The sequence below is a fragment of the Clarias gariepinus genome, chromosome 4 (assembly GCF_024256425.1).
Source record: "Clarias gariepinus isolate MV-2021 ecotype Netherlands chromosome 4, CGAR_prim_01v2, whole genome shotgun sequence".
Taxonomy (NCBI): Eukaryota; Metazoa; Chordata; class Actinopteri; order Siluriformes; family Clariidae; genus Clarias; species Clarias gariepinus.
Genome location: NC_071103.1, coordinates 6,974,861 through 7,119,039, shown reverse-complemented (window position 1 = coordinate 7,119,039; position 144,179 = coordinate 6,974,861). Strand labels below are relative to the sequence as shown.

Below are 144,179 nucleotides of genomic sequence, written 5' to 3'. Positions count from 1 at the left end.
GATCATGTTTGTTAATATTTATTTTTCATTTACCTACTACTATTCCCATATTATGGTTAGTTTAATAGATTATTTGTTATGCTAGTTTTGAACCTACACTACTAAAATCAAAATTACATTACATGATTACATGCGTGCATATAGTAGATTATTATCGTGTATATTAGTTCAATTTGGTAAATTAACGGTTAAATTTAGTTGTAGTATATTGCAGTATGCTTTCTTTTGTTATATTTCTTTTAATATGTGCAAAGTACACATATTAGTGCATTTGTCCAGATTTTTCTATTGGGCCTATGTTTACTAAAATTCTCTTTCTTGTTCTAGTTCACAGGCAGCGCCCTTTTTGTTTCAACTTCTCGTCTGAGATTCCTGCTGGAAGCAGGTGGCTACTCCTTCCCTTACCCAAACCGTCACAATTAGCATCTGATTAAAGCTCTGATGGGCCTAGTTCGCCACCTGGAAATTGTGATTGCTGAGATTGAGGCTCTCTCTCCATCAAGGCGTCCTCCAGTGCGACCTTATCACAGGTCCACGGGTGTTCCACCACCTGGTGATAACACTTCTGCTTCTCCCCCATCTTCACCCAGCGTCAGCCTCAATCCCACCTCTCCAGTCCATTATCCTCATTCTTCTGAGGATGATGGTACTGCGGATCAGTGACTGGTTTTGTTCTGAATATGATTTATGTTGTTCATCTGTTTTTCAAAAGCAAAAGTATGGCTCTTTGCGCTTTGTGTCCCAATTAAAGCAGAACCGAAAGCTTATTTTTATATTTTGGATCACTGCCTGCATTTTCTGTATTTTCCCCTCCAATAAAGTTCCTTAATTTCTTGCACTCTGTGTGTACGGGTTGTTCTTGGGTCACACTTTGCATATTTTTTCCTAATTATCATATCCCCCATCCACCATCATTAACCAACATAAGAGTACATATGATAATAAAATCGTGGTAATTATTATTAGTATTATTATTACAGATTACAGATTATTATTTTTTTCTGATGTTAGTTTTCTTATCTATTGCTCTGTTACCTAACCTTTGCCTCCTGCCTGCATGTTTTCCTCAATTTGTCGTGCGGCCGCCTCTTTGAACAAGTACCGCGAGAATCAAAGCCTCTTAAACGAAGGCCTTCGGCCTTCTGGGTATTTGGTACCTTCCACTTGACTACAATTACAGATCAATAAAATTTTTCCACACATGTGATTGGTTGATTAGATAATTGCATTAATGAGAAATTAAACAGGTGTTCCTAATAATCCTTTAGGTGAGTGTATATATATATATATATATATATATATATATATATATATATATATATATAAAAGGTATTGAAGAAATAGTAATTTTTTAAAATAATAAATAAAACAAAAATTAACTAAGACATATTTTGGGATACCAAGAGGTGTACCTTTTCAGGGTGTCCAATTAGATTATTTTGGTACTAGATTGGAGTCACTGGGTCACATGTCCTAGAAGCTATTGAAGAAATAGTGATTTATTTTAAATTAAAATAAAAATTAACAAAAACATATCTTGAACTACAAATAAAAAAATAACATTTAAATAAAAATCAATAAAGCCATATCCTAAGACGTATATTGGGATAAAATAAAGTGTATCTTGTGGGCAGCTCAAATTAGATTACTTTGGTACTAGTTTGGGCTTACAAATGACCTAGATGCTACCGAAGAAATAGTGAGTTCATGAAATTAAAATAAAAATAAAAATCAACAAAGACATATCTTGGACTACAAAGAGGTGTACCTTGCAGGGGTGCCCAAGTAACTTATATTGGTACTAGTTTGGGGTCACCGGGTCACATGACCTACAAGCTATTAAAAAGAAATAGTAGTTTTATTAAAAATAAAATTGAAATAAAAATCAATTAAGCTATATCTTTGGATAAAACAAGGTGTGCCTTGTGTGGGTCTCCAAGGATATTATTTGCGGTCACAGGGTCATATGACCTAAACGCAATTTTAAAAAATTGTGATTTAAGAAAAGAAAAAATTACATTTAAATAAAAATCAACCAAGACATTTCTTGGGATAATGGGGTGTACCTTGTGGGGGCGTCCAGTGGGATTACTTTGGTACTATTTTTGAGTGACACAACCTAGAAACTACACTCTAAAAAATGCTGGGTTGTTTTTGTAAACACATTGTTGGGTTGTTTATGTTCGGTCAAATCTCTGGGTTATTTCTGATGTTGACCTAATGACAACATTTTTTTCATCAACAGGAAGCTGTTCCAAAATATGTTAAATGGTATTAATGACAACATAGCAGTTTTCTTAAAGAATAATTTTGTTTTATTTAATCTTCAATTTTGTAAAGAATTGATTGTGGATTCCATATTTGACATTTGTATTTTTTGCACTGAATTCAGCCGCATGCTCCAAATTCAGGCCCAGGTTTTCAAAAGAGCTCAGAATGGCATTGACAATTCCTTCAGCAGACTCATTTGGATTTTCAACAAAATCAATCAACTTCTATATGACTCCACTTAGGGAACCTACTGTAGGGTACCATCTTGCAATTGTCCTTGTTTGAGGCATCTGTTTGTGCAGAGAATGGGAGTGGATTCTCAGCCGTTTTAAATTTGTTAAACACCTACTCTACTGCCTTTGGAGCAAAGACTTTTGTGACCACTGGGGGGCTTTTGTTTTCCCAAAGGACATCTTTGTCAAAGCTTGTCAAAGCTGGAGTTGCCCAGTGTTCGGTCAGTGTAAATGCACAGTCAGAACTGATGTAGCTCAAGTTGTGCTTCACACTATAGTAGATATGTGCTATTTCAGCAGCAGTCATCTGTGAATCAGAAAATATGTAATTTAACTGTGTGTATGTATAATATATGTATATAGTATATGAAATACACAACATGTACATGAGCTGTTTGGACTTTGCAAAAGTTATATTAAATTAATAAATTATGTGCATATTTGGTACTCATGTGGTTAACATTAGGTTTTGAAGTAATAATAACAGAGTGATTATAAAAATTAAATAATTCATATAAATCAATATAATAATCAGTTATTACAGACTGATTTGCCTGATTGCACAGCTTGCTCTGTGTTTGTTATTCGCTGGGCCGCTCCCTGTGGGATCAAAATTGTTATCTAATCTAATTTACCAGATTTGGGTTTTGAAATTGATATGATTATTACACATACCATATCAGCCTCTTGTTGTCTAATGTCACAAATTTCTCCATGACTTATAGAAAAAAACAGATGGCAGACACCATATGTGCAGTTGGCCTTGTAGAAGTTGTCACTCACGCATCCCAACCACTAATACTCACTTTCCCATTCTTTGTATTTCTGTCATTTTTTTTTTTTGCCTGCAGACTACAATCGCTGATTGCCAACATTTAAATCTTCTGCAACTGTCAGGCGTGTCATAGCAATGCTGACAGTGCTTCTCATGGGTCAGGACACTCTGTTCTCTGTTGAAAGAGAAAGTGACAGACAGGCTGAGGAAGAGGAGGGGTTTCTTTCTAGCCACTGACTGGTCATTTCACTTAATATATTCTCAAATATTCTCCGTCATTGGTTGTTGTAATCAGCATGCTGCATGCTTACTAGCGCATTGGCATGCTGGGAAAATTAGTTATTCTTAGTTATTGAAATTTGGTACCAAATGACAAGACATTTTTAATACGCAGCGATATCGAAGCATTTCAGTAGGTGCCATGAAAAGGATAAAGTTCAGTACCATGTGCTTGGAGTAAATCTGTCAGGAACAGGGTTGAAAACTATACACAGACAGTTCATTTTATCCATTTATCTTATGACATGGCTGGTGCAATATGAGTTACATGTGAGCATGCTGTTGAAGAACACACAGCTTGGCCTGTTTGTATCTAAATAGGATGTGAAGTAGTAACAACTGCTAGTTTGGAATGTGTAGGCAGTTGTTTAATGGGTGGACAGCAATATGCTTGTGAAGCACATACTGAGAGGGTCTGGCTGCCCACATTATTAAGGTACTACTGCTCCTGAAAGATAGGGAGAGACAGGTTGGATGCCTGTGATCACTTGTGTAATCTTACATTTAAAAAAAGAAATCTTCTTCTTTCTTTTTAGATGTTCTTTTTCTTTTCAATTTTTTTTATCTCTTATGTCTATTTAAAAATATCTTTTGTCTTATTCTGTTTTAGATAATACTTTACTTTCTTTTAAAAGATTTTTCTGATTTTTCTTCTTTTCTGTTTTTCTATACCAGTGAGGCATAAAGCCTCTGCCAGACCTGGCACAAAACCAATGTCCAGAGTGAAGCCATGGAGAGGCTTATAAAGAGAGAGCTAGTTCGTGAATATGAATCAGGCCATGGATAAATACGGACTTTCAGGACTTTTGTAATTTATAATTACATTTATAATGGTCAGCAAGGGGCTACCATGGGATGCTTCCGCAGGTCAGACTGTGAGGTCAAATGTCTGGAAACACCGAAACAATACATAAGAACCTAGAGATAAGTAATTATCACTGTCTATCCCAGTGCCTTTTCACAAACCAAAAAACAAAGGTCGGAGCACAGGGCCAACCTTATAAGTGAAAAAGGAGAAACTCAAAATAGAAAACAATGAACCCGGGGGAAAAGGTATTTGGAAAACTAGTTTCTTGGTCTTTAGTAGCAATTGCATCTCTCTCTCTCTCTCTCTCTCTCTCTCTCTCTCTCTCTTTCTCTCTCTCTCTCTCTCCCTGACGCACACACATTTGCGATTTAGCACCAATATTTAGATTCCAGTATTTACATGGTGAGACTTAATTCTTGATTATAATGTCTTAAACCACAGCTGGAAGTGACATAATTGAAAATGAATATAGATATATAAAAATGATTTTATATGTGAAGTGTTCTGCTTGAGATGTGAAACTACCATACATTTTATACCTCAGTGCAAAAAAACAAACAAACATGTTTTGACTAAGTGGCATTTTAGGTAAAAGAAAAATGTGTAAATTGAATTTTGCATTGTCCTCCTTTTATTAAAGATGCAAAGGGGCTAAATGAATCTGTTATTTGTTGCCTCAGTTGCTTGGATACAGTTGTTCTCTCTCTCTCTCTCTCTATCTATCTTTCTCTCTCGCTCACTCTCCCTCTTTCTCTCACTCTCTTTTCAACTCATTACGTCTATTATCACTTCAATAACTCCCTTCACTCAATCACCACTGACCCCTCCCACCACCTCATCCATGTCCTGTTCAGTTAGGTCATAAACCTAAGACCAACACTAAGTGAATATGCTGATTCCTATTTATTACCTACATTACCACTCGCTCTCTCTCTCTCTCTGTCTCTCTCTCTTTCTCGCTTTCTGTCTTACTAGCCCCTTGGCCTTCCTAGTGACGAACATTTAGGAATTTTATTTTCTCCTTGCTGCTTTGTGGATCCAGTGTAACTTCCAGTCAAAACAACATTGTGTATGTGTGGAAACACAGAAAAGACAGCATGGAACTGGTGATCTGGCGTGATGTGACTGTTTTGCTCTCACTGTGGCAGTGCATAGAAGACTTGGTAGCCGGTAAGCTAAAAATTCCAATAAGTTGTAAAATATGGGCATTGTCGGTCTGGTTGTACTTGTAAAACATGGTAATTGTAAAACATAACAACCAGTTTTATGGGAGCTTAGTAAGAGGATCACACTAAGAATTTAGTAAGCCTTTCCGTTATAAAAACAATTTGAAAATGCCATTTTCTCATGTTTTTTTTAACAGGCAATGCTGATCAATACACATAACCATAGGTAGAAATATTAGAGCAAAGTAAACTCCAATCTAAGTGCTAACATTATTCTAACACTATTACTGGGTGACCTGTACATGTGCAAATATGCTACAATGGATTATTTCCAAGCATTTTTTTCAGCATCTCAAATTACTTGCTCAATGAACAAATGTATAAACAGTCCAATCTAATAAGCTAAGATAGTAAAATAATGAACGTTAGGAAATTTTGTCTTCTCAGTAAATAAAGGTACAACTAATAATTGACCTATAAAGCAATGAAAATACATATGAATATTTTACATAGCTATTTACATACTGTATCACTGCAACAGTTAACACTTAAAAGCCAATGTTTTTAAGCCAATGTTTCCCTAATATAAGAACTTGCTTTTTCCAAAAATGTTTATGCACACATGCAGTACAAGTGTCTATTAGTTTATTAGGAGGGAAAAGAAGAAATACCAGCATAGCGACCACATGGGATTTTTACTGTGGATAGAATATCATCTAGCTATATAGATCTTTCACATAAACTTTAACCTGCACATGTAACCACTAGTAACACTAATAGTATTATATTAATAAGGTGATTAATTCAGTTTTTCCTCTTATGTGAAATAGTATTATGTCATCATATATTCTAATATGGACTACTACACATATAAAGTAAAGAAAAAAAAGTTCTTACAACCTTACAACAATATTAATAAATAAATAAATACAATTTGTAAAGAATTTTTATGAAAGGTGCCCCACCACCTGTATTTATAATTATTCCATACCACCACAAATAATTATTTAAATTTTTCACAGTAAGATAATGATGGTGTATCTGCTGACATTTTTTCCCTTCTTTTTATCTTCAGCCAAAGAATGGACATATGCAGGTAAGAATTTTTTTTACTGCCTTTCTTTTATTCATTAATCTTTAACAAAGGACATTCAAGCTATGATCCATTCACAAAAGGTTTATTAACAACACTGAGACAAATATTTTTAAAACATCACATAGTAGTCAAGCCCAGGGCACTGACAAATAAAATTAAAAACAGAGATTCTAAATCAAAGTCAAATCACAGGCAGAGGTAGGCAGATAGGTATATAATTAGGTATGAAACAAGGCAAGGGTAATTGAAAATGAAGAAACAAGACAAGGGTTATGCACTGTAATGCTTTCCCCATGCTTGACAATTGACCTTGAACGTTTTGTGATTGTCTTGCAGCTAGCACTGCTCAGGACAATTTAAATAGCACCTTCTGTACAAAAACAGCATATAATTGATTTGATATTCTTGATGGGAAACATGATAAAAACATATAAGAAAAATCATAATTGAAAAATCAGTTAAAAATACATTAGAGAAGCCTTGCCAGATACAATGGACTGGACGATAGAGGCCTTGACAGAGCTAAAGAGGCCACTGAGTAGTCATGCATGTCTGAAGCGCTTCGGTGACGTTCATAGGTTGTTATGTGTTTAGTAATGACCTTCTTTACTGTAAAGTAAAAAGCACATTTTGTTTATTAATTTGCTTTTCTTCTTATTAAGAAATAATTCCGTAAAGGAAATGTCTGTTGAGATAAATAGTATTTATAATATTAATATAAATATTAATTATAAAATTCTATAATCCAGACTACATATTTGACATTTTAACACCTACAGAAATGTTGATGTTGAGCTTGTGTTGTTTTCTTCTCGACCAGGTGTGTGTGTGTGTGTGTGTACAGCATATGTTCGTTGTGTCTTTGTTCCTGCTGTTTTTGACACTGCCTTTGTCTGTGTTTGCGATGGCCTGACTACCACAGTATAAAGAAATGTTGCTTCTTATTGTCATGCCAATCATCAGGTTCTTGCTGAGCCATTTTACAAAAAAAAAAAAAAAACAATCATTCTTTGTGTGTGTGAGAGAGACATTGAGTATGCATGCATAAGCATGGTTGAGTGTTATTGTACAGTACGTTCAGGCATTGATTTTCATACTGTGTGAATGTGTGCATGTATGCAACACTCTCTGCTAATCTATGAAAAAGCTTGCCTGAATATAAAAACACACAACCATTTCTCTAATATCTTCCACTTCATTTTCATATCTTCTCTCATATCTTTCTACTTCAGTCACTCTGCTGCATAATAAGGCCCTTTTGTTAAAACAAACAATCTGTGTGTGTGTGTGTGTGCGTGTGATCTCATTAACTGTGCATGACTAAACCCTGAGCTAATACTTTGGTTTGGCCTTTTTTGCCTTACACGAGAACACATTGGCTTTAGTATCTTTATGAGGTATTTTACATTATTGTGGATAGATTTAAGTTTGTGTGGATAAATATGATAAATATTTATATGGTAAACCAGCTAAACTTAACACATTTCTTCACACTTTATTCTCTTTCCTCAGGAACTGCAGGTCAATCAGAATGGCCAGTTTTGTTCTCAGACTGTGGCGGGTCCTCTCAGTCCCCCATCAATGTGGATACTTCCAAAACTGTTTATGACCCATCTCTTCCTAGGATACGGTTGCTAGGATATGAGCAATATGGCCATGTACCCTTCACACTGTCTAACAATGGTCATACAGGTACTGTAAAAGAGCTCTCATACTGTACACATGCACACTTTTCTTCTTGGTAACTACTGTATAATCCACGTAAACACAGTGACCACTGGGGTGTTGCATACATTTACTGTCAAGGGCGTAACCTTTCGCACATTTCTCTAATCTGTTTCATTAGTGTGTTAGTATCCCATTCTTAAAACTTCCAGCACTATCCATGTGACAAACCTAATCCTATAGGCAGAGAATTTAGAGATACCGTACAGTGTGTGGGGGTCCTAATAGGCAGCCAGCCAGTCTGTTTTTGTTCCTAGTTTCAGTGTGTTAAACATGGTCAATATATATTGCATTGATGTTTTTGTTTATCGTTTTGTTTGTGTGACTCTCGAATTTCCCCCAAAGTCCCCACAAACTGCTCTTAATTTACTAATCCAACTCTCAATTTTTTTATTACTTAGTATTACTTAGTATTACTTAATATAATTTTATTACTTAGTAATGGTTATGACATAGGGTGAAGCTGGAGCGAGCCCACAGCCCCAGCCAGCCTTATGTTTTCTAGTAAAGGGTAACATATTTATAATTTATTACTTAGTATTACTTAGTATTACTTAATATAATTCATTATTTAGAACACACAATGCTCCTAATACAGAGATTTAATTGTACCTAAATATATAACATTTTGGTGGAGGGGGAGATATGCTCTGGAAAGCAGAGGAATGAAAGTTAGACGCAGCAAGATAGAATACATGTGAGGGACCCAAGTGAAACAGTGAGGCTAGAGGGAACATAAGTAAAGAAGGTGCAGGACTTTAAGTATTTAGTTATTCAACGGTCCAGAGCAATGAAGTGTGTGGAAAGGAAGTAAAATGGCTTGTACAGACTGGTTGGAATGGGTGCGGAAATGTGCCAGGTGTGTTGTGTGATAGAGTATTAGCGAGAATGAAAGGAAAGGTGTTTAAGACAGTTGTGAGACCAGCGATGCTCTATGGCTTATAAACAGTGGCACTAAAGAAAAAACAGGAGGCAGAGCTGGGGGTAGCTGAGATGAAGATGTACTGTTATTTTCATTTAATGTAACTTAATGCTAAGTCTTTATTGCATGCCTTAATGTCTTTCAAAAGGACACCTAACTTTTTCAAGCAAAGATTGATGGAATTGAAAAGAAAGTGCAATTTTCAGGAGGAGATCTAAAGAAACAGATTATTGTAAGAGAACATTCTCTCTCTTTTTCTCTTTCAGTGGTGATGCTGTTGCCAAGTTGGATGGGCTTGTCTGGTTTGCCATGGCAGTTTAGTGCTGTTCAGCTCCACCTGCACTGGGGCAATGGAGTGGGTGTGGCTACAGGAAGTGAGCATAGCATTGACGAGCAGAGTGCTTCTGCAGAGGTGTGTGCATGTGTTTTTTACTAGGGACAGTATGTAAATAATGTCTGGTATCAACTTTAAATTAAATTAAATTTAAAGACACAATCTAGTGTCTTCTTGTGCCAGTCCCAAGTTTGGATAAATGTAGAGGGTTGTGGCAGGAAGGGCATCCGACGTAAAACATTTGAAATCAATTAAATCAATACTAAAAACTAAATCAATTATATGAATCATTAAAAGGACTTCCATACCGGGTCGTTTGTGGCCCGGATTAACAATCACTGCCACCGGTGCTGTTGACCTACAGGGTGCTGGTGGAAATTGGGCTGCTGGTCATCAAACAAAGAGATGAGGAAATTAAGAAATGAAGAAAAAGAACTGTGTGTGTATACAGTATACTTGTATATGCTAATATACAACAATAAGTAAAAAAAAATTATGCACACTTTGGTTGTAGAATTTGTTTTAATTGACTTTCGAATACATAATTAAACCACATAAAAGTCTGATAGAGCAAAATCAGGGCGGACGCTTTAACATCTTAGACAGTGTGGGAAGAATGCAAGTGCATCGTCATGCAAGATCACAACGCACAACTTCGGATAGCAGTCTGCTGTGATAAATAAGTTCAGACTTCATCTCTTCAATAAGCACCTCACTGAAACAAGTACTGTAAACCTATTTCCTGATAGTGTTCCAATACTGGTCCTTAAGAATCCAAGAAAATTAAGCATAAATTTTTCAGCTGAGGGTTGACTTTTCCAAATATTTTTTTTTACAACAAAAACAACAAAAGAATAAAGGGGAAAAACATATGTAACAAAGTCCTTAGTTACCATAGCAGAACAATGAAGGCCACAGCAAACACAACAAAACAGTAGTTACATATACAATTGAAAGTGCATAGATTTTGAAAGTAGCCCCTTTATTTTTATTAAACATTTTTTATAAGAAAGTTTTTAACTAAGATAATTTTTCAATAGCACCATAGCCCTTCACTGAGTACTTTTAATAACATGAGAACAGATGCTCCCCTTTTGGTAAGACAATCAGCAAGTTGAGTTTTTGTGTCCAACCAGAGAACCTTCTTTATTTTTTTTACCCTGTATGAGCTCCTTTATACTGCTTATTTCCAAGTCGTTTCTCAGTGACCTGTTTTGTTGACTTAAGAGCATCAAACAGAGAGTGATTGACCGAAGGGGGAGCATTCAAATCAGCATTTCCAGTCGTAAGCTCAGAAAAAAGGGTCGCCAGAAAGATAGCTATATCTATTCTATCTGACAGGGCTAGAGTTTCCCCTGCCAGAGTGCTCCTCACCACATGTCTAATTCTCTTAGACTGCCAGAAGAGGGAAGAAAAGTTCCCTCCTTTTCCCATAAGACCAATTAGGATCATCAGGAAGATTTCCTAGGGAGGCATCACTGAAAACTGTCAGATTCAGAGCATCGTTGTTTCCCAAATGCTGAAACCTGAGAGTGACTTTTTCAGATTTAAGCTTTCTAATGACCTTATTTATCTCTTGAATTGACTGAACTGTGGCATCTTTTATATTTGTTCCCCCATTCTGCTTACATTAAACATGATGTCTGGTCTGGTATGTTTTGCAACCCACTATATCTGTCAAATTTTTTACCTAAGCTGCTCTTTTTTAGTCTCATTAACAGAGGCATCTCTCTGCAGGGCACGCACTGCTTGTAGGTGAATTGGCTGTAAGTTTACAATGTAACTATGCTGATGTACATGAATTTCACCATCAAAAGTAACAAAGGTCATTCCTACATATCAGAAATTTTTATGTTTCTCACGTCCCACCTGAAATGCAGACTTAAGTGTAGGAATCACATCTTTTGAGAAGTTTTGTAAGCCTGCCCAAAGAAAATCATCAACATGGCATGCAAGTACTCCAGTAACCTTACACTGCTCATCCAAACAGTAGAATACTGCTGTATCTACTTTAGACATTTTACCACCTGTACTCAGCATAATTTCTTTCACCTTATTGTACCAATACAGTGATGCATCAGCAAGGCCGTAAACACACTTGTTGAGTTTCCATAGAGTATTTTTCTTTTCTGCTTCAGCAGGAGGCCGGATATGGATTTCTGTGGACAACTGCAGGCCCTGTAAGAAAGCAGATTTGATGTTCATGGAATGGACGTGCCATTTGTTTTGACAGATTACTGCTAACAATAGTCTAAGAGACTCAGAAGCACAAGTTGGAGAATCTTTCAGCAGCTCTTGAACATTAAGCTCTTCAAAACCTCTAGCTACGAGTCGTGCCTTGGGCACAATGCCGTTGGGAGTTTCTTTGAGGGTACAGACCCATCTGGTAGAGACACACTTTTAACCTACATCGTCAACTTCTTCAAAAACATTGTTTTTGTACCAATTCATGATTTCATCCCGCTTAGCCACAACAAATGAAATGTCTTTTGTTATAAGCACATCACTCTCCCTAACAGGTGATTCAATGTTAAGATTATCAACACATGATAAATCCACTGGATCCTTTTTCCCATCACTGCCATCAGGTTCAATGTGCTGCAAATTAAACCAGCTTTTGTATTTTCCAGAAGCTTTGCCTGCTCTACCTAAAACCCTTGCTTTCTGTAGACCACTACCATACTGCTTCATAAAGGTCACAGTTTGTCCCTTCTTAATCTTTATACCAGTGGAAGAGACAGCGTTATCACAAACAATGTGATTCTTTTTTCATTTGTGTCACACTAGGATGAACCACTTCTCCTGTATTTACCTCCCTGTCAGCGATTGTTTCCTGTTCGCTGTCTGTATTTTCTTCACTATCTGAGCTTACTGCTACATTGCTTAAGCTGTTTTTTTTTTCTTTTTCTGCTTGTTCTTTTTCACAGTTTGCTTATCCTAAGATTCCTGATCCTGTGTGTTTAACTTACAGACCCTGGATTGGTGCACTCTTAGAAGAATCCCCCCATGTCTTATAAACACAACAGCTCCATCCTGACCAATAACTACCCCTGGTCCCTTCCACTCTGGACAGTCCACTCTTTTGTAATATACCTTGTCTCCAGTCACATACATTTTATCAGTGGGCCTGAGCTGCTTACGTATTGCCCTTCTTATTCGCTAAGAAAAGCATTCACAGCTTCTGCCACTCTAGCACTCATAATAGTGCCTTCTAAAGCAGGTAATCGACTATTACAGAAGGAAGATTAGGATTTTGTCCAAACACCAACTGATACGGACTGTAGCCATGAACGTTTAACATACTGTTCTTAGCCATGAGGGCCAAATCAAGGGCAGTGTGCCAGTCACATCCATTCTCTTGTTTGACCTTTAAGATGATTTCAGTCAGTGTCTGATTATGTCTTTCGAGTAGTCCGTTGCTCCAAGGACTGTATCCTGCTGTTGTTCTTGTCTCGATGTTAAAATTCTCAGCCATGTCTCTGATCTCTTCACTGTTAAATTCACCTCCATTGTTGCTGTAAAGCCTCTGAGGGGCGCCATGAACACTAATCCAAGTGTGAATGAAAGAGTTTACAATTTCAAATGACTTCTTTGTTGTCACAATGTTTCCAGCGCTGAACCGTGTAAAGTGATTGATTAGGTGAAAATACCACACACCTGGCTCTAACTCGTGCAGGTCCACCGCCACAGTCTCGTTATATTCTGAAGCTAAAGGTAACACCACAGAAGGCTTTGGCTTTGTCCTCTTGTACTTCTTGCATATTTCACAGTCATTTACTATCTGTTGTAGAACAGTACAGCATTCTTTGTCCTTATTTATATATTGAACTGTGAATAAGTCTCTGTAGTCTGTCTGCCGACGCATAACCAAACTGCTTATGGAGCTTTAGGAGGAATCTGCGTTTCTCATCTGTAGACATATTTTCTGTCACTATAAGGACCTTCTCTTCACTTAGAGTTTTTTTTAGCTTCTTTGTCTCTGATGTCGACACAGTAATTTCCAGAACTAGTAAACTCAAGAGGAATAGATTGTTTGAACACCACTGCGCTGTCCTTTTTCATGTCCAGAATGGTTCCTGCCTTCTTCAGTGACGTTTTACTCAGCAGGAGTGGAATGTCAACCTTGACAACTTCAGTGTTAATATTGCATTTTGTCAGTCCTCTTTTAGCTGGTAGTTTCATATTTCTTGTGGAGTAAACCAGATTCCCATTGCCAAACCCGAAATGGTTGCAACTTGGGGTTTCTGTTTGCATCAGTTGGTTCACTTGTTCTTGAGTAAGGCCGTCAAAAATAATCGCTGATCCCAGTGATTCAGTCATGAATATCTCAGCATCTGACATGGAGGCCTTTATTAACAGTGTGATATTACACTCTTCTACATTCGCATACTCAGTTATTCGCACTTGTTTAGTTTTCTTATGATGACAAGTTTAAGTTCAAGTTCAAGTAGGCTTTATTGTCACTTCAACCATATACAGTTAGTACACAGTGAAACGAAACAACGTTCCTCCAGGACCAAGGTGCTACATGCAACATAAACTTACAACATAAATTAACAGAGAAGCTAAACTAGCTAGCTAGGAGGCCTAGTTAGCTGGCTAGTCCAATGAAATGTACACTGGCAAATAGCACATCTGGATCTCTTACCAAACTTATCCAGTGGATTAACTCCTTTAATTTGTGATCTTTGTTCTGTGAAAAACGCAGATTCTTGGTTCACTTGTATACCATTCAATGATCCTGTAGTTTTCTCTCCAAAAATCGTTTTGAGTGCCGACTTCATGGAGAAGAACTTTAACTCAGTACAGGCTGTCAAAGCTAGCTGTTTGCTTTTTTCGTCGAGGCAAGGCATATCTAAAAGCTTAAAAGCTAACACAGCATTAGAAGGCGTCATATTATACTTTTTCATCCGGATGTAACGCTGTTCAAAGTCCGCCATGGAAACTGAACTGTTCTTTGTTATGCCATCAAAATAAGAATACGCTTCATATGTGCGATCCTTTACCTCTTTTAGAAACACGGCATTAACATCGTCATACCGATATCACTGTCCAAATCTTCCGCACGTATTTCCATTGCGGTTTCACAGGATCTCCCTTCAAGCCCCAAAGCAACAGCAAGTGCTTGTTTCCTCCTGTCAAGGTCGGTAACTCACGTCCAGACATTGATTTCATTTTTCCAGCACTCGTACGGTCTGGCTTCATTAAACTTGAACTTGTGTTCATTCTAAAAAAATTTTTTATATGCATCAGTTCTACCCATTCAATTGACCCCATAGTTGACTCCCCACAACTAGCAATTTGATCTCAAAGGATCCTCACCAAATTCTCCTGAAAAAAAAAACAGCCAAGGGTTTTAAGACCTCACAGTGATTACACCTTCTTATTCAATGTGTATTTGTTTAGTGATTTATATTCCACATTCTAGAATAATACAGGAGATCTCAAAACTATAAAGTTACATATGACATTAGGTAATTAAGTAACAACAGTCAATTGTTTTGATAAGACAGTTTGATAAGACAAAGTTTAGCTGTTTTGGCAAGACCAGTATTTTTAAGGATTTGCAAATGCACATTAAGCGCCATAAGAAACTAACTGCCCTAACATACTAAAATGGGATTATGATGATCCACCTGTAACTGAAGTTATGTTTGATACTAACAGTTTAATCATCATTTCCTTAGTTTAAGTGTCCTGGCCACTCAATATTACCTGTAGATGCAGATGTCACACTCACAACACTACCCACCCAGCCAATGCTGTGTTTGTTTCATACAGTCCCTCATTTCTGCATTTTTCGGACTCATCCAAAACCATTTATGTTTGGATAAATTCATGTTTTCACAGTCATAACATTCTTATTTATGATTTGAGTGTTAGGCTTCTAAAAGTTCAATATAACAAATAATGTTCTTAAGTAGTCAAGCCAGTTCGTTATTGGAGGGTCAGGTACAAAACTGAAGGAAATTCCAGTCCTGAACCAGCAGGACTTACTATGACAGTGTAGCGTTTTAACGTTATAATGACAATGAATAGCTGCCGGCATTCTCCACCATAATATATAGGTAGAGTTTTAACAGAATAATGACCATGAATAGCTTCCGGCATTCTTCATCATTAATACGTAGGGTTTACATAATAAAGACAACGAATGACGGTTGCATTGTCCACCAATAAATATAGACATTTTAATGTGGACACAATGCCAACGCATCCGTCATCATTAATAAGTTAATTTTTAGCTCTGGGTCAGAGTTGTATCGAATCTTTAAGGATTCGGTTAAATTTGATTAATTGAATCAAAATTTATAACGTACACTTTATCGACTACCCGTCCAGCGTTTAGCACAATTTAGTGTATCTTACCAGTTCTAGTTATCACATGGCCAACGGCTATAACACAAAATCTAGTATTTAGCAATTATGAGCAAGGTAACACGATCTGGGCAAATGTTTAGACTTTAAAATACATGACCAAGACAACAGTTCTTTATAAAGAAACGAGAATTTATTTGACTAATCTACGATACATGAAACTACACTACTTGAACGCACGCACACACACATACACACAAACACACAAACAGTTTGGCAAGTGAAAATGAATGAAGTTATTCTAGTACTGGTTACTAGATCAACGAAAGTCACAAGAGCAGAGTCTTGGGTTTAATCTTACGGTTTAGTTATGAAACGAGCACCAACTTCAGCAAGGTATGCAGCTTTGTTTGTTTACTTGCGTTATGTTTCGTTCTCATCCGTGGGTTCGCCTCCAGCGAAGGGAATCACGTCGTTGCTGATTGGTTGGTGCGCTGTTGTAGAGATGACGTCAGTTGGGAAAGCCCTTCGGTGAGGCGTTGGTTGCCTGGTTACCGATGGCTGCGCTCTGGAACTTCTCCTGAGGGTTTCTTCATTGCTGGGCTTTGGAGTTCTGGCACGAAGTCTCATTGAGAGTTCTTGAAGAGCGGATGACGCCAGCAGTGGCGGCGCAGCGCCCGCAAGGGCGAAGCACGAGCTGCTTGGAGGATGTTGTAGGTTGCAGTTGTGATGATATCTTCTCTTCTTCTTTTCGTGGACTTCCTGAGGGTTTTTGTCCCTTGGGGGTCAGTCCGTCCCACAGGTGATTCATCCAATCGGATGTGATTGCAGGGCTTAGCCACACCTCACGTGGTTCCTCCTTCCAGGCATAAATTAGCCAGGTGTTTCGGCTGTCACGTGTGACCCATCCGGTTGGAGTTTTTAATACTTTATAAAAAGTAATTTTGCATGAGCTCTGTTCATGCTACCAATTACCCATGTTCACCAACATTCTTGAAATAAAGCCAGCTTGAGATTGACACCAAACATTACATATCTTACCCACTCATTCCTTCCTTTATCTAATAAAAAGGTTTGTAAATGCTGATTACACCTTGAACGTTATGCAGATTAATCAAACATATACACAGGAATAAAAGGAATTGAGTAAATATATGTAAAGACGTTTTGCCCTACTGGCACACTTTAAAGATGTTTAAAATAGTGTCCATGCCGTATGCCTTTGTTCATGGAAAGGCATGTCTTCCAGAGGTCAAGAGACTGTCCAGGTGTGATGAGGCCTCTTCCTCCCCAGCTTGGGGTGGAGCTGTAAAACTGTCTTCTTTGTTTACCGGATCGCCGATTTACACCCTCAGTTTCGGGGTCTACTTCAAAGCATCTGGCCTTGTGGAGTTTCTTAGTTTTACAGACATCCCCCTTAGTATAGCAAACCAGATAAGGTTATCAGGATGGTGCCATGCATGCTGGAAGAGGGTGTTCAGGAATGTGATCCATTGACTGTTCTCTCTATGGGAGCCCTGTTATTCGCTACAACAGCATAACTGAAAGGGAGATCCACAAGGAAACACTAGACACGAGCGCTTCCTGCACTGTAAAAAAGCTGCTTTAACATAAAAAAGTTTATGTTTAGACAGCTTTTTTCAGTTTACTTAACTTTTAGAATAATTTGCTGGCCAAACATTTTTGTTTTAGTTGACAACAAAATCTTAAGTTAAACTGGGAACAATATTTAAGTCATCTCAAGTAGTATTGGTTGTGGGCTCAATTAATTATGTTTGTCTAGAGTTGACTTAGCCCAACTTTTCATCTACTCAAAAAGGTAAGTTGTCCCCCATTGTAGCCCATTGAAATGGTTCAAGTGATTGTTTTTCTTTAAAAAAAAAAAAAAGCTCTAACAATACCACTACATTTTAAACACACAAACATTACTTTAAAAGATCTGATCTGCATAAAACATGAGAATACAGGTTCTATTTTACTTAAAGGTCCCACACATCCCATTTTCCATTAAATGTTAATATGATTCTTTAGGGTCCTAATGAAAAGTTTGTAATATACCTTAATTAAAAATTCTCAATGGTTGTGTAAAAAAAACACTACTTTTACCTGGTAAAAACTAGCTTTGTTCTCAGCAACCTGTTTCAGTACATGCTCCTTTAAATGCTTATGATCTCTGCTGAGCCCGTCCCCCAGTTCTGTGAGGCTTGTCTTCACAACACACGTGGGGTATAGCCACGGGAGTGTAGTCCAGTGCGGGCAATGCTTTGGACTGCATTACCCACAAAGCATTGCCCACAACGCAGTGTGGAAGCACGCTCTTGTTCCGCCCTCGAAGTCAGGCGGTGGCTGGCGGTTCGCTGTCACGAAGCTGAAGAGCATGGTGAGGGTTTTCCCTGGTGGTGTCCTAGCTGGGTTCTGGCGAACTGGAGCTCCCACTGAGGCCTGCTGGCGAGCTGGAGCCCCCACTGAGGCCCGCTGAAGAGCTGGATCCCCCACTGAGGCCCGCTGGTGAGCTGGAGCCCCCACTGAGGCCCGCTGGCGAACTGGAGCCCCCACTGAGGCCCGCTGGCGAACTAGAGTCCCCACTGGGGCCCGCTGGCGAACTGGAGCCCCCACTGAGGCCCGCTGGCGAACTGGAGCCCCCACTGAGGCCCGCTGGCGAACTGGAGCCCCCACTGAGGCCCGCTGGCGAACTGGAGCCCCCACTGAGGCCCGCTGGCGAACTGGAGCCCCCACTGAGGCCCGCTGGCGAACTGGAGCCCCCACTGAGGCCCGCTGGCGAACTAGAGTCCCCACTGAGGCCCGCTGGCGAACTGGAGCCCCCACTGGGGCCCGCTGGCGAACTGGAGCCCCCACTGAGGCCCGCTGGCGAACTGGAGCCCCCACTGAGGCCCGCTGGCGAACTGGAGCCCCCACTGAGGCCCGCTGGCGAACTGGAGCCCCCACTGAGGCCCGCTGGCGAACTGGAGCCCCCACTGAGGCCCGCTGGCGAACTGGAGCCCCCACTGAGGCCCGCTGGCGAACTGGAGCCCCCACTGGGGCCCGCTGGCGAACTGGAGCCCCCACTGAGGCCCGCTGGCGAACTGGAGCCCCCACTGAGGCCCGCTGGCGAACTGGAGCCCCCACTGAGGCCCGCTGGCAAACTGGAGCCTCCACTAAGGCCTGCTGGCAAACTGGAGCCTTCACTGAGGCCCGCTGGCGAACTGGAGCCTCCACACACAAGACAGACTTGGCTAGACCTACTAGCTGTTATGCACATTAGCTGCTAAGCTAGCTAGTAGCTAAACAGACTAATTGCTAAACAGGCTAGTAGCCAGAGACCCAAGGGATGAACACAAAAGCCTAATTCTCCTAGAGGCTAATCCTGCTAGGAGACACAGAGACAAAGAGACATACTGACTTAAGACAAATATAAACTTAACTTAAAGCTCCAAAAACCAAAAGGCCAACTATAATTAAACAAAATAAAACAGAACATAATCAGAGAAAACAAATACCCACTTAACAGAACTGAAATTAATGCTCGACCCAGTTTCCTAGAACAACCAGTTATTTATTACGTGACTAATGAGCTACCTCGTTCAGGTGAGCACCCGCATCACCTGACCGAGGTGCCTTCTAGGAAACTGAGTCTACCAACAAAAACTACAAAATAAACACAGTGCCCTCTAGTGGGCAACCCTCACACTTCCTAAACAGGATGGACATCATCCTGTCCTAACAACCCAGCTTTGCCCTCAAAAGTATTCCAATTGTCTATAAAGCCCACACTGTTTTCGAGTGCCACCTGGACATCCAGTGGTTCAGCAACCATAACCTGCTTTGAGCTATGTTACCATGTTGCAAGAAGCCAGAGTATAATACTTGTACAACTTGTCAGTAACACAGCAGACAAAATAAGCATGTAGTATTTTCTTTCTTGACAAGGTGCTCCTGCGCTTTTTTTTTTTTTTTACATCTTCAAAAAATCCTGGTGAGGATGTGCAGGAAGACAATGGAAGAACTTAATAAAAATATAGCAAAAATTTCTAAAGATTTTTTTTCCCATCTGTGCCATTAACATAAATGAGAGCATGAGAGTGGATAGTGTTTTGAATAAGTTATCATTGGCATGTCACTGTGATGGTGCTATGTCAATGAGTTCTCACAATGACCTCTTCATGCTTGTGCTATCACCATGGAAGTGTGGGTCTATGCCATTTTGAAGAGGACAGTATTGTGCTTATATTTTCTAGTGCTTACCATGTTCGTGGCAGGTAACCAGCACATCTATGTCATGTTCAGAGAATCTAGTCTTACCATCATTTTGTGCTGCATTCTTTAAAAGGATGCAGTGGGAACCTCATTGTCTTCATTACAATGTGACAGGCCATTGTTTGTTAGCTACTGTAGATTAAGAGTAATAATAATAATAATAATAATAATAATAAATTATATATATATATATATATATATATATATATATATATATATATATATATATATATATATAGTGAATGCAGTAAATGCAACTCAGACCAAGCAGGTACTAGATCCTTAAATTTTTATATTAAACAATTACTTTTTCCTGCAATATCTCCTTTCATCATTAGCTCTTACTCTCTTCCTTTACAGCTCCATGTAGTCCACTATAATTCTGAGTTGTATTCTAACTATACTGAAGCTAAAACCCAAGGAAATGGCCTGGCTGTTTTTTCAGTGCTTATTGAGGTGTGTGGCATTATCTATATATATATATATATATATATATATATATATATATATATATATTAAATTTTTTTTAAGGACATTTATTTCAGTAATTCAATGTAAATATATACAAATTCATTACACACAAACTGATACAGGAAATTTCAAGTGTTTGTTTCTTTCAATTTAGATGGTTATGGCTTACAGTTAATGAAAACTCAAAATTCACTATCTCAGAAAATAAGAACATTTGGGGTTTTTATGGGCTATAAGTTATAATCATCAAAATGAAAAGAAATATACACTTGAAATAGATAGAATGTGTGTGATGAATCTATATATGTTTTACTTTTTGAATTTAATGATATACAGTATATGCAGTTTGTATTATACCTAATTATTATTATTATTGTTATTTTATTACTAGTAGAATATTTATTTATGTATAAGAATCATGATTATTTTGTAATGCAGTATTAGTTTTATTAACAGAAATTAGCAGAATTAATTACTATTACATCTAGTACTGATTTAATATTCTCTATGGAATTAACAATCTTGCACTTACTATTTTGTCTTAAAAATATTATATTTTAAGTCAATGACATTTGTTTGTAATTGAGTTACCGTATCTTTTCCTGTTTCTCTGATAGGAAGGAGAGAAAAACAATAAGGCATATGCCAACATCTTCAATTACCTAAACCGCATCAGGTATTTAGGTGGGTACAAAGGTGTACGCTTGTACAATTGCATGACGACTATATTTCTGACTTGCAGAACTAATTGCCACTCAAGACAACCAAAGATTTTTAATAAATTTTGACTTAAAAAACAAGCGTTGTAGTGGTTTCCGAGCACCGAGTATCATGTATAACGCATGCGCTTCTTGTTTTGACACGGAGCATCGCGACATCACAACTGAGCCAATGTTTTTTCTCTCTCTTGCGCTGCGGGTATCTCCCCTGCTGGGTCTTAGTGCTCGTCCCTTACTGGTATAATCAACATCCATGTGTGTGTGTGACACACGCGCGCTCTCTCTCTCTCTCGCCTTTACTGTGTGTCAGTGTTTGAGTGTGTGTGTTATATGTGTGTTTTTCTTTCTCTTCCGCTGCAGAGTGTGTGTGTTATGTGTGTGCAAGCATAATTAGACACCGCACCGGTTCACACACAAACACACACACATACCACACACTCAGCAGCGCAGGAGAGAGAAAAACATACACACACAGCGCCTGTGCGCATAAATGGAAACACTTATCCGTCGGGATTTATTTTTTACTTTACTTTATGGTAACATGCAGATTAATTAGTTTTATTTTTACTTTATATTTTGTGTTAATTATTTTTATGTATTTTTTTGGGGCTGTGGAACGAATAATTTTAGTTATGGGAAAATGTGCTTTGATTTATGAATATTTAGGAATACGAGCCCGCTTCCAGAACGAATTATGCTCGTAACCCGAGGTTCCACTGTATATGATAATTGAGTGAGTAAAGTCTCCAGTACTGTTACCTAGCATATTATTTCCAATTATGCATCAATCCAAATAATCCTCCATATCTGTAAAACTCTTTGCAAATATTATAATAACAAATATATTATCTAACATTAGAATGAACAATTATATGGCAAGTACAGTAATGTTATCGAACGTTAGCTATGTTGCGGGTTAGCTAAGTAAGCAGCCGTGTATTTGGATCTACTATTTTTTACATCTTAAACATTAAAAAGACTGGAACAGGTACAGGTCTTGGTATAAATGCAAAATATTGGGAAATAAACACAGGAGATGGGACTCATTAACTGTAGTCAACATGGATAACCTATTGATGAGATTTTGGTTTTGGTATGATCCTCAGGACAGAAGGTGCTCATCCCAGCATTTGATGTGGGGACCCTGCTCCCCAGAGACCTGAACCAATATTTTCGCTACAGTGGCTCACTTACCACACCTCCATGCCACCAAAGTGTGCTTTGGACTGTCTTTGTTGAGACGGTCAAGATCTCTCACTCCCAGGTACTCATAACATCTCTTGTTATTTCCACATCTGATTTTCCCTGCAGATAAAAATAATCAAGAGCTGGTAATGCTTTGCTTACATTTACAACACTTGGCAGACACTATTATTCAGAACAACTTACATTTTATCTCACTATACATCTAACCAGTTTGTGCCCATCAGTGTCAACCTGGTGATGGTGGGGTATTTATCTGGGATCTTTTGATTAGACACCTTAACCACTGTGCTAACCCTGTCCTTACTACATCAGGGGCATTACCAACACTGTCCCAGTTTAATATGTGTTATGAAGGTGAAAATATATAATTAATTTTTTTTATTGTACAGTACAATAGAGTAGGTGAGCCCCAAAGGTTTTAGAATTATAACAAAGAATCAATCAATCAGTGTGAAAAGGAGGTGAAGAGGCGGGTACAGGCAGGTTGGAATGGGTGGAGAAAAGTTTCAGGTGTGTTGTGCGATAAAAGATTATCAGCGGGAATTAAAGAACAGGTGTACAGGACAGTGGTGTACTCAATTCAATTCAATTCAATTCAATTTTATTTGTATAGCGCTTTTAACGATTTACATCATCACAAAGCAGCTTTACACAATCAAAAGAATTAAGTTTGTATGAAATGTGAATGTGTATGAATCAAAATTATATGATTGTCCCTGATGAGCAAGCCTAGGACGACGGCAAAAGTGGCAAGGAAAAACTCCCTGAGATGGTAATAGGAAGAAACCTTGAAAGGAACCAGACTCAACAGGGAACCCATCCTCATCTGGGTGAAAACAGATAGCAGGGATTGATGTGCATAATAATATGCGAGACTGGAAGTTCAATATAAGAGGAGATGTGTAAGATTAAAGTCCAGTTTGTTCCCGGAGGCTCAGGTAGACTGTAAAAAATTCCAGTCCTGAACTATTGAGCGACTGAAGTCACAGTCCTCAGAGAACAGCTGTCTGCATCAGTCGAGGACAGGACCACCTTCATGGAAAAGTGGAACCAACCCCAGTCACCACACGCATTCCAGGCAGACCACACGGGGGCATCCATGTGATGAGATCTCCAACCAGAAGCAGGACTCCAGGATGAGTTAGAGAGGTCCAGCAGGCAGAGGGGGTCTGGATCACTGGCAGCTCAAAAGCGACATGTATAGCTCAACAGAGAGATAGGTAGAGGAAAAAGGAGAGAGTGCAAGCAGAGACTCCGAGAGGAATAACTATGACAGCATAACTAAAAAGGGAGAGCCAGAAGAAAACACAAACATGAGGGCTTCCAGAGATATAAGGCAACCAATCACCTCACCGTCAACAAACCTGAGTGATCAATGAGAGTGGGGAAGACAGCATCCAAACATACCAGTTCACCTAATACTCTACGTCCATGAGTCCCCCAGATCTGCTTCTTTACCTAAGGCTAATCTATTTATAAAAATGCTTGGCTAAATAAATAGGTTTTTAGCCTGGACTTAAACACTGAGACTGTGTCTGAGTCCCGAACACTATTTGGAAGACTATTCCATAACTTTGGGGCTTTGTAAGAAAAAGCTCTGCCCCCTGCTGTAGTTTTAATAATACGCGGTACTGACAAGCAGCCTGCATCCTTTGATAGAAGTAGGCGTGGCGGATTGTAAGACACTAGCAGTTCACTTAGATACTGCAGCGCGAGACCATTTAATGCTTTATACGTCAAGAGTAGTATTTTAAAATCGATGCGAAATTTCACAGGAAGCCAATGCAATGTAGATAAGATAGGGGTGATGTGCTCATATCTTCTGGTTCGAGTGAGGACTCTCGCTGCTGCATTCTGGACTAATTGAAGCTTGTTTAAGCACCTAGTTGAACAACCAGACAGTAAGGCGTTACAATAATCCAACCTAGACGTGATAAAAGCATGAACTAGTTTTTCTGCATCGTTTAGTGACAATATATTTCTTATCTTGGCAATATTTCTGAGGTGAAAGAATGCTATCCTGGTAATATTATCTACATGTGCTTCAAATGAAAGGCTTGAATCTATAATCACACCAAGGTCTTTTACTTTTGCACTTGATGGAACAGAAAGACTATTTAAAATCACAGGGTGATCAGAAAGCTTACTTCTAGCTGCTTGTGGTCCTATGACTAGAACTTCTGTCTTATCAGGATTAAGCAGAAGGAAATTAATTAACATCCAATCTCTTATGTCCTGCACACATTGCTCAACTTTAGTAAGCTGGTTTTTCTCATCTGGTTTTGCTGAAACGTATAATTGTGTGTCATCAGCAAAACAATGAAAACTAATACCATGTTTACTAATTATGTTGCCTAGTGGAAGCATGTAAAGGGAAAAAAGCAGTGGGCCTAAAACAGAACCCTGTGGAACACCAAACTCAACTTGAGAACATGAGGAATGGTCACCATCTAAATCTACAAACTGATAACGATCAGTTAAATAGGATCTGAGCCATAAGAGGGCCGTTCCCTTAATTCCTACTACATTTTCTAATCTGTGAAGGAGAATACCATGATCAATAGTTTCAAAAGCTGCACTGAGGTCGAGTAACACAAGTATAGTGACACAACCCTGATCAGAGGCCATGAGGAGGTCATTTACCATACACACTGCATGTCTGCACTCAACACACTGAACAAGCTGAATATTATCCATGATATCGTACCTGAGTAGTTATTTGGTGATGGATTCTGCTTGTTGTTCTCAGATGATACGTGCGTTCTCCAAAAAAGAGCAAAAAAGCAAACAAACAGAAAAAGGCAAAAATCCAGTAGTATTAAAGCCTGAAAATTAGTTAATGTTGTTATTTAGAATAAACAAGAAAAGGTAATGTAATCTAAACCCTGATACAAACAAACGAGGAACTTTCGCGGGAACAATACGAAAAACAGGAAGCTACGTCACAGGAAGTCCCACATTTCAATCCCACATCTACTCCCAGGTATTCTGTACTACGGCTTAGAGACAGTGGCACTGAAGAAAAGACAGGAGGCAAAGTTGAAGATGTTGAGGTTTTGCTTGAGAGTGACAAGGATAGATAGGATCAAGAATGAGTTCATTAGAGGGACAACCCATATTAGATGTTTTGAAGGTAAAGTCAAATAGGCCAGATTGAGGTGGTTTGGACATGTTCAGAGGAGAGATGTAGAATATATCGGTAGAAGGATGCTGAGGTTTGAACTGCCAGGCAGGAAGTCTGGAGGAAGACCAAAGAGGAGATTTATGGATGCAGTGAGAAAGGACATGAAGTAAGTTGGTGTGAGAGAAGAGGATGCAGAGGATAGGGTTAGATAGAGGCAGATGATTCACTGTATCGACCCCTGAAAGGGAACAGCCAAAAGACAAAGAAAAAGAAGAATTTATGTATAAAGCACATTTAAAACAACTTTCGTTGACCAAAGTGCTGTAGAAGTACAGTATAAAAAATAAGTCAGCAGATACTATATAGCGTATCTACTTAATATTCATCGCTCACTATTACAAACCACAAGACAGAAATCAATAGGATAAAATAAAATTGAAAAATTTATAAAAATCATAGTAATAAATAAAATAAAACTTGCTTAATAAATCAAAAGGAATAAAATGCACATGAAAACAGATGTGTTTTAAGCATGGTTTTAAATTGATTACGATTCTGGGCGGCTCTCAACTGCAAAAGGAGGCTGTTCCACAGGCTGGGGGCTACTACCAAAAAGGCTCTGCCACCTCTGGTTTTGAACTTTGTTCTGGGGATGTGCAGTAAATAATGATCAGAGGATCGCAAGTCTCTGAAAGGGGAGTACGGAACAAGAAGCTCCGACAGATAAGCAGGTGCCAAATGATTTAGGCTTTTAAAAACAAGAAGTAATATTTTAAACTGGATTCTGAAATGTACAGGAAGCCTGTGAGGGGAAGCCAGTATGGGTGTAATATGATCACGTTTTCTCTTCCCAGTCAGAAGGCGAGATGTTTGAACATCTCTGAGACAGTTCAACAAGGTCTGAATAGATGGATGACTATTTGTTGGAATAGACAGATAGATTTGAAGATCATCAGCAAAGCAGTGGCGATTTTATGCTTCCTAAAAATGGCCCACAATGGAAGCATTTACAGTGAGAAGAGAATTGGACCCAAGATGGAGCCTTGGGGTACCCCACAGTCAAGAGAAGACACTGTGGATGAATACTTCCCTAGATGGACTAAGAAACTCCTGTCTGACAGATATGATTGGAACTATTTAAGAACAGAACCTTTAATTCCAATGCATGTCTCGAGGCATGATAAAAGAATGTTATGGTCTACTGTGTCAAAAACTGCAGTCAGGTCCAATAAAACCAGAATGGCAGAATCATCAGAGTCAGCAGTTAAAAGCAAATTGTTAAACATTCTTATAAGAGCAGTTTCAGTTCTATGTCGTGCAGACAAGACTGAAATTTTTTTGAGATCCCATTAAAATTAAGGTGTGCCTGTACTGTAACTGATTATAAACAACCTTTTCTAAAACTTTTGATAAAAAGGGGAGCTTAGAAATAGGCCTAAAGTTGGAAAAAACAGAGTGATTCAGATTGCTTTTTTTGATCAGCGGTTGTACTACAGCATGTTTAAAGGCAGCTGGAACACAACCGGACATCGAAGATGAATTAATTAAGTCCACAACATATGTTCCGATGGAATTCAATACATCCTTGCGAAGGCGTAGTGGAATGGTGTCAAAGGGACAAAAAGATGGCCAAGATGCTTAATTATTTAATTTAGGGTAGAGAGAGAAACTGGTTCAAACTGATGAAAAACAGCTTGGCAAGTAGAAGAGGTGGAGGGGTCTAAAACATAGGTAAATGGTAAACATCTTGTATTTGCAATCTTACTCTTTGAAAAAATGAAGAAACTGTTTACAGAGTTCAGGTAAAGGTTCAATAACAGCAGAAAATGATTAATTAAACTATTCAGAGTATGCAGCTTTTGACTTTTGACCACCTCTGAGAAGTAATGTGATTTTGCTGTTTTAACTGCTCTCTGATATTTCTAAAGGCTGTTTTTGAAGATGTCCAGTGAGATCTGAAGATTGTCCTTTTTCCACTTTCTTTCAGCCCGCCTACACAAGCATCTGAGAGCGCGTGTGGTCTCATTCAGCCACGGTTCAGTCACTGGTTTAGTTTAATCCTCATAGGAGCTATATGAGTTCAAAATATTAGAACATGTGGTGTTGAACAGTTCAAGCAGTTTATCCGTGTTGAGATTACCACAAGAGTAATCAGAGTCGTTAAAAGCAAGAGAGAAACAAGCGGCAGTTGAAGAGTTAGTGATGCGCACACGTAGAGCCGGAGCGCGAGGTTTAAGGCAAGTGGATGGTCAGATAGACCTGTGTTGTAAATCTCAATGTCGGACAGATTTAAACCATATGACAGAACAAGATCTAATGTGTGCCCCTTTACATGTGTTGGGGCATTCATCAATTGAGTTGGGTTAAAAGAATCAACAAGACTGAGAAACTTATTGACTAAAGGTTTAGATTTACAGCAGACATGGATGTTAAAATCACCAAGAATAAGAAATCTGTCATTATTCAATGCTATATCCGGTAAAAAGTCAGTAAAATCTTTAATAAAATCCTTGTTAAATTTTGGTGGGTGATAAATCAGAGTATGTGATCTAGCATTTAAAAGAGCCAAACGAAGTGCCTGTTCCTCATAAGCCAGTGGAGAGGCCTGCCGTTGCGCTTCCTGGAGCGTGTCTCCATCTAAAGGTGCATGGTAAGCGGCACAAATAAGCCGGTACAGACACCAGGGGTGGTGGAAGTGTAGGGTTTTAAGATAATAATGACAATAAATGGCTGCCGGCATTCTTTATCATAAATATTTAGGGTTTACATAATAAAAGCAAACGAATGACGGTTGCATTGTTCACCAATAAAGGTAGACATTTTAATGTGGACACAATGCCAACGCATCCTTCACCGTTAATAGGAATTGTTTAGCTCTGGGTCAGAGTTGTATCGAATCATTAACAATTCGGGTTAATTTGATTAACTGAATTAAAATTTATAATGTACACTTTATCGATTACCCGTATAGCATTTAGCAGAATTTAGTGTTATAGCCAACGGCTATAACACAAAATCTAGTATTTAGCAATTATGAGCAAGGTAACACGATCTGGGCAAATGTTTAGACTTTAAAATACATGACCAAGACAACAGTTCTTTATAAAAAAAACGAGGATTTATTTTACTAATCTACGATACATGAAACTACGCTACTTAAACGCACGCACACACACACACATACACATACATACAAACAGTTTGGAAAGTAAAAATGAATGAAGTTATTCTAGTACTGTTTACTAGATCAACAAAAGTCACAAGAGCAGAGTCTTGGGTTTAATCTTACAGTTTAGTTATGAAACGAGCACCAACTTCAGCAAGGTATACAGCTTTGTTTGTTTACTTGCGTTACGTTTCGTTCTCTTCCGTTGGTTCGCCTCCATCGAAGGGAATCACGACATTGCTGATTGGTTGGTGCGCTGTTGTAGAGATGACGTCTTTTAGGAAAGCCGTTCAGTGAGGCGTTGGTTGCCTGGTTACCGATGGCTGCGCTCTGGAACTACTCCTGAGGTTTCCTTGGTTGCGGGAGTCTGGAGTTCTGGCACGAAGTCTCATTGAGAGTCCTTGAAGAGCGGATGACGCCAGCAGTGGTGGCGCGGCGCCCGCAAGGGCGGAAGCCCGAGCTGCTTGGAAGATGTTGTAGGTTGCATTTGTGATGTTAACTTTTCGACTCCACTGTCTTCTGTAGACTTTCCTTAGGGTTTTTGTCCCTTCGTGTGGATTATTCGCGGCGGAGCGCGCTTTTACTGTAGGTATGCCGGTATTTACAGTAAATTTTATCATCACTTTAGCAGTAAGCATATTTCGTGTATTGTTATAGTTGTCGAGTTATCTGGGAATTTGCACATCAGCCTCTGCTTCAAACTCGAAAAAGCCATAGCCAACTACAGGGGACACGGGAATCAACTCTGGAATCACTTTTAATTCTTGTGTCTGACAACTTTGCAGGTTACAGAACAATTGTTCAAAATAGATTTGACTAAGTGAGGGAGAGAGAGCAAGGTTAATAACCTTAAATGAAAACCAGAAAAAAGGGTACTGAAGGGTACTATTCCTGATGAATAACAGTTAAATCACTACTTCTAAAACACAACAGTTAAATAAAATTTAAACAAATACACCAACAAAATTATTTAACTAAGCTTCTAACTTAACTAACACATACTTTTTTATTAATCCTTTAAAGGACATGTAATACACGACATATTAAATTTTTTGTGAATACGTTTAAAAACTTAAACAACTTAATCAAGATTCAAGTGATAAGTCCTTTGTATAAGTAAAGAGCGGTATTATCATACCATCAGTGTCCCTGAGTTGACCAGCAGCCGATGCGCTTCCCTGTCTCACATGTTACTGACTGCAGTCTCTTACACACAAGACCCTATACTGTTACATCATAGTTACATCATAGTAGATACTGTGAGGTGGCGATTCTCTGTCACAGATAGTGCTTGTATGTTGAGTCTTTCACTTATTTAACTTTACAATAGTGTCAGCAGCGCTAGCAGGATGAGAATGCCGGTGTGTTATGCGCAAAAATGCCCCCCCTGCCATGGATTGCCCCACATACATAATCGCTATCAAATATTATAGTAGAACATTATTTTTAAGGGCTTTTTAATGAATATACAAATAAGCATTTATATACAATAAAAATAAATATTGTTCATGATGAAAAATTAGAGTAAACTATTTTTATTATAAAATAAACAATCCAAAAGTATACATGTTGTACAGTATATAAAAAAAAATCTATTTTTTCATATACAACTTTTATTTTCATATTGCTTATTTTATTTTATTGTCTCATGTAATTTGTAATTTGTAAACCATTAACCTATGAATTTATATTCTAATACAATATTTGATAGCGATTATGTAGGGGGGGGCAATCCATGGCAGGTGGGCATTTTAGCGCATAACACTTGCTTGCTACTCGGCTGCTTTGTACGCCGTTGGGCTGGTAGCTACGGTGTGCATGCTGGTTAAGTTTCTTTTTGTTTTCCTATTTTTATTTTTTCTGGCTTTTATTCTTGTTTTGTGTGGATGGAATTGTCCTTCTTAGCTGATTGTTTTGCATGTCTGCTCTGTGTATTATGTGGTAACGGCGCGAATGTTTGTGTTGTTGTTGTTGTCCTTTTTTTTGTTATGTTAATTTGGTGCGTTTAGGCACCGATCTCAGTCGTATATAGGACTGGGAGACGACTTGGTGCGATTTTCTGAGCTGTCTTTCTGTCCTGTCAGTCTCTGTTCCATTTCTCCTTTTCCCCCTCCCTGAGGAGTGTTTTATTAATTAATTTGTTTTATTAATTAATTTTCTGAGCTGTCTTTCTGTCCTGTCAGTCTCTGTTCCATTTCTCCTTTTCCCCCTCCCTGAGGAGTGTTTTATTAATTAATTTGTTTATTGCTTCTGTGTCCCTTGGGAGCCGATATTTGTTTTTTTTTTTTTATAAATAAAGCATCCCTTTTGTATAGCTACCCATGTCTCAGTTAATCTTTATTCTTGCCTGTGATAGGTGGAGCTTATCTGTCTGTCTTAATTGGAAGTATACCCCTGGCGCCCCACCAGGGTGGCGTAATTTTTACGAATTAATTTAGCAAATTCCCGCCTTTCGGGATATTACGGTTGCAACACAGGGAAAGAGGCTTGGTAAGAAGAAGTGGGACACTGAGAGGACTTAAGAAAGTAGACAGGAGTACAGGGAGATGCAGCATAAGGTGAAGGTAGAGGTGGGAAAGGCCAAACAAAGAGCATATGAGGACTTGTATGCTAGGTTGGACAGTAAGGAGGGAGCGGTGGATCTGTACAGGTTGGCGAGGCAAAGAGATAGAGATGGGAAGGATGTGCAGCAGGTTAAAGTGATTAAAGGTAGGGATGGAATTGTACTGACAGGTGCCATGAGGGTAATGGGAAGATGGAAGAAGTACTTTGAAGAGTTGATGAATGAGGAAAATGAAAGAGATCAAAGAGTAGAAGACGTGACTGTTGTGGAGCAGGAGGTAGCAAAAATCAGTAAAAGTGAGGTTAGGAGAGCGTTAAAGAGGACGAAGAGTGGAAAGGCAGTTGGTCCTGATGACATACGTATGGAGGTATGGAAGTGCTTAGGGGAAGTTGCAGTAGAGTTTCTGACTAGTCTGTTTAACAAGATTTTGGGGAGTGAGAGAAATCCCAGAGGAATGGAGAAGAAGTGTATTATTGCTGATCTTCAAGAACAAGGGGAATGTGCAGAGCTGTGGTAACTACGGAGAAAATGAGGCTTGAGAAAGTGTAGTGGAAGCTAGGTTAAAGGCAGAGGTGAGCATTTGTGAACATCAATATGGTTTCATGCTTAGAAAGAGTACAACATTGTAAAGCAGTATTTGCTTTGAGGATGCTAATAAGAAGTACAGAGAAGGTAACAGGGAGTTGCACTGTGTCTGGAGCTACAGTATGGTATTGTATGAGGAAATCTGGAGTGGCAAAGAAGTATGTTAGAGTGGTGCAGGACATTTATGAGAGCTGTAAGATAGTGGTGGGATGTGCTGTAGGTGTGACAGAAGAGTTTGAGGTTGAGGTGCGTTTGCATCAAGGCTTGGCTCTGAGCCCCTTCTTGTTTGCTATGGTGATGGACGGGATGACTGATGAGGTTAGACAGGTGTCTTCCTGGACAATGATGTTTGCAGATGACATTGTGCTTTGTAGCGAGAGCAGGGAACAGGTGAAGGAAAATCTAGAGGGATGGAGGTATGCTCTGGAAAGCAGAGGAATGAAGGTTAGCTGTAGCAAGACAGAATACATGTGTGTGAATGAGAGGAACCTAAGTGGAACGGTAAAGGCTACAGGGAGCAAAGGTAAAGAGGGTGCAGGATTTAAGTACTTAAGGTCAATGGTCCAGAGCAACAGAGAGTGTGAAACGGGGGTGAAGAGGCGGATACAGGCAGGTTGGAATGGATGAAGAAAAGTGTCAGGGGTGTTATGTGACAAAAGAGTATCAGCGAGAGTGAAAAGAAAGGTGTTCAACACAGTGGTGAGACCAGCGATGCTCTACGGCTAGAGACAGTGGCATTGAAGAAAAGACAGGAGGGAGAGTTGGAGATAGCAAACATGAAGATATTGAGGATCTCTTTGGGAGTGACAAGGATAGATAGGATCAAGAATGAGTTAATCAGAGGGATAACCCATGTTAGATGTTTTGTAGATATAGTGTCACAACCCGTCAAGCTACAGCTCTGCCATGATCATATAAGCACTCCTGCTCCACGTCCCAACCACCCCTTGCTTCTTGCCACCTTACCTTCCGCTCTCAACACACCTGTGCGTTATCTCCAATCATCCTCCTTACCTATTTAAACCACGCTCTGCCACAGTCACGTTGCCAGATTATTGTGTGCCTTTCGTAGCCCAATTTTCCAGCGTTAGTTTCATGTCTCGACTACCTGTTACCGACCACGCTTCGTTTCTTCTCGACCACGCCACTGTCTCACGTTTGGATTTCACGCTCACGGAGTTTTGTTATCGACCCTTGGATTTGCCTCAACGACCACAAATTCGGATCACGGACCTTCTCTTGTCTCTCTGGCTCTGAACCTTGCTCACCTTCGACCACGAAAAAGCGTAGCAAAACCAGCCACCAACCTGTGCGGCGTCTCCATTCGCCCGCCGGCTCTTTGCACCAAGTTTCCTCACCAGCTCTTTGCACTTCCGCATTCCTGCACAGGACACACAAGACGCTCTCGCCGACTCGCGGCGCTTTAGCATTCCTCACAGGTCCACGCTGCACACAGAGCGCTCACGCGCGCTTCCGCATTCCAGCGAGACTCTGCTCACACCACAGCACAGAGCTTAACCGGCACTTTCTCTTTGATCCACTCGGCCGGCTCAGTCTGCTACACAAGCACTACCACTAATCACAGGTCTAACTCTGCGCTTGGATCCATCACGCCCTCTAGTGCCCCGTGACAGAATAATCTGGCCAAAAGGAATGGATCCAGCAGAGGCTGCTCGCCTGAGGGGGGCATTAGAGAGCCAAGGAACCCTCTTGGGTACACATCAGCAGAAAATCACACAAATCACTAATACACTTCAAACCATCACCGAAACCTTGCAGTCTCTTTCCACTCAGATTCAAAATCAGCCACCTCCTGCACCCGCTCTGCTACATCCCCCCCAACCCCCCCCGGGGCTCTCTTCAGTCCATGAGCCACGCCTCCCTGCTCCGCCTACCTATGACGGGAATCCAGCCACATGTCGCTCTTTTCTCTCCCAATGCTCTCTCGTTCTGGAACTGCAGGCCACGTCATTTCCCACAGAGCGCTCTAAGGTCGCCTACATCATCACTCTCCTCTCTGGAAAGGCGAGAGAGTGGGAAACGGCACTGTGGGATGCTCAAGTTTCATGTTGCTTCACTTATAGAACTTTTAATGAGGAAATGAGGAGGGTTTTTGATCGTTCCTTCACAGGAAATCAGGCAGCTAACCAAATACTTCAGTTACGCCAGGAAGCACGTTCTGTCTCTGACTATGCCATTGATTTCCGGACTCTAGCTCCCTCTTGTGACTGGGACGAGAAAGCTCTTTTTGACTGTTTTCTCCATGGGCTTTCAGACTCAGTGAAAGACGAGCTTGCAGCTCGTGAACTCCCCTCGGACCTGCAGGGACTCATTGACCTGGCAACACGTATTGATGCTCGCAAGCGGATTCGACGGTCTGAACGGCAGCCTTGTTTCACACCATGCACCTCTGCACCAACCTTAGTCACTTCCGAGGCACCCCCTGAACCCATGCAGATAGGCCGCACACGCATCGCACCCAAGGGACGCCAGCGCCGCAGAGATAACAGCGCCTGCTTCTATTGCGGGCAGACCGGTCACGCTGTGCGCTCCTGCCCACTAAAAGGGCAGGCCCCCCCGTAGTTCTGGGGATGCAGGGGGGCCCCGCATCTGTTTCTTCCCCGGACCAACGATCATGTTTTTCCGTGACTTTGACCCATGACGACCAATCCCACGTCACTCACGCATTAGTCGACTCCGGGGCCGATCAGAACTTAATCTCCTCTTGCACTGCCTCCAAGTTCACGCCCTTGCATCAGCCCTTCGTGGTTCAGGCTCTTGATGGCAGCAAATTAAACCCGATTTCCCACCGTACTGCCCCCATCACCCTACAGTTTTCAGGAAACCACACAGAGCTCATTTCGCTCCTAATTGTTCATAATGCTCATGCACCCATTGTTCTAGGCCTCCCTTGGTTAAGGCTGCATAACCCACACATTGTCTGGGTCAAAATAAGGGTCCTGGATTGGAGTCCCACCTGCCTCTCTTCATGTCTACGCTCCGCCCCTATGGGCCAAACCTTGTCTACGCCACGAGAGGTGATCCCCGACCTAACCAGGGTTCCCACAGATTATCATGACCTAAGTCAGGTGTTCAGTAAGTCACGGGCTGTCTCTTTACCTCCACACCGCCCTTATGATTGTGCGATTGACCTTCTTCCTGGCACCTCTCCCCCCAAGGGACGGCTTTACTCCCTCTCTCGCCCTGAGAGAGAGGCCATGGAACAGTACATAAAGGAGTCACTTGCCGCAGGGATCATCCGCCCATCCTCTTCGCCAGCAGGGGCAGGGTTCTTCTTTGTGAAAAAGAAGGACAAATCCCTCAGACCCTGCATTGATTACAGAGGGCTAAATGAGATCACGGTCAACAACCGCTACCCCCTTCCTCTGATGTCTTCAGCCTTCAAACTTCTCCAGGACGCCCGTGTCTTCATTAAGTTGGATCTGAGAAATGCCTACCACCTTGTCAGGATACGGGAGGGTGATGAGTGGAAGACTGCCTTCAACACACCCACCGGCCATTATGAGTATCTAGTGGTTCCTTATGGATTAACCAATGCGCCGGCAGTGTTTCAGACTCTCATAAACGATGTCCTCAGGGATTTTCTCAATGTCTTTGTCTTTGCCTACCTGGACGATATCTTGATTTTCTCACGCTCAGTCAAGGAACACAGATCCCACGTTCGCCAGGTCCTGCAACGGCTACTTGAGAATAAACTTTACGTCAAGGCAGAGAAATGCGAGTTTCATTGCTCGTCCACATCCTTTTTGGGATATTGCATCTCCCCTGAGGGTCTCCAGATGGACCCCACCAAGGTGAAGGCAGTCACTGACTGGCCAGTACCGTCATCAAGACGCGAACTCCAACGCTTCTTAGGGTTCGCCAATTTTTATCGCCGTTTCATCCGGAGCTACAGCATGGTCGCGGCCCCACTTACGACCCTCACGTCGTCCAAGATCTCATTTAAATGGAACCACCAGGCAGACATAGCCTTCAGGGATCTTAAACAGCGCTTCACCACTGCGCCTATCCTCATCTTTCCCGACCCCTCTCTCCAGTTTGTCGTGGAAGTAGACGCGTCCGAAACTGGGGTGGGGGCCATCCTGTCCCAGAGGTCCACAGAAGACAACAAACTTCACCCATGCTCCTTCTTCTCCCGCAGACTCACACCCCCTGAACGCAACTACAACATTGGGGACCGTGAACTATTGGCGGTCAAATTGGCCCTAGAAGAATGGAGGCATTGGCTGGAAGGGGCCGACCACCCCTTTCTTGTGTGGACTGACCATAAAAACCTAGAATATCTAAGAACGGCAAAAAGACTCAACTCACGCCAGGCACGGTGGTCGTTATTCTTTTCTCGTTTCCGCTTCACGCTGTCGTATCGCCCTGGTTCCAAGAACGCTAAACCTGATGCCCTCTTTTGCCAATTCTCCACCTCTCAGGACGTATCCACAACTGAGACTATCCTTCCTCCCCAATGTCTTGTGGCAATAACCCGGCTTACTGTGGAGCAGCTTGTCCAGCAGACCCTTGAACAGGAACCAGGCCCAAACACCGTCCCACCTGACAAGCTCTTTGTTCCAGTCTCTGTACGACCACAGGTGTTAGACTGGGCTCACAGTTCCAGACTGGCATGCCATCCTGGGGCAGCATGCACTCTCTTCCTCCTTCAACAGCGCTTCTGGTGGTCCACGATGAAGGAGGATGTCAAGAACTTTGTGGCGTCCTGTGACACCTGTGTCAGGAACAAGGTCACCAACCGCCCTCCAGAGGGCTTCCTTAGACCGCTCCCCATTCCCCACCGCCCTTGGTCCCACATCTCCATCGACTTCGTCACCGGCCTACCACCATCCCAAAACAATACCTGCATCCTGACCGTTGTGGATCGCTTCTCTAAGTCTGCACATTTCATACCACTACCGAAACTCCCGTCTGCGAAGGAAACAGCTGAACTGCTAATCAACCACGTCTTCCGACTTCATGGACTCCCAGTCGACATCGTCTCGGACAGAGGCCCCCAGTTTTCTGCCCAATTCTGTAAAACCTTTTGCAACCTCGTCGATGCTAACCCCAGCCTTTCTTCCGGTTTCCATCCCCAAACTAACGGCCAAACAGAACGAGTCAACCAGGAGCTGGAGAAATCTTTAAGATGCATGGCCACCCGGGATCCATCCTCCTGGAGCCGCTTTTTACCCTGGGTCGAGTACGCCCACAACTCGCTTCCTACCTCCTCCACAGGCATGTCTCCCTTCCACTGTTGCCTGGGCTATCAACCACCCCTCTTTCCGACCCAGGAAGAGGAGGTAGCCGTCACCTCAGCCCAAACCTTTATCCGGCGCTGCAAGAGAACATGGCAGCGTGCCCGCAACCAGCTACGGCGCACCGTAAGTGCTTTCCAAAGGCAGGCTAATCGTCATCGGTCACCAGCCCCTAGATATCTTGTCGGCCAAAGGGTCATGCTGTCTGCACGTGACCTCCCCCTCAAGAACACATCCAAGAAGATTTCACCAAGATTCATCGGACCTTTCACCATCATCCGGATCATAAATCCATGCTCCGTCCGACTAGCTCTACCACTCTCTATGCGCAGAATCAATCCTACATTTCACGTTTCCCACATCCGCCGACTGGTCCCCTGTCCACTATCTCCACCCATCCAACCCCCTCCCCCCCCTCGACTCATAGAAGGAGGTGAAGCCTTCACAGTCCGTAGACTCCTCAGGTCTCGCCGCCACGGTCGTGGTCTCCAGTACCTGGTGGACTGGGAGGGCTATGGCCCTAAGGAGCGGAGTTGGGTACCAGCCAAATTCATCCTGGACCGCTCCCTAATCGCTGACTTTCATAGACTCCACCCTGAGGCGCCTACTAGAACGCCAGGTGGCGTTCTTGGGGGGGCGGGTACTGTCACAACCCGTCAAGCTACAGCTCTGCCATGATCATATAAGCACTCCTGCTCCACGTTCCCAACCACCCCTTGCTTCTTGCCACCTCACCTTCCGCTCTCAACACACCTGTGCGTTATCTCCAATCATCCTCCTTACCTATTTAAACCACGCTCTGCCACAGTCACGTTGCCAGATTATTGTGTGCCTTTCGTAGCCCAATTTTCCAGCGTTAGTTTCATGTCTCAACTACCTGTTACCGACCACGCTTCGTTTCTTCTCGACCACGCCACTGTCTCACGTTTGGATTTCACGCTCACGGAGTTTTGTTATCGACCCTTGGATTTGCCTCAACGACCACGAATTCGGATCACGGACCTTCTCTTGTCTCTCTGGCTCTGAACCTTGCTCACCTTCGACCACGAAAAAGCTTAGCAAAACCAGCCACCAACCTGTGCGGCGTCTCCATTCGCCCGCCGGCTCTCCACGTCTCTGCAACACTGCGCGAATCGCGCTGCACATCAAGTTTCCTCATTCCTGCACAGGACACACAAGACGCTCTCGCCGACTCGCGGCGCTTTAGCATTCCTCACAGGTCCACGCTGCACACAGAGCGCTCACGCGCGCTTCCGCATTCCAGCGAGACTCTGCTCACGCCACAGCACAGAGCTTAACCGGCACTTTCTCTTTAATCCACTCGGCCGGCTCAGTCTGCTACACAAGCACTACCACTAATCACAGGTCTAACTCTGCGCTTGGATCCATCACGCCCTCTAGTGCCCCGTGACATATAGAGAGGACAGATTGAGGTGGTTTGGACTTGTTGTGAGCATATTGGTACAGTAGTAGGTTGCTTGAAACTGCCAGGCAGGAGGTCTAAATGAAGACCAAAGAGGAGATTCATGGATGCAGTAAGAGAGGACATTAAGTTAGTTGGGGCAAGACAAGGGGAAGAAGAGGATAGCGGCTTATTCTGAAATAGGGTGTAAGGGCCATATTTAATTCTTGTGATTTGTTGTTATGTTTATCTTATTTCAGTTTATTAGTTAAGCATTAAGCATTAAGTATCATACATATAATTTGTATTGTGACATCATTTCATGGGTTGTTCTGTTACATCATCCCACAGTTATGCAGTTCCATGTCTATCACGCACGTTAGTTGTAGTTGTCGTTAAGACACGGAAGGATACAGAAAGGTGTGGAGCACACAAGCTTTTGACCGTGAGACAGTAAGCTAAAAGGAATACAGTAAAATAAGTTGTTGTAACTGTAATCTATCGAAGCTACAGAACACAGCAAGCGACTTGTCGTGACTACAGTGGATTTATGCAAGAAACTGTAACAACCGTTGTTTTTGATGTTGAAAATAAACAAGAGGCAAAGAAATCAACGAAACGTCTGATGTCGTCAGTGACACTGTGTAACTAAAGACACGCGTCAGAACTTGTAAATAACATGCACCTACATTAAAGTCAAAAGCTTGGCTCCGCCGCAGAAATGAAGATAAGTGATTTAAGATTGTGAAGAGCGCGCGTGCGACTTCAAAAACGCGCATCAACCGAAACCGAAAAGAGGACTTGCCTGCCTTAAACTTCACCATGTCACACGGCGAGGACAACGCCGCTATCACCGAATCTGAGCAGGTGATGGTGCTCGACGAACTGAAGAGCGCCAGAGAAGGCAAGTGGAGTCAGTTGACTGTATTATACAATGAACTAGAGGCGCTTATGGACAATGCTTGCAATTTGCATGACGTTAAAGCCAAGCGCCGCCAATACAAAGCGCTGCTAAATGACTTTATTGAAAGTAATGTAACAGTGCGATTGTGCGCAAAGGATGAAGAGCGTGAAACCGATCAGCACCACTGGTATCACCCTAGATTAACGCGCTGCACAGAATTCATGGTAAGAGTGGAGTCGTGGATCGCGGACACTAGTAATCGCTTTAAGTTGTCTCAAACAGTTGACGATGGAGTTTCGCCAAACGACAGTGTGTCAATGGCGGAGCGTAAGACGCCCGCCCCCCAAAGGCACGGAAGCGTAACGTCAGCGGCATCCAAGAGGTCCTTAACGTCAGCAGCATCCGAAGCTCGACTAAAAAAGGCAGAAGCCAACAGAGCAGCTTTGCTGGCTAAAGCAGCAACTTTGAGAGATCGGCAGGCGCTGAAGCTGGAGGAAGCACAACTAAAGGCTAAACAAGCACAATTAAAGGCACAAAAGGAAAGGCCGGAAATGGAAACGGCGCTTGCAATGGCCGATGCTGAACTAAATTCTTACCAGAACCGCAAAAAACAACATCCTGATAGACGGAGCGTGGTCATCGAAACGAGTGGTGCACGCCCCCCGGAACCAGAGCAAAACGACCACTGACACCACAGTTCGGCAACGGAATACCTCGAGCTGCCATCACGCCTCCGAGCAACCCACTTAAGCATGCCAGTGAGTGCCAAACCCATAATGTCAAGCACCCTAATGGAACGGCCCACCCAAAGTAACGAACACTCACTTTACAACACTGACATAGTGGAGCCTCAGGGTAGGATGCCACTTCAGGCAGATCTTACAGAAATGTTTGCAAAGAGTCAGAGGCAACATTCCTTACCTCCGCGCAACGTTCCTCCATTCTATGGTGACCCTCTTGAGTTCACGTCCTTCGTAAGAGCTTTTAAACATGCCATCGAAACCAACACTGATAGCAATCATGAAAGGCTGTTCTTTCTTGAGCAGTATACTGAAGGACAGCCTAAGGACCTAGTGAGAAGCTGCCAGCTCATGCCAGAACATCATGGCTACGCAGAGGCTATGAAACTGTTACATGACAATTTCGGAAATAGACAAATAATCGCTACAACGCTGATGCAAAAGGCACTCAACTGGGCGGAAATAAAGTCAGAGGACGGAAAGTCGCTAAAAACTTTCTCCCTGTTCCTAGTAAAATGTTACAATACCATGTCAAGCATCGATTACATGGATGAGCTAGACAATGCTACCAACTTGAGAGGTGTTGCCTCAAAACTGCCCTACAAACTGCGTGAAAAATGGAGAAGCCACGTCTACGAGTACGAAGAGCGCAATGAAGAAAGAGCTAAGTTCGTGCAGCTGATGAAATTTGTAGAACGAGAAGCAAAGGTAATGTCTAACCCACTTTTTGGAGACCTGAACGTTTCGACTAGTGGTACAACGACTAGTGGTAAAAAGCACAGCAACAAATCCCCTTCAGGATTCAAGCAAAAAATAGAAGAAAAGAGAGGTAGCAGCTTTGCGACCGGCGTAAAACAGGTTGGTAAAAATCATAAAGACTCAATCACAGTAAAGAGTAGTGGTGCATTAGTTATTAGTGCCTTCACTAAACCTTGTGCATCCTGTGAGCAAGATCATACCCTAGACGAATGCCACAAATTTAACAATGAGACATATAAGGTCAAGTTGGACTTTTTAAAAAAGAATGGATTCTGCTTTGGCTGTTTAGTAAAAGGACATTTAAGCAAAGACTGCACGAAGAAAATTACATGTCAGCTGTGCTCAAAGAAACATCCTCGCATGCTACACATTGCAGCAAAGGACACAGCTCAAGCGATCGTGAAGGCTGACGAAACCGAACCAGTTCAAACATTGCCTGTTACAGCGAGTCACGAAACGAGTGCGTGTATCGGGGCTGGAGATGACTGTATTCTCTCCATAGTACCTGTTAAAATAAAGTCCAAGAAAGGCAACAAGACAGTAAAAGTATACGCCTTTATGGACCCAGGTAGCTCTGCTACCTTTTGTACAGAGTCATTAGCAAGGCGATTAAACGTACAAGGTAAAAAAATTGACATCATGTTAAGCACCATGAACGCGAGGAAACAAGTAGAAAGTTACGTGCTTACTGACCTAGAGGTTAGCAGTCTGGAAGAAAACACCTTTGTTGAACTCCCCAAAGTGTTCACACAAAAGAGTATCCCAGTCTCAGTGGAAAATATTCCACAACAGCACGACATTGATAAGTGGCCATACCTCAGCGAAGTAAAACTGCCTTACATTAATGCTGGAGTTAAAATTCTCATAAGTAACAAAGAGCACAGGCTCCTAGAACCATGGCGAGTAATTAACAGCAGGCACAATGGGCCATATGCATAAAGACTGCTCTCGGATGGACCATAAATGGACCTCTTCGAGAGTCGGTCGAGGAAGGCACATGTGTCAATGAGCAAGTGAGCGTTGCAGTCAACAGAGTCTCCATCGAAAGTGTAGAACAAATGCTGATACAACAGTACAACCATGATTTTCCTGAACGGAACTGTGATGACAAAGCTGAGTTGTCACAAGAGGACTATCAGTTTTTAGACTCTGTAACTAACTCCCTGCAATTTACCGATAATCACTTCTACATCGGTCTCCCATTTAAGAAAGCAGCTATTCAAATGCCCAATAACCGAAGCGCAGCCATGCAGCGCACACTGAACCTCAAACGGAAGTTTAAGCATAACTGCTCCTTTCACAAAGAGTATCTAAACTTCATGAACGACATGTTTGAAAAGGGTCACGCAGTCAAGGTCCCCACACCCCACCTAAGTCGACAAGACGGGCAAGTGTGGTACATACCTCACCATGGTGTGTACCATCCTAAAAAGAAAAAGCTAAGGGTAGTCTTTGACTGTGCTGCCAGCTATCAGGGAATATCATTAAATAGCGAGCTTCTGCAGGGACCCGACCTGACAAACTTACTCATTGGAGTGCTCGCACGCTTTAGACAAGAAGAAGTTGCCATGATGGCAGATGTGGAAGCCATGTACTATCAGGTCAGAGTTCCGGAAAAGGACACAGACTTGTTGCGTTTTCTGTGGTGGCCGAATGGAGACGTGAGTCAGGACTTGGTTGAGTATAAAATGGTTGTTCATTTGTTTGGTGCAAAATCATCTCCAAGTGTAGCTAACTTCGCCCTTAGGAAAACAGCAGAAGAGAACCGCAGCAATGCATCTGCCGAGGCAGTCAACACAGTACTTAAAAACTTTTATGTAGACGACTGCTTGAAGTCTGTCTCTAGTCATAGCCAAGCAGTTGCGCTATATAGTAATCTCACCAAACTGTGCGCAAGTGGAGGGTTTCACCTCACCAAGTGGGCAAGTAATAGTCGTACATTGCTAGCTTCCATCCCTGAGGGTGAGAGAATTAAAGACATGAGGGACTTAGATTTGAGTAAAGACGTACTCCCTGTTGAGAGAGCTCTAGGGGTGCTGTGGTGTATTAATTCAGACACGCTCAAGTTCAAGATTAGTTTAAAAGAGCGGCCTGTGACTACAGTAGAAGAGGAATCTTGTCAGTCACTAGTTCAATTTATGACCCCTTAGGCTTCCTTGCACCAGTCATACTGCCAGCTAAGATCTTATTGCAGCAGTTATGTAAAGAGGGACTCGCTTGGGACGATGACATTCCCGAACAATTTATAAAAAGATGGAGGGCCTGGCTACACGAGTTGCATCAATTGTCTGAGTTTAGTGTAGCAAGATGCGTAAAACCAGTTGACTTTGGAGTTACAACTACAGCACAACTTCACCACTTCTCAGATGCAAGTGAAATGGGATATGGAGTTGTCTCATATATTAGGTTAGTAAATGCTGATGGACTTACACACTGTGCATTCTTGATGGGGAATTCTCGCGTAGCGCCCTTGAAACAAACTACTATCCCCCGAATGGAATTGACAGCGGCAGTGGTCGCCGTAAACAACGACAAAATGTTGAAAGGTCAACTGGAAATAGAACTGCTGGACTCTGTGTTTTGTTAAAGTCGCGCAGTCATTAGATACAAACTCCTGCTTAAATGCTATTCGACGCTTCATGTGCAGAAGAGGCCAGGTGTCAGTTATGAGAAGTGATAATGGAACAAACTTCATAGGCGCTGAGACTGAATTGCGTAAAGCTATCCAACAGTGGAATCAGTCAAAAATTGAAGGCGTCTTTATGCAAAAGGGGATACAATGGATATTTAATCCTCCTGCTGGGTCTCACTTCGGTGGAATATGGGAAAGGCAGATAAGGTCAGTTAAAAAAAATCTTGAGGTCTGTATTAAAAGAACAAACACTAAACGATGAGAGCTTGCACACATTCCTGTGTGAGGTGGAAGCTATAATAAATGACCGTCCCCTTACCACCGCTACAGACGATCCCACAGACCTGGAGCCCCTGACACCTAACCACCTGCTGCTGATGAAAAAACAGCCAAACTTGCCTCCTGGTCTTTTCAAAAAAGAGGACATTTACGCACGTCGCAAGTGGAAGCAAATTCAGTACCTTGCCGACCTATTCTGGAAGCGATGGGTGCGTGAATACTTGCCCTTGCTTCAGGAGCGCCAAAAATGGTCTCAGGTGAGAAAAAAACTCTCGATTGGAGACGTAGTTCTAATAATTGATGAGTCTTCTCCAAGAAATTCATGGGTCGTCGGACGGATCACGAAAGTGTTCCCTGATAAAAAAGGACTTGTGAGACGTGTACTGGTCAAAACTAAAACCAGTACCCTGGAAAGACCCATCGATAAGCTGTGCCTGATATGTGAAATGGACTGTTAATTACCTTATAAAGTAGTCATGTTCCTTTCATTTGGTACGCAGCGATATGAATACCTTAAGTTAAACCGTTAACAAATGTCTAAAGTGTTAAGAAAGTTAATTCTAAAGTGTTAAAAAAGTTAATTCTAAAGTGTTAAGAAAGTTAATTCAAATCTTAATCCAATAGTAAATGTTGTGGCCGAATTGTAAAAAAAAGGAAAAAACAACAAAACAAAAAAATGTGTGTAATTGTCAGTCTTCCTGCCTGTCAATTAGGGGCTGGAAATGTAAGGGCCATATTTCATTCTTGTGATTTGTTGTTATGTTTATCTTATTTCAGTTTATTAGTTAAGCATTAAGCATTAAGTATCATACATATAATTTGTATTGTGACATCATTTCATGGGTTGTTCTGTTACATCATCCCACAGTTATGCAGTTCCATGTCTATCACGCACGTTAGTTGTAGTTGTCGTTAAGACACGGAAGGATACAGAAAGGTGTGGAGCACACAAGCTTTTGACCGTGAGACAGTAAGCTAAAAGGAATACAGTAAAATAAGTTGTTGTAACTGTAATCTATCGAAGCTACAGAACACAGCAAGCGACTTGTCGTGACTACAGTGGATTTATGCAAGAAACTGTAACAACCGTTGTTTTTGATGTTGAAAATAAACAAGAGACAAAGAAATCAACGAAACGTCTGATGTCGTCAGTGACACTGTGTAACTAAAGACACGCGTCAGAACTTGTGAATAACATGCACCTACATAGGGTGCTATGACTTTTCTAAGGGTTGGGCAACCGGGTTAACCGGGCAAAAAAAATCCCATAGACTTAACATTGAGACCAACCTTGACTGATTGTGGCGCAGAGAGGGAATTTTTTAGAAAGGTCAAATTTACCACATTTGAAGAAGTTTGCAACCCGTGTCAGAACATACCTCGCACAAGGGTATAAGTTTTACCCCTGGGGCACAAGACATCCCCAAATTTGCCCCATTGATATATAATAATGTACAGGTAGAACTATAAAATTTAACATTTGGATCCCTTTTGTTATAGAGATATCGGGGGACCCCGAGTTTGGCCACGGCAAGCACCACCTACATTTTCTTCATAAAATGTAACTTTCTAGTTATTATTATTACTACTACTACTACTACTACTACTAATAATAATAATAATATTAATAATACATATTAGTGTACTTTACATTAAATAAAAAATAATCAATGAATAAAACAATAAACAACAGATATAAGCACAATTAAACTCAAAATGATTTAAAATATATAGAGTTTTAAAATGTAGGGAACACTTAAGCACATCCACGAATCTGGGGAGACAAGTGGTACAGGTTGAGTGACACAATCAGTTTTGTGTAGATGTGCTAATTTGCAGAGATATCCTTAGTGTTAACTTGTTTAGCAATAAAAAGTTAAAAAGTGACTGATACAAGGTGGTATCAAAAGGTTTCAAGACTAATTTTGTAACATGTCAACAGATAGCAGCTCAAGACTGCACGTGAAGTCAAATGGTGCAGTGTCTGTACTTCAAAGTCTGTGTGCCAAAAGAAATCGTCCTGTGTACACTGACAGTTGTGCAACTGGTATTATTCTGACCATGTCTGTTACCTTGTCTGCAACTCCATCATGGACAGCAAGTTTGAACAAAGAGCAAACATAAAATTTTATGTGAAACTGGGCAAATCTGCCACAGTGATTTTTCATATGATTCGGCAAGTTCGTGGTGATGCTGCAATGAGTCATTCGACGTGTTCAAGAGCACAGGAACATTACTGGAAGATGACGAGATAACAGAGTTATTATCTAATTATCTGGTACATTCTGTCTATTGCTCAAAATTACTAGCCCAAAGGTTTAACATCCTCAGGCCTGCAACACAAGCTACCATTTGAACTTTTGACCAATTTCAAATTCATGTGGGTATGTTAAACAAGCTAACTTGATAAAAGAACAGAAAATCAGAAGAGAAAATTAGAGTCCACTCTTAAACCTCAGTTTTCAAGCACATCCTGTGTCAAACTGTCTTTTATTGCAAAATGTTTTTAGAGTTTGATATGCAATTTTAGCATACACACAGAACTTTTGGGATAGCTGGTGGAGCACTATCACTGTATAAAAAGACATCCACTGCATTTTTACTGCCTCACAGGATAGGAATAAAAAGATATTTGTTTGCTCTCTTTCATTTAGCCAGTAGCAGAGCATTTTATGTGACCTGCCTTTAGCGCAATCTTATTGTTCATGATCTATGAGTCAATAAGTCAGAGGGATCTTTATGCAAATTTGATAGGAGATGTTTTTTCCATGTTTTTCAAGTGATCATAGAAACTGACAATAACCCTGCCCAAGCTAAACAAACAGGATAGGTTGATAAATTACCAAAGATGTACCAGACCTAAATCATTGAAAGCTGTTTCAGTCATTTAAAAAACTGGCAATCAATTTAAAACATATCGGACAGCCAGTGTGAATTGAATAATATTCAAGTAATATGTTCAGACTTTTTTATGATAATAATGAAAGCTGCAAAATTGTGACTAAATTAAAGCTTAGTGTTAAAGAGAAAGTTGGGACATGTTATAAAAGCTTCTTGACATAGCTCATTTTCTCTTTTATGCTTTATAGCTGACTAACTTTACCCTTTATACTTGGTAATTTTGTACTTTTTCTTTTATGTTTGCATTATTCTCTCTCTCTCTCTCTCTCTCTGCAGTTGATGAAGTTGGAAACAGTGCTGTACTCCAGCAGACCCGGCTCTAACCCCAAGCCATTACAAGATAACTATCGCACCACACAACCTCTCAACAACAGGACAGTGCTCTCCTCCTTTATCCCCGGTGAGAAAGGGAGCACTGCAAAAGATGAAGATTTGCTCTGTGTGTTTATATACAGAAAGGGAGAAAATGCAGAATTAATATACAATAAAAAGAAAATTATTTTAGAAAACAAAAAATAATTCATAATAAATGAGTATATATAAATATATATATATAAATAACGAATAAAATAAATATAAGAAGGAACAAATACAAGTTCACCTTACATTAACCTCTAACCGATGTGCTAACTTCAAGTCATCATTCACAATAATACACAGTACACATTTGTTGCACCATATTTCACATTCTCATCTTTTTAGTGGTTCTCATCCACTCCTTTTAGTGGTGGATGTGGTACTTTAAACATTCTCACATCTCACATTCTTACTTCATCCATATACAGACCATTTTAATCCTGGACAAAAACTTATAGCTCAAGTAAAAAGCTGCTCTCTCTCCTCCTAGTTTACCCTGGGTTAGCACAGCTCCAATGCTTAGTGCTAGTTGCATTAACCAGACCCAAGAACCATTCATGCAAACCCAATATTGTATTTTTCCGACGTCCTCATTTAAGCTGATTATTTTACCATAACCTTAGTACAATTATATCAGATTTTTATCCATAATTCTGATGTTATTTTACTCCCCTCTAGTTTCTGCATATATCTACACATCTGGTAAGAAAGAATCCTTTTCATTAAATTTATATATATATATATATGATCATACAAGTTTTATTGTTATTTCAATTTATATTTTAATTTAATTATATTTTAAACTATTGTGAGTGTGTATGTGTGTGTGTGTGTGTGTGTGTGTGTCAGGTGAAATCTCAGCCATTGTGTTGGGCTGTCTGTGTGGTTGTGTAGGCTTGGCTGCCATAGTTTTCTTCATCATAAGGAAAATTCAGTAAGTAACTCTATGACTTTTAAATGCCCCTTTTCTCACCCTTTCTTTCACACTCAAAAATTCAAAACTCTTGCTCCTAAGAGAATATTTTTTATCTTGTGCTACACAAATACAGTTGAATTAAATTAAATAAAATTGAATTTGGGACATGAGGAATGGGTCTTGGTAATCCTTGACCAGGATTTTGGTAATTGAGTCAGATTGACATTGACACTTTTTTGCCACTGTGCACAAGTGGTTTAGTTTAAAGCAATCAATACGTGCTTGACATGTTTTTTAACAAAAATATTGCATCAACAGAATTACAACCATTTTATAAAATGACCCTTGAATGCACCATTTTTACAAATTCAAAAGTAAGTGGACAAACTAGGTATTAAACGCGAAGTGGCTTGTCGTCGTAACTGATGTGCCAACAAGCGACTTGCCTTGTCGCCATATTCATAATATGAGCCATGACTGCGTAGTAACAAGCGCACTGCCTCTTTAGTTGACATTAGATTTAATTCTGCTTGCAAATCAAGATGCTGCTTCAGTAATTCTGGAGAAGGGTTGAGTGCATAACTTTGATCAAGGTTACTAATCGCAGATGTAAGTTCTTTAAGCCTGGCATTATTCTTTTTATTAGCAAGAACAGAATAAGAAATAATTTGACCTCTCAGGTAGCATTTAAGTGTCTCCCATAGCAGAGAATATGAGACTGAATCGTTTTGATTGAAGGACAAGAACTCCTCAATAGAACTTAAAATGAATTCACAAAATTCTTTATCTGCCAGAAGAAGAGAGTTAAATCTCCAAAGTGGTGGGCTACGTTTATAGGTAGAAAGTTGAATATCCATTAGCAGAGGTAAATGATCAGATATTACAATACCAGAATAGTCAGAAGAATTAAAACATGAATTAAGAGTTCTGTCAATAAAAAAGTAATCAATCCCGGAATAAGAATGGTGCACCTGAGAGAAAAAAGAAAATTTTTTGATTGAAGGGTTACGAAATCTCCATGGATCAATAAGATCGTTCTGTTTCATAAAATCTGAAAATATTTTAGACATAGATGATGGAGTCAGATTACGAGGATTAGATTGATCCAAGATGGGATCAAAAACACAATTCAGATTTCCACCGAGGAATCAGCAAATGGGTATCCAAGAAGGGGATGTAACTCAGCAATCTATTAGCGAATTCAGCATCATCAAAATTTGGGGCATATACATTTACCAAAAAACTTTTTTTTGCATTAGGGTACCAGCAACAATGATGTATCTACCATTCCTATCAGCGATAACATTGGACGATGAGAATTGAACTTTCTTATTAATGAGAATAGCAACTCCTTTAGCTTTCAAATTAAAGTTTGAGTGAAAGACCTGACCTACCCAAGGGCTATATAACCTATAATGATCTTTAATGCGAAGGTGAGTTTCCTGTAAAAATGCTATATCAGGATTTAGATGTTTCAAGTGTGTGAAAACCTTAGATTTCTTAACAGGGTTACCCATACCTCTGACATTCCAACTAATGAATCTAAGAGGCATGCCTGACTCAGCAATGCTGGAATCTATATTGCCACTAACCATTCAAAAAAATAAAAATAAAAAAATAAATGAAAAACACAACAGCCAAAATGCCAGTGGTCGTAAAGTGCCGAAATGAGACACCCTCCCCCCTCACTCCCAAATGCCCCTAAACACAAATTCACCCAAAGTCTCCACATAACAGAACAAAGGAGACAGCAGTGTTCCCCAAAAAAGCAAAAATGATCCACTAAAGTGAATGGACTAACCGGAGCCCAAACAAAAACAAACAAAAATGAGAGAGAAAAAAAAACTCCCACCGACTTCCACACTGTATAACAGTGTGCGTGTAACTATAAACACGTTATATTAAAAAAACTAACAGTACAAAATACTGTTTCCTTAGAAGGTGAACATTCCAATAAAAACAAAAATACGTAAAAATACAAATAAACAAGTCCTGTGCAAATAGATGCAGTAAGCATAGAAAAGATTGTGCTGGACTAATCCGGAGTACAAGAGTATAATATACGATTTAGTCTTCCTACACTCAACAAAAATATAAACGCAACACCTTTGTTTCTGCTCCGATTTTTCATGAGATGGTTTTAAAGATCTAAAATTCATTCCAGATACACAATATTACCATTTCTCTCAAACATTGTTCACAAATCAGTCTAAATGTGTAATAGTAAGCACTTCTGCTTTGCTGAGATAATCCATCCCACCTCACAGGTGTGCCACATCAAGATGCTGATCTGACATCATGAGTAGTGCACAGGTGTACCTTATACTGCCCACAATAAAAGGCCACCCTGGAATGTGCAGTTTTTTGCTTTATTGGGGGTCTGGGGACTCAGAACCGGTCAGTATCTGGTGTGACCACCATTTGCCTAATGCAGTGCAGCACATCTTCTTTGCATGGAGTTTATCAGATTGTCAATTGTGGCCTGTGGAATGTTGATCCACTCCTCTTCAATGGCTGTGCGAAGTTGTTGGATATTAGTGGGAACTGGTACACGCTGTCCTATACGCCGGTCAAGCACATCCCAAACATGCTCAACGGGTGACATGTCCGGTGAGTATGCTGGCCATGCAAGAACTGGGACATTTTTAGCTTCCAAGAACTGTGTACATATCCTTGCAACATGGGGCCGTGCATTATCTTGCTGAAACATGAGGTGATGTTCATGGATGTATGACACAACAATGGGCCTCAGGATCTCATCACGGTATCTCTGTGCATTCAAAATGCCATCAATAAAATGTACCTGTGTTCTTCGTCCATAACACATGCCTGCCCATACCATAACCCCACCACCACCACCATGGGCCACTCGATCCACAACACTGACATTAGCAAAGCGCTCACCCACACGACGCCACACACGCTGTCTGCCATCAGCCCTGAACAATGTAAACCGAGATTCATCCGTGAAGAGAACACCTCTCCAACGTGCCAGACGCCATCGAATGTGAGCATTTGCCCACTCAAGTCTGTTACGGCGACGAGCTGGAGTCAGGTCAAGACCCTGATGAGGACGACGAGCATGCAGTTGAGCTTCCCTGAGACAGTTTCTGACAGTTTGTGCAGAAATTGTTTGGTTATGCAAACCAATAGTTTCAGCAGCTGTCTGAGTGGCTGGTCTCAGACGATCTTGGAGGTGAACCTGCTGGATGTGGAGGTCCTGGGCTGGGGTGGTTACACGTGGTCTGCGGTTGTGAGGCCGGTTGGATGTACTGCCATATTCTCTGAAACGCCTTTGGAGACGGCTTATGGTGGAGAAATGAACATTCTATGCACGAGCAACAGATCTGGTGACATTCCTGCTGTCAGCATGCCAATTGCACGCTCTCTCAATGCTTGTGGCATCTGTGGCATTTTGCTGTGCAACAAAACTGCACATTCCAGGGTGGCCTTTTGTGGGCAGTATAAGGTACACCTGTGCACTACTCATGATGTCAGATCAGCATCTTGATGTGGCACACCTGTGAGGTGGGATGGATTATCTCAGCAAAGCAGAAGTGCTCACTATCACACATTTAGACTGATTTGTGAACAATGTTTGAGAGAAATGGTAATATTGTGTATCTGGAATGAATTTTAGATCTTTAAGTCCATCTCATAAAAAATCGGAGCAGAAACAAAGGTGTTGCATTCATATTTTTGTTGAGTGTATATAAAAGTGTGAATAAAAAAGCAAACAAACAGTACGGTAATTAGAGCAACACAGTTTAAAAACAGCATTATACACCAAACTGAAGGGCTGTTAAGGCTCACCCAGAAATCACAGTTTTGACGTAATCACTGGCTTCCTCCGCTGACACAAAGTTCTTCTCAACACCCTTATATGTGATGCGAAGTCGTGCTGGATGAAACAGGCCGTGCCTAACACCCTCAATGCCACGGAGCTGCTGCCTGACCGTATTGAATGCAGCCCGAGCGCGTGTTATCTTAGCAGTTTAGTCAGGAAAGATTGAGATGGTCTGGTCCCCAACTTTAATCTGTCGGCATTCTCTAGCGCGACGTAAAATGTCAACACAGTCAGTGTGGTAATAAAACCTGCATACAATGGCTCGTGGACGGTCGCCGGATTTAGGTGTGGGTTGGAGGGTCCTGTGGGAACGATCCAAAAGCGGCTCCTTCTCCAGATTAAAGGCTTCCTTTAGCGAGGAGGCCACGGCCGCAGTGGTGCACATGTCAGGGCCCTCCGGTACTCCCACTATCCTAACATTGTTACGGCGCGACCTAGACTCCAAGTCTTCACATTTATTTTTCAGCTTGGTTACGTTAGCTGTGAGACAGTTGATAGTATTTTTCATCTCGGCTATGTCGTCCGAGCACACAGTAAGCGCGTGCTCTATCTCTCTGAACGTACCTTTTAGCTCGGACACATCATTAGCAGCTTTATCAATCGCCAGCTGCGTTTTCACCGCTTGCAAGTCGAACTTAATAGTAGACAAAACATCACCGAGAGTATCCTGAAGTTATTTTTTAAAAATATCGGCGATATCTTTCCTCAGCGAGGCTAACAACTCGACTTTAAGAGCATCAATATCCGGATTAGCTTGGCTCGTGGGGGGCTTTACAGGTGACGACTCACTCGAGGATGTGGTCGCGGCTTGCAAACTAGGTCTCAGTTGTGTTTGAATAGTACTGCGAGTTTTAATATTTTTTGCTGCCATTTTACGCAGTCCCGAGTAAAACCTCTCAACTCAACGAACTACAGAATAAAACAGGACTAAAATTATGGCCAAAAAGCGCAAATGAATTACAATTTAATCAAAATTGGTGGGAGCTCTTAAACTCACGTCCTACTCCATCAACGCTCAACCGGAAGTCGTAAGTGGACAAACTAATATCATAAATTTATTTAATGTTTTAATGCGTTGATGAAAACCCTTTACTGTGAACATGAACATCACCAAATTCTCAGTCTTCTTCCTTAATATGCATTGCCAGGCCTTTTCTTCACCCATCTTCAGTTGTTGATTGTTTGTGTGACTCTGCGTACAGTTTTGTCTTTATGAAAACCATGCTCAATTGGAATGGGTTAAGGTGATTCAATCCTTCGAGAACGTTCCATTTCTTTGCTTTGGGTTATTATCACTGCATGTTTTAAAACATAATCCATCTAGGGAACATGCTCAAATAAATTCATCAAATATTTTGACAAATCAGTTTAAGATAAATTTGACAGATTATATGTTATGCTTTGTCTTGGATGCACTGTTTGAATTTTAAGGTAAACTGACAGTCTTTACATTCATGAAGGCCAAAATATTGAATAATAGGCCTATACCTCCTGCAGGGTTTTCTTGACCTGGCTAGATGTCAGAGTTTTTCTCTACCAAGAAAATAATTCTGCGAAATATCTTCCCCATCATCCATCTTCTGTCATCTTCTAGGTCAAGGGTCTTCAACTAAAATTCCTTGAGGTCCAGTAAACGAACACTCCTCACCAGTTCGGACTAAGTTCTGGACAACCCAAAAACATGCACTGAGGCTTTAAGCATAGATAACATTCTTTATTGTACAAAATATAATATTTTCTTATATGGATGAACATGTCTTTACGTGCAGTATGTACTGTGTAAACGGACATAAGTTCACATCCTTAACAAAACTGATCTCATTTAATGCTGTTCTGTCCTTTATGTTGCTTTGGTACAAAATAATTAAATTTAACCAGTAAATATGTCTAACAAAAATATGATGAAGAAAAATGCCTTCATCTTTAAATTTGCATAGAACAAATTTATTTTAACATTAACAACCTAAAAAGTTCCCGCAGAACTGAGATTAACAATTAGGCCTTGTTCACACGGGCGTTAAAATCGAGCGTTTTTCTTGCGTTCGTAGCATCCGGTGAGCACGGATCAGGCACAGAGTGTTTTCTACACGTAGGAGTCAATGAGAGTGTTCACACGGGCTTTGGTGACATGCGTTTGTCTGGCTGCGCGTTTATACGTCATTAAAAAAAGTTGCATGCAGCTTTTTCTTGGCGTTCAAAACCCAACGAAACCGCTTCTAGTTAATTTTTTTCGCGTTTTTTTTACGCTTTGGAGGACCGGATATATCCCATGATCCTACATGCTATACATAGGGAAATGCGGAAAAGGGAAAGATAAAAAAAATTAATTGTTGAAAAACGTACGCGGAAATATTCGCATTTCTTCATAAACCACAAAAAAACTTCCTTTAATCCGACGTTGTGCAGTCAGAGAGTGAACCCAGTAGCGGCCAGAGACAAACAAAGCCGGTGTAAAAGTCAATCAATCGTCACCACAAAACACAACATAAACGTCTAGGACGTCCAGAGCAAGTTCGTTTATCCAAAACCTAACGCCCGTGTGAACAAGGCCTTACTGTATCACAATCAATGAATGCAAACCTCTCCGGTTAAAAAAAATCATAAATCTCATATTGCATTATATCTTCATTTACATGTAGTGTCTTTACTTAACTAAATGTATCTAATGTATCTGACCTTGATGTGCCAAATGATTTTATTAGAAAATATCTTTTGGCACATTTATTTATTTATTTGTTTGTTTTATTAGATCAAAAGGCTTTGTGGTCCAGATGGATGCATCTCAAGCCCTTCTTTATTTGTACTGACATTTTTCAGACTGCATATTGGGAGTTGAACAACTGCCAAATGCAGATTCAACACTTGTTATCAATGCCAGACCTTTAAGCTGCTAAATTTGTGATGAAATAACAAAAAAATAAATAAAAAAACTGGCCATCAAAAAAAAACGTTTTGCAATTAAAGCCAAGATTAATCATATTGCAATCTCTTACCTTAGTTGAAGTAACATAGCTATAACAATAAGTAATAACAAATCCAAGTGATAAACTTTTAGTAAGCACCAAATAGAAGGTTACAAACAAAGAAGTGCTAAAAATTCCACACCTCTCAACTAATCCTTTTTTAAAGCACCTCTTGCTTGTTATAGAGCACTCCTATTGTCATGCACACTCGGAACGCGACCGGCACTAGGACCCGGAAGTTAAGCGGTCGCAAACCAGGAAGTATAAAAGAGGTAAACAAACCATAGCACCTCGCTCAGTCATTGAGTTTCGCCGATGGGACGTCGGAATCCTACATCTAACTGTCAGTACTCACCTTTTTGGTTTCAATTCCTGATCGAGTGTGTATCTATAGAACGCGGGTTAGATTGTGTCTTTCCCTTGCTCCCCATTTGTGAGAGTCCTTAGACTAAAAGCGTGATTATCCTGCCTACTCGTGTTCTTCCGCGTTTGGGTTTACCATTCACGCTACAGAGGGCTAACCGCTAAAGCTACGTCTTCTGGTCATCTCAGGTTAGTTCTTGACAGAACGACTGAGCCGTCCGCGGTGAACCCAGCGGATTACGCGCACCTCTGCGATGTGGTTGATCAGCACGCCAAGCTTATCAACAAGCTAACCGGGGAGATCGCTAATCTGTGCCGGGACCTCCAAGACGTCGCGGCCCTGCACCGCGAGGTCGCGGAGCTCCGGCGGGAGAACGCGGATCTCCGGGCGGCTGTGGATAGCGCGGCTAGCCAGTCTCCCGTCGCGGCGGCCGCGGCGCCGCACCAACCCCCCACGAGCCGGGGAACCCATGCAATTAGGACGCGCCTCCCTGACCGTGGCGGAACGCGAACGACGGTACCGAGAGGGGCTGTGTGCCTACTGTGGGTCGGCGGCGCACCACCAAGCTATCTGTCCGATTCCCCCGGGAAACGCGCAGCCCCGGTGAGTGAAAGGAGAGACTCACCGGGCCCCCTCCACCTCTCCTACACAATCGACGCCACCATCTCACGCTTCACGGTTCAGGTAAACCTCCAAATTGGCCACAAACGAGTTCGAAGCACCGCGTTCATCGACTCCGGTGCTGCGGGTAACTTCATTGACTCTAATTATGCCAAAGATTTGGGGGTGAGGACTGAGGCGTTATCCCAGCCGGTAAAAATCACTTCGGTCGACGGTCGGCCCTTATCATCCAGCCCTATCACCCACCAGACCCAACCCATCACGCTCGCCATAGACCAGCACTAGGAGCAGATCCAATTCCACCTAACGTCCATCTCATCACCGCCCATCATCCTCGGCTATCCCTGGCTGCTACAGCACGACCCGATCATTTTGTGGACCCAGAACCGGATTCTCCAGTGGGGGCCGACCTGTGCCGAACTCTGCCTACAGGCACGGACTGGGACGTGTTCCAGGGAGTCCGAGGCCCCCGACGTCGACACCAACGCCATTCCTGTCGCCTATCGGGACTTGGCTGAAGTTTTCTGCAAGAGACGAGCTACCCACCTCCCACCTCATCGCCCATACGACCTGGCGATAGAACTTCAGCCGGGTTCCGTCCCTCCCCGCGGCCATCTCTACTCGCTATCCATTCCTCGGCGATGGAGGAATACGTCACCAACGCCCTCTGTCAGGGAACCATCCAGCCCTCCACCTCGCCTGCCACCGCGGGGTTCCTCTTCGTCAAGAAGAAAGGGAGCGAACTTCGCCCATGTGTTGACTATCGGGGGCTAAACAACATCACCATTAAGAACAGACATTCACTACCACTCACCAACTCAGCCCTGGACGCCCTCTCTGGTGCCACCGTGTTCACCAAGTTGGACCTCCGGAGCGCCTACAACTTGGTGCGCATCAGAGAGGGTGATGAGTGGAAGACTGCATTCATCACACCCACCGGACATTATGAGAGCCTGGTCATACCATTTGGACTCTGCAACGCACCCTCGGCCTTCCAACAATTCATAAATGACGTCCTTCAAGACATGCTGGGCCGATGGGTGTTCGTCTACCTAGATGACATTCTCATTTACTCCCGCCACCTGGAAGAACATATCCAACACGTACGTGCTGTTCTAAAGAGATTGCTCGCTTACCAACTGTACTGCAAGCTGGAAAAATGTGCTTTTCACCAGCACTCCACCACGTTCCTGGGTTTTGTCATCTCGCCCCAGGGTGTGGCCATGGACCCGCAGAAGCTAGAAGCTGTACGTCACTGGCCCCTACCCAGGACACTCAAACAGCTTCAGCGGTTTCTCGGGTTTGCAAATTTCCACCGTCGCTTTATCCGGGGCTACAGTACAGTTGCAGCACCATTAACCACATTGACCAGGCCCTCATCTCACCCATTTCAGCTCAATCCAACTGCCATCTCAGCCTACAAGGATTCTTCTTCATCCCGATGCCAACAAACCCTTCGTTGTGGAGATGGACGCATCGGATGTGGGCGCCGGCGCAGTTCTCTCCCAGCGAGGTCCAGACCAGAAACTGCATCCCTGCAGTTTCTTCTCCAAAAAATTTGACCCCACTCAGCAGCGATACGGGGTAGGGGACCGCGAGCTGTTGGGCATAAAGTGGGCTTTGGAGGAATGGCGTCACTGGCCAATGAGCCATTCATCGTCTGGACCGATCACCAAAACCTGATCACCATCAAGAACCTCAAACAGCTCAATCCACGGCAGGCACGGTGGGCACTATTTTTTGAACAATATAATTTTCATCTTTCTTACCGCCCGGGGTCGAAGAACACCAAAGCCGACGCCCTATCACGCCAGTATGAGGACGATCTCCCCCGGGCGGAACCCGTGCCTGTCATCCATCCATCTCGAATCCTCGCACCCCTCCACTGGGATTTGGAGACCAGGGTCCGCCAGGCACAGGCGGCGGAGACCGAACTGGCAGGTTGGGGTACGTGGACGACTCCACGTACCCCAACATCTACGAGCGGAGGTTCTCCAATGGGGGCATTCGTCCATCATCGCCGGACATTCTGGGGCATGACGAACCCTATCGTTTATTTAACGGGCATTCTGGTGGCCCTCCTTGAGGAGAGACGTCCGCGAGTTCGTTCAGGCGTGCCCGGTGTGCACCACGGCAAAGGACACAAATCAACCAGCTCCAGGAGAACTCCAACCACTCCCAGTTCCTCAACGGCCCTGGACGCACATCGCCCTGGATTTCATCATGGGCCTGCCGGTTTCAGAGGGTAAGAACACCATATTAACCATCGTTGATCGGTTCTCCAAGGCCGTGCACCTGGTGGCCCTAGCCGGACTCCCCTCAGCAAAAGACACAGCGGAATTGATTTTGGAACACATAGTCCGACTGCATGGGTTCCCAAAGGACATCTTCTCGGACAGGGGGCCCCAGTTCACAGCCCGGTTCTGGAAGGCCTTCTGCCGTCTGATCAATTCCACCTGTAGTCTGTCATCCGGTTACCACCCCCAGACTAATGGTCAGACGGAACGGACCAACCAACAACTGGAGCGCTACCTAAGTGGTTTCGTTTCCGATCGCCAGCGCTCCTGGGCCCGCTACCTCAAATGGGCCGAACTGTCCCACAACCTCCACGTCTCCTCAGCCACCAACCTAAGCCCATTTGAGGTGTGCCATGGTTTCCATCCTCCCATGTTCAACCATCAAGAACCAGAGGTTGACGTACCATCGGCCCAACAGTTGGTCCGTAGGTGTCGGCGGATATGGAACCAAGCTAATCGCGCCATCCAGCGAGCCAACACCAGCTACGTCGCTCAGCATCGCCGCCGACAACCGCCGGGACGTTTGTACCACGTAGGTGACAAGGTATGGTTATCAACTAAAAACCTCCATCTGCACACCGAGTCAAGAAAATTAGACCATAATCGGACCATACCGCATCACTTCACGGATTAACCCTGTCACCTACCGGCTCCAGCTGCCTGCGGCGCTCCGGATTCACCCAGTCTTCCATACATCACAGCTAAAACCCTTCATCACTTCACCTCTGGTTCCACCCACCCCCCCTGCTCCTCCTCCCCGAATCATTAACGGCGCTCCCGCCTACACCGTGCGACGAATCCTGGATTCGCGCCCTCGGGGCAGGGGCACCCAGTACCTGGTCGATTGGGAAGGCTACGGCCCCGAGGAGCGATCTTGGGTTCCAGCACGGTTCATCCTCGACCCTGAGCTCATCCGGGACTACCGTCACAGGGTATTCTCCACCTCAGGACCGTCTGGATCCGGTCCTGGACAGGGGGGTACTGTCATGCACACTCGGAACACGACCAGCACTAGGACCCGGAAGTTAAGTGGTCGCAAACCAGGAAGTATAAAAGAGGTAAACAAACCATAGCACCTCGCTCAGTCATTGAGTTTCGCCGATGCCACGTCGGAATCCTACATCTAACTGTAAGTACTCACCTTTTTGGTTTCAATTCCTGATCAAGTGTGTATCTATAGAACGCGGGTTAGATTGTGTCTTTCCCTTGCTCCCCATTTGTGAGAGTCCTTAGACTAAAAGCGTGATTATCCTGCCTACTCGTGTTTTTCCGCGTTTGGGTTTACCATTCACGCTACAAAGGGCTAACCGCTAAAGCTACGTCTTCTGGTTATCTCAGGTTAGTTCTTGACACCTATTTTTCTTGGTTTGGCATTTTATTCTATGATTTGATTGATGATTTGATGATTTTGGCATACAGCTCATGAAAACCCAAAACTCCTATTTAAAAAAAATAGCATATTTCATTCGACCAATAAAAGAAAAGTGTTTTTAATACAAAAAAAAGTCAACCTTTAAATAATTATGTTGAGTTATGCACTCAATACTTGGTTGGGAATCCTTTTGCAGAAATGACTGCTTCAATGCGGCGTGGCATGGAGGCAATCAGCCTGTGGCACTGCTGAGGTGTTATGGAGGCCCAGGATGCTTCGATAGCGGCCTTAAGCTCATACAGAGTGTTGGGTCTTGCGTCTCTCAACTTTCTCTTCACAATATCCCACAGATTCTCTATGGGGTTCAGGTCAGGAGAGTTGGCATACCAATTAAGCACAGTAATACCATGGTCAGTAAACCATTTACCAGTGGTTTTGGCACTGTGAGCAGGTGCCAGGTCGTGCTGAAAAATGAAATCTTCATCTTCATAAAGCTTTTCAGCAGATGGAAGCATGAAGTGCTCCAAAATCTTCTAATAGCTAGCTGCATTGACCCTGCCCTTGATAAAACACAGTGGACCAACACCAGCAGCTGACATGGCACCCCAGACCATCACTGACTGTGGGTACTTGACACTGGACTTCAGGCATTTTGGCATTTCCCTCTCCCCAGTCTTCCTCTAAACGCTGGCACCTTGATTTCCGAATGACATGCAAAATTTGCTTTCATCCGAAAAAAGTACTTTGGACCACTGAGCAACAGTCCAGTGCTGCTTCTCTGTAGCCCAGGTCAGGCGTTTCTGACGCTGTTTCTGGTTCAAAAGTGGCTTGACCTGGGGAATGCGGCACCTGTAGCCCATTTCCTGCACACGCCTGTACACGGTGGCTCTGGATGTTTCTACTCCAGACTCAGTCCACTGCTTCCGCAGGTCCTCCAAGGTCTGGAATCGGTCCTTCTCCACAATCTTTCTCAGGGTCCGATCACCTCTTCTCGTTGAGATAGGAATTTTGGGTTTTCATGAGCTGTATGCCAAAATCATCAATAATAAAACAATAAAAAACTTGAACTACTTCAGTTGTGTGTAATGAATCTAAAATATATGAAAGTCTAATGTTTATTAGTACATTACAGAAAATAATGAACTTTATCACAATATGCTAATTTTTTAAAAAGGACCTGTATTGTCAAAAAATGTTGAGCTTTCAAAAGAAAAATCCATTTTCTTTTGACTTGTGCTTTGGTCTATTTGCATACAGAGAGGTAAATCTTTTCATCTTCAGTCTCCTAACAGAGATATGTTGCTTTTTGTGTAAAACTAAATTGTTATTTGAAACTATCCATGATCCCCTCCATGTTGTCTAGTGCGTAGTGCTTAAATGATTAGCATGATACTGCCACCATTATGGTTTATAGTGTTTTGGGTTTTAACTGCAATAAATACGTATTTTTGACTTGTGCTCACAAAGATCTGCCTTGGGCTTGTCAAACCATAGGACATTTTGCCACATGGTTTGGGGTGATTTATATGGGCTTTTATTTTATTAGGAAAAGTGTAAATGTTTGCGGGGTAGGATGGTCCTTCAGGACAGGACTGGGAAGTACTGTACTCTACTAAATAATACATTGTGTATGGTTAGATTTAAAGATGCATACTTAACAGGTTCACTAAGATGTTTGCCTGTATTTTTGTGTCACATTCCTGAGTGAAACATTCTTCTCTTCAAATGTTTTTAACACCCGCTCATAACATTTCAACAGTGCTACAGTTCCACCCAAAAATAAGCTGAAAAGGGTACATTTTGACTACCTGTTTCTAATTGGCTTCGGTCATCATTTACTTTTTCTCCTTCAGTGTGCATATGCGAAACCTGCTAATGCATTTAGTGGCTATGATATGTTCACGTGTTAGGTTCTTATTTCATTTTCATCAGCATTTTTTAGTCAATTAGAATGTGTTGTTGTCAGAGGATTCAGTGCTCAATTTTACAAGCTTCTAGTATGCTTCTAGGAGAACTCTACATAGCTTGAATCAACACGTCTTTTTTACTCAACTAATAATGTATTTTACATGTAGAAATGTAAATGCCTGTATCTGTTTGAACAATAGTTCATATTTATCTATGTGTGTGTGTGTGTGTGTGTGTGTGTGTGTGTGAATGATCTTTGTTAAAATTTTATGAACACCATTTTCAGTTACATCTTATAATAAAGCCACTTTTGAGAAGAGAGATGGACTACCTGATACTGGTGGAAAGGGAGTTTTCCCTACACAGTCAGGCTCAAAGAGGTGTCTATGCAAGTGTACTATGAAAGTGGTATACATAGGGTAAAAAACTGAATAAACCCAAGAGAAAGAGAGAGAAAACCACTCTGAGCGGCCAATGCAACAGTTTGTAACATTCTTAAAAACAAGGTATTAACTGCCAATCTCAACAACAGCAAAATGCTTAGAAGGCTGTGTGTCCAATACCTCAGAATGACGAAGAAGCCAAATCAAAACAGTCTTGAGGATCTAGGCATTTCATTGTCAAAGTCTGCACATGTACTTATTCTTGACTGGTCTCTGTTTTAGTTAAAGTTTTCACAACTCTTATTGAATTTCCACCACAAATGTTAATTTATGTTGTAATTTATGTTAGGACTATCTGTCTTGTCTCTGCTAGCCAGCTAACTAGGCCTCTTAGTTAGCTAGTTTAGCTTCTCTGTTAATTTATGTTGTAAGTTTATGTTGCATGTAGCACCTTGGTCCTGGAGGAACGTTGTTTCGTTTCACTGTGTACTAACTGTATATGGTTGAAGTGAAAATAAAGCCGACTTGAACTTGAACTTGATGCCACACATCTGACAACCCAGACAGGGCAGAACAGTGTTTTAAATATAGGTTTAGGAAGAGCTTGCCTAATGGCGACAGGGGTTTTACTTATTAAAAAAGATACTTTTTTGTACACAATACAAGACCTGATAATTTGTCGTAGATGCTACACTATATATTGTGACCTTTCTTACAAAAGTCCACTGCTGCGCCAATTCAAGGAATATCTCTCTCTTTTAATTACTGTAGTTATTTCATCGTATTTTTAAAGATTTGATCATCACTTAAGGCAGCATCTTTCCAACATCATGCCATAACAATGGAAACATTCTGGTCCCGCAAATTGGCTTACAAAGACAGTGACCACCTGTTCAGTACAGTATTTACAAAGGTATTAAGTCCAGCTACGCCTTGACAGACAAAAAAATTAATTTGTTGAGGCCTTTTTTTTTGGGGGGGGGGGGGGGGTTTGGGGGAATTAGGTAAAACATAATACCCTGCCATGGTAAGGCAGCGTACAGTGGGGCAAAAAAGTATACAGTCAGCCACTAATTGTGAAAGGTTTCCCACTTAAAAAGATAAGAGAGGCCTGTAATTTTCATCATATGTATACTTCAACTATGACAGACGAAATAAGAAAAAAAAATCCAGAAAATCACATTGTAGGATTTTTTTTTGCAAATTATGGTGGAAAATAAGTATTTAGTCACCTTCAAACAAGCAAGATTTCTGGCTCTCACAGACCTGTAACTTGTTCTTTAGGAGGCTCCTCTGTCCTCCACTCATTTACCTGTATTAATGCCATTTGTTTTTAGTATAAAAGACACCTGTCCACAACCTCAAACAGTCACACTCCAAACTCCACTATGGCCAAGACCAAAGAGCTGTCAAAGGACACCAGAAACAAAATTGTAGACCTGCACCAGGCTGTGAAGACTGAATCTACAATAGGTAAGCTGCTTGGTGTGAAGAAATCAACTGTGGGAGCAATTATTAGAAAATTAACGACATACAAGACCACTCATAATCTCCCTCGATCGGGCTCAATGCAAGATCTCACCCTGTGGGGTCAAAAAGATCACAAGAACTGTGAGCACAAATCCCAGAACCACACAAGGGGAACCTAGTGAATGACCTGCAGAGAGCTGGGACCAAAGTAACAAAGGCTACAATCAGTAACACACTGCACTGCCAGGGACTAGAAAACATTTGGAGGATCCAGAAGAGGATTGGGAGAATGTCATATGGTCAAATGAAACCAAAATAGAACTTTGTGTTTGAGGGAGAAAAAATGCTGAGTTGCATACAAAGAACACCATACCTACTGTGAAGCATTGGGGTGGAAACATCATGCTTTGGGGCTGTTTTTCTGCAAAGGGACCAGGACGACTGATCCATGTAAAGGAAAGAATGAATGGGGCCATGTATCGTGAGATTTTAAGTGAAAACCTCCTTCCATCACCAAGGGCATTGAAGATGACATGTGGCTGGGTCTTTCAGCATGACAATGATCCCAAATACACCATCCGGGCAATGAAGGAGTGGCTTCGTAAGAAGCATTTTTAGGTCCTGGAGTGGCCTAGCCAGTCTCCAGATCTCAACCCCACAGAAAATGTTTGGAGGGAGTTGAAAGTCCGTGTTGCGCAGCACCAGCCCCAAAACATCACTGCTCTAGAGGAGATCTGCATGTAGGAATGGGCCAAAATACCAGCAATAGTGTGTGAAAACCTTGTGAAGACTTACAAAAAACGTTTGACCTCTGTCATTGCCAACATAGGGTTTATAACAGAGTATTGAGATAAAATGTTGTTATTGACCAAATACTTATTTTCCACCATCATTTGCAAATAAATTCTTGAAAAATCCTACAATGTGATTTTCTGGATTTTTTTTTCTTATTTAGTCTCTCATAGTTGAGGTATACCTATGATAAAAATTAATGGCCTCTTTTTTATAAGTGGGAGAACTTGCAAAATTGGTGGCTGACTAAATACTTTTTGCCCAATGTAGCTACCATTGTTCCAGCTAATTTTCTAAAGTAAAAAGAACTTATGATTTATAATGTGGCATCTATTTGTAATCAACAGCTCTGAGAGACAGTGTAAACATTTGTATGTGCAAGATATATTAAAAGGCATGGCGAGATCATTACTAAAAACAATTCAAAGGACAGATAAGTTCAAGATGTAGTCAGGAGACAAAAAAAAAAGTAAAGGCCAGAAATAATAAAAACACAAAAATTAATGGCCAAAACAAAGCAAGGCGCATAAATAATCATGCGTTTAAAAAACTATTTATATTAATCTTGAATCCAAGGCCCACACACTTTTTTATAACAGCAAATCACAGTCCTGATTACACATACCTGGCTGACTGCAGTCACAAGTAGAGAACAGCACTCTGCATCAGCCTAAGCCAGGCCCGTCTTCATGGTAAAGTGGAACTGTTGCCAGTCACCTTAGTGATCACACAGGGCAACCAAGTGACGAGATACAAGCGACAGTTACCACTCCCTGACACTGGCAGCTCAGGAGTGGTATGTGTAGCCTGACGGAGAGAGACAGGGAGAGGGAGAAAGATAAGAGTGGAGAAGACAATTAGGTATAGTTATGGTCACAGAGTAGATAAGGTGAATGTATGCTTAGTGCAGAGTACAAACAGGGACTCTGACAGAAGTAACTCACTCACTCACTCCCTCATCATCTATACGGCTTTATCCTGTACTCAGGTTTGCGGCGGATGCAAGGTGAAAGTGCATCCACCACCATGCCACCACTGGACAAACCATGACTGTATAACTAAAAGGGAGAGCCAAGAGGAAACATAGACGTGAGGGCTCTGTGAGATGTCAAGCAACCAGACACTCCACTGTCAACAAACCTAAGTGATCAATGAGTGGGGAAGACAGCATCCAAATACAACAGTCCAGCATCCAAATATTCACCATAATTTCCTTACATCCATTTTTTTTTTTTTACAAACTCCGTATTAAGACCAAGATTATAAGCGAAGTACTACTATTATTATCTCACAGGCTTTTTATTCTTCTTCCGTACAAAGCTTTGGTGTGTAACTAGTACCGTACCGTCATACTGTAGACCCATGAATAAGGTGTCAAATCGTGCGGCTTATTTGAGAATGGGGTGCTATGACTTTTTTAAGGGGTCGGTGGTAAACTGTCCCTGCAGGGGGCAATTAACTGCCCCAAAAAGTCCCATAGACTTAACATCGAGATTAACTTTGACGGATTGTAGCGCAGAGCAAGAATTTTGTAAAAAGATAAAATTTACCACATTTGTATAGGTTTGCAAGCGGTGTCAGAACATACATTGCAAGAGGGTATACGTTGTGAGGCATCCAAATTTTGTCAAGAACTAACCTGAGGTGACCAGAAGACGTAACTTTAGCGGTTAGCCCTGTGTAGCGTGACTGGTTAACCCAAACGCGGAGTGACACGAATAGGCAGGATAATCACGCAGTTAGTCTAAGGACTCTCACGATTGGGGAGCAAGGGAAAGACACAATCTAACCCGCGTCCTATAAATACACACTCAGCAAGAAAGCGAAGCCAAAAAGGTAAGTACTCACAGTTAGATGACCGTAAACGAGGCGACATCGGGCAACTCAATGACTGAGCGTTGTACTGTGGTTTGTTTACTCCTTTTATACTTCCTGGTTCGCGACCGCATTAATTCCGGGTCCTAGTGCCGGTCGCGGCTTGAGTGTGCATGACAAATTTGCCCCATTGACATACTGTATAATGGGGAAAAATTCCCATAGACTTAACATTGAGACTAAGTTTGATGGATTGTAGCACAGAACAAGAATTTTGTATAAATCTCAAATTTACATTTTGTACAAGTTACACATAAAGAAACTTGCAAGCTGTGCAAGCTGTACCGTTTGTCACAGACACATAAAAGAGGTGTCAAATTGTTCGGCTTATTCAGGAATGGGGTGCTTGACATGAATTTTCTAAGACGTGGGGGGTAAACTGCCCCAGCAGGGGGCAATTAACGTATAATGGTATTTTTCATTAAAAATAAAAGTTAATTTTGAATCCTATTGTCGTAGAGAAACGGGGGAGAACTCATTTAACTCAGGCAACCAATAAGTCTTTCGCATTTATCATGATGCTCATAAGTCATGCTCCTTAGCAACATCATTAGCATACTGTTAACATTATGCTAACATAATTTGCATGTTGCAAGCCTGATGCTAGCGTAATTAGAATATTGCTAGCATAATGTTACAATTATTAGCATGTTGCTAGCATGATGCTAACATGATTAGCATGTCGCTAACATTATTCCAACTATAATACCATTTTGCTAACATATTTAACGTTGTTAAAGCGATGCTAACGTGATTAGCATGTTGCTAATATGATTAGAATGTCGCTAACATTATGCTAGAGTGTTTAGCAAGTCTAGCATGACTCCAATGTTTTGCCACGGCAAGCATCACTAATTTTTTTTCTTCAGAAAATTTACCTCTCTAGTTGGTAATATTACACCATTATAAATAACTGGCAGTTCAACTTGCATGGACCAAAAGATAAATAAAATAAAGTGAAAAATTCCATACAGACAGTAACCTGAGTAACAGAATCTTTTTTCTAACACTTAAAATTTTAACTACTGTACATATCAAATAAGCACTGTGTTTTAATCGTATCGTTTTGATTTACTTTCTCTTTTATAGGACTAAGGACACAGCAAGAGACATGGCATTAAGGATGACCTCTCACCATGGGAAAAATGAAGAGACCACACCATAGCCTTAAATTTAATCTATAGCATCTGAAATTTCACTGTTTGCGTTGACTGACCATTGGGTGGCACTCTAAACAAACCTCTAAACACCTTATTGCATTTAGAAGATTTGCACCTATTTTAACCTTAACTCTAAAATGAAATCTCTCTCTCTCACACACACACACACACACATACTGTACATAACACACAGCTCTGGGGTAAAAAAAAAAAAAAAGATTTCTTTTAAAATAAATTTTATTTGGAAACAAGTTGTTTTACGAGCACCGAGTATCATGCATCACGCATGCACTTCTTGTTTTGAGCGTCACATGATCACAACTGAGCCAACAATTTTTCTCTCTCTGTGCTGCGGAATTGTGGTTAAATCGTCTCCCCTGCTGGGTCTTAGTGCCCGTCTCTTACTGGTATAATCAACGTCCGTGCATGCGTGTACTGTTTACCACACTGTGACCACGTGTGTGTGTGTGTGTGTGTGTGTGTGTGTGTGTGTGTGTGTAAATCATATTTTATTTTGTGTTTGTAAACCTGTGTGTACAGTGGGCGTGTACTGTTCTTTATAGCACATGTGTACTCGCGTATAAGGCGAAAGAAAATCTCATTAAAAGTTAAAAATCCAAATCTGATTTTTGCTACTCATTTTGCGATATTCCTGTAGCAAAACTCACTTGTGCACTTAAAAACGCGAACTTGAGAAAGCAGAGTCGGGGGCGGGGCTGGGGTGGGAATTAAGTCATTTTATTGGTCGATGCCTCACCAATGAACAACGCCAGCCACAATGCAAACATTTGTATGCATATGTATCAGCTATTTTGTTTTTAAACGCTTTGGAAAATATTTTTATGAAATATCATTAGTTTTACTGGATTTTATACACCAGTAAAAGCGCAGCAATGTCGTTTAATTGGTTGGAGCCAGATAATGAAGTGGGACGTTTTGTGCGCGATGACGTCACAGACTACACAAAGCAGCTCGCGCCGTTGTCGTAGTCACTGACGTCATCGTGTGGCTGGCGTTGTTCATTGGTGAGGCATCGACCAATAAAATTACTTCATTCCCACCCCAGCCCCGCCCCCAACTCTGCTCTCTCAAGTTCGCGTTTACAAGCGCACAAGTGAGTTTTGCTACAGGAATATCGCAAAATGAGTAGTAAAAGTCAGAGCGCTGGTATTTGAGGTTGTAGCGCCAGATCTGAGAGGTTGTGAGTCCTGACTTGTGGTTGTACAGCGAAACTGAAGTAAAGAGCAAAGATAAATGTGTAGTACACAACTGTGCCTGTCATTTTGTTTATGTGAATGACACTTTACACATTTGTCACTATTAATCTGCAACTTCGAATTCAAAACACAGGTGTTCTGAGTATTGTCTATGTGTGCAAATCGATAGATGCAGCTTTTTACATCAGAGCTGTGAGTATAAATTTTAACTTACAAATACAAATATTCATTTTACAAGTTCTCACATTCAAATTTGCAAGCTCTCGGGTTTTGCTACTGTTTTACCTTCATAGTGCAGGAGATGCATTGTGAGTAATGCAGTCCAGTGTGTATGAACGCAAATGCGAGATGTAAGTTAGGATATAAAGGCCTGAGTTTTGTTCTTCAGTAGGTATATTTGTTGGATTTAAGTACAGGATCCACCCGAAGGTTTGAACTATAACCTGACAATGCAGAAAATAAAAGAAGGGGGCAACGACCAGTTTGTCCATCTCATCATTACACAAGAATTAACGGGCTGTTACGCTGTTGCGAGCAACATAAAAAAAGTGGAGAAGCTTTAATAATTTAGAGGAGAACAACAGTCTTTCCGTTAATGTGTGTGAGTGTGTTTAAACGAGAGTAGAAAGTTTTAATGTGTAAGATGAGGAGCATGTTTAGTCTATGTCAATTGACTGTACAATTTTCCCCTCAGTAAAATTGTACTCTTTTTGTCAGAGGAGAAGTGAGTCGACTCTGGAGAGCTCTGAGTCTCGATTCTCCACATCTAGTGCACCTGCAGCCATGCAGAAGAGTGCAGACATGAGCATGCACTCTGTCTGAGTGTGACGTTTAGCTCCCTCCAACCAATGCCGCCACTCCTCTAACGCCGCCTTTACTGCTAGCAGTTCACGATTACCAACATCATAATTGCGTTCGGCCGGATTTAGTTTTCGTGAAAAGAAAGCACAGGGGTGGAGTTTTTCTGGGTTGCCGTGGCGTTGTGACAGCACCGCTCCCAGTCCCACCTCCGACGCATCGACCTCTACTAAGAAGGGCTTCTCTGGGTCGGGTAGCTTTAATATAGGCGCAGAAGTGAAAGCTATTTTGAGCCGCTGGAAGGCTGCGCGTGCCTCCAGCGGGAACTCGCGCAGCCGCTGTGGTTTCCCCCTTAACAAGCTTGTGAGCGGCGCTGCCACCGTGCTAAAGCCCCGAATAAATCGCCGATAGAATTTGCGAACCCAAGAAAACTCTGTAGCGCCTTAACTGACTTGGGTTCCGGCCATTGTTGCACCGCCTGGACCTTGGCTGCCTCCATCTCGACCCCCTGTGGTCCTATGCGATAGCCCAGAAATGCAATCTCCTTTTGATGGAAATCACATTTCTCTGCCTTCGCATAGAGCCCATGTTCGCGCAGCCGACGAAGGACAGCTGTTACATGACGGATGTGCTCGGCATATGACCGCGAGTACACCAAGATATTATCTAAGTATACTATGACATAACGGTTTAACATATGTCGAAACACGTCATTCATGAACCCCTGAAACACTGCAGGTGCGTTTACCAGTCCATATGCCATTACATTGTATTGGTAATGCCCAGATGTCGTGCTAAACGCAGTCTTCCATTCATCGCCCTTACGAACACGAACGAGATTGTAAGCCGGGGAGCTGGTCGATAGCGGCCGGTACCAGGGGCAGTGGGTGCTTGTACTTTACTGTTATTGTATTTAGACCACAATAATCAATACATGGCCTAAGCCCCTCCCCTTTCTTTTCAATAAAAAAAAATCCGGCCGAAGCTGGAGACGTGGACCTGCTGATGAGCCCCTGCTGGAGAGCCTCACTCACGTATTCCTCCATGGCACGGGTTTCCACCACGGACAATGGATAAATGCGCGAGCAAGGTGGTGTTTTCCCCGGCAGGAGCTCAATCGCGCAGTCCCACGGACGGTGGGGGGGAAGTCGTGCTGCGGCTCTAACACTAAATACATCTTGAAATGCTTGGTACTCCGATGGCACAGTGACTGATGTTTGGGCGCTTGGACTTTCTATGGTTGTGGTTTGGACCGTCAAAGCTGATGGTGTACACAATTTAGCGCATTTAGGAGCCCAGGATGTGATGCGTGATTGAGCCCAATCAAAATTAGGATTATGATAACTGAGCCAGGGAAGGCCCAGCACGACGGACTGGTCCACCTGAGGTAGCACAAAAAATTTTAGCTCCTCGGTATGACCGGGGAAAGTTAAACGTAGGGGCATGGAAATAAAGAGGCAGACTGTTTTAATTTTCGGCCATCTAGAGCTTTGACTGAGTTTGGGTATGGAAGCTTTGACACTGGAGCTTTTAGCTCGGAAAGAAGTGCTGATGAGATGAAGTTACCAGCCGATCCAGAATCTATTAGCGGAAAAACAGACACAGTGTGATTATTATAAGACAAACTGGCATGTAAACAGAAGGAGTGATGAGTGCGAGGAGGTGTGTGTGTGGTTACATTCAACAAGGGACAGTTGCTGACTCTGTGCGCTCCCCCCCCACAGTACAGACACAATCCTGTGGAGATCTGTCTTTGTCTCTCTTGGGCCGAGAGGCGTGACGTGCCTATCTCCATGGGCTCCGGATGGCTGCTTTCGCGCGGTTCGCTGGGGGTGTTTGGGCGCTTGGACGGCCGTGGTCAGTTCGTCCCGCGGAACTCCTCGCGGGGAGAAGACGTCGTTGACCGCGGAGGTGCTGGTCCAGCTTGATGGCCAGGCTGATACAGTCGTTTAGTGACAAGCTGGTGTCGCGACAAGATAGTTCCAGTTGGAGCTCGGGTTGCAACCCGTCTCTGAACCTGGCCAACAAGCTCTTGTCACACCAGCCACTCTCCGCGGCTAGAATGCGGAACTTCACCGCGTAGTCCGTGACCGTCTGATTACCTTGCTTCAGCCTCAGCAGTTGTTGCTCCCCTGATTTTCCGTGGTCGGGATGATCAAACACCGCGCGAAAGGCTTCGAGGAACTGCTCATAATCCGTCATCACGGTCCCGCCGGCGCTCCACACTGCTGCCGCCCAGTCCATCGCTGGACCTGTGAGCTGCTGGGTGATGAAACTGATTTTCTTTCTGTCCGCGAGCTCCGGATAATCGGCCAGGTAGAGCTCACAGGCCAGGAGGAAGCGCTTACATCCCTCGGGATTCCCCGCATACCTTTCCGGGGGGGGCGTCGCGCGGTGGAGAGTGTGCGGAGCGCGGCCGAGAGGCGGGGGCTTGGTTCCATCGGAGTGAGAGCCAGCGTGGGTGTCTCCTCTTCCGGCAGGGGCGTCCCTGCTGCATCTTTGTAGGTCTGTTCATCTGTCATGTCGGAGATAGGACAGACGCAGATGCAGGGTTACAAGAGAAATATATTTATTTATCTCTTTTAAAAAACTTAACAAAAACAAGAAACAAACTAAGGTTCAGCCCGATCTGTCGCAGCTTCCCTCACTGGGTCTGCAGGCGGGCCGTGACTCTCCACAGTCTTTAACTATTCCGGCTGCTCCGGACCCCGTCCTGCAGACACTGTTACTCCTGGGGGAAGGGGACAGAGTCATCAGCATTTACACTGTTACAAACACGAAAGACACAGGTGCACAACGGTGAACAGACAAAGGGCTACGGGCTCGGCTGGTATATATAGAGACACACAGGGGTAGACACAGGTGAACTTGGTCTTGTGCTAATACAGATACAGGGGGACAAGTACACACGTAGACACACTAGGGGGTGACAAAGCTACGGCTAGTAATCCGGAGACCCAGATCTCTTTCTTCCGAACTGAGGTGGTACCGATGTTACACCCAAATGCTAAACTACTGGTAGCATTTGAATTCCTCTGCAACTTAAAACAAACGTAAGATGTGTAATCTTCAGCTAAATTATACCACAGTTTTGTTTGTTTTTTTACCACAGACTCTGTGGTTTTAACTTACATTTTGACTCCTTGTCAATAATAATGATTTTTATTTATTTTTTTTTTTTTCGGGCGAAAAAGGTAAACCCACCATCACCATCTGCTTTGTCTTCTTTTTGATTTTCTTCTTCTTCATTATATCTGCGGCAGGTAAGGTACATAGTGCGCTACCGCCACGGCCTGGATAAATGATGCTATTTAATGCTGACTCGACACCGGGCCCAGCAAAACAAAATAAAATAGATTTTATATCAAGGACATTATATATATATATATATATATATATATGCACATTTTGTGAGTTCTACATTTTTGCATTGTCATTCTGGTAATAGTAAAATGTAAACTCTTTTAAAAGTAATGATGTGTTTACATGTAATTGTACATGACATTTCAGAAAACCCAAATTCACAGTTTACAACTACCGTGTACACTAAAACACTGCTTTGGGGAAACAACAAATGTTGCACACAAGACAAATATGAGATTTATATTTCTGAGATTTAGAGGTGATGAACCACATTTGAGGCACAATTGAGAAGATGCAGAAAATTCCTAAATCTTAAGTCTCAAAGATAGCTCATTTCATGAGATCTTATCTTGGAATTTCTCTGCTATGGGTGTGCTTCCTGTTACATCTACAACTAACACAGCATTTCATAATAAAAACATCATACCAACAGTCAAACGCTGTGGTGGTAGTCTGGATGGTCTGGCTCCTTTGTAGCTTCAATACCTGGTTGACTTGCCATTATTCAGTGGTTCTCAAACATTTTTTGTCATTCCCCACTTAAGAGGGTGGGCGAATTTTCAACCCCCACTTGTCAACAAAATGATAACGAAAATGGCCAAGTGTACTATTTATTGAAATATCAATTTCTAAACTGATAAGATCAAATAACACCAAGTTCAAAACAGATAAAATACACGTGCAATTGTTATAACAGGCTTACTTTGTCACTTATCTAGAGCTTTCTTTCAAAAAAAGATGTTGTCGATAAGTGTCTTCCTACTTTGTCTCATGCTGTCTGCTGCCAGCGGTTTAAGACACAAAACACACAAAGGTCTCTCCTCTGCCCCCACCATCCCCATCATGAATCCAAGCGCAACATAGGCTTCATCATGTTTTCCTTTTGGCTGAATTTTTGGTTGATTGGGCTGATAGGGCTGAATCACCTGCTTATTTGTGGTCCATGTAACAAATTTATCCATTGATGTTATTATGCTTACTACATAGAGTACGCTACTGTGTTATGGTCTAAAATGCCCCCGACCTAGGCCACGGATTGCCCACCTAAATTCATAGGTTTATGGTTTACAAATTACAAATTATAACAAATGAATTTAATTATAAAGTAAGCAATATAAAAAAAAGGTTGTATAGGGGGCAAAATATATAAATTATATATTTTTTCATATACCACATGTATATTTTTATATTGCTTATTTTATAATAAAAATCATTTCATTATCCAAAAATTTAACGCCAGTGTAAACAAGGCCTTACCTTGGTTACTATGAGGTGGTATTAAAGAATTTTGAGATTAGCTCTGTTTTTTCACCGTATGTCCCCAAATGTCAAAAAAGACGATGAGAATGCACTTGGTCCAGCTGCTGACCTGCCTCGCCTTTTTCATTTGTGGAGATGACGGGCTCTTCCACTTTGAAGACTGTTGCTTCATCTCAGGTTTGTATCTTATACCCAAGTTGCATCACCGGTAATAATCTTCACCATAAAGCATGGTTCATCCACAGCATGCTGACCGAGTTTGCCCGAATTTTTCACCACAAACAATATTTAGTGTAATTTGTGATAAATAATTTGTTATTTGTACATTGACAAACCCCTACAAAATAAATGTGCCATAAAATAAACATTTTGGGGATTTGTATTAATCGTCTCGACGGCTGTCACGTGCCTAGGGTTAATTATAATAGTAATAATATATTTGATAATAATAAACCTTTGAGTGTATGTCCTAATATAATAATTGATAGAGATTATGTAGGGGGGCAATCCGTGGCAGGGGGGCATTTTAGCGCATAACACCTGTTTGTGTCCGCGGTAAAGTTAGTTTGATATTCGCATCTCCGAATTCAATAGCTGCGTAAATAAACCCGCGAATAAGATACCCACATATATTTCCTCTCTACAGTGTGTTTAAGCTACATCCGCCTTAAATTATACATGTTTAAAAGCAAAAACACCATTATTCTCTACGGCGCAACGAATGATTTAGGGATCATCGCAAAATGCCGCACAGCAACAAAAAGCGTAGAACGATATTGATCTTCCCTTCTGTTCAGCGCCTGAAGGATCAAAAAGCAACTTTGGTACCACACTGGAAACAAGAAATGCCAGACTAGTACTGCCTGATAAAATATTAATGTTTAACAAAAGCACAGAAACATTAGCAGACACATTGAAATAAATGAAATGACATATATAATACCGAATGTTTACTTATATATTGTTCCTCTGGAATTAACATGCCGACGTTAAACCGTTATTGTTGCACTATGGTTCCACTTTTTCTCCGATGTTATTTTAATTAACTTGTATTAATAATCCATTTCTTTGTGTGTCATTATTTAGTTTCGAGTGTCCGATAAAGAAAATAAAGATTAAAAAAATCAATAAAGAAAAGCATGAATTAGAATAGGTACTTTCCTATTATTTTCCACTAATTCCCTCCCGTTCATTGCGCCCCACCTGTCATGTCTCTATTCCCCCCTAGTGGGGCGCGCCCCACCTTTAAGAACCACTGCCATAATTGATGGAACTATGAACCATTAATTTTTTTTGTGCATTTTGTATTTACCACATTTTATATTTACTCAGGTTATTTTTGTGTTATATTAAAATGTGTTTAATAATACCATTATCAAACAATACCAATTTGTTTAATATCATTAAATAAGTTAAAAAAAAAATCTAGAAAAGAACTGTATATTGTACAGTAGTTGATCAATTGGAATGGTTATTACCGTCGCGCTCACCGCCGCGTAAAAACGTCAGCGGCCAAAATAAATCAGTTGCATTTCAAAGTCATTCGTAAAATGGCCGCCAGGTGGCGCAAAGTGACATTTTCGCTCGTTGCCGTAAATACAACAGTGACCGTTATACAGCGTATCTCTGTATCGGTTTATTGTTATCTACGTTCTGCATTATTTCAGGTACTTTAAACACATTGTTGGGTTGCTCATGTTGGCTCATATGAGATGTAGTTTACAAATGAACACCTGGTTGGGTTATTTTGACCCAACAACTGGTTTATTCATTATTCTTTCCTTTCTTCAAATATCAGCCTGCAGAATGTTTGAAATATTACTGTTTATTGTGTCACAAGTGTAGTTTTAAGAGTTGTTTAGGCAGGAATGCGTGTGTATACAGCTCAAAACCTCCATCAGTTATTAAAGATAGCGGCTATTTAGAAAACATGCCCAGTGATTTCTGAGCTTCAGGAAATCTCCCGGCGCTCTGCGCATAACACCGGGCCAACTCATGTCGGAAAGAATTTATAAACGTTGTTTTTTACTTATAATATTTGTTAATTTAATTTAAATGAGGTTTGGGCTCAGGACTTCGACTCGGCATCGTGATTCTCCTCTTTAATTTACTCCATAGTTTTAATTAGCGCTCAGCCGCATGCAGGGAGTTTTCCAGAGCGCACCGGCAGAAGTAGACTAATGATTATGAACGCGTCGGGAAAACAGCAAGCAGACTGACTCTGACCATTTAAAAAAACGTTTGCGTTCATTTTCTGACGCGCTCAAGTTCACCAAAAACAATACAGAGCAGCGCAGCTTACAACACTTACAAAATCACAACACTTACAAAATCACAACGTTTTTTCGTTATTGTGAGTGCGCTTAAATAAAAGTTGAGTCTTATAAAGGCATGTAGTCTTATATAGTTTTATTATATAGTTTTTGCACATTAATCTGACACAGTTTTTTCAGCCTGTCACGGCGTGCGCCCAAATCAATATCGCTCCTCGCGCACTAGTTAGGCGGCCTCCCCTTCAGACATGCGAAGCAGCGGGACCGCAGAATTACACATGACTGGTGAGCTATCGTTGCTATCGTTGCCCGGGCTTGCACCCTGCGCTATAAAATACTCGGGGTTTGTTGGGCTACAGTGGATTTTAATACGCGCTGTGTATGCAGCGCGCGTGCAACAACGCGGAAGTGCGGCATGCAAGCAGGGCAAATGGAACGCGCCCCATGGACTTCAAAGGAGCGAGAGGTGGGAGGGGGGCGGTACCATCCGCGGAGAGCAGAGTCAGCGCGAGCAGACGGATGGCCATTGCACTCACACCGCGTAGTAAAATCCACTCCTCCCAATCATCCCCAGCCGTGCCTTATTCCGTCATGTCATGTGGGCATTATAAGCTTTGTATTGAAAACTTCTAACTAAAAAGTGGCAGCTGGCACGCCTAAAAATAGACGCAGGTTATTTTTTTAATAGTCTAAATAAAACCCCTCCGATTTAATTTCCTATAGTCTAAAAAGCGCTCAACCGCACGCATAGTTTTCCCGAGCGCGAGGAATTTTTTTGTGCTAAATAATGTTTATGCAGTATAAGAATTCCTATTAATCCTGGGTTGTTCTTTTAGTGTCACTATAGTGCTTTACAATGCCAGACAACATTCAAATGCAAATTATTCACCCTCCCCAGGTGTGAATCGGCTGTTCTCACCTATACATTCAGAGGAACTGAAATGCACTTCTCCCCACTTTAAAAACCTCTTGAATCTGAGGCTCTTCTGGAGACTTTCATTGATTTCAATTTGTGTAATTTTAATCTCCTGGATTCTAGATTCTAAAGTTGACATTGTTACCTTTTTTAATCATTGGAATGGAAGAACTTATTTTCCTTATGATAGCATAAATTGCATTGTTTTTAATCAGTCTATACACAATAATATTCTTTGGTATTTTTATTTATTATTTTTTTTTAAACGGGTATGGGGGCTATCTTGGTTCATTAATCTCCGTGCCTGGTTTAGGTTTAGTATTCAGTGCGCATCTGTTATATTACAACTATCATAACACTCAAATACCTTTTATTGGTGGTTAAGTGACTGATGTGCCTAACATTTTTCAGCTGAGCCTTTGTTTTACTGAAAACGACCGCGACACCCCTCTCTCTCTCTCACACACACACACACACACACACACACAGAGCCGACCAAATCATTAGCACGTCCCTCCCTCAAACAGCACAGACATTTACTTACACCTGAACTGAGTTGTTTGAGTAACCCGTTACAAATCATAACAGTCTACTGCATTTCATTCTTATAATAACGCAAAAACACAAGCGGGGCTGAAAGACCGACATCTGCTGACGCAGTAGAACGTCCTGACAATGTTTTAATGTTATGGTCATTTATTTCAGTTAATAAATCTACTATAAATTTAAAGAACACAAGAAATAAGATGACACAAATCCATACACGCTTTTTTTCTAATTACAAGTGATAAAATCAAAAGGCTCACTGTGTTAACATTTTTTGTGCTTAAATTGCCTAATAAGATTTGATTTAATTTGAATTTTAGAACAGTGGCAGCTGGAACACCTAAAACAGATGCAGGATAATTTTTTTATAATCTAAATAAAAATGCTTTTTTAAACGTGGGCTATTGTTATTTACATGCAATATTTGTTAATTTAATTTAAATGGGGTTTGGTCTCCGGAATGTTGAGCATCAGGATCCTCTTCTTTACTTTCCTACGTGGAATCAGCGCTTAATCGCACGCATTAAGTTTTGTAAATTCGTTTAATGTTTAATAGTAAATAATGACCCCCGTTGCGCTGTACCACCGCTCGGAAAACCTTATGAAATACAAGTTTAGGACAATTATGATGATCTGCCACGGCGTGCGCGTGCGATGGGTGTACGCCCAAATCTACTATAACTACTCCCTCACTCCGTAGGCTCCCTGAATAGGCAGCAAAGGGACGGGAGCCGCCTATTTGTGCCGGCTGGCGATAATTAACGTTAATATGATCTCGGGCTTGCTCCGCATTATAAAAGCAAGGCGCGGAGGTTTGTCTGAGGTCTGGGAAGTACGTGATGTAATGGAGAATATAAAAAAAGCATGTCAGTGGGGAGATGTGACGCGCCCGAGGGGCTTTAAACAAGGACACTAGAATTCCGCCCTTTGATCTCCGCGCTGAGGACAGCGCGAGAAAGAGCTGCGCGAGCTCCCGCGGCAACTTCACTCTCGCACCGTGCCCGCCCTCGCAGCCCCGCTGCCGAAGAGGAAAAGTGTGGTTAGGTTTTTGCGTCAGCGAAAACTCGCGCCGGCCATCGACAGCGGGAGAAGCGCCGTCACGAGGGAGCGTGCAGGAGCGCTGCCTCCGCGTGCTCAGTTCTGCCACTCGCACCAACACTTATCGTCAGCTGTGTGCCTGCATGCCAGTGTGGCACAGCCCCCGGAACTGCACATGCACAACCTTTATCCCTTTCTTTCCATTCTCCCTCCTTCAACACTTTCCTTCCCCATTTTACCAAAATAAATTACCCTTTTCCTGTAAGACCTCGCCTCGTGTCCGTGCTTTATGGTGCCGCCCGTGCAACATGGGTCGAACCCGTTTACAGGTCATAACAGTCTACTGCATTTCATTCTTATAATAACGCACAAACACAAGCGGGGCTGAATGACCAACATCAGCTGACGCAGTAGAACGTCCTGACAATGTTATAATTTTTATGGTCATTTATTTTAGTTAATAAATCTACTATAAATTTAAAGAACACAAGATATAAGACGACACAAAACCCTACACGCGTCTTTTCTAATTACACGTGATAAAATTTAAAGGCTCACTGTGTTAACATTTATTTTGTTTAAATTTGATCCTAATAAGATTTAATTTAATTTAAATTCTACATTTGTATCGTCATTTTAGTTCTGTGATTATAAATTTGTTTAACTACAATGTTTTACTTGATTTTATCCGCTACTACGTGCAGTTCTAAAACTCTGTGTCTCATTAATCCAGCAGAGAATGAACTAAGGCATGAGGCGTCAGCCTGTAGTTATATAGCGCCACTCAACGGTAAAAGCCAGCAAACGCACAAAGCCAAACGGTACCGCCGAGCGCCGCGACGGTAGGACCTACATTCCGATTGATTAACCACTGTATATGATCCTATAAAATCTGAATTTGTATTTAGTGGGCCATGACTGGGGCCCAGATATGATTTAGGCCTTGTTCACATGGTCGTTAAAATCAAGCGTTTTTCTTCTTGCATTCGTAGCGTCCGGTTAGCGCAGAACAGGCGCCGAGGGTTTTCTACACATAGGAGTCAATGAGAGTGTTCACACGGGCTTTGGTGACGTGCGTTTATCCGGCTGCGCGTTTACACGGCTTCAAAAAAACGTTGCATGCAGCTTTTTCTTAGCATTCAAATCCCAACAGACGCAAGGAAAACGTTTCTAGTACGTTTTCTTCACGTTCATTTTATGGTTCAGAGGACCGGATATATCCCATAATCCTACATGCTATACATAGGGAAATGTGGAAAAAAGCAAAATAAAATGTTTAAAAAATAAAACTTGCGCGGAAATTTCCGCATTTCTTTATAAACCACAAAAAACTTCCTTTAATCCGCCAGATTAAAGGGCAGTCAGAGGGTGAACCCAGTAGTGGCTGCGATTTTTTCTCTCCCTACGTCGCCATATTACGAGATCTTTTAAAACAAGAAGATTCGCTAATATCGCAAAATGGTCCATATTAAAAGGAGGCACCTCAAATAAAATGACAAGGGCTTTTATGTCCAGTTTCTGACACTGCCTCCCCAGGTTAATACACAACTACAATTTGGGAAGGCGTTAGACAGAGCCAAACGAACGCCAGGGTAGAAGTCAATCAAGCGCCACTACAAAACGCAACATAAGCGTCTAGGACATTCAGAGCGCGTTCGTTTATCCAAAAATTTAACGCCAGTGTGAACAAGGCCTTACCTTGGCTACTATGAGGTGGTATTAAAGAATTTTGAGATTAGCTCTGTTTTTTCACCGTATGTCCCCAAATGTCAAAAAAGACGATGAGAATGCACTTGGTCCAGCTGCTGACCTGCCTCGTCTTTTTCATTTGTGGAGATGACGGGCTCTTCCACTTTGAAGACTGTTGCTTCATCTCAGGTTTGTATCTTATACCCAAGTTGCATCACCGGTAATAATCCTCACCATAAAGCATGGTTCATCCACAGCATGCTGACCGAGTTTGCCAGACTTCAATGCATTGTTCCTTCTGCTCCTGGGTCAGAAGCCTGGGGATGAACTTGGCAGCAACACGGCGATTGTTCAAATCACACATAAGGATTGCCTGGATTGTTCTAACACACATGGTCAAAATATCACAAGTTGAACAGCTCCCGATATACACAGGACAATGTCTTTTGGCCCACTGACTTATGAAGGTCAGTGCTCGCTGTGACTGTGTGTGCGGCCTCGTGCTGCAATCGTGTGGCATGGTACAAAACTAGTTGTAAAACTATTTGATACTTTCTCATAAAGATGGTTTCAATAGAATATTCATAAACACAGAATGTGAAAATAATGTTCCTATGACATTTCCAATTATGGGTAAATAGTATTCAAAACTGTAGCAAGTAACAGTACATTTACAAGTTGATTCAAAGGGGACTGCTTTTGCAAACATAATTTTTTTTTATGATTAAACATGAATAAAATGCCTGAAAAAATTAACTTTTTAACTGAACACCTTGAACCTTGAACACTTTTTAATGGCTAGGAAAACGTCCTTTCTCAAAGGGACTTTGAAATCGCTGAAGCAGCATACTCAGTAAAAGGGTAAACCAGTAGAGAAGTCAGGGTACTTAGAATGCATAATCTTTGTATTGCATAATCTGAGTTGTAGTTGAGCTGGAACATTAACAGATTCTTTGTTAAATACATATTTATTTATTTGGATAGCACTTTTAACATTGAACGTGGCCAAAACTTTAAAGTTAAAAGCAAACTTTAAAGCAAATTTGAAGAAATTAAATTAAACTAAATTCCAGGTAGAAACATTACATTTAAAAATGTACCCCTAAGGAGCAAGTCAGAGGATACCGTGGCACGGAGAAAGTATTAACAAAAGCTCGGTTAAAGAAAGGTTATATTATATATTATATATATATATTAATGTTTTGGAGATAAAGTCAGATAGGCCAGATAGAGATGTTTTGGACATGTTCAGAGGAGAGATTGTGAATATATCGGTAGAAGGATGCTGAGGTTGGAACTGCCAGGCAGGAGATCTAGAGGAAGACCAAAGAGGAGATTTATGGATGCAGTGAGAGAGGACATGAAGTTAGTTGGTGTAAGAGAAGAGGATGCAGAGGATAGGGTTAGATGATTCGCTGTGGCCACCCCTGAAAGGAAACAGCCGAAAGACAAAGAAAAAAAGGTTAACGAAAAGTTATATAATGGTAAGTGCTCAGAAAGAGTATTTTATACTGAATGTGAAATTTTAATGGGAGCAGATGTAGTGTAGACAACATGGAGTGATGGTTTTCATTGCAGCTGCATTCCGGACTAACTGGAGCCTGTTTTTGCAACAATGGAACATGCAAACAGCAAGTTATTATACAATCTATCAAACAAAACAGTTTAAAGTGTAGTGACATGACATTTCTTATCTTTGCATTATTTCTGATGACAAATTGGACAATTCTTTTCATATTATGTCCATGAGCTTTAAATGCGAGAGCAGAATAAATTAACACACAAAGGCATGTTACTGCTGCAGATGATGTGATTCAATGGCCATTCAGCGTACATATTCAAAAAGCTTGATTCTATTTAGTAGAAATAAGTTACTATGCAACATCAAATTTCTTAAATTTATTAAGCAGACGTCTCCTTGATGGCCTTGCTCAAACAGCTTTTCACTCTAGATAAACGCCAGACATACACCCTCCCTTGAGTATTTGCGCATGCGCACAGCGGATTCCGTGAACGCGCTTCGTGTAGTGTCTTTTAAAAGCTAATTAAATGTATGTTACGTAAGTACTCTGCTTACTCAGCTGTTTTGTCTTTATTTTGTATTATTATAATTTTTTGAGTAAAAACAGGTTTATATGGCGATAGCTTATGTGTCAAATTTTCCCCACGTTGTACCTGGACAACAACTGAACGTCCTTATTTTTGTTTGCTTATTTAACAAACATAATTACTACGTTATACAACAAATTGTCATATTTTACATTTATTATGTAAGACAAGGCAAACCAGGAATCTGGAATACGTGTTGGTTAGAACATCCGGGTCACCGGCGTACTTCTTCCTGTGTTACGAGTAAAACGTCCGGTCCCGGTGTGTGGACGGTTACTGTCGGACGGCTCGCTTGAAGTCAATGGATTTCCTGAAATGTGTAATAGAAGCGCAAAGGGTTATACTGTCTGTAATCCTCTCTCTGAGGATATTAATGTGATCGTTTTCACAGCTGGCTGTAAGGCCTGGTCGACTTGTTTCCGTGCAGATAAACTCAGTGTGTGGAGGGAAACAGGCAGGGGTGTTTAGCACTGAGAAACTGCATTTGGGTTTGCTTCTGCAAAGAAAGCATTTGGATTTTGGAGTGAGGAGAAAAAAAAAATCCGAAAATGAACCGCAAGAAGGATAAGGGCTTCGAGAGTCCGCGCCCGTATAAATTATAAGTATCCTCTCATTTTCACATTAATTTTAACGTCTTGTTTGGTTTGTACAATTACTCCCTATACACTGGTGTGTTATTTTAACACTGTCTTTGTTTCCCTCTAATACAACTCATCAGGTGGTGTGTATAAACAACATCAACTTCCAGAGAAAGTCAGTCATTGTGAGTAGGACGTTTCTTTGTGTTTCTGTCGTTATAGTAATTATACACTATAAAGTGCTTGTGCAAACGAAAGAAATTACAGACATTTTTAAAAATTATTTTGCATAAAACGACATGGACCAAGAGAAGCAGTAAAAACAAACAACGATCACTCACTCATTGTCTATACCGCTTTATCCTGTACTCATGGTTGTTGGGGGCCATGAGTCCATGCCAGTAGACTTGGGGCACAAGTCAGGGTACATCTTGGATGGGGTGCCAATACATCAGAGGGCACACACGCACACACTACGAGCAATTTGGGAACACCGGTTAGTCTAATATGCATGTCGTTGGAGTGTGGGAAGAAACCGGAGTACCCGGAGGAAACCCACCAAGCACGCAAACTCCATGCACACAGACCTGAAGGTGCAATGGTGAAAGTGCTAACCACCGACCCGCCCAACAAACAACAAAAGATCAAAATATGAACAAGGGGCTCAAATATTGAATTATATAAAATTAATTATATAATATAATAAAATTATATTCAATGTGATCATAGAGTGGGTTACTGTGAACTTGTACATTTGAAATTTGCAATGTCTCATTTTAGCAAGAGGATGAAGTAAAATTTTATATTTTGGTGTTAGAGACTTTCTCTATAAAATAAAGTTGATTTAAATAATAGTAATAAATCTCTTTACACCTGATCAATTTTGCACTTTTTAATTAAAATAGAGGATTATAAAACTATTTAACTTTTATACTCAAAGACTAATTTTTTTTCTGTTGGTTTTGTTACTTTGAACTAACAGTTTTGTAAAAATTAAGTTAATACGCTGGAGTATGAACTGTAAACGAGTAACTACGGTGGCCGTGAAGTGCAAAACAAATTAACAAAACTGAAAACAAAATAACCAAACCCAAAACAAAATAACAAATTTAAAACCAAATTAACAAAATGGAAAACAAAATAACTAATATCTGACTGGCCGAAAAGTGCAATACAAATTAAACGGAAAACAAATTAACAAATTCAAAACGAAATAACAAAACCCAAAACTGTTGTTTTGTTTGCTATTTTGTTTTCGGATTTGTTAATTTGGTTTTGAATTTGTTAATTTGTTTTCTGTTTTTATAATTTGTATTGCTCTTCTTGGGCAGTCAGATACAAATCGGAAAAGGTAGGTATAGTTTGCGATTGAAATGCTTACCGCTGATTGGACGAGACATGTCACTCAAGATATACAGGAAGTAGGAACTTGTTTCTTTATCTTTGTTTCTTGTGTGTTCTGCTTCACTTTAAACTATGATGGCTGTGAAGTGGAAAAAAATTAACAAAACTAACTTCAGGGCCACCCTAAGAACGCCATATTTGAAACCACAATAATGTTTGCACATTTATACACACACAAATCTACCGCTACTACAGTACTTCTTGTATATCTTGAGTGACAGATGTCTCGTCCAATTAGCGGTAAGCATTTCGCAAACTATACCTACATTTTCCGGTTTGTATCGGACTGGCCGAGAAGTGAAATACAAAATAACAAAACGGAAAACAAATCAACAAATTTAAAAACAAATTAACAAATCAGAAAATAAATAACAAAAACAAAACAACAAACCTCCCTAAAAATAGTTTTGGGTTTTGTTATTTGGTTTTGAATTTGTTCATTTGTTTTCCATTTTGTTAATTTGTATTGCACTTCTCGGCCAGTCAGATATTAGTTCTTTTGTTTTCCGTTTTGTTAATTTGGTTTTGAATTTGTTATTTTGTTTTGGGTTTTGTTATTTTGTTTACAGTTTTGTTAATTTGTTTTGCACTTCAGGGCTACCGTAAGTAACCAAGTAGAAACTAAAACTCTATCCAATATGACTCACATAAATGTTAACTTTTAACAGCATTGAATTTTTTATTACAGTATTTTCTAAATATCTTACATTTTGTCATTTACTTGTCATTTTAGAATACAAGAAAGAGGAGTAAACTATAATTAAATGTACATTTATGAATAATTTCTTTTACTGTATTATATAAGTCATATAATTATAATTATTCAGATTAAATTTATAATTAAATATTTATTCCTCTCCAATCTCTTGTAGTCAATGAAACCAGAAAGAATGACTTTAAAAGACAGTACTGGGCAAACAAACTCGGGATGAAAACAAGAATATCTGACCAAATTATTTCTGTATGATCTCAGGTCTAAAATAAATCCGTAGTGGTTTCAGGAGCAGAGTTACAAGAACAGTGGGTGTCGATGTCCTTTTTAAAATCTAAATTTATAAATAAATGAAATTTCTTTGAAGACTTTTTTCTAAGAAATGTTATTAACAAAATTATTCCTGTATGACATCACATGAGGTACAGTGACAGTGAGTGGTTAAAAAAATGCTCTGACTCTTTTATTCTTCTGATGAGCGAATGAAAAACATATTTTGCTTACAGTTTTGATGGGATGAATATCTGCAACAACAGGCTTCAATAGTGTAACCGCACCTGAGGGCACACATAGGGAGACACTAAGACTTACATAAATGGCACAAAAACTTCATGAGGTTAAAAACGTCATCATTCCAAGCTTGGACTTCTCACTTTCAAGAATAGTTGAATGCAGCATTTACTGTATGTTGCGTTATACATTAGAGGCCAAAAGTTTGCTTTAAACTAGATCAGGGCTGCACGATAAAAAAAAAAAACACACACACACACACTGCAGTTATTTTGTCATGTATTTTTAATGGAAATAAAATTTTCCATTTTACTACTGTATAACTGCCACAAATGATCTTTTTAAGATGTTTGCCAAAATGTATCACATTTGAAGTATTTATAAAAAATTAAAACTTAAATTACTGACAAACTCTAAATTCCTGACTGCGTTTATTTCTTGTAATAAATTGCAGCCTTTTGCGATTAACAGTGGTGCAACGATTAATCAACATCAACAAAAATGAATAATCAAATTAGTTGGCAATTTAATTGTTGATTCCCACGTGAACTGTGAATGCTTGACATAGATGTTAGTGCACTGTGTGTGTGTGTGTGAGAGAGAGACAGAGAGAATGCATTCTTACTAGAGTGAAGTCAGTAATAGCATGATGACACACCTTTACGAGAAAATCCCCTAAGTGTGGCAACATTTCACTTTTAACTCGAGCAAAATAGATGCTAGATACATAAAGACTATGTGCTGGTGGGGGCATGGCTTAGTGAGTCAGGTAGGAGGAAAGGATTCACACCTGAAAAAAATGTTGATAATTACGGAAGTTGATGTGTATGTTGCTTGTGAGCCATGTTTTTATCTCGGGTTTTTTCTCAGTGAACCTTTTTAATTGAAATACACAAACAGTCCTCACACCTTATTTGTGGATTTTGAGCTCTGCAAACGCATTCTCTCTGTCACACACACACACTTTTCACTTTTACAGCTCACAGCAACACGTGCACTAATTAGTCATATTCTCCCTAGGTGTGTGTCCTTTTCCTATTTACTTCACTCTCGGGCCCTGCACATTCAACTTGATTTGACCACGCCCCTTTACCACAGATTTAACGTGACTCCCATAATTACAATCAGTCGTCGTTAAGCTTAAAATAATAATTATTGTTATAGTCATCCTGATTATCTTCATTGTGAGTTAGCACAGGCACAAAACAACCTCAAGTTTAATTTAAACCTAATAGCTAAAAAAGAGCTGTTAAGGCATTTTGGCATAAATTAATGTTTGTTAGTCATTTCTGTAATCACTTATCAAAAGATTAGTTTATTGCAGCCTTAGCGATTAATATTGCATATTGCAATTTAGATTTTTATGTGATTCATTGTGCAGCACTAACATAGACCTACTAAAGATCTCTTCAGTTATTTTGTTTAAATCAGCATCTACAAGCATCCACTGTTACATTAAAGATAATTTTTAAAACAATTAAACGCCTGGGTTTGATTCCCAGCCAGTGCCCAAACCCCTCAAACCCCCAAACTGGACGCAGTGCGGGTCCCAAGCTTGGATAAAATGGGAGGGTTGCGTGAGGAAGGGCATCCGGCGTAAAACCTGTGCCAAGCGATTGAATATTTCGCTGTGGCGAACCCTTGCCGGAAGCAGCCGAAAGACCAACTACAATAAGAGAGAATTATTAAACACAACTTTACAATTGCAGTAGGTCACATTTGTATGTACGGCAACATATAAAATATGAACTGAGTGCAGTTGTGGGGGGGGAAATGTCTTTAGCCTGGGTTTGTGTAAATCTGCCTTAACTGTATGTGGGCATTGGAAGATTGACTAATGTATTATACAAATTGACACCCATCCTGACAGAATGCAACACTAGCTGATGTCCTGATGGACTGACTGACTGACTGCTGAATATGGAACTTGAGAATATCTGATAGACTATGAACTATTCTGATATGGGCTTTTAGGAAAGTGAATCAGAATAGAAAACTCTTAAAAAAGCTCTAAAAAAAACTCCAAAAAAAAAAAAACACAACTGAAAAACCAGAAAGAGCATTGAAAGTGTTGTCTTCTTAATGATATAGCAGCCTTGATTATCTTGTCAGGGAAACTTATTGACAGGAAACTTATTGACTGTGTTTGAACCAGGGCTTTGTGGAGCTGACGCTCTTCCCCACTGTGGTCAACCTAAACCGCATCAAGCTGAACAGCAAGCAGTGCCGCATTTACAGAGTGCGAGTGAATGAGCTGGAAGCACCCTTCATTTACAATGACCCCACACTGGAGGTCTGCCACCATGAGTCAAAGCAGTAAGCATTGCATTCCATAACTTTCTGCATGCTGGGGTTTTGTATATATTGCAACCCCTTATAAAAAAGTTATATAAATAAATTGGAGATTTAAATTATAGGTAAAGCTACATTTTCTGACAAAAATCTACATAAAATCTACATACCATCTTCATCAAGAGTCCAACACACAGCCTGAATTTGTCTTAAAAATGGTTAGTTACTGGTTAGCTAATTTCTGACTTGTGTATTAAAATATAAGGCTGCCATAAGAGTAATGACTGTCCTGTTGTTGTGGCTTTGTGCTTTGCAGGCGGAACCTGAACTATTTCTCTAGTGCTTATGCTGCAGCAGTGAGTGCTGTGGATCCGGATGCTGGAAATGGAGAGCTCTCAATTAAAGTGCCAGCTGAGCTTTGGAAGCAAGGAGACGGTGAGCTGTAGCACTCTTCTTTGTGTTAGAATTACATTTAGGCATTTGGCAGACGCTTATATGAGTGATTGGACAAGGTCTGCAATCAAACTTAGCATGATGGCTTTTATTATGGCTTTTATTAAAAAATGTGAGTATCATGTTTGATGTTTTATTAGTATAATTTTAATTTAATATAAACCCATGGTTTTACTTGGAGCAACATTACTGTCAGAGCTGCTGTTCTAGAACCATTAATTGGTTGATTAGGCAGATATAATCTGAACATAATAAGTTGCTTATTATTAGGGGCCAAGCACTATAGGGTGCGCAGGACCCTTTTTTTTCCTAAGGATAATTTTCCACCCTTTTGGGCTTTTTGGGGGTCTTAACATGCTCAAAAACTTATAAAAATTGGCAGACAGGTTGGAATCTGCTGTGGCCCAGAGCTCTCAGGGGACCCCCACACAAGATTTTGCTGCATAGCTCATACACACTTGCACATATGCATGAAACTCGTTACAGATTTAGAGCTCATTAAGCCGAACAACTTTTACACTGCATGTCCTGGGGTCAACTCAACAGAAGCTGGTTATTTTGGGTTGTTCGCAAAAACATACCCAATGGATTTTGATTTACTCCTCCTAGAGAATTTATACGATTGTCACCCACCCGGGCTGATGTGATCTAAAGACATTGCGGACGCAAAATTGTAGAGGGATTTTTGATAGCTTAAACGGCTCAGCCGTGACAATGTCTTAAACTTATGTTGAAAAGTGGTTAATAACTTTGTGTGGCATTATATTGAGTGACATTATATTCAGTGACACGTTCACTGATATCACATTTATTTTTTTGACTGTGTAAAGCTGCTTTGCGGCAATGAAAATTGCTAAAAGCGCTATACAAATAAAATTGAATTGAATTGAATTGAGTAACATCATAGTGTGATGTTTTTTCCTCAGCATTTGCAGCCTGTTCTACACACATACACATCACAAATGTTAGCACGCACGCACGCACACACACACACACACACACACACACACACACACACATCACACACATACATACACACACACACATTAGGGCTGCAACTAACGATTATTTTATTAATCGATTAATCTGCCGATTATTTTTCTGATTAATCGGCTAAAGGCCAGACACCCAAGAAAAGCATTCATTTCCAACCCTTTATTCAAAAACTAAAATCTTTAGAAAGTGCACAAACATGTTGCTACTCAAAATGTTATAATACTCAAATAAAATAAAAATAGACTAACACTAAATATAGACACGTATGCTTTACATCTGCCAAATAGATATAGTGAAACCTTGGATAATTCGTTTCGGAAGCGGCTCGTATTCCAAAACACTCAAAAACTTCGGAATCACTGCTGTAAAGTAAAAATAAAGCAAATTAACCTGCACTTTACATTTAAAAAAGAATCACGACAGAGCAGTGTTTCTGTGTAGAGCAGAGAAAAAGAGTGTGTGTGTGTTAGTGATGCGCAGTTCGTCTGGTAACCTGTGGACCCGGTCGGGTTGGGGCGGGTAAAGATATTGTTACTTTATTTGCGGGGCGGGTCATTAAAAACAAAATTAAATAAAAAATCCATGTATGTTGCGTGCAATTCCCTATAGCCTATATTAAATATTTGTGAATATCTATTTTCATATTTTATTAAGTTCTTTGATAAGGTTACGTTACGTCACGTCACAAGTCATGAAAGCGGCAAGCAGATACCGCTGCCAGTCACAACAAAAACAAAGAAATAAAAGTGAAAATGGAAGACGAGGTGCGCGAGACATTGAGGTCGGGAATATACATCATTTAAAGAAAAAAAGGTCAGGCTGCAAAATCTAATGTTTTAGCATTCTTTTTTTGCACAGCAAACGTACAAACGCTAAATGAATGTTTCCGTGTGATAAAAAAAAAAAAAAAAAGTCTGGTTATTTAGCATAGGCTGTAAACTGTAGGCCTGCCCTATACAAATCTAAAATTAAAAAATTGTTTAGCTCGGATTACAAACGCTGCTTTCTAAATGTTTAAAATGTATATCATTATCTTGTTATTAATATGACCTGATTTATCGTTCATATTCATAATCATATGTTGTTGCCAGTTTACAGGGCGTTTCCAGGCACTTTCAGGCTGAAATAAAGGCTGTTTTCATTTGAATTACAATGCCTAGTATGTCTATTTAATGGTCGCGGGTGCGGGGCGGGTTGTAAAAATAGATACAGTGGTGCGGGGCGGGCCAAATAATTTCATAAAAGCGGGACTCGCGGGTTGGAAAAATACCCGTGGCATCACTAGTGTGTGTCTCTGTGAAGGCAAAAGTAGGGGGTGTCCAATGATGCACGCACACACACACAGCAGCCAAAGAGCAGGCTACACCTTGAGCAGAGAGAGAACATGGATTTTTACTGTCTCTAATGAGACTTGCTTTTTCTTTACACACGCGCCGTACACACACACACATACAGACACAAAATAAAATATGTTTTGCGCGCGCACACGTGGTCACAATGGTATAGTAAACAGTACACGGCACGGATGTTGATTATACCAGTAAGAGACGAGCACTAAGCCCCAGCAACCTCCACTACAGTATGTATCTTTTCTCCTCCTCCGCTTGTATTTTTTTTCTTTGCTCTGTCCTGTTTATGAGGCGCCAAACTCAGTGCGCGAAACCGAGTGTTTTTACTCCACTTGGCGCTCAACTAAAGTTTTTATTTTTTTATAATCAAATGTCTCCGCATTGCGCGACAGAACGAATCGATTATGAAATTCGTTGCCAACGATTATTAATCAATTATTAATCGATTTTTATCGATTTTATCGATTAGTTGTTGCAGCCCTAACACACATACACACATTACAAATGTTAACACTCTCACACTGACACACATACTGTGCACTCAGACATGCACGCACGTACACACACATACACGCACAAACACACTCGTATATCATACACACACACATCACAAATGTTAACACTCACATTTCTCACACACATGCATGCATGCACGCAGAAACACCATACATCGCACACTAACAAGTCTCACACACGCATCACACACATACTAATACACACATCAAAAATGTTAACAAACAGACACACCACACACACACAAACATGCACAAAGACATTTACTCATTACACACAGACTGACACACACACACACACACACACACACACACACACAAACCACTTAACAAATATTTAGGGCCTAAACTGACATCAGCCCTATAGTTATACGGAAGTTACACGATGCATCTGGGTGGCGATGGCTTTTTGTAGGTCTAAAATAACACACAGGTTGTGCTGTGCACCCTGGTGGCGATTGCACAGGGTGCTTGGGCCCGTCATTGTTGCTTGCAACTATATTTTACACATGGTTGTTATACCATGTGTGTGGTGCATCTCAATAAATTATATCATCATTGAAAATTTTATTTATTTCAGTAATTGAGCAGGTTGTGTAGTGCACCCAGTCAGCGTTGACTTTGTGGAGGTCTTAACATACAAATTGTGTGTGGTGCTCCCGGGTAGTGATGGGCAGGTGCTTGGGCTGCTCATTGTTGCTTGCAACCATATTTATTTATTTATTTATTTAATTATCCGGGCCCTTTGGGGGGTCTTAACATGCTCAAAAACTCATGAAAAGTCTGGGCCTTGAGCTTGACTCATTTTGCTGCATAGCTCATACACACTTGCACATATACAGTACATGTCATACTCGGTACACTGCTAGATCTCATTAGGCTAAACAATTTCATGGGCTTAACTCAACAGAAGGTCATATTTTGGGTCATTTGCAAAATGCACACAATGGACACACTATACATTACACACATACCACACACACTATATATTTCACACATACTACCAGTCTTGCACCATTACGATCCCCATGAAAACCGGCCAATGTGACCTCAAAACATGGAAGATGCAAAATTGCAAAGGGAATTTTAATATCCCAAAAGGTTTAGCCATGGCGATGCCTTCAACATGTGCTGTATTGAGGTCCTAACATCCAATTCAATTCAATATTATTTGTATAGCGCTTTTAGCAATTGTCATTGCCGCAAAGCAACTTTACACAATCAAAAGAATTATTTAAGTTTGTATGAAATGTGAATGGTTATGAATCAAAATGGTCAGTTTGTCCCTGGTGAGCAAGCCGAGGACGACAGTGGCAAGGAAAAACTCCCCGAAACCTTGAGAGGAACCAGACTCTACATGGAACCCATCCTCATTTGGGTGAAACAGAAAGCAGTAAATGATCTGCATTTATACAGTGTGGTAGGTGGCAGGCAGTTCAGCTATAATAGCTGATGTTAATTGATGTAATAATGTAGTCCAGGTAGTTATTGAAGACTCAGGTAGACTTGTAGGAAGTTCCAGTCCTGAACTATCGAACTGTCAAGTCCCCAGAGAAACAGTTGCCAACACCAGTCGAGGCCAGAACCATCTTCTAGGTAGAGAGAATCATCCCCAGACACCAGACGCATCCCAAAGAGACACATGGGACATCCATGTGACGAGATCTCCAACCGGGGGGACCAGGATGGGTCAGACAGGTCCGGAGGGCAGAGGGAGTCTGGATCACTGGCAGCTCAGGAACGAAATGTATAGCTTGAGAGAGAAAGAGTGAAAGGGGGAGACGGGGAGAGAGGAAAGCGAAAGAGGGGGAGAAAGAGAAGAAGAGGAGAGATGGCAGTTAGGTATGGTCACAGTCACACAATGTATAATGTGAATGTATATTAACTGTAAAGTGCAAGCAGAGACTCCGGCAGGACTAACTATGACAGCATAACTAAAAGGGAGAGCCAGAAGGAAACACAAACATGAGGGCTTCCTGAGATGTAAAGCAAACAATCACCTCACCGTCAGCAAACCTGAGTGATCAATGAGAGTGGGGAAGACAGCATCTAAACCTACCAGTTCACCGTAATACTCTACGTCCATGAGTCCCCCAGATGGGTCTGCTCCTTTACCTAAGGCAAATCTATTTATAAAAATGCTTGGCTAAATAAATAGGTTTTTAGCCTGGACTTAAACACTGAGACTGTGTTTGAGTCCCGAACACTATTTGGAAGACTATTCCATAATTTGGGGGCTTTGTAAGAAAAAGCCCTGTCCCCAGCTGTTTTTTTCATAATATGCGGTACTGTCAAGCAGCCTGCATCCTTTGATCGAAGTAGGCATGGCGGTTCGTAAGACACTAGCAGTTCGCTCAGGTACTGCGGCGTGAGACCATTTAATGCTTTATATGTCAAGAGTAGTATTTTAAAATCAATGCGAATTTCACAGGGAGCCAATGCAGTGAAGATAAGATAGGGGTGATGTGCTCATATCTTCTGGTTCTAGTGAGGACTCTCGCTGCTGAAGCTTATTTATGCACCTAGCTGAACAACCAGACAGTAAGGCATTACAATAGTCCAACCTAGAGGTGATAAAAGCATGAACTAGTTTTTCTGCATCGTTAAGCGACAATATATTTCTTATCTTGGCAATATTTCTGAGGTGAAAGAATGCTATTCTGGTAATATTATCTACATGAGCTTCAAATAAAAGGCTGGAATCTATAATTACACCAAGGTCTTTTACTGTTGCACTTGATGGAACAGAAAGGCCATCTAAAGTTACGGTGTGATCTAAAATTTTACTCCTAGCTGTATACGGTCCTATGACTAGAACTTCTGTCTCATCCGGATTAAGCAGAAGGAAGTTAATTAGCATCCAATTTCTTATATCCTGCACACATTGCTCAACTTTAGTAAGCTGTTTTTTCTCATCAGGTTTTGCTGAGACATATAACTGTGTCGTGTCAGCATAACAATGAAAACTAATACCATGCTTATGGATTATGTTGCCCAGAGGAAGCATGTAAAGGGAAAAAAGCAGTGGACCTAAAACTGAACCCTGCGGAACGCCAAACTCCACTAGAGAACATGCAGAATAATCACCATTTAAGTCTACATACTGATAAGGATCGGTCAGATAGGATTAATTCCTACTACATTTTTCTAATCTGTGAAGAAGAATAGCGTGATCAATGGTGTCAAAAGCTGCACTGAGGTCGAGTAATACAAGCATAGTTACACAACCCTGATCAGAGGCCAATAGGAGGTCATTTACTACTTTAACGAGTGCTGTCTCTGTGCTGTGATGAGGCCTAAATCCTGACTAATACAGTTCATGTATGCCATTTCTATGTAGATATGAGCATAGCTGCTCCGCTCTTATCTTTTTAGGTGTCTTATCTTTCTAGTTAAGGTGCTGTTAATTGTTAATTTCTAAGACTGGTAACTATGAACTTCTCCTCGGCATCAGAGGTAGGTTTTGGTATAGCCAAAAAGCTATGGACGTATGTTCAAGATATGGCACAAGTTCATGGATAGTCACAGCTGGATGTGTCTTTGTAGTGCGCCATCGCCAACTGCGCACAATATACAGGCATGTTTTATTATTTATTTCTAAGATTCTGAAAAAGATAAGAGCGGAGCAGCTATGCTCATATCTACATAGAAATGGCATACATGAACTGTATTAGTCAGGATTTAGGCCTCATCACAGCACAGAGACAGCACTCGTTAAAGTAGTAAATGACCTCCTATTGGCCTCTGATCAGGGTTGTGTAACTATGCTTGTATTACTCGACCTCAGTGCAGCTTTTGACACCATTGATCACACTATTCTTCTTGGTGTTACTTTCCTGAGATACTGTAGTCTTCATGAGAGCCAGTTTCATCATGGTGCTTGGTGTTTTGCAAATACACTTGTCGATACTGTTCTTGCAAGAACTGTTCCAGAAGAGCTAATTTTTGTGTCTTAAAATAACAACTGACTGGTGTTATTGTTACTTAATTACCTAATTCCAGTTTATTATTTTATAGTACATATTCCAGCATTGTTGTAGAATATAGAAAAGAAATGCAAACTTGTGTCCAAACTTTTGACTGATACTGTAAATTTTCAGTGTGTTCATTCTTAATGAGGTAATTAAAATAAGATAATTACTGAATTATCAGTTAGTGTTCTCCTTTTTATTATTCTTTGTGGAATAATAAGTGGAAGTTAACTACAACATTATTATGTAAAACATTTTTTTTTTTTTTTTTACATTTTGCTTTTAAAGAGCCAAAATTTCTTCTCTTTTTAACATAGTCTTGAGTGATAGTTTTTCCAGTTTTCTGAAGGATTTTTTTGCCTCTCATTTTTAACAAGTTTTTGGCTCTCATTTTTTAGTCCAGCCCCTGTATCTGACCAGTTTCAGTGTTTTTAGTTTGTTAAGCCACACAGTGACCAGTGTTCACTCAAGCATCATTTAATTTAAGGCAGGAACCAGTGAGTAACAGGTGTGGGTAATGACAAATGATCATCATGAAAGGCCGATGATTAGTATACTGGTGTATACTAGTATACAATCCAATTTAAAAATTGGTTGTTAATTTAACCAATTTTTAAATTGGATTGTAGCCTCTATGCAGTAAAACATTTGTTTCCATTTCTTTACCTGATAATCTGTAATTTAATTACATTTAATGTGAAGAAATGAGGAGTGGCTCAAGACTTTTGCACAGTACTATATGACACAGATTTGGCAGTGTGGCAATTATCATGTCTCAATGCCATTAGTGCTTAAGAATTTGATAAAGCTAAAATAAATGGCTCATGCAGGGGTCACACACCCTATGACATCTTTCAGATTTTTTTTTAACAAATTGAGTTTTTGTGGAACTGTTAAACAATTTAGCAGGAAGTAAGCAGATGTAATTTTTACACAGATTATCTACAGAAAACTCATTAAAACATTTTCACTATTCAAAACCACAAAAACCTTTATTTGACCACTAGGGGGCAATAAAGTTTTGCGTTTCTGCCTTTTATCCTGGAAATTTTTAATGTAAATTCTTACAATATCTCTGTGGCAGTTAGTTTGGGGGAAAACAAACAACAGTTGACATTTGATACAATACATCTGATGATGTAAAAGTTTGACAGTTTAGGCATTTGACAGACTCTCTTATGCAGAGTGACGTTTATCTAATTTATTCATCTGATCAGTTAAGGCTTTGAGCAAGGCCCCAACAGTACCAGGCATACATCAACATTAGTAGACCAACATTTTACCCACTGAGATACCACTGCTCTTGATTTGAATTTAGCCTCTAGCACCAGCAGCGCTGCTCTACTGACAGACTTCCAGAAATCCTGCGTTGCCATAAGCTGCTTTAATATAATATCTCTTTTCAGTATCATATTACACTTCCCACTTTGTGTTTATAATTAACAATGTAGTGACATTTTGCTTTTTATCTTTTTTATCAGAGATGAAGGTGCTAAAGGTGTACATAGAGTTCTCACTGGACCAGCCGAAGGGGGGGCTGCACTTTGTTGTTCCAGACATGGAGGGCAGCATGGCTGAAAGAGGAGCTCACGTTTTCTCCTGTGGATACCAGAATTCCACACGGTAAATGACTAGTGCCCAGAAGCCCACAAGCAACCTCTGGTCAAACTCTAAATGGTGCACTGAGGTTTACATGTAATGGAGAGATATAGTGTTTTATCAAACATTATAATAAGCTGTATGGCCTTCAATAATATTTATAATATTTCTTAAAGCGGTAATGTATTGTGTTGTAAAAATGCTATTTGTATCCTACCACAGAAAATGAAATTAAGAAATATTCAATTTGGATTCTGCTGTTTGCAATTAGAAAAGCTGATGCCAGGTATTTTGGCTGTTTTTAAAAATGGTCTTACCCTAGAGATTTCACCTGTTTCAAGTCACCCCACTGCATCTCAATGAGATTAAGATCTGCGGTGTCCAAATAATTCAGTTTTGGAATCATCTGTCCAAAGAACATTATTCCAAATGTCAACATTTTCTTTGGCAGTCTGGCCTTGATGCTTCTCTTACAGAGCAAAGGTTTCCTCCTTGCACACCTCCCATGGAGGTTAAACTTCTTCGGTCTCTTTCTAATTGTAGAGGCATGCACTTTCACATCAACAGTAGCCAGAGCCTACTGTAGGTCTTGTGATGAAATTTTACGGGTTTTTGGTGACCTCTTTTAGCGTCTTGCATTCTGCTCTTGGGGTTAACTTGCTGGGATAACCAGACCTGGCCATGTTGGCAGTTGTTTTAAAAGACTTCCACTTGTAGACTATTTTCCAGACAGTGGAATGACTGATTTTTAAAATTTTTTGAGATCTTTTTAAATCCCATATCAGACTCATGGGCTGCTATAATTTTTTTCTGAAAGCCCCAGGGAGCTCTTTTGCTCTCACCATGGCGCTCACTTTCACTTCAACAATAAGGAGCACACCAATATAAATGTCTGAGGTTTAAATAGGGCAAGCCTCATTCAAAATGCTAAGTAATGATTTACTAATCATGTGCACCCGGTGTGATCCACCTGTGTGTAATTTGTGCCTTTTTAAGTGTGAATAAATGTGAGGGTGTCCTACCTTTTTCCCAAGTTAGAATATGCATTTTGTAGAATTACATTTACAGAAGATCTTAAAGTCTTTTCTTCAGTTTGAATTGTTTAGTTAAATTACTTTAATCTCTTAGTATTGTTAACACTGAGATTAAATATCCATATATTTAGAAATGTTGCAAAATACCCAGGCTTTCATAGGGTTTTTTAACATAACTGTATATACAAGTTTAACATATCATTTTCTGATGGGGTAAGAAACATCGTTAAATATGACGATCAGTATGTGGCCAAGATTGTAGTGTAATGTAGTGCGTTCTCATATTTTATTTGTACCTCTTTTTTTTCTTTTGACAGTCGTTTCCAATCAAATGTGTTTTGAGTCTAAATTATAGGACATGGCATATGCCACAGTGTTCATCACATACACTACTTAATTTATACTTTAGTTTGTTGCCAACTGTTATTATTATTATAAAGTAAAAAAAAAAAATCCCATTTCCTCTATTTTATTAAGGTTGAAATATAACTTTGATGATAACTTGGATCGTGCAGGTTTTGGTTTCCCTGTGTCGACTCGTACTCGGAGCTATGCACGTGGAAGCTGGAGTTCACCGTGGATGCCTCTATGGTGGCCGTGTCATGCGGCGACCTCATGGAGACTATCTACACTCATGACATGCGCAAGAAGACTTTTCATTATGTGCTGCCCATCCCAACTGCTGCCCCCAACATTTCCCTGGCAGTTGGACCATTTGAGATCCTCGTGGACCCCTATATGCATGAGGTAGGAGTTTAAAACACAGCTGATTGTAATACATTACATATAATTAGTCAATACCAGTACTGATCTCTTGGTTTAAACTTAAAGGGCTGTTTTAGATTTTAAAGTACAGTATGTTATTTATTATATGTTTATGACTGGATTCCTAGGCAGGATAAATTTAAAAGACAAATCTCTCTTCACCACCTTTACGTTAAAGGAGTCGAAAACTGATGGTTTAGTGTAATCTGTGCAATCAGAGCTCTGAATATGGCTGACATATTGTGGGGGGTTTTGGCGTTTTCTGTGTGCTTAGTAGGGCTGCACAATGCTTGCTAAAATGAGAATTATAATTTCTTTTCCTCCATGTGACCTGATCATGATTTTTCTCACATGATCTCTCACATTTATTGTATATTTTGTATGTAATAAGTTCAAAATAAAACACATGCTATCTACACAGGACTTTCGACTATTGTAACAATAAAGTAATTTTTTCATCCTTTTGAAGTTAAGTAAATAACTTAAAAGTTGTTGACTGATATAACAGTATAACAGGGATTGTTGAATGCAACAAGATCTTAATGCGGGGGAATACATGCAATTGAATTTCTGTCACTCAGAAATGAGATTGCAAGTATGCACGAATCAAGGTCATCCTTTTTTTTTTTTTAGATTAATAATGCAGCCCTAGTAATTAGTGTGTAAAATGTAAGCTTGAATCCTTAAGGAAAATAAGTATATCAATTTCACTTTCTACTCAACAGTCAATGTTTCACTTTTCAATTAATTAATTTCTTTATTAAACCCTGCTTCCCTCCATCCATTTCTCAACCCTAAAGGACATTTCTATGGAGTTAATTATGTGCCAAAATTTAACAAACGAACACAATCTGCTTTGCAAAGAAAAAATCGACTTTCTCACAAATGCAGCGTTTTGCAAACAAACACAATCTGCTTTGCAAAGAAAAGACTTTCTCACAAAAGCAATGGAGCAACTTCCTCTTCCAAAACAGCAGATGGCGCTATCGGTCAATTTACGCTATTCTCCCGAGACCTCAAACAATGTGTTTATATGGTTTACACTTATGTCCCAGAGGAATTTGAGCGGGGAACAGTTTTGAGGTGTTTATTATATATCCAGACAGCCAGACATATTAATAATTCACTATCTTTAGGATAGAGCATTGTGGGGGAATACAGTTATATCAAACCACAGTTGCATTTTAATGAAGGCTGAAAGAACTGCCATTGGCTTTTTATATCTATAATGGACATATGCGACATGATGCATCAAAATCTTTTAGAATTAGTGATCCTATCTACATTTAAACAATCCTTAACAAAGTTATAAGGGGGAAAAAAAGCTTTAAATGAACAATATACATACTGAATTACAGACAGAATTCTATTACAAACCTGCTTGTAAAAAGTTTCATAAATTTCATGCTGTCTAATACAATGATTCTTGAATCTTACTGTATCTACACCTCGCGCTGCAACAGCTGTCTACAATGTAGGATTGTACTACAGACACAGATTATTTAAATGTGTAATCATAGAATAATTGTATTAAACAGCATAAAATTTTTACAGGTTTGTAATAGAATTCTGTCTGTAATTCATTATGTTTACTGTGCTGCCCTCGGTATATGTCCTGAATATAATTTGACAGCCAGCTAAACACTTCTCATAACTTCTCATAAGACTCATAACATCAAGACTCTGAAGACGAGACTTTCCTTGTCCACAGGTTTATTGACATTAACAAGAAAGGTGAAACTGAAATATTTAAAAGTACAAAAGAATAATTCAATTAACTTCTGTGTAAAATGCATAGCTATACAAACGCTCAAAGGAATTAATTAAATGCTCTCATTTTAACTGTAGCACTTTCCCCAAATATAACATATTCAATAACATTTAACAGACAGTTACCAAAACCTTATTTATTTGCACTGTTGTGCATGTAGCGTTAGCATTCTATGAACTGCAAAAAATGCTAATGCAACAATATGTTAGCAAAGCAGCCTAGTCAGAAAAACTATTTCTAAGAAAGAACTTAACACTTAAAATAAGTTAAGTGCTCTCAATAATTTCAAAACACATGTAGGGATCAATAAAACAATAAACATCTACCCACGATGCTACTACAAGCAAGGAGTACTCAAATATCGCATTTCACTGCAAGGAAAGCCAAACACGCTACTCTCTGTCTCTGCTTGACTGCCTCTGAATACAGGTCACATGACAACTCCCTACTTACACTTTTCTTAAAGGGGCCACTACTCAATTATTTACAACAGTGACAAAACACTCCCTGTCTGATGTGAGTTACACATCACTCAATAATTAAGATTCATTAATATTAGAATCTGGAGAAAGTAGAAGTACAATCTCCGTAACAGGCCTAAGAAAAGGGGCAGACCCTTCGGGTTTGATGACCTTGACCTCAACCTGACGCACCTTCCCGTCTTGACTAGGAAAAGTCTGTGTTACCAGTGCAAGAGGCCATTCATTTTGTGGTACTTGACTGTTCTTGAGGAGAACAACACTTCCTTGTTGAATATTTGTGTGAACAGACTGCCATTTCTTGCGTGCTTGTAGGGTTGGCAAAAACTGTTTCCGCCATCTATCCCAAAATGTATTGGAGAGATGTTGAACTTGCCGCCACTGGCGCTTGTAAAGGTCTGAAGCTCCAAACTCTCCTGCTGGTGCAGTAACAGAATTCACCTTTTGTGTGAGAAGAGCTGCTGGGGTAAGTATAAACGACTCATCAGGGTCCGTTGTCAAGGGAACAAGAGGGCTGGCATTGATAATAGCTGCTACCTCTGCCATGAAGGTCACTAGCACTTCGTGAGTAAGCTTGTCTTTCAACTGGAAAAACATGGAGTCGAGAATTTTTCTTGCAAGCCCGATCATTCTTTCCCATGATCCACCAAAATGGGAAGCCTGTGGAGAATTAAATGTCCAAGTGCAACCTAGGTCTGACAGATATGTCTTTACAGATTTGAGATTCAGATTTGAAGGTATCTTTAAGTCTTTGCATGCACCGATAAAGTTTGTGCTGTGATCTGAACGGATATTTCTTACAGGTCCACGGACAGCAATAAACCGTCCAAAGGCATTGATGAAGCTGGATGTGTCGAGCGATTCTATGACTTCAATATGAACAGCTCTCACACTCGTACATGTAAAAATTATAGCCCACCTCTTGCTGTGCAAAAACCCTCCTCTTGTCCGTCGTGAGGAAACACTCCAAGGACCAAACACGTCCAGTCCAACATTGGTAAAGGGAGGATCTGTTGAAAGACGGTCTGCTGGAAAGCTTGCCATTTTTTGAACACTGAATGGAGCTCTGACTCGCCCACAAGTTACACACTGGTGAATCACACTTCTCACTCTTTGTTTTCCACCAACTATTCAAAAACCAGCTGACCTAACAGCTCCTTCAGTAAAGTGACGTACTTGATGGTAAACATGCTCGTGATAGTGCCTAACTATCAAGATGGCTATGTGATGCTTGCCAGGAATTATCGAAGGAGTTTTCTCACCTTGAGTAAGGTTTGACTTGTGAAGACGCCCTCCAACTCTCAGGAGACCTTGTGCATCAATGAAAGGATCCAGAATACAAAGCGGACTACTCTTTGAAATCCTTTCTTGCTTTTGTATGCATTTGATCTCTTGGCTGTAAACTTCTTCTTGTACTGCCCGAATGATGGTGGCTGGAGCCTTATCGCCACTGTGAATTGGAGGAATTGATGGCTGGAGCTACCATCCTGCTCCTGTGCTTCCAGTGATCCAGACCCCATCTGCCCTCTGCACCTACTGACTCCCTGTGCTGAACTGGACTTCATGTTAATCTACACAACTTCTGTTATATTGAACTTTCACCTGCACAACACACATGATGTTATTTCTATCTGTTATCACCCAGATGAGGATGGGTTCCCTGTTGAGTCTGGTTTCTCTCAAGGTTTCTTCCTATTGCCATCTCAGGGAGTTTTTCCTTGCCACTGTCGCCGTCACCCTTGGCTTGCTCATCAGAGACATTTTATTCATCATTCATTCATTTCATTATTATCTAGACACATTTTTCTCACACATACACACTTCCAAATATTTTCTTTTCTTTTCTAAAAAAAAAAAAATTTCTTTAATTTTTTGTGAAGCTGCTTTGAGACATTGTTAAAAGCGCTATATAAATAAAATTGAATTGAATTGAATTCTGCCTTACAGTAATGCAAGCCTTTACAAGAACTGTTTCTCTTCACTCTTCTCTGGAAGCTATGTGCTACATGAATAAGATGAGTAACTGCACCAATTAAAGACTTCCAGGATGAGAATTTTGTTGAATCGTTTGGAACCAAGCTGTTTAGATGATGTCGTAGTGCTTAAAATGGACACGAGGACGAAGGTTTGGGTCTGAGCTGGGATCAACAAGGTCATAACAGCCTTGTGAGGTACCTGCTTCTGACTTAAGCAGAAATTTGGGTCCACTTAGCCAATTGGTGCTCTGTAAACATGATGCAGAAACAAAACGTGTTGCATGGTCTGCTGGATTCTGGTCTGTTGGCACATAGTGCCATTGGTCTGGATGAGAAGACCTTCGGATAAGTTGTACTCGGCTGCTCACATACACATAAAACCGCCTAGTTTCATTATAGATGTAGCCCAAAACCACTTTACTATCTGAATAATAGGTTACAGCATCAAGCTGGAGGTCTAATCCTGCTGAAATCAAGTCTGTTAGGTCCACAGCAAGCACTGCTGCACAAAGGTCAAGCCTTGGCACTGTGTGCTTAGGACGGGGGGTAAGTTTGGCTTTCCCCATTACAAACCCAATGTCATTGTTCTTTGCAGCATCTGTGACTCTTGGATATGCCACTGCGGCGATGGCCTTAGTTGATGCATCTGAAAAGACACACAATTCTCTTCTAACAGCTGCTGATGGAGAAATCTTAGTATAAGCTCTAGGAATGGAATAACTGGACAGCTCTGACAAAGATACTCTCCACGAGTTTCAAGCTTCCTCCATCTCTTTGGGTAGTGGAGAATCCCAATCGCTGTTCTCAGGGGTGAGTTCTCTCAGAATAGCTTTGCATTTGATTGTGACTGGTGCTACAAACCCAAGAGGGTCAAAAAGGCGGCTGCTGTTTTTTGCCGACAAAAAAGAGAAAGCTGTCTGTGCAGAGATTAGGGCTGTCGCGGTTAGGAAATTTCCCTTGCGGTTTTTATGGGCGGCCCAATAGCGCGGTATGCGGTATTACCGCCGTTTAAAAATAAATAAATAAATAAAAATCTTGATTTTACTGCATACAAAGCTCTATTGCTAAGTTATGTAGCATATATTGTTGCTTTTTAACTGACAGAGACAAAACATTTTTTGTTTATTTTTTTAATGCCAAACAGCAATAAGAACATGCCTTTTCCAATTCAAAAAACGAAATCCAATTATTCTAAAGTAGGCTAACAATAAACAAACAATAAGAAAAAAAAATTTCCAATTTGAAAAACGAACAAATTCTAAAGTATCACATGAAAACGAAGTGTTGGCCTAAGTGAAAATACAGAGAATAAATAAAAATTAGGCCTACTTAAGCTTTAACGAATGTGATTTAGACCTTCGTTATCATATCCTTGTTTCGCGCTAGGAAAACCAACATATTAACCTTATGTGGTTTCAGGGAGGATCGCATGGGGGTAACAATATTCCCGGCGACAATATATCTAGACTGCTTATCGCGCCACCAGGACAGTGGGTTCGCGTTGGAGTCTATGCATTCTTCCTGCAGGTAGCGCGTGAGCTCGTTATCTGCTCGCACTCTCTTGGGTATGGGCGCTGGCGCAGAGGTTGTCCGTGACTTCAGCAGGTCTCCGAGAGTCTTTTTCTTTGCTGCAGGTGGCACCACCGCTTGCTCTTCGTCTCCAACCACTGACGCACTGGCAGCGCTCCCTTCGTCCTCCACTCCCACCATCTCTTCGATGAGTTTGGATTTTGTCTCCGTATCATTGATATAATCACCCCTATATCGAGGATCTAAAAAACAGGCCTTTTCCAAAAGTTCTTGTAAGGCAGCTGGTTCATACTTCCCCTGTAGAACACTGCACATTTTGTGCTTTATGTCCGATGTTAATGTGGTATCCTCATTTGACGGTTTAAGCATATCTTCCGTCAGGAGTTTCAGGACGGGTTTGACTGAAGACACTGTAACGTAGCTCTCGCCAGACAGCAGATCTGTAAACTCAGCCGCAGGTTTAAGTGCTGCATTCACGGATTCAAGTACAGCGATATCCTGCCAGCTTGGATTTAGATGGTGGTGTCGCCGGTCATCCAAAACTCTTCTGATAGCCGGGATTTGCTCCAAAACCCTGTCCACCATTTTCTGTTTGGTGCCCCATCTAGTAGCGCAGTCCTGAACAGAGTATTGACTGTTAAATCGTTGAATAAAAATTAACCAATGATAACATCTACTATTAGCCTACCAAAATAAAATTATTTCATTTTTATTTGTTGCCTATCAATAAGTTAGCCTATCGAACAGTTTACATTTTATAACTTACCAGTATGAGGCTATGTTGAGGGATTTGAAGTTCTGCTTGTGCTTTGGCCAGATCTCTTCTCTTTAACCAGCTCTGAGAAAATGTACTGACCAAGGTGTGACACAGACCCATTGCTCGAGCAGTGCGGTCCTTAACGCTTGCCATTGCGTTTGTAACTGCCAAATGTAAATTGTGACCAAAGCAGTTCAGCCACGGCCAGTTCAACTTTTTGACTGCTGCAACGATGTTGGCCCCGTTGTCTGTATTGGTACAGGCCAACTTCTTCTTATCTAGGGACCACTCTTCAAATGCGTGCCGAAGAGCATCTGAAATTCAATTCAATTCGATTTTATTTCTATAGCGCTTTTAGCAATTTTCATTGCCGCAAAGCAGCTTTACACAGTCAAAAGAATTATTTAAGTTAGTATGAAATGTGAATTTGTATGAATCAAAATGGTCAGTTTGTCCCTGGAGAGCAAGCCGAGGGCGACAGTGGCAAGGAAAAACTCCCTGTGATGGTAATAGGAAGAAACCTTGAGAGGAACCAGACTCAACATGGAACCCATCCTCATTTGGGTGAAACAGAAAGCAGTAAATGATCTGCATTTATACAGTGTGTAGGGTGGGAGGCAGTTCAGCTATAATAGCTGATGTTAATTGATGTTAATATGGAGTCCAGGTAGTTATTGAAGACCCAGGTAGCGTTGTAAGAAGTTCCAATCCTGAACTATCGAACTGTCAAGTCCCCAGAGAAACAGTTGCCAACACCAGTCAAGGCCAGAATCATTTTCTAGGTAGAGAGAATCATCCCCAGACACCAGACGCATCCCAGAGAGACACACAGGGCATCCATGTGACGAGATCTTCAGCCAGAAGCGGGGCACCAGGATGGGTCAGACAGGTCCGGAGGGCAGAGGGAGTCTGGATCACTGGCAGCTCAGGAACGACATGTGTAGCTCGACAGAGAGAGAGAAAGAGTGAAAGGGGGAGACAGGAGGAGAGAGGAAAGAGAAAGGGGGGGGAGAGAAGAAGAGGAGAGATGGCAGTTAGGTATGATCACAGTCACACAATGTATAATGTGAATGTATATTAACCGTAGAGTGCAAGCAGAGACTCTGTCTGAGTCCCGAATACTATTTGGAAGACTATTCCATAATTTTGGGGCTTTGTAAGAAAAAGCTCTGCCCCCAGCGGTATTTTTCATAATACGCGGTACTGACAAGCAGCCTGCATCCTTTGATCGAAGTAGGCGTGGCGGTTCGTAAGACACTAGCAGTTCGCTCAGGTACTGCGGCGCGAGACCATTTAATGCTTTATATGTCAAGAGTAGTATTTTAATATCAATGCGAAATTTCACAGGGAGCCAATGCAGTGAAGATAAGATAGGGGTGATGTGCTCATATCTTCTGGTTCTAGTGAGGACTCTCGCTGCTGCATTCTGGACTAGCTGAAGCTTATTTATGCATCTAGCTGAACAACCAGACAGTAAGGCATTACAATAGTCCAACCTAGAGGTGATAAAAGCATGAACTAGTTTTTTATGTTTTTTCATTTTGACTGCATCGTTTAGCGACAATAAATTTCTTATCCTGGCAATATTTCTGAGGTGAAAGAATGCTATCCTGGTAATATTATCAACATGAGCTTATAATCACACCAAGGTCTTTCACTGTTGCATTTGATGGAACAGAAAGGCCATCTAAAGTTACGGTGTGATCTAAAATTTTACTCCTAGTTGTATGCGGTCCTATGACTAGAACTTCTGTCTTATCCGGATTTAGCAGAAGGAAGTTAATTAGCATCCAATTTCTTATGTCCTGCACACATTGCTCAATTTTAGTAAGCTGTTTTTTCTCATCAGGTTTTGCTGAGACATATAACTGTGTATCGTCAGCATAACAATGAAAACTAATACCATGCTTACGGATTATGTTGCCCAGAGGAAGCATGTAAAGGGAAAAAAGCAATGGACCTAAAACTGAACCCTGCGGAACGCCAAACTCCACTAGAGAACATGCAGAATAATCACCATTTAAGTCTACATACTGATAACGATGGGTCAGATAGGATCTGAGCCAGGAGAGGGCTGTACCCTTAATTCCTACTACATTTTTTAATCTGTGAAGAAGAATAGCGTGATCAACGGTGTCAAAAGCTGCACTGAGGTCGAGTAATACAAGCATGGTTACACAACCCTGATCAGAGGCCAGTAGGATGTCATTTACTACTTTAACGAGTGCTGTCTCTGTACTGTGATGAGGCCTAAATCCTGACTGATACAGTTCATGTATGCCATTTCTATGTAGATATGAGCATAGCTGCTCCGCTACTATCTTTTCCAGAATCTTAGAGATAAAGGGGAGGTTTGATATTGGCCTGTAACTGGACAGCTGACAGGGGTCGAGGTCAGGTTTCTTAATTATTGGTTTGATAACTGCTAATTTAAAAGATTTTGGAACATAACCTATGCTGAGTGAAGAATTAATTATTCTCAACAGGGGTTCTGTTATTGCTGGTACTATCTGTTTAAGAAAATGTGTCGGTACAGGATCTAATATACAGGTTGATGAATTTGCAGAAGAGATGAGTGAAATTAGTTCATTCTCTTCAAGGGGAGTAAAGTATTCTAGGTTCTGATCTGACATGGCTAGATTAACATCTGCATCAATTACATTGTTCGGTTTCAAAACCTCAATTTTATGCCTAATATTTACAATTTTATTATTAAAAAAGTTCATGAGGTCCTCACTATTGCATGATGTTGTTGTGGAGATTTCTGCAGTGGTCTTATTTCTGGTTAATTTGGCTACAGCATTAAATAAGAATCTAGGATTATTTTTGTTATTTTCTATAAGAGTGGAGAGATGTGTTGATCTAGCTACACTAAGAGCTTTTCTATAGTTCAAGATGCTCTCCTTCCATGCTATTTGAAATACTAGCAATTTAGTTTGACGCCATTTACGTTCTAATTTCCGAGCGGTCTGTTTCAAAGTGCGCGTGTGATCGTTATACCAGGGAGCAAGTTTCTTATCTCTAATAATTTTTCTTTTGACTGGAGCTACATTATCTAAGGTATAGCGAAATGTCGACTCTAAATATTCAGTCGCCTGATCGAGTTCTGTGGGGTCAGATGGTAATCGAATCGAAGTTGGGAACTCTGGGAGATTACTGATAAAACTCTGTTTGGTAGTTGATGTGAATGTACGTTTCATACGGTAGCGCGGCGCTGTGCGAACATTATTACTGTGACACACTCGAATTGAGACAAGATAGTGATCTGAGATAACTTCAGATAGTGGAATTGTGAATAAATTTCTTATACTTAATCCGAATAATATTATTAAATCTAAAGTGTGACCTGCTTTATGAGTGGGTCCTACTACACACTGATTTACTCCTACCGAGTCCAGTATGGACATAAATGCTGTTCTCATAGGGTCTTCTGGGTTTTCAAAATGAATATTAAAATCTCCAGCAATTAACACTTTGTCTACAGAAACGACTAGGTTTGAGAGGAAATCTGCAAATTCACTAAGAAATTCAGAGTACGGCCCTGGAGGTCTGTAAATGACAATTAGCGGGATCGACTGAGCTGACTTAATATAGTTAAATATAGTAAATAGTTATATGTTACTATAAAGAATTTCAAATGAATTAAATTTGTGTGTGTTTTTGTACAATAGTCAAATTATCATTGTGAATAACTGCGACGCCTCCTCCTCTACCAGTTAACCGAGGCTGGTGTATGTAGCTGTATCCAGGAGGACTAGCTTCATTTAGAGCTACATACTCATCCTGTTTAATCCAGGTTTCTGTTAAACAGAGTATATCAAACTCCTGATCTGTGATAGTTTCATTAACTATAACTGCTTTAGATGCGAGAGATCTAATATTTAACAATCCTAGCTTCAGATCAGAGGTGCCGGCTGCGCATTCAGTCTGATCCAAGTTTGTGGTCTTTATGTTAATTAAATTACTAAAACAGACTTTGAGTCTTTCTAAATTTGTTTTTAGCTCGGGGAACAGACACAGTCTCAATACAGTGAACCCTGAGTGACGACTCTGCTCCCTGGCCTGGGCTCTGAATTGTCACCGATTAACTAGGCCTCTTCTGAGACTATGATCTATACTGCAAGAAATGAGAGCAGCACCTTCCCAAGTGGGATGGACACCGTCCCGCCCTAACAGGCTAGCTTTGCCCTCAAAGGTCTTCCAATTATCAATGAAGCCCACATTGTTTTTGGAGCACCACCTGGACATCTCATTGGGATGGGACCAGAGCATACTACTCCATCGGACATCGCCTTCGCTAATTTAAACACCTCTATCAAGTTATTCTTACTAACCTCTGACTGACGAAGGCATATATCATTAGCTCCAGCATGTTCTACTATCTTTGAGAACCTGTGCTGTCCTAGAGCCCTAAGATTACCTGCTATGTCCGGTGCTCTGGCTCCCGGGATACACCTAACCACTGCCGCTGGCGCCCCTAAAGGTCTAGCTAATTTCACGTGCCTCATTATAGAGTCTCCCATAACCAGTGCTCTTTCAGGTTTCTCAGTGGGTGCATCACTGAGGAGAGCAAACCTGTTGGACATGTGAAGCGCAGAAGAAGAGGTGTGCTCCGGTGGGCTAGCCTTAGCGTTAGCTTTGGCTGAACGAGTATGCCGCCGAGTCGTCACCCACTCGCCCTGCTGTGAGGGCTCTAATGCCGGAGTCGGGGGCTGGTTATCTCCGCCTGCGGCACCCAGACTGTCCGCTACAGGAATAACGCTGCTCTCGCGCGCTCTAACCCTCTCTAAAGTCTGGATGGGCTCCTCTAAACTCGCGCGTTCTCCAAAAAGCGCAGAAAAAGGCGAAGCCAAATAGTATGAGATGTAAAAACCTAGTTGCTATTAATATTATTATTGTATAAATGAAAAAGATATGTAAGTTAAACGTTAATACAAACGCAAAACTTTCGCGGCAACGATACAAAAACAGGAAGCTACGTCACTTCATATGTGTGAAATGTTGTCGGACGTGTGGTTTTCGGGCATAAACACTGTTTCGAGGCAACGTGATTTCAGAGTCCATTCCATGCTGAGGTAATGAACCGTTAGACTCATAAGGAATCATATTGACACTTGACCACATATCTGTTGTGGCAGAAAAGTAGTCAGCATTCATAAGCTCCATTTTGATCGATGTCTTTACCGTGTTGTACATTTTCGGCACAGCAGTCTCTGAAAAGTAGGTTTTGCCCGGCAACTCGTACTGCTTGTCGAATTTTTGAAGCATTGACTTGAATGCAGGTTTCTCCACTGTATTGAATGGAACCATCTCCTCAACTAGATACTGTGTAACAGCGGCTATAAGACATTTATACCGGTTACTTTCACGGTTGTATTTGACCGATTTCGCAAAGGCTTCAGCTACTCCTAACTGTCGGCTAGTAACGGCCTCAGCTGTTCTTTTTGATGTTGCTCCGCGACTTGATGCTGAAAGAGGCAGCTGCGCTTTAATGGCTGGATGACAGTTAGCGAGATGACACCGCAAATTAGATGTATTGCCGCGTGTCACGGGGACCTTTTTGCCACAAATTTTGCAAATCGGTTCATCTAAATTTGCCGGCTCACCCTTTTCATGGGGTTGAAAGACGAAATGTTCCCAAACTGGTGACGTGACATTAGGTTTTGGGACGAGAGCGCCTGCCATCGTTTCAGTATTCAAAATCAACGAAACCCCGGATGTTAACAGTTCGTGGGAAAATGACACTCGTAACACTCTAGTATCATTATTAATTTTTTTTACCATTCAATACAAGTGATAAATTGTAAAACAAAAAGGCCACAGCCTCATGAAGAAGAAGAAGAAAAAAATAACCCTGTCCCTGCGGTTGCCGCGGTTTCTGCGGTTGCTTTCCTTCCTCTGCGGTTGGCTTGTCAATAGGTGTGGTATTACAATATTGCGGTTATCGCGACTGCCCTAGCAGAGATCCCAATTAAGTTCTGGGCTACGTTGTATAGGTAACGTGTCTGCATCTAGATCTAGATCTTTCAAGTCGCCTGCATGATCACTGGATGGAAAGGCTTGCATGACCTCCTGGTTATTTGCTGTAATTTTGTGCAGTCTCAGATTGGATTTAGAAAGAACATCCTGCGTCCTTTTCAACAAACTGAGAGCTCTTTCGACGGTAGGAAGAGACTTCAAGCCATCATCTACGTAAAAGTCACGCATCACAAAATGTTTTACATCCGAATCTACATGGAACTGATCACCCTGAACAGACTAGACTGGTGTGGACAATGTATTGCGACTGCGGGTGACGGGCTGTTACCAAATACATGAACCCTCATGCGATAGTCCACAACATCCTTGGAAATGTCATTGTCTAAAAACCAAAGAAAATTTAGAAAATTCCTGTCTTCTTGTCTTACTAAAAAACAATAGAACATCTGTTCTATATCTGCAGTAAAGGCGATGGCTTCTTTCCTGAAACGGCTGAGCACTCCTAACAATGTGTTGTTCAAATCAGGCCCAGTAAGAAACACATCAGTAAGCGATAGCCCATCCTGTTGAGCACTAGAATCGAACACTACTCTGATTTTTTATTTTTTTTTGGATGATATACTCCAAATGTTGGCAGATACCAATGTTCTTCATTCTCCCTCAGAGGAGGAGCTTACTTAGCATGGCCACTTTTAAACATCTTGTCCATGAAGGAGAGGAAGTGCGCTCTCATTTCGGGTTTCCTTTCGAGGTTGCGCTTGAGTGACGTAAGACGTTTCAGTGACTGAGACCTGTTGTTGGGAAGGCGCGGACGTGGGCTCTTAAAGGTTAATGACGCTACCCAACTGCTTTTTGAATCTTTACATAGACTCTCATCCATGATCTTCAGAAAGGAGACATCTTGAACTTAAGCAGCTACCCGATTGTCATCTTTGGTTTGCCTAAATACAGAGCATCCCAGATGGTCAGCATCACAGACAGATTCCTGCCCAGAACACATCGGAGAGTAGTAGTAGTTGGTCATTTGGATGTTATTGTACTCTTCTTTGACATTGAACACATTAGGACATGTATCAGAGTGTTGGACGTTTTGCCTCTATAATGTTTGTGTGAAAGGTCCTGATTGTCAGTGGCCTATAAACATGTCCTAGGCATACATTGCCTACAATAACCCATCCGAGGTCTAATTTCTGTGCATAGGGTAAGTGGTGTGGGCCATTTACCTGTTTGCGAACCTTATGAACTTGTATAATGTCCCGACCCAGGAAAGGCGTTATTGGGGCTTGTGGATCTTGCTCTGGGATTAGGTGTGCTACAGACTTTAGGTGTTGGAATCTCATCTCTGTTGTTAGGGATGTCGTTATATTCAATAAGGCTTGGTTATGTAATTTGAACAGTTCTATCCAGAGACTCCACTTCGTAGCCACTGGCCCTTCTTCCAGCTGCCTCCTTAACTCCTGCACACGTTCGCAATGTGTAGGGTGCACTTGGACTTTTGTCATCAAATATTTCAAAGAACTGCGAGCGAATCAGTGACCTGTTGTTCTGTTCATCTAGGATTGCATACAGTTTTAATGGTTTGTCTCTGTGGCCAGCTAGAAAAACTTTTACCAAACATATCTTCGCACAAGATTGGCCTTCCTGATTTTCTCCACAGACTTCTGTGCATTTGCTGTCAACTTGAGATTGAGGTGACATTTTCTCTCTCGCCGCCGTGCTCAGTTTTAGGTTCTGACTCTACCCAGGGTGCAATTCCAGGGTGAATTGCTGTGATGTTTTTCACTTTTACATTTAGAACATTGAACTTTAGCTGTACAGTTCTTTGCGATATGTGTCACTTCAGAAGGAGATCTAGTTTTTCACTTGGCGAAAGGTTTAAATCATTTGTCGCAGTCCCAAAGGAACGTTTCCAGGCTCAATAATTCTGTGGTTTGTCATTAAACTTAAGTAAGCCAGTTGCCACAAGTTCACGATGGGCGAGGTCTCGGACAAAGTAATTTATGTTTGAACTGTTATCGTTTAGGTGTGGAGATGTGGGGGACGGGAGAGAAATGGGATTATAACTAATGTTTTGTGGTCTAAAATGTTGCACAGGAGTAACATCGTCGTTCTCATAGCGAACTTTCCATGACTGACGAGCATACTCATTTTCATAGATGCCTGACTGTTCTGGGGGCATATCAGGCGTTTGCAAAGGAACACTCTTTTGGCATGGAAGGAATGGTGCAGCGTCGGGTTTAATATGTGAAGCTAAAATGCTACAACTTGGGATTGGTTCTGTTTTTGGTGGGTCGTTACACACTGTTCTTTTATCCCCCGTTCTTTGGTTTGATCAATTATATATTGTTCGGTGCGCTGTGTAATTTCCAGCAGTAGAATTTAGACTTAACTTAAAACTTTGTTTCTCCATGTTCTCATCAACAACAGCTTCAAGCGCTTCAAGCGTTAACTTCCAATTAACTAAGGAATAAATTAAATGCTCTCATTTTAACTGTAGCACTTAACCAAATATAACCTATTCAATAACATTTAACAGTCAGTTACCAAAACCTTATTTTTTGCACTGTTGTACATGTAGTGTTAGCATTCTATGCAAAAAATGCTAATGCAACAATATGTTAGCAAAGCAACCTAGTCAGAAAAACTATTTCTAAGAAAGAACTTAACACTTAAAATAAGTTAAGTGCTCTCAATAATTTCAAAACACATGTAGGGATCAATAAAACAATAAACACATACCCACGATGCTACTACAAGCAAGGAGTACTCAAATATCGCATTTCACTGCAAGGAAAGCCGAACACGCTACTCTCCGTCTCTGCTTGACTGCCTCTGAATACAGGTCACATGACAACTCCCTACTTACACTTTTCTTAAAGGGGCCACTACTCAATTATATACAACAGAGACAAAGCATTTACTGTTCATTTAAAGCTTTTTTCCCTCTTATAACTTTGTTAAAGATTATTTAAATGTAGATAGGATCACTAATTATAAAAGATTTTAATGCATCATGTCGCATACGTCCATTATGGATATAAAAAGCCAATAGCAGTTCTTTCAGCATTCATTAAAATGCAACTGTGGTTTGATATAACTGTATTCCCCTACAGGGCTCTATCCTAAAGATAGTAAATTATTAATATGTCTGGCTGTCTGGATATATAATAGACACCTCAAAACTGTTCCCCGCTCAAATTCCTCTGGGACATAAGCGTGAACCATATAAACATGTTGTTTGAGGTCTCGGGAGAATAGCGTAAATTGACCGATGGCGCCATCTGCTGTTTTGGAAGAGGAAGTTGATCCATTGCATTTGTGAGAAAATAGATTGGCGCATTTGTGAGAAAATACGTTGGGCACATTTGTGAGAAAGTCGATTTTTTCCTTTGCAAAGCAGATTGTGTTTGTGTGCAAAACGCTGCATTTGTGAGAAAGTCAAATTTTTTTTCTTTGCAAAGCAGATTGTTCGTTTGTTAAACTTTGGCACATAAATAACTCCATACATTTCTCGCACAGAATTTTTTTTCTTGCTTTTAAGGTCTGTGATCCCACGATAATTTTAGTAATTTTTTTAGTTATCGCTATCGTCCTATAATCACATCATCTCTTGTTCCACATGCAAGCTTTTGTAGACAAACTCTCAAAGGAGTCATATAACAAAATAAAGGGGAACCCTCATGTTTAATGGAACCAGATGTTCCAGATGTTTTTTCTTTTCTTTTCACTTTTGACCACAGGATGGTGATGTAATAGTAACGTCAGTTCTCCAGAACTATTAGCACCCTTCGCAGAAAAGAGTAAAAAATTTTATACACCCAAGCTACATTCTGGAAAACTGCATGTTTAGCAAATCTCTGCAGCACAAAAACACAGCCACATGCTAGGCAAAATGGATTTGCCTTTTTTGAAAGTTCTAACTTATTTTGCAAGATAGATTTTTAATTTACCATAAAGAAATAGAATTGTACACAGGTTCCTATTTTTTCAGCAAATATGCTCATTATCTTCACAATTTAAATGTAATGACTTTTGGTGAAATGGTTACTTCATTGTAATGAGATTCTTCAGAGAAAGCCTTCTTTTAGGCACTGTCTTTTCAAAAAAGTTTGTTGTCATGGGCACTGAAATACGAGGGCTATACCGAAAGTAATCCAAAAGTGGGCATGACATAGGTCATTCAAATTGCATTGGTAATTGGTAGAGTAAAGCTCCTATACAAAGGTTACTTTATATAGTCTTCATCACAAGCCATGCATTTGCTCCAAGAGTTAAGCCAACTCTCGAATCCTTTTTAAAAATCCCAGGTTGCAGGTGATGGTCTTATACTGCATGGGTTATCTTTTAAGCTGGTTCCCTTTCACTTCTTTAAACTTCATCTGTGTACATCGCTTTTGTCAATGGTGTCATCTCCATGAACTTTCTGTAAAGCATTGTGTGACCACCAACTGTGACAAACTGGGATTTTTAAGGAGTATTCTAGAGTTGGGTTTAACTAATGTACAATATTAGTTGATTCGTAACTCTGAAACTTTTAGTTTTTGGGTTTGGTAGCACTACCAGGCATTTTGGAGATTAAACGAAAGCCTCACAATTATTTAATATATATATGTAAATTGAGTGTGTATGTATGTGTGTGTGTGTGGATAATACAGAGGAAAAGAAAAGAAAGTAAAGAGTAATACAGGTGTAGTTTAATGGTGTAGTGTAGAGTTGAGCAGGGTTGGATGTGGAAAAAGAAGCTGGACTTGAATCTGCTGGTTCTGGTGCAAATGTTTCTGTACTTTTTTTTATTTTTTATTGTATTTTAAGTTTAAATTTAAATTTAAATTACTTATACATAATCAGATGATGATTATCAGATGACATTTTAAATCATTTTTCCATATTTTTGTATTTAAGGTCACGCATTTCTGCCTGCCTCAGCTGCTCCCGCTACTTAAACACACCATGTCCTACCTGCACGAGGTGTTTGAGTTCTATGAGGAAATTCTGACCTGCCGTTACCCGTACTCCTGCTTCAAGACCGTATTTGTGGATGAGGCCTACATGCAGGTCTCCTCCTATGCCTCCATGAGTATTTTCAGGTGAGGGCAGGGCCTAAATTGTATATCAAATATATGGATAGACAAAAATGGCATATTGTTGAATAAATATATAAAAAGAGAGACATGGATGGACATGGGTTGGGTCACTAGAAAACCAACAGACGGACTAAAAGATACAGTAGGTGGATTGACTTTAAAAAAAAAAAAAAAGTTTTTATTGAAAATCTGTTATTAAAATAATTGTATGTTACTTTGAATGCTTTTGTATTTGGTCTACTTCTTTACAGTACAAACCTGCTGCACAGCACGATGATTATAGACCAGACACCAACAACACGCCGCTGTCTGGCACAGGGCCTGGCACAACAGTTTTTTGGCTGCTTCATCTCCCGCATGTCATGGCGAGTCTACATTATAAGACTTGGATTATTATTAATTACAATATTGTTGATTGTTGCTTGATGATTATCAAATGTAAAGAAACATCAGAAGACGACACTGTGCTTTGACTTTGCTTTGAAAAAGTAGGTATGAAGAATTACTTTATTGCATCCTAAAGAATTTTTGCATCTTAACATGATGTGTGTTATTCCAACTCCGCAGAGTTCTAGTACATGTTTTTCAACATGTTGAATGCAACACACTTTTGGAATCAGCCTCCTAGTTCAAAGCTGTTGAAACCTCACTAGGTGTGCAACACTGTGGCACAATAAACTCCCTTATTCTAAAATCTAAATCAGAGGTTCAGACTCTGGTTCTGCTTCTTTATTTGGACTTGCACATGCCCAGTTGCAAAATCAGACCCACTGTGTAATCGAAAACCGTTGCCCTTGTGGATGTTATTGTGTGGTTTAATGTTGTTTGGGTCTGTAATCTGAGACAGAAGGCCAAGAACTCGGCCAATCTTTCCAGACCTCCTTGTTCTCTATTCCGCCTCTTCTCTCTGTCTCTCTTTTTCTCTCTGTCTTAACAATTTACTGTCACACAGTATAAAAAGAGGTCTGCTAAAAAAAAAATTCTCAGCGAGGCAAATGATCAGTTTTGAGTAGCATTTTATTAACTGTGCACATTAACTGTAGTTCCTACAACAAAAGCATGACGTACCCAAGCTTTCATGTATCTAACATTACCTGACACTTGTTAGATACATCTCTTTGGTTTGCTTTATAGCTGTCATATTTTAATGCAGTTTGAGTTAATTGACAAATCAAATTGCAGTAGAATTCCAACTGCCTTTTAAAGCTATACCAGCAGTAGGAACTTTTCTTGGCTTTAAGCATAATTCCAATGGCGGAATCGGCTCTTTTAGTTCTTGTGCCCTAATGTCGGGACCGTTTTGGTTGCTACACAAAAGTCTGTATTATTATAAGTAAGTATTATCAAGTTATTCAGGCATTTTCTCATATTTTGTAATTTTCATTCATTTTGTGTTACTATGGATATTTTCCCCCAGAAGCAGTGTGTTGTGGCAGGCATGAAAAGTTGTAATTTTACTATAGTAGTGTCTGAAAGTCTGTCTCCTGAAAGTCAGTAATATTATATATCCACTAATATGTTATATACAGGTCCTTCTCAAAAAATAAGCATATTGTGACAAAGTTCATTATTTTCTGTAATGTACTGATAAACATTAGACTTTCATATATTATAGATTCATTACACACAACTGAAGTAGTTCAAGCCTTTTATTGTTTTAATATTGATGATTTTGGCATACAGCTCATGAAAACCCAAAATTCCCATCTCAAAAAATTAGCATATCATGAAAAGCTTAATCATCTGAATCAACTAATTAAATCTAAACACCTGCAAAAAATTCCTGAGGCTTTTAAAAACTCCCAGCCTGGTTAATTACTCAAAACCGCAATTATGGGTAAGACTGCCGACCTGACTGCTCTCCAGAAGGCCATTATTGACACCCTCAAGCAAGAGGGTAAGACACAGAAAGAAATTTCTGAACGAATAGGCTGTTCCCAGAGTGCTGTATCAAGGCACCTCAGTGGGAAGTCTGTAGGAAGGAAAAAGTGTGGCAGAAAACGCTGCACAACGAGAAGAAGGTGACCGGACCCTGAGGAAGATTGTGGAGAAGGACCGATTCCAGACCTTGGGGGACCTGTGGAAGCAGTGGACTGGAGTCTGGAGTAAAAACATCCAGAGCCACCGTGTACAGTCGTGTGCAGGAAATGGGCTACAGATGCCACACTGGACTGTTGCTCAGTGGTCCAAAGTACGTTTTTCGGATGAAAGCAAATTTTGCATGTCATTCGGAAATCAAGGTGCCAGAGTCTGGAGGAAGACTGAGGAAGGGAAATGCCAAAATGCCTGAAGTCCAGTGTCAAGTACCCACAGTCAGTGATATCTGAGGTGCCATGTCAGCTGCTGGTGTTGGTCCACTGTGTTTTATCAAGGGCAGGGTCAATGCAGCTAGCTATCAGGAGATTTTGGAGCACTCCATGCTTCCATCTGCTGAAAAGCTTTATGGAGATGAAGATTTCATTTTTCAGCATGACCTGGCATCTGCTCACAGTGCCAAAACCACTGCTAAATGGTTTACTGACCATGGTATTACTGTGCTCAATTGGCCTGCCAACTCTCCTGACCTGAACCCCATAGAGAATCTGTGGGATATTGTAAAGAGAAAGTTGAGAGACGCAAGACCCAACACTCTGGATGAGCTTAAGGCCGCTATCGAAGCATCCTGGGCCTCCATAACACCTCAGCAGTGCCACAGGCTGATTGCCTCCATGCCACGCCGCATTGAAGCAGTCATTTCTGCAAAAGGATTCCCAACCAAGTATTGAGTGCATAACTGACATAATTATTTGAAGGTTGACTTTTTTTGTATTAAAAACACTTTTCTTTTATTGGTTGGATGAAATATGCTAATTTTTTTAGGTTTTCATGAGCTGTATGCCAAAATCATCAATATTAAAACAATAAAAGGCTTGAACTACTTCAGTTGTGTGTAATGAATCTAAAATATATGAAAGTCTAATGTTTATCAGTACATTACAGAAAATAATGAACTTTATCACAATATGCTAATTTTTTGAGAAGGACCTGTAATATAATACCTGGTTATATTACCTTGTGTGATATTGTGACCATTTATGCACTAAGTAGCCATCATTAAAAACTTTAGTGGTGCCAAATCTTTTTAGGAATTGGATCTGATTAAAAAAAAATAATAATAATCTTCTCGGTTTACAGGTCTGATGAATGGGTATTGAAGGGCATCTCGGGCTACATCTACGGCCTCTACTTGAAGAAAACGTTTGGAGTCAACGAGTATCGCCACTGGATCAGGGAGGTCAGGATGAGACAAGTTTTTTAGAAACGATTTTTTTTTTTTTTTTTTTTTTTAATTCATTGATATTTTTTTGGACAGGAACTGGACAAGATTGTGGAGTATGAGCTGAAAACAGGAGGCGTCCTGCTGCACCCAACATTCGCAGGAGGAAAAGAAAAAGACAAGTATTTTGTTTGACCACTTCTTCATTAAGTGCTGCAGTAACAAACACAAACGGATGTAGATTATCAGTGGCCTTACTAATATAGAAAACATAAGAATGAGGTAAAAAAGGTGAATAATAAATCTATATTTTTTGCAGTCCTACTCCGCACTTGCATTTCTCCATCAAACACCCACACACGCTGTCCTGGGACTATTACAGAATGTTCCAGTGCAAGGCACACCTGGTCATGAGGCTGATTGAAAACCGCATCAGTATGGAGTTCATGCTACAGGTTACAAAATCCTCTATTCCTACACACAAAGAAAGTTCTAGTTATTGCATTTGTATGTTGCAAACGCATTAGTACTGGTACTGTGGGTGGTCTTGCGTAGATACCCAGAAGGTTTTGCTGTAATGCAGATATTTAAGTTGTATAACTGTTGCTGTACTGTAATTATATAAACTCTGTGGTTGTAGAAGAATAATGACTCACAATTCCACTATCTGGTGTTACACAAAAAACACCTTTTTTTGCCTGCTTTTTCTCAAGATTATGTCTTAATGTTTTAATTTAAAATTATCAGACTGTGATGGATGGATACAAATTCTCAAAAGGTACTACATTAAATGTGAACACACTACTACAACAGAAAGCCAAAAAGTGGGCACCTGTCTAGTTTTGATGTGCCTGGCCATGGTCACCTGTCCTTGGCTGACAGGAATGGAGCTTCAGTAACAAGAAAAAGTATGTAAACCTTTGGGAATTTCATGTTTTACTGCATTAATTTGTCATGAAATATTATCTGATCTTCATCTCAAGTGTCAAGGGTATTGACAAATATAATGTGCCTAAAATAATAACACAAAAACATTTGTGATTTTTCATGTCTTTATTGAACACACTCATTCAGCATTCAAAATAGGAGCGGAATATGTAGGTGAACCCTTGAAATTAATATCAGGATGACTGCAACAAAGGAGGTCCAAATCATGATGTTTCCTCTACCATACTTTAAAGTTTTTGCAATATACTGCATATATTGTCAGTAATATACAATATACTGCACTATTTATTTCGCAATATACTGCACTATTTATGTCAGATGTAGTGCTGACATGTATGTTCTTTACAAATAGTTCAATCTTAGTTTTATCAGTGCCCAAAATATTTTGAAAGTACACTATGGAGTGTCACTGTGCTCTTTTGCAAACTTCATGTGTGCAGCAATGTTCTTTTTAGTAAGCAGCGGCTAGCTTTGCAGTGTTCTACCGTTCAATGTTTTACATACTGTAGACTCATGAACACAGATGTTAATGTGCCAATTTCAGTGATGCCTTCTAATCTCTGGCTGTCACTCGGTGTTGTTCCTTTACCCTTATTGATGAGTTTTCACTTTGCTCTTTGGGTCATTTTGATTGGGCGCCCACTTTTTGGTAGAGTTGCCAAAGTTCTAAAGTGTCTCCATTTGCCGAACTGTAGACTGGTGAATTTCTAAAATCACTTTATAACCCTTTTCAGGTTTATCTAAATCAACAATTCTTGATCATAAATCCTGTGAAAGCTTTCAGCACAGTATATTTGTCAACACTCTTGACTTGGATGGAAATCACGTTTTGTGATGAATTCATGCAAAAAAAATCATGAAATTCCAAAAGGATCACATGCTACTTCTTGCCTCTGTATCAATCTATCCAGTGTTTTTTCTTTTGTTTTGCATTTTGGTCCATTTAATTGTTCATGATGTAAAACCAAATTAATACAAATAGCAAACAATTTTTAATTTGAACTTGGCCAGTGGTGGTTAAATGCCTTTTGTTGTTCAGTACTGCTCCATGACTAATATAACACTGACAAATAATTCAAGCTTAATTTTGTACATTTAAAGCTTACAACTTTATTCCTCAGGTGTTCAACAAGTTGCTAAGCTTGGCCAGCACAGCTTCATCACAGAAGTATCAGTCACACATGTGGAGCCAGATGCTTCTGTCCACCTCTGGGTTTCTGAAGTCCATTTCCAATGTATCAGGGAAGGACATTGGGCCCTTGATCAAGCAATGGGTGTATCCTTACTTTGGTACTAGCATGGTTTTGTGAGAATTTGATAGACTGTAGAGAACTCTCGTATGTAATGATGCATGTATGACATTATTTGATTTTGTACTAAATTTGAATTAGAAAAAAAAAAAAAGGATGAATAAATATGTTTCGGTATGAAACATACACAAAATCATTGTGTGCGCATCCATTTTAAAATTGTTTTAGTTTATATTGTCACAGGCTATCCACCCCTTTCCTTATTATGTTGTTTCCTGAGCTCTTTGCTGTCAGAGACCAGAGTGGAGTGGTCAAGTTTTTTGGAAGCTTTGTCTTTAACAGGAAAAGAAATGTGCTGGAACTGGAGATCCGTCAGGATTACATGTCTTCCGGCACTCAGAAATATGTGGTAAGTCCAAATGCATGTATAATTAGTGTGATAATAATAATGGATGTGACAGGTTTTTATCATAAACCATAACTCATATCGAACCTGTATTTTAATGTTTAAATGTTTTAAAGTTAAAGTAAAAAAATTGTTTTGGAATGTATAGCAATAGCTTAAGATATTCAAGGCATGTATTGCATTTATATGATTATAATGTCTTAGTAGGCTTATAAAGATTTTCTCTGCTGAAAATACGTATCAAACTTATCAGATATTATTAATTTTAGTTGGGTAAAAATGTTTCAGAGTTAACTGCACATAGTGGAATTTATTTGCACAGGGCCCCATAAAAGTGACTGTTCAGGAGTTGGATGGATCCTTTAATCACATGCTGCAAATTGAGGAGAACAGCCTTAAACATGACATCCCCTGTCATTCCAAAAGCAGGAGGTACACGACACTTAGGAAAACGAGACACTTACTTAAAATAATTTTTTTTTAATCTTAAGGAAATTAGGGGAAAAAAATTCCTAATCTAACATCATAAATAAAACATTTTAAGACCTAACTGCAGCACAAAGTTTTATAGTGCTTTACTCTGGACATGATGTGGAGTCTTTGTTTCATATAGACATTAAATTATAGAGATTAATTTTACATTTTATTTAATTAATTTTTAATTTCACAACAGCTTAAGAAATCAGAATCAAGAAAGTCAATGATTTTGTAAGGGTTTTTTCGCTTCTTAAAATGTTTTTGTTTTTTTTAGGAACAAGAAGAAGAAAATCCCCCTGATGAACGGAGAAGAAGTTGACATGGACCTGTCTGCGATGGAGTAAGATAGACCAGACCAAAAAATAAATAAAAAAATATATATATAAAAATGTGTATATATATATATATATATATATATATATATATATATATATATATATATATATATATATATGTGTGTGTGTGTGTGTGTATGTGTGTGTATATATATATGTATATATATATATATATATATATATATATATATATATATATATATATATTTATTTTCCCCTTCTATTGCCTGTGAATAATGTACCATAAAGAAGTACACTCATTTAATTATGAGGTGAAACAAAATTTTTAAGTACAGTAATAAAATACGTATACCTCGTTACTTGCCACCTCTGTTCATATATTACTGACATAGGCCTCAAAAGAAAAAAAAAGGTCAATACTTATTTTCAGTATCTTGCACAAAGCTAAACTTTTGCACATTGATTATCATTATCACTGAGTTAATTTCATAATAGATTAACCTGATATACTGTGTAATATTAGAATTTTGATGATGGTGTTGTGTTTTGTTGATGCATTCAGTGCTGACTCACCCCTGCTGTGGATCCGGATTGACCCCAACATGGCAGTGCTGCGTAAGGTGGAGCTGGCACAGGCTGACTTCATGTGGCAGTATCAGCTGCGTTATGAGCGAGATGTGGTGGCACAGCAGGAAGCAATCGTTGCTCTGGAGAAATTCCCTACAGCTGCCTCCCGCCTTGCCCTCACCGACATCCTTGAGCATGAGCAGTGTTTCTATAAAGTGCGCATGCAGGCCTGCTTCTGCCTGGCTAAGGTAAGGCGATGACTGTATTTTCTTTGTTATTTATGTTGGTATCAGCACCATCAGTTACTGACTAATACCATGGTTATTTAGTCACACTCATAGTCATGAGAATGTTCTGATAGTACCTAAAACCAGGAGATACTTTGAAGTATCAGATGGTAAATATTCAAGATAAGAATCAAGTTTGATATAGCTTGTGTTCATTTATGTTATAACTACACCAAGTAATCACACATGCTGAATAAATCCATTGCTTATTAATCGATTAGCTAATGATGGTGTTGTGTGTTTTATGCCATTTTTTGTTTCTCATATCTTGTTTGTGCTACTGCTATAAATCAGGATTTAGGTTACAACTAATAAATGTGTTGAAATGAATTGTGAACTTGCAGATCGCTAACTCCATGGTGAGCACGTGGCAAGGCCCGCCAGCCATGAAGTCGCTCTTCACACGCATGTTCTGCTGCAAGAGCTGCCCCAACATTGTCAAGACCAACAACTTCATTAACTTCCAAAGCTACTTCCTACAGAAGGTATCTGGTGAAGTGTTTTTTATATCACACGTTCTTATCAAAGCCATGTTTAAATCCTATTTTTTGTGTTTATAAGACCATGCCAGTGGCTATGGCTTTGCTCCGGGATGTGCAGAATCTCTGTCCCAAAGAGGTGCTCAACTTCATTTTGGACCTCATCAAGTACAACGATAATGGAAAGAACAAGGTGAGACAGTAGCGTCTCCCCAAAACTGTGTCATTGCTGCTCTTACTAGACTTTCTCGCACCTACATGCATGAATAATTTAAACTCTGATATACTGATATATTGTTAAATAATGGTTTTGTCAAATATACAAGTATTACTATACTGTATACAGGGGTGATAGCGTTCCGGCACCATGCCGGATTTACGGCGTGCTGTGGGGGGGTTGTGTGGGGGGGGGAATCAGGTTCGCGGATATTGATCTGTCATTTCTCTAGATCTGAGATGCGCAGGTGATTGAGAAGGAACAGCCAATCAGCAGTAGTGTGTGGATGTCTGTGATTGGCTAGTTTTGTGGCTGTTTTGTAACACGGGACAAAGTTAAGCGAGCGTACAGGCAGAGTCGAGCGCGCACAGAAAATAAATGTTGCACACGCATGCAGGCAGGGTTGAGCGCGCACAGAATCGCTCAGAATTGTGGCAGGAATATAACGCCATAATATTCCACCCTCAATGACCGATCGTGTGACTGATTTAAAAATTTGCTTGTGCTCCTTCATTGCTGAGACTTTTCATTTAATATCGTCCACCCATTTGTCACTTGATGTAAGAAATTAGCGGAGGATAATCAATTAGTTAATTCTGTGTACTTTGGAGTACTATTATTGCCACTTACTGACCTGTCTTGGTATGGCTTTAGCATCTGTATCATTTACTTCCAGTGATTGTACTAAGATGGGCTAATAATGTCAATCTAGGCACTGAACATATAGAGAGAAAAATACTGTATTTCCTTGAATAATACTGGGGACATAATACAAATATGAAAATATCTAAAAAGAGCCACTTTAGAGACAATGATGGTGATCAGGGGTATATATAGGCTGTTTATATATTGGGGCCCAGGGGCCAACAAGTTATGTGGTCAAAGTGTGTCGCATACATAGTACCCCTACCCCTACACCTCGGGGGCAAGGAAAAAAGTTCAGGCGCAGGAATTTTTTCCACTATCAGCCCTGTGTATATCTGATATTTATTAATAAATAAAAAATGCATGTTTATTGAATAGTTTATACTGTACATTTTTACACTCCCTTCTCTGGTCTTTCAGTTTTCAGATAATTACTACCGTGCTGAGCTGATCGGAGCCCTGACCAACTCCCTAACCCCAGCCATCAGCATCAACAACGAGGTGCGCACGGTCGACAGCCTGAATCCCGACGTCAAGCTCATACTGGAGGAAGTGACACGCTTTCTCAACATGGAGAAACTGCTGCCCAGCTACAGAAACACCATCACTGTTAGGTACGGAGAGACGAGATATTATATGCATTGTGTATTTGTAATGAACAGAAGAATTGTCTGAGGTAACTTCTTATCAGGAATATTCAGAAAATTATATGCTTTTTATACTGTAAATTAAAGCTTTATGGCCTATAATCAATGGTAATAACCATACCTGTTTACTGTTCGCATCCTATATATCACCTCTTCATTTTAACACTTTGCAGAGAACGTTATTTGTAAAGTATCCAACTCAATAGAACCCTTTTCATTTCTTTAGAGAAAAACATATACGCGTGTTAAAACAAGCCTATTCTCTGTTGTAGCTGCCTGAAGGCCATCAGGATGCTGCAGAAGAACGGCCACATACCCAGCGACCCGAGCTTGTTTAAAGCCTATGCAGAATATGGACATTTTGTGGATGTGAGAGTTGCTGCACTTGAAGCCGTGGTCGACTATACAAGAGGTTTACCTTTTAATCTAGAACCTGATACTCATGAAGCATGAAGTACACTTGTATTCTTTGCTGTTACTTGCATATGCAACATGCTGACACATGCTAAGCTGGCCGTCTGTAGAACCTTGTGTGTGGGCGTGGAGGATCTGCCTCCTGTCTCTTGAATACTTGAATTACTGCCACACCACTATAATAGAAACAGCAGTATCTCAACTTTTTCTTGCAATCCTCCAAACGTTTTAATCATGCAGCATAGGGATGTTTGTAATGAACAGTTAATCAAATATTTGCCATTAAGTACTCTACCAGTTAGGTTTGTTTAGACACCTTCTGAGTCTGTCCCTAACAGGCCAGGCTTTTTTTTTCTTTTGGATTTTCTTCCTAAATTATTCGAGTCCAATTCCTTTCCATTACTATGCAGCTCCCACATTAAGGGCTACTACTACTACTCAGTTGGTAGGGCCGAAGATTGTCACGTGTTTCTTCCAAACCATGTGACGCCAGCCAACCGCATCTTTTTGAACTTGGAGAACAGCGTGATCTGCTCCTTCTTCTTGCGTGAGCTCACAGACGCCTCTGATTGACTGTTGAGCCATGATTAATTTTAGAATTAGGTTACAGCATCACCCGGGAACTGAACTCACAATATCTGAATTATAGGACGAACACTTTACTACTGCCCTCTAATAACTTTTTTATTTATTTTTTTTATTTTAAGTGTTGGTTCTTTGTGATTCCTTTTGTGATCTTTGAGCTGCATCAGTTTTGGACGCTCGAATGTGGGTGCTCTGGTCATTTTGGGAGGACCTGACTCCACTTAAATTCTGGTTAATCAAAAAAAAATAAAATAAAATGGGACAAATGGGCAGAATGAACGGAATGTTGTTTTTGGAACCTGACTACCTAACTTGGTCACCGCTCACAAGCTAGCAAGCTCAGCTTTTGCGTAGCTAAATGCTATGGTGGCTAACGTTAATTTATTTGCTTTTACAAGGCATTTATAAGTCACCATACCATACACGATTAAAAAAAATAATACTTACGTTTATAAAGGAGGTGAATCGGCTAGTGACCAGAATTGTCTTGTTTAAATTTTTTTTGCCCATGACCGATGATCAACCGATGAGCCTCATATATAAACGGATCTGTACTGAGCGTAGAAACTTCTGAGTGGTGCAACAAAAGCGAGTGCTTGAGGCCACTCAACTGGTGCGTCAAATTGAGTTTCAAGACTTTGGACGCATTTGAGGAGGTAAAACGGAAGTTTTTCACCTAATTTCATTTTAGGGTAATATTAATTACCCTATATTAATATTATTAATATAGCAATATTAATTGAATCAGCACCAAGGTATCATGATGTCATATTACGGGATGACTGGTAACTCCCATCCCTAGCGCTTACATATTATGAAGGATTAATTTATTTTTTATTTTTGAAAAACAGGTGAAATTGAGTACATTAACATTAACCTCTTAACACTAGATTTCTTTTCTTTTGCTATTATGATCATGTTATTATTGTTGATTATGACTCTGCATTTAGTTTATGTATTTATTTAAACTATGTACACAGTTTACAGTAACTCATTTACAAACTAGTGTTAGATTTCAGAATCGACAGTATGCTGAAGTAGCTGTGTCGCCATTAAGTCTTGTTGTGACCCAGCAGTAATAGGCCTTGGTATGACTTAGCCAATTGCAAAGCATAATTTGTGGAAATGCAAAGCTCTGGCGTGATGTCAATGATGTGAATAATAGAATGCCAGTGTACAGTGTCTAATCACATGTAATGTCATAGCATTTCATATTTTTGTTTCTGGATAGTTGATGGCTTAATCATAAGAGGAAACTAGATCAGAACTTTGTGCCTATGGATCAATTCCACAGTGTTGTATAAAAAAACTCATATATAGAGGAGAGGAGCAGCAAGTAAAAGTCAACATGGGTGTGGTAAACATTAGAATAAAGTGTTAAAATATTTTTATTCTAGGTTGGCAGCAACACAGATTTATTAATCAAACTCTGCAAGGCGATTGTAAGGGGCCCTTGTGTAACGTGGTATGTGTTGTGTTCTGTTTATTGCCAGTTGACAGAAGCGCTGAGGAGTTTCAGTGGCTGCTGGATATGGTACAGAGTGATCCTGTGCACTATGTCAGGTCAGTAATGTTATTTGTTGAATGCAGTGAATATGTCCTCATAGTCTATACAATTCATGAAGTGTTCTTTTTTTTTTTTCTTCTTTATATTTTTAGACACAAAATTTTAAGCATGTTGTCCAAGAATCCCCCTTTCACAAAGACAGCAGAGTCTCCGTTGTGCAACGAGGCTCTCGTGGACCAGCTATGGAAACTGATGAACTCTGGTAAGACCAGCTAGGAATTGTCATAATCATGCTTACTTGTGGGCCACACCCCTCCAACCCCCACCCCCCCCCCCCCCCCCCCCCCACACACACACACACTTCATAGAGACTGAAACAAAGAGGCCATGCCTTCTTCTTTTCTTTTTTTTTTTTTTTTTTTAATAAAATTTTTATCTTACTTGTGTTCCAATTGGCTAGTGTTTCATCCTGAAGTTGACAGCACAGGGTACTCAGTCATGTTTGGTATAATTCCAAACCACAGGAAGCAAAGCTGCTTGGAATAAAGGGAACCATGAATAGTATAGAGAAAAAGTGAATTGTAAGGAAAAAGTGCTTATGTTACTAGGGTAACGCACAGTGGAAGTGATGTCTGCAGTTGGCAGGTATTTTAAAAAAAATCAAATGTCCTTACAGTATGTGAATATTTGCAAAAGGATTGAATTTAACTGAATGGAGTTCAAATATAAGATTATAACCATGTAGACTTCCTTAAGACAGTAGATTTTTTTTTTAGGTTCACAATGGAAGCACACGCATCACAATGTTGCGCTATCAAACGTATTCATCCCCCTTGGCATTTTTTCATGTTTTGTTACATTATAACTTGAAAATTATTTATTTTTTTCTGAATTTTATGTGATGGATCTGCACAAAACAGTCTTAGTAAAGTGCATACACACACAGTGAGGTCAATAAGTATATATATACTGTATATATATATATATATAAAATATATATATATATATATATATATATATATATATATATAAAAAGAATTTTGACCAGACCTTCTTTTCATTCTTTTAAGCTTCACTTGACCTTTAAATTTGAATTTGGTATGCCTTATTTCATGTTACTGGAAAAATGTCTCTATGGATAAGGGTTATGTAAGTTAGATAAACTTTGTCGTGTAATTTATCATAAAAGGTAATGTTGTGGCCCAGCTTTGTCAAGCACTGTCTTTATGCATGCATGTAAGACATTTGTTTAAAAAAAAAATCAAAACAAGAATTTTTTAGATTTGAAGCTGGAAGCTGCTGTATTAATGTTAATGCAGAACACTTTTAACAGTTTTAAGATTTAATTATTACATACCCATCAAAAGCCATTATTTTATATAAAAAAAACAGAGACTTGATAGAGAGTGCTTGATGTATTTGAAAACACATTTTGACTTCTGTTTCAAGTCTAAACACATTTTCTTCTTAAGATTTCTCGAAATCATCTTTCCCTGTGCATGCTGTTGATTTATTCAGCAGTCAGGGTATATGCATGTGCCTTGTAATGCCTGGGACATGGAAAATCTCATAAAATGTGATTTAATGAAAAACACGAGGCCCTTCATAACCCACTCGGGTTGACTGGCTTCACTTACAAGGAATTCAGTCCTTTCGCAACTCCTACTGTAGGAGTGATTTAAACTGCTCCTATTGTAGTTAGGTTTAGTTTAGTCAAGGCTTTCCTCCTGCACTTTCAAGCTTGTGTGCCAAGGAAAACAACATTTTCAGCACCTTTTTTTTTTTTTTTTTGCCTGTGGCTTTTGAATGTATATAGTCATACAGTATATAGTGTTGGGTGTTCCAGCCTTTACAGCTTCATGTTTTGTTACGAGCTCCAGGCATCTCAAATGAACTAGCACAGTAATGCGAACAACTCTAAATGTTGAGTGCACACTGCAAGACTTTACAGATTTACTGATTATGACCATGTGTTTGTCAATAAATAACAATTTATGGATTGTATATGTGGAGAGAGTATTAAATGGTCGAAGCTAAAAAGAATTTGTTATACATTACCATTTAAAAGTCTGGACACACCTTCTAATTCAATTATCTTTTCTTAATTTTTATTTCTTTCTACATTGTAAAACAATGCGTCTAAAATATGCAATAATCTTCTTTAGTTGATATTGAGATGTGTCTGCTACATATGATCTGTAAAGCCAGGGTTAGCTCAGTGGTTAAGGCATTGGACTACGGTTTGGAAGATTGCCACTGTTGGGCCCTTGAGCAAGGCCCTTAACCCTCAACTGCTCAGATGTATAATGACATAAAAATGTAAGTCTGGATAAGAGTGTCTGCCAAATGCCTAAATGTAAAGCCTTCATAACGGCTCTAATCTGAGGTGCTGATTGTTAATTGATTTTTTTTGAGGCTGGCATCTGTAAATGAACTTCTTTGCAGCAGAGGTAAATTTTGGTTCTTCTTTCATGGGATGGAGCCAATTTCATCATGGAAAATTCGCTTGACAATACTGTCTGTGAATATTGTCAGTCATCCAGGTGAGGTTATCTGGGAGTTTTCATGTCATCTGGACTTGTTTCTTGTTAGGTAGAAACGTTTCACTATTCATTTTCACAAAAAGGTTTCACAAATTTGTAACTTCAGGAATAGGAGGAAGAGTCATTAGATAGTAGGAGGAGAGGGTTAAGAAAAAACAGCAATACAGAGAGATTAGGCAGAATAGTTAAGGTGTAACGACCAGATAGTGGAGAATTCCATAAGTGTGACCACCTGGTGGACCTGTGAAGAGGTCTTGATCTTCCTGGGAATGGATGAAAGAGCAGCAAAAAAAATTGGAGACAGGTTGTGCGCAAGACCTCCACCACTGTTCTCGCAAGAAGTGTTCGTTTCTTTAAAAAAAACAGACTTTTATTACTCAATTACTTAATTCCATATTTGATACTTCTTAGTTTTAGTTTCTTAGAAATCTTCAGTATTGTTCTAGAATATAGAAATTAGGAAAAGAGGAACAAAAAACGCAGAGGGAAAGATGTTATCACCATCATAAGATTCTATGGATTTGTATTTTGCAAACACATCAGTCATATACTGAATATTGGCAAATAACTGGAAATTATACTTTGGAATGTAGTAACATATTAAGACACACATTTCATGTTTGACGGATATTTTCCATTTTTACACTAGAAGTTTCATTTGAAGTGACATAAGAAATAGTCACAATAGTCACATATTAATTTCTCTAAGTGTCTGATTGTTTGGGAATTAGAGGCCATGCTCCTTTTTATGTCTGATTTGTACTTCAGTCAGATATTTTAAACCCAAACACAAAATGGCAAATCAAGCTATTTATTAATAGTAGGCTTCTTAATAGTAAACGGGCTGCTTCAAAATTTTTTAAATCTCACTTTTTTCCCCAGGTACCTCCCATGACTGGCGTTTGCGCTGTGATGCTGTGAACCTGTATCATACTTTATTTGGTCTGACCAGGCCCTCATGTCTACCTCTGCCAGAACTTGGCCTCGTCCTTAATCTGAAGGAGAAGAAGGCCGTCCTGAATCCCACCATCAAATCAGATCAGGAGGGTCCAGAGCTCGCACCTGAGATTGTCTTCACTGGCAGTGTAAGCATACAGGAGACACAGATTAGGCTGTGTTAAAAGTTGGTGACTTAAATAGAATTGCATCACTTATTACTTATGCCTAAAAGTTTACATATATTCAGAGATTGTTATTACTGTTGATTTATCTTACTGAGGCCTTTTTCCTGTTCAGGTTGTGAAAAAGTCTTTTCAGTAGTTCTTGCCTCCAAGGTTGCCAGATTTTCCTGGTGTAGGAGCATCAAAATGGGATTTCATGCTAGCTTTTAGCATGAAAATGTTTTGTTCTCTCTGCTCGAGGCTCAGCCTACTCTGTGTCCGTGTGCGCGCGCATCATTGGGCACCGTGCCACAAACACAAACAGACCCCTCCTACTTTCGCCTTCACAGACACACACACACAATCTAACTCTCTGCTCTACACAGAAACACTGCTCTGTCGTGATTCTTTTCAAAGGTGAAGTGCAGGTTAATTTGTTTTATTTTTATTTTACAGCAGTAATTCCGTTAGTGTGTCGCTCAGTCAAGTGTCATTAGAAAGATTTCTTGTTTATTTTTCCGATAAAACAGTGCTTCCGTTGTGTGTGTGTGCGCGCGAAAAGAGTGGAAGAAGGGTAACTGTGTAAGACGAGAAGGGGGAGAGGGGCGCTTACTTTAGATTCACACAGATTTGGAATATACCCTGGGCCATAAAACACAACATGGAACAATTTTGAGGCAATTATTTAGGAGACAAAGTGTTGTTTATGATGACCTATGAAGTTTTCTTGCTTGAAAGTTGGCTACATGACTGGTTTGAAATGCGGTGTAGTGGCACTGGCATCTGGTAATTAAAGGGCTCTTTCACCATACAGAAGTGGACAGGGCCATGGTGGATAGGTGTGATTTTGATAGAGGTCAATAGTAAGTGTAAATAACAGCATTTTTTTCAATGATTTCAAAAGTAATACACTCTGTAAACCACTTTAACAAGAATACATTCAATTCAATTCAATTTTATTTGTATAGCGCTTTTAGCAATTTTCATTGCCGCAAAGCAGCTTTACATAGTCAAAAGAATTATTTAGGTTTGTATGAAATGTGAATTTGTATGAATCAAAATGGTCAGTTTGTCCCTGGTGAGCAAGCCGAGGGCGACAGTGGCAAGGAAAAACTCCCTGAGATGGTAATAGGAAGAAACCTTGAGAGGAACCAGACTCAACAGGGAACCCATCCCCATTTGGGTGAAACAGAAAGCAGTAAATGATCTGCATTTATACAGTGTGTAGGGTGGGAGGCAGTTCAGCTATAATAGCTGATGTTAATTGATGTTAATATGGAGTCCAGGTAGTTATTGAAGACCCAGGTAGACTTGTAAGAAGTTCCAGTCATGAACTATCGAACTGTCAAGTCCCCAAAGAAACAGTTGCCAACACCAGTCAAGGCCAGAACCATTTTCTAGGTAGAGAGAATCATTCCCAGACACCAGACGCATCCCAGAAAGACACACGGGGCATCCATGTGACGAGATCTTCAGCCAGAAGCGGGGCACCAGGATGGGTCAGACAGGTCCGGAGGGCAGAGGGAGTCTGGATCACTGGCAGCTCAGGAACGACATGTGTAGCTCGACAGAGAGAGAGAGAAAGAGTGAAAGGGGGGGACAGGAGGAGAGAGGAAAAAGAAAGAGGGGGGGAAAGAGAAGAAGAGGAGAGATAGCAGTTAGGTATGGTCACAGTCACACAATGTATAATGTGAATGTATATTAACTGTAGAGTGCAAGCAGAAACTCCGGCAGGACTAACTATGACAGCATAACTAAAAGGGAGAGCCAGAAGGAAACACAAACATGAGGGCTTCCTGACATGTAAAGCAAACAATCACCTCACCGTCAGCAAACCTGAGTGATCAATGAGAGTGAGGAAGACAGCATCCAAACATACCAGTTCACCATAATACTCTACGTCCATGAGTCCCCCAGATCTGCTCCTTTACCTATGGCAAATCTATTTATAAAAATGCTCGGCTAAATAAATAGGTTTTTAGCCTGGACTGAAACACTGAGACTGTGTCTGAGTCCCGAACACTATTTGGAAGACTATTCCATAACTTTGGGGCTTTGTAAGAAAAAGCTCTGCCCCCAGCTGTATTTTTCATAATACGCGGTACTGACAAGCAGCCTGCATCCTTTGATCGAAGTAGGCGTGGCGGATCGTAAGACACTAGCAGTTCGCTCAGGTACTGCGGCGCGAGACCATTTAATGCTTTATATGTCAAGAGTAGTATTTTAAAATCAATGCGAAATTTCACAGGGAGCCAATGGAGTGAAGATAAGATAGGGGTGATGTGCTTATATCTTCTGGTTCTGGTGAGGACTCTCGCTGCTGCATTCTGGACTAGCTGAAGCTTATTTATGCATCTAGCTGAACAACCAGACAGTAAGGCATTACAATAGTCCAACCTAGAGGTGATAAAAGCATGAACTAGTTTTTCTGCGTCATTTAGCGACAATAAATTTCTTATTCTGGCAATATTTCTGAGGTGAAAGAATGCTATCCTGGTAATATTATCTACATGTGCTTCAAATGAAAGGCTGGAATCAATAATCACACCAAGGTCTTTCACTGTTGCATTTGATGGAACAGAAAGGCCATCTAAAGTTACGGTGTGATCTAAAATTTTACTCCTAGCTGTATGCGGTCCTATGACTAGAACTTCTGTCTTATCCGGATTTAGCAGAAGGAAGTTAATTAGCATCCAATTTCTTATGTCCTGCACACATTGCTCAATTTTAGTAAGCTGTTTTTTCTCATCAGGTTTTGCTGAGACATATAACTGTGTATCGTCAGCATAACAATGAAAACTAATACCATGCTTATGGATTATGTTGCCCAGAGGAAGCATGTAAAGGGAAAAAAGCAGTGGACCTAAAACTGAACCCTGCGGAACGCCAAACTCCACTAGAGAACATGCAGAATAATCACCATTTAAGTCTACATACTGATAACGATGGGTCAGATAGGATCTGAGCCAGGAGAGGGCTGTACCCTTAATTCCCACTACATTTTCTAATCTGTGAAGAAGAATAGCGTGATCAACAGTGTCAAAAGCTGCACTGAGGTCAAGTAATACAAGCATAGTTACACAACCCTGATCAGAGGCCAATAGAATGTCATTTACTACTTTAACGAGCGCTGTCTCTGTACTGTGATGAGGCCTAAATCCTGACTGATACAGTTCATGTATGCCATTTCTATGTATATATGAGCATAGCTGCTCTGCTACTATCTTTTCCAGGATCTTAGAGATAAAGGGGAGGTTTGATATTGGTCTGTAACTGGACAGCTGACAGGGGTCGAGGTCAGGTTTCTTAATTATTGGTTTGATAACTGCTAATTTAAAAGATTTTGGAACATATCCAATGCTGAGTGAAGAATTAATTATTCTCAACAGGGGTTCTATTATTGCTGGTACTATCTGTTTAAGAAAATGTGTCGGTACAGGATCTAATATACAGGTTGATGAATTTGAAGAAGAGATGAGTGAAATTAGTTCATTCTCTTCAAGGGGAGTAAAGTATTCTAGGTTCTGGTCTGACATGGCTAGATTAACATCTGCATCAATTACATTGTTCGGTTTCAAAACCTCAATTTTATGCCTAATATTTACAGTTTTAATTTTTAAAAAAGTTCATGAAGTCCTCACTATTGCATGATGTTGTTGTGGAGATTTCTGCAGTGGTCTTATTTCTGGTTAATTTGGCTACAGCATTAAATAAGAATCTAGGATTATTTTTGTTATTTTCTATAAGAGTGGAGAGATATGTTGATCTAGCTACACTAAGAGCTTTTCTATAGTTCAGGATGCTCTCCTTCCATGCTATTTGAAATACTAGTAATTTAGTTTGACGCCATTTACGTTCTAATTTCCGAGCGGTCTGTTTTAAAGTGCGCGTGTGATCGTTATACCAGGGAGCAAGTTTTTTATCTCTAATAATTTTTCTTTTGACTGGAGCTACATTATCTAGGGTATAGCGAAATGTCGACTCTAAATATTCAGTCGCCTGATCGAGTTCTGTGGGGTCAGACGGTGATCTAATCGAAGTTGGGAACCCTGGGAGATTACTGATAAAACTCTGTTTGGTAGTTGATGTGAATGTACATTTCATACGGTAGCGCGGCGCTGTGTGTACATTATTATTGTGACACACTTGAATTGAGACAAGATAGTGATCTGAGATAACTTCAGATAGTGGTATTGTGAATAAATTTCTTATACTTAATCCAAATAATATTATTAAATCTAAAGTGTGACCTGCTTTATGAGTGGGTCCTACTACACACTGATTTACTCCTACCGAGTCCAGTATAGACATAAATGCAGTTCTCAGAGGGTCTTCTGGGTTTTCAAAATGAATATTAAAATCTCCAGCAATTAACACTTTGTCTACAGAAACGACTAGGTTTGAGAGGAAATCTGCAAATTCACTAAGAAATTCCGAGTACGGCCCTGGAGGTCTGTAAATGACAATTAGCGGGATCGACTGAGCTGACTTAATATAGTTAAATACACTTATGTTACTATAAAGAATTTCAAATGAATTAAATTTGTGTCCGTGTTTTTGTACAATAGTCAAATTATCATTGTGAATAACTGCGACGCCTCCTCCTCTACCAGTTAACCGAGGCTGGTGTATGTAGCTGTATCCAGGAGGACTAGCTTCATTTAGAGCTACATACTCGTCCTGTTTAATCCAGGTTTCTGTTAAACAGAGTATATCAAACTCCTGATCTGTGATAATTTCATTAACTATAACTGCTTTAGATGCGAGAGATCTAATATTTAACAGTCCTAGCTTCAGATCAGAGGTGCCGGCTGCGCATTCAGTCTGATCCAAGTTTGTGGTCTTTATGCTAATTAAATTACTAAAACAGACTTACTGAGTCTTTCTAAATTTGATTTTAGCTCGGGGAACAGCCACAGTCTCAATAGAGTAAACCCTGAGTGACGACTCTATGCAGCTAGCAGACGGTTGGGTTAGCCTGTCTGTCTGCTCCCTGGCCTGGGCTCTGGATTGTCACCGATTAACTAGGCCTTTTCTAAGACTATGAGCTATACTACAAGAAATGAGAGCAGCACCTTCCCGAGTGGGATGGACACTGTCCCGCCCTAACAGGCCAGCTTTGCCCTCAAAGGTCTTCCAATTATCAATAAAGCCCACGTTGTTTTCGGAGCACCACCTGGACATCCAGCGGTTCAGCGACCATAACCTGCTGTAAGTTATGTCACCACGTCTCATTGGGATGGGACCAGAGCATACTACTCCATCGGACATCGCCTCCGCTAATTTAAACACCTCTATAAAGTTATTCTTACTAACCTCTGACTGATGAAGGCGTATATCATTAGCTCCAGCATGTATACCTGCAGACCAAATACCCACATGCTGCAAACATGGTAAGCAGAAAAGCATTTCAGACTGCACAATACAGTACATTGAACCAGATGGGTTTCAACAGCAGGAAACCACTGGTGTGGGCAGAGAGCACAGGTTTACCAAAACTGGTCAGGTAAAAAGTAGAAAATCACTGCCTCATTTTTTGGATCCAACCGGCCTTGTATCAGAAGTTCTGCCTACTTGTAGTAATGTCATGAGGTGAGGGATAATGTCCTGATGCACATTTCCACAATTAGCACCCTATATAACGTGACTACCATGTGGTTTAGGTTTGTTTTGTTTATTTAATTAAACAAATGCTCTTAATTTTGCATGTGACCCAGCACATTCTATCACTTTATTTAAAAGATTTATATTTTCACATGTAATTGTGATGTGTGCCTGTGATGCAGATTATTTTATTATGCTTTACTATTTTGTTAGTCATTGAATTATTAAACTATGTGTGTATTGGTGAATTCAGTGTACTCTCTTGTATCACAGTGCAGAAGCTCAGGACCACAGAACTTCTCTAAATATAAAGAGACACAAGTGCAGTGTCTTCGACAAGAACTCATTTTATTTAAAATCTGCTAGTGATCTAACATACTGCTGTTGATTTGCGGGTACGAAGCCCCCCCAACCAACCAACCAACAGTTTAGCTCAACTTGCCAAAGCATGTCAAATTTCATAAATCTAGCCAGATACTGTAATAAGATAAATTTTGTCTGGCTAAAGAGCAAGAGATAACATTTAGTCAATGTTCCCACCCCAGGATTTAATTGACTGGATTTCTCACACACTGCGCTAAAATGAGCAAATACAGGAATAAGATGTTGAAAGTTTGTGCTAGGGATTGGAGTGGGTGGCTCTTAAATATAATTCCAGGTAGATATGGGTAAATATGTAAAGTGGTGTAAACCTTGACTTTACATTATCCAGTATATTTTGGAATAACTGAATTTGTCATCTATTTATTATTTTCAGGTTAAGGAAGAGCATGTTGTCATGGAACCGGTGTTGGGCAGCATAGCCCTCACTCCGCAGGGCCTCAAGAGAAAAGCGGAGACTCCTTTGGCTTCGCCCCCTGAACCTGGACAGGTGCTGCAGGACGAACCCCCAGTAAAAATGTCTACCAAGAGTCGAGTAAGTTAAGTCAAGTCATTCTTTAGCAAAAATGATAGCTAGATCTCCCATCACTTGCACTTGGTCAAGGAGACATCCTAGGACAGGCTCTCTTAAAAAAGTGTGTAAAAGATGAATTTATAGTATTAATCCATCAAATGCTCAAAACCCCTTGATCAAAATGGGTTCTAAATGGCATAAGAGACCATGATTCCTCCTGTTATCAGAAGCTTTTTTAAGTGTGCGATTTAATAATATAAAATAATTTCATAATTCATATTTATTCTAAAATATGTCTGTTATTCCTCCTGTTGTAATACTTCTTAGATAATGCATTTTTTTATTTATAATCAAATTGTTTAAGCCACACAGTACAAATATGGAAAAAGCAGGCATTTTCTGAGCCTGGGCAGGCGCTGCAGGACGAGCCCCCAGTAACAAATATCTGGTGATTATGGGACAGCACCATTAGTAGACTGTTGAAGAAAGTGGAGGAAAAAAATAAAAAGGCAAATCATAATTTGCGTCATAATGCAAGCATAGAGCTTCAGTCTGATTGTCACTACTTGTATTATATCACGTGTTGTGAAATAGTGCAGTTTGAAATTAGTGCACAGAAGCATTTTTACCTCCTTCTCCCCCTCTTAAATTGCATTTTTTTTTTTTTTTTACATCTTTAACGTGTTCAGTGAGATTGATGTCAGAACTCTAGTTACTTTTACAAGGCATTGATTTAGGACCTCTGATACTTAATTGAAGCAGAATCAATTAGCAGATTTTTGATCACTATATATATATTTATTGATATTTAAATACATAAAAAAAAATTCATAACACTGCTATGTGGTTTGTTCTTTCTTCTCTTTCTTAGTTTTCCATGCAAGAGGATGAGGATATTGACATGGACACTGTTCATGATAGTCGAGCATTTATCTACCATCACCTGAACATGCTGGATAGGCCGTCAACACCAGGCAAGCTACACATCCATGCATACGTAAACCACACGGGGAAACTTCTATTAGGTATTAGGGCTGCAGTGATTGTTTAACAAAAATGCGACAATAGAAAAATATCAGCTTTCTTATTTATTGTAAGTGAATGACTGCTAGAACTAATGCTTAAATATGTTTAAATATATAAGATAAGATGAGATGAATCTTTATTGTCCCACCAATTCAGGAAATTTACATAGTTAAAGAAAAGAAGTAGCGTATTAAAAAAATAAATAAGGTTTTTTACACTATAAACATAAAATAGACTCTAGACAATAAATAAAACCTGGGATCAGATTCTACAGCCTTACAGCAGACGGAAGGACCTACGAAATGCTCAGTCACAAACGTTTTCAATTCAATTTTATTTATATAGAGCTTTTAACGTTTTTAACAAAAAAAAATGTGTCTAGATAATAATGAGATAAATGAATGATGAATGAAATGTCTCTGATGAGCCATCCAAGGGTGACGGCGACAGTGGAAGGAAAAACTCCCTGAGATGGCAATAGAAAGAAACCTTGAGAGAAACCAGACTCAATCAGGGAACCCATCCTCATTTGGGTGATAACCGATAGAAATTATATAACATCATGTGTGTTATGCAGGTGAAAGTTTAATATAACAGAAGTTCTTTAAATTAACATGAAGTCCAGTTCAGCAGAGAGAGTCAGCAGGTGCAGAGGGCAGATGGGGTCTGGATCACTGGATGCACAGGAGCAGCATGTGTAGCTTCAACCATCATAAAGAAGAATTCTCTGGATGCCTCAGGAACCTTGCGGGGTTGGCCTTTTTCTACTGAAGCTAGCACAATCTCCAGATGCCGCGGGATGCGTAGAAAAATACAGAACAGATGGAAAGAATTAGTGTAGTTGCCATTCAGGATACACATGTACGCCAGATTAAAGAGATGCATGGCTTGTACATTGGCCACTATACATGATGGGTGCATCGCTTAATGGGCTTCCCTTGTTAACTAATGCAAAAAAAAAAAACTTGTATATTGTTATCCTTTACAGGTCGAGAGCCTCCTGTTGTGGAGCAGACTGTTATGCCCATGCCAGTCACACCTGTCCCAACCTTTGGTAAGGAGGGAGCTTCCTCCTCCTCCTCATCCAAGCACCACCACCATCACCACCACCATCATCATGAGCACAAGAAAAAGAAGAAGAAGCACAAACACAAGCACAAGCACAAACACAAGCATGAGAGCAAGGACAAAGAAAAGGACCGTGATCTCCACAGCTTTAACAGCCCAGCGAGTGGGCGCTCACCCTCGCTGTCTGATTGATCCATCTTAAAGCTTAGTAGGAGAAACACCTTCATGACTAATCAGTGATTAATGAAATTTCCATTTGTCTATAATCCACCCATCTCCTGATCTCAAAATGTTGTGGAACTCTTTGTTGGAGCTTATTTTTACTACAGGAAAAAGTCATGACAAAGCAAGTAAATGTTGCAACTGGTTATGTGATACTGTCAGTTGCCCTAGTTTTAGCACATGGTTAAATTGAGCAAACGTTAGCCAATCCACTTTGCATTTAAAGTAAGCAGTATTTCCAGCAATATTTTCTCTAAGCGTTAACAATAGTAACGTTTTAAGTAAAGTTACTATTTAATAATTAGATCAGTAGATAGGTAAAATTCTCTATAATAAAGTTCCATTAGCTTTCAGTGAAGCTATTTTATGCTGCCCAGTTCAGCTTAATTGTGGTGCTGAGTTTAGAGTAACCAGCCAAATCATGTGCTAACAAAATAATCCCACAAACAGTTAAACAATGTTGAGTTGTATTGTATTTTATTGACATTTTTATAGAGTGATTGCATACTACCATAAGTGTGTAGCAAAGAGCATTCCAAACTAGTCAGACTGAAACTGGTTTCTGTATCGGACCTCTGCAATACAATACTATTTTTGTGTTAAACGTTTATATAATGACCTGTTTGTCAATGTTTTTACAATGAAAATGTACAAACCTGGCAACACTGGGATTATGTATTGTTTATTTTTTCAGATTCTGCCTCGTCTACATGTATCTGGTTGTATTACATAATCCATAATGTCATAATTTTTTCTGCTTTGAGATGCCAGCTTTGTCCATCAGTTGCCCCACAAATAAGGTCCCATTATGGACAAAACTTTAGGCTCCGGTTGGGTGGAAGGCTGCTGCAGTAGTGTCTGAATCTGAGGTTTTATAGGGTTGTTTTTTTATTTCTGGAAATTTGTAGATGAAATAAATGATCTTGTATCTTTTATAAAAAGTAATATGGATTTTTTTTTTTTTACGTTTTAAATAATTATTAAACAAGAGGTGTTCAAGTTAAACCGTGACTAGATGGGACAGAATAACAAAACACAGTTATGAGAGTTAAAAACTACCATTATTTCTCTATATAATTTTCTGCTACACCAATGCACTTAGCCCAGCATTTACTAGAGCTTGGATACCATAGAGTAGAAGGTAGAAATTTTTCAGTATAGCAAGCCATGGTTGGACTTCCTGCCTACCTAAGCAAAAGACCAACATAGCAGTTGTAGCAATAGTTAGCAGAGTAGTGCTAGTTCTGGTGAGGTGCTAGGTATGGAAATGTATAGAAATAATTATGTACAAAATGATTCAGTATTTCCATATATACTCAGCAAAAAAAAGAAACGTCCCTTTTTCAGAACTGTGTATTTCAACAATAATGTTGTAAAAATCCAAATAACTTTACAGATCTTCATTGTAAAGGGTTTAAACAATGTTTTCCATGCATGTTCAATTAACCATAACCAATTAATTAACATGCACCTGTGGAATGGTCGTTAAGATCTTAACAGCTTACAGAAAGTAGGCATTTAAGGTCACAGTTTTAAAAACAACACCTGCACAGGATCGGTACATCCGAATATCACACCTGCGTGACAGGTACAGGATGGCCACAACAACTGCCCGAGTCACACCAGGAACACACAATCCCTCCATCAGTGCTCAGACTGTCCGCAATAGGCAGTCCATGAGGAGGAGATGCACTGCAGTACTTCAAGCAGCTGGTGGCCACACCAGATACTGACTGGTACTTTTGATTTTGAGCCTCCCTTCATTCAGGGACACATTGGGAAACATTTTTAGTTTGTCTTATGGTGTTGACTCTTTTAGTGTTCATACAAATATTTACACATTAAGTTTACTGAAAGTAAAAACAGTTGAAAGTCAGAGGCCTTTTTTATTTATTTTTTTTGCGCTGAGTATATAGTACAAGACTGGGATTTTCATAAAAATAGAAAGGAGTGAGTGTGACAAAGTTACCAGAACTCATATAAAGAGTAATATAAAAGTAATCAGTCAACATTTGGAGTGAAAACTCATTGTTTAAAATCAGGAGTTTTAGACACAGATTTGTGCAGTTTTATAAGAAAACAGCTGTTAGTTTTTACTGAGCATGCTGGAGAACATGAGTTCTTCTGGTAACTTTGTCACACTCTCTGCTTTCTATTTTTTATGCAAATCCTAGAAGCGTACATTAGGTTTTATGTTTCCATTTGGAAACTGGTCTGTCTTGTACTATATTTTTTTCTTTACAGCCATGCATATATTCTTTTGTAATGCTATTTATTTATTTTTAAGTTATATATGGAAATACGGAATAATTTTGAACATAATTATGCAGACATGATAAACATATATAACAAAATTGATACAGCATATAATATGATGCCTAAGACTTTTGGACAGTACTGTATGTATGTATAAATGCTGTGGCCAAAAGATTTGAGAATTATGCTAATAAGAATTTTCACAAAGTCGGCTGCTTCAATTCAATTTTAATAAAATTTTACTTTTTTAACAATTGTCATTGTCGCAAAGCAGCTTTACACAATCATAAGAATTTTGTTTAAAATGTGAATGTGTATTCATTAAAATGATAAGATTGTCCCTGATGAGCAAGCAAAGAGCGATGGCGACACTGGCAAGGAAAAAACTCCCTGAGATGGCAGTAGGAAGAAGAAACCTTGCAAGGAGCCAGACTCAACAGGGAACCCATCCTCATTTGTGTGATAACGGAAAGCATGGGTTGTTCTGCATTCAGTTCAGTAAAACAGGAGATGTGTTTAACTAAAAGGGAGAGCCAGAAGGAAACAGACATGAGGGGTCTCAGTGATGTAAACCGACCAATCGCTTCACTGTCAACAAACCTGAGTGATCAATGAGAGTGGGGAAGACAGCATCTAAACATACCAGTTCACCATACTCTACATCTGAGTCCCCCAGATCTGCCTTTTTAGCTAAGGCAAATCTATTTACAAAAATGCGCGGCTCATTAAATAGGTTTTTAACCTAGACTTAAACATTGAGACTGTGTCAGAGTCCTGAACATTAATCAGGAGTCTATACCTGTGGAAGATACTGCAGTGCGAAACCATTTAATGCTTTATATGTCAAAAGTTGTATTTTTAATACTACTGTATGCAGTAAGGAAAAGATTGGGGTAATGTGCTCGTATATTATGGTTCTAGTGAGGACTCTTGCTGCTGCATTCTGGACTAGCTAAGGCTTGTTTATGCACCTAGTTGAACAACCAGACAGTAAGGCATTACAATAGTCCAACCTAGAGGTGATAAAAGCATGAACTAGTTTTTCTGCATCATTTGGTGACAATATATTCCTTATCTTAGCAATATTTCTGAGGTGAAAGAATGCTTTGCTGGTAATATCTACTTGAGCTTCAAATGAAAGGCTGGAATCTATAATCACACTGAGGTCTTTTACTGTTGCACTTAATGGAACAAAAAGGCCATCTAAAGTTACAGTGTGATCACAGAGCTTGGTTCCTAAAAATTTTATTTGACGTCATTTACGTTCTAATTCTCAAGTGGTCTGTTTTAAAGTGTGCTTCAGTGT

The 144,179-nt window shown here is 40.3% G+C and overlaps 2 protein-coding genes across 3 annotated transcripts; both read left to right on the top strand.

Annotated features, from left to right (window-relative positions):
- Positions 1–5,397: 5,397 nt before the first annotated feature.
- Positions 5,398–67,366, top strand: ca14 (carbonic anhydrase XIV). Of its 2 annotated transcripts, XM_053493886.1 has the most exons (10): positions 5,398–5,536; positions 6,608–6,628; positions 8,141–8,320; positions 9,542–9,687; positions 21,270–21,336; positions 22,478–22,635; positions 47,170–47,293; positions 47,929–47,952; positions 48,100–48,184; positions 67,148–67,366. In XM_053493886.1, exons 1-10 carry the CDS (start codon positions 5,464–5,466, stop codon positions 67,221–67,223), a joined length of 954 nt encoding a protein of 317 aa, XP_053349861.1. In that variant the 5' UTR covers positions 5,398–5,463; the 3' UTR covers positions 67,224–67,366. The 2 variants fall into 2 exon arrangements, with proteins under 2 accessions (XP_053349861.1, XP_053349862.1); XM_053493887.1 differs by lacking the exons at positions 21,270–21,336; positions 22,478–22,635.
- A 15,302-nt stretch (positions 67,367–82,668) lies between these two features.
- Positions 82,669–141,577, top strand: taf2 (TAF2 RNA polymerase II, TATA box binding protein (TBP)-associated factor). The gene is made up of 26 exons (XM_053494188.1): positions 82,669–83,026; positions 83,137–83,190; positions 87,787–87,947; positions 88,240–88,358; positions 96,686–96,827; positions 98,353–98,584; positions 115,997–116,181; positions 116,430–116,543; positions 119,353–119,452; positions 119,531–119,616; positions 119,754–119,889; positions 121,504–121,658; positions 121,927–122,041; positions 122,361–122,470; positions 122,790–122,855; positions 123,374–123,626; positions 124,010–124,150; positions 124,227–124,337; positions 125,427–125,620; positions 125,926–126,065; positions 128,146–128,215; positions 128,312–128,421; positions 131,585–131,787; positions 138,164–138,322; positions 139,173–139,275; positions 140,316–141,577. The coding sequence occupies exons 1-26, from the start codon at positions 82,976–82,978 to the stop codon at positions 140,585–140,587; spliced, it is 3,582 nt and encodes a 1,193-aa protein (XP_053350163.1). The 5' UTR covers positions 82,669–82,975; the 3' UTR covers positions 140,588–141,577.
- Positions 141,578–144,179: the final 2,602 nt, after the last annotated feature.

Coding starts and splice junctions, on each gene's coding strand:
- taf2 (XM_053494188.1), top strand. CDS start 82,976: ATGAACCGCAAGAAGGATAAGGGCTTCGAGAGTCCGCGCCCGTATAAA. Junction 83,027..83,136: donor GTCCGCGCCCGTATAAATTA/TAAGTATCCTCT, acceptor CCCTCTAATACA/ACTCATCAGGTGGTGTGTAT. Junction 128,216..128,311: donor GATCCTGTGCACTATGTCAG/GTCAGTAATGTT, acceptor TTATATTTTTAG/ACACAAAATTTTAAGCATGT.
- ca14 (XM_053493886.1), top strand. CDS start 5,464: ATGGAACTGGTGATCTGGCGTGATGTGACTGTTTTGCTCTCACTGTGG. Junction 6,629..8,140: donor CAAAGAATGGACATATGCAG/GTAAGAATTTTT, acceptor CTCTTTCCTCAG/GAACTGCAGGTCAATCAGAA. Junction 22,636..47,169: donor TCAAGATCTCTCACTCCCAG/GTACTCATAACA, acceptor CTCTCTCTGCAG/TTGATGAAGTTGGAAACAGT.